The sequence below is a fragment of the Amblyomma maculatum genome, chromosome 2 (genome assembly GCF_055883805.1).
Source record: "Amblyomma maculatum isolate TAMU_Amacu chromosome 2, ASM5588380v1, whole genome shotgun sequence".
In the NCBI taxonomy this organism is placed as follows: Eukaryota; Metazoa; Arthropoda; class Arachnida; order Ixodida; family Ixodidae; genus Amblyomma; species Amblyomma maculatum.
In genome coordinates this window covers 164,838,418-164,982,596 of record NC_139345.1, presented here as the reverse complement: position 1 = coordinate 164,982,596, position 144,179 = coordinate 164,838,418, and the positions used below count along the sequence as shown (strand labels likewise).

Genomic DNA, 144,179 nt, shown 5'->3' with positions numbered 1-144,179 from the left:
ACGACTGCGTTCTCTACACTGCGGTACGTACACGGGATGACCAATTAAATTTAAATTTTTCTGTAAATAGTATTGCCAAATGGTGTAAATCATGGGGAATGGAAATTAATATCGACAAAACTTCTTCCATCACAATTACACGTAAACAAGCGCCTCTTGTATATTCTTACAGTTTATCAGGATGTAACATAACGAGGGTTGATACGGTGAAATATTTAGGCATCACATTTACCCATAAACTAAGCTGGGACACTCATATAAATAACACGTGTGCAAAAGCATTCAAACAACTTGGTTTCCTTCGTAGAAGACTGTCAGCAGCTCCTTCTCATGTCAAGCTAACAGCCTATAATACCCTCATAAGGCCCATTCTTGAGCACGGTAGCATTATTTGGAGCCCTCATCAATCATACCTCAGCCAAAAATTAGAAAAAATTCAAAATAAGGCCCTTCGTTTTATTATCTCCAGCTACTCACGCCACGATAGTGTATCATCCATGCGAACTAAAGCAGGTATTCCTACCCTTTCTTGTCGGCGACGAGTAGCTTCCATGAAATTTCTATACCCTCTTTATAACGGTGGAATCAAAATTGATACAGATCAGTACATCAAGGCATCATATCATCGTTCGAAGAGGCTAAATCATGGGAAGTGCATCAGACCCATCCCAGCTCGATGCGACGCATACAAATTTTCATTTTTTCCTTCAGCTATTGAAGAATGGAATAGGCTGCCACATGAATTTATGGGCGATATCTGCCTTGATATTTTTTCTTAAAAACGTTGAGTCATATTTTGAGAAGCAAATGGTGTAAACAAAAAAAAATCGTTCCTAAAATGTGTTTCGTTATTCACTGCGAGTGTTCAGTTTAGGATTTTATCTTATTATTACCTATTGTCTAACGTGTTCTATTATTGTGTCGGTTCGCGGTTCTTTACAGTGCTTCATATGCGACAAATTGAATGCCCGTTAGAGTGTTGCAGTGCGTATGTTTTCCATTTTTTGTGTTTCTGATGTTTTTCCTTTTGTATAACGGTCCCATCAGCTCACCCACTCCTGTAAGAGCCTACCAAGGCTTACAGTATGCCTAAATAAATAAATAAAAATTATTATTATTATTATTATTATTATTATTATTATTATTATTATTATTATTATTGTTATTGTTATTATTATTATTATTATTATTATTATTATTATTATTATTATTATTATTATTATTATTATTATTATTATTATTATTATTATTATTATTATTATTATTATTATTATTATTATACTTGGCCCGGCCAACTTTCCGGGCCAAGTCCTACAAGCCGCTTGTGGCTTAGACGGGCCTGTTGAGTTTTCTAATGAAATATGATGGGAATTATGTATTATTATTATTATTTTTTAAGAAATGTTCACCGACAAGTGAGACAGGTACTGCACCTCGCCTTTCCTTTCCCGAAATAAGAAAACCAACTTAAGATATGAAACCAATTATTAACTTACGATGTTTAAACTTTTCCTAATCCGTGCCAGTTTCTCAATGCTGAGCCACCAAGCAAAGCCGTGCCAAACCACGACAAACACTGCTTTCGCATGTCTTAATTGGTTAAGCAGAGTTAAACCTCGAAAATTGTTCTATTTTTATTTTTTTGCGATGTTAGTGAAGCAAATCAGTCTGAAGGTTTTGTTAACTGCTGTGGAAACCTCTTCTCCTAATGCGTGAAAGTGCGCTAAGGTCCATGGTGCTCCAGGGCCGAAATACGAAATCAACTGCGCGACGGCACAAGAGGTATGACGCGTACCATCGGCGCTGGAATGCGAAGCGCTCATAGTCGATCACCCAGAAATGAGCTTGTGGGTAGTATTGCCGTATACCGCGGAGCAGTCCTTTAAAAAAGAAGTAGCATCGTGATTTCCATGTTATAGTCACACCGGATGTGCTACACTTTGCACAACCCAATACTAGCTGAACAGCGGCACAGAAAAATGTTTTATTGAAGGTTAAATGAAGGTAATGTTTGGCTGAAAATATTTTTTATTTCATTAGACAAACACATTCGGTACATTTAGTTCACAATCGTCAGGTGTCCAATCAACGCATAAAAATGTATGTGTATGCGCCATTCCTTGCGTTCGATTTCTTTTACTAACATGACATGTTAACATAGCGTCTCATTTCCATTCCGAAAATGTCAGCGAGAAGCTTGCAATGTCAAAATCAGCCTGGTTTATTAGGCCGCTATGAATGTGCGAAAATCATCACTGCGATATTCTGCTGACGCGTCTGTTGTTTCTCGCCGCGTCTCGTCTCTGTCTATTCTCTGGCATCGCTGAAGCCTTGGAACCCCTCTATTCAAGAAGCACGAAGTTCGGCGGCTCCTGTACAGCCGTTCCTCTTGTGCTAGACGGCTAGATCCTCCTCTGCAGTGTTGCCAAATGTCGGTGAGCAAAAGTAGCTAAATGGCAGCGTGAAAGTAGCTAAAAGTAGCTAAAAAAATTTAGCAAGGAGCTGAAAGTAACTAGATGTTTTCCCAGGAATTTTTATTTCATATTTTGCATATATAACGCATTTATGGGCAGCTCTATTATTGTAAAAAGTAAACACAGCTATCAAGACACGGTTTCCTGCAGGCGACTACGCATGACAAGTGCTAACTAACGAATAACAAATGATCATAGAGTTAATACAAATACAGTCTTTGTAGTAACTCCGTAACTCTATGCGAATGATAAATGTGCTCAGGTTTCGATTCCGATAATTTAGGCAGACGTAGTTTTCGCAAAGCGTTAAAACTTGCGCGCTAAGAAAAGACTAGCTGTGAATGCATCACTGCTCTGTAAACATGTAAAGAATGGACTTTTATCTACTTTTAGCGCGTACACAGAGACCTATGAACGGAGAGTAATGAAATGTTTAATGACTGTCCAGGCGATATCTTCAGTCCGCGACTCGGCATAACTCGGACCGGTGGGCCTCTTTCATCCGCTTGGTGCTGACCGTGCATGATCCGCAAAGAGAATCGAATGAGACAGTCGATTCCAGGCGCCTTATGGTCGCCTCGCAGGGAGCGTTAAGAGTTTAAGTAATAGGAATGCGTACACACATGCACAATAGTGTACCGCGAGCACGACTTCGATGCTCATCGGAGCCCCCAAGCTGCGCGATAGACGACACCCGTCAGAAGCTGCGCCGCCACATCAGCCGCATCGCCTCGCCTCTCTTTACTTTGCGAGTTATTTTTTCTTCTTTTTCCCGCTGAGGTAGACATGCAGGAATCTCCACGGAGGCAGAGGCGGCGGAGTCATACCAACACCCCCTAAGTGGCACCTTGTATTGCATCCTCCTCCTCTCTCTTTTCAAGTGTTTCCTTCTTTCTCGCAAGATATCTTTGTCTGGTTTGCGTCTTGTATAAAAACTACCTGATGGCGCTGTACGGGCCTGACGTCAGTTTCATGATGTGTAGCGTCTGCGGGAAAATGTTTCACGCCATAATAGTAATTTTCCGAAATGTAGCCAGATTTAAGCTAAATTTAACCAAAATAGCTAGATTTGTAGCTAGATTTTGAAGAAAGGAGCTAAAACAGCTACTCGTAGCTAAACTAACTTTCTTGGTAGCTAGTTGAGTCCAAAAGTAGCTAAATCTAGCTACAAAGTAGCTAAATTGGCAACACTGCTCCTCTGCGAGCGTAAGGATGTGCGAAAATACGAGGGGCCGAGGCACAACTGCGTCATGCGTTGTTGTGCGCAGTAGTGTGTAGGGTAACTCTGGCCACGCAGGTCCACTACTGCGAGTGATTCATCCCGAGCTCCCCCTCCAAAATTTGAGTCGGCCTTCACGAATGGGGGTAGGTGGACTTCGTCGTGTGAAAAATAAAAAGAAATATAAAAGGAACAAAGTTCAGTTCAGTCGTTCGGTCGTGTCCGACTCTTCGTGACCCTATGGACCATGTCACGCCAGGCTTTCCGGTCTCTCACTATCTTCATAACATCACATAACTTCATCTGCAGTGCCTCAAGGATGCCATCTAACCATCGCGTTCGCTGCCTACCCCTTCTCCGGCCTTTCCCAACATCAAATCTTTCTCCAGCGACTCCTCTCTTCTCATCAGATGACCAAAGTAGCTGAGCATTTTACTGCTTAATTCTTAATATTAGTTCGCTACATTCTATTTTCTATTCTTACTTTTTATTTGCGCAATTTTGTGCCCTTTGTTGTTAAGAACAAATTGCAAGCGACACAGATGTTTTACCATAACTAATGCTCACTTTGTGTGACCAGTATTAGTATTTAATTAGTTTACAATTAGTATACATCTTGCAATATTATAACTTTAATAATGGTGCCAGTACTGCAGAGGGAAAGTAAGAGTAAGCGACCAGTAAGCGACGTGGCCATCTCATTTTTCGTAATATAGCTCTCTTGATTTCATCAGTTGCCAAGCTGGTAGCTGAATGAGTTGGCTGGGCCACTTCAGACCCCCGTACTATTGGGGCCAACGCCCAATTCCATTCAGTCGGTTCTGCCGATTGTGCTGCTTCGGTGATCTTTCTTTACCTTGCTTTGAAAAATGACCGTTGGGAAACTCTACGAGCTCTGTGAGAGCCCGTAAACTGTGGCCCTGCGCAGTGTCAACAATTATCACGGCTATGAAGCGTTCGCCAGTCTGGCGCTCGCATTCTTCGGTGCGCTTCTTGCAGAGTTATTGCACTGGGTAAACAAGTAAACCTACAACCTGTGCTTAACATGAAAGGCTGTTTAACCTAAGTGGTACGCAACTAAAACTACTACATCACATGTAGGTTGCATAAAAAAGTAAGCAGCACTAAGGTGCGCAAGCAGGTTGATGCTACTCGATGCTTCCCCTTGCAATTTCGGGGGGAATCACGCTATGGCGAAGTAAATGCTGAATCCTGTGGTATTATCTTCACGATTCATTTAGCGAATACGTGGACGGTTTTATAAAAGAGCGAACCGCGGATAACGAAATTAACAGTCCCAGGACTGACAGCGTATGTCGCGCCTCGGCCGAGAGCGGTGCCAAGTGGAGGGCGCGGATTGTGGTCATAGCGGACAGTGGCATCGCGCTGTTGAAACGTGAAAAGGGGATCGGCTAACTGACTAGTTTTCGCGGCTGCGGGTCACCGATCGACGCAGACGTCCCCCAGGATGTGGTGTCGCGTTGTGCGAAGAAGCTAACAAGAGCTGAGATCGACCCAAGCGAACAGCTCGGCTTGAGAACGCAGTGCAGCACAAGCTTACTTAGCTTTTCTCAGCTCATGACTGCGTCAGTCCGTGCACTTGGCCGATTGGCACGCACACCACGTGTTCTTTAGCAGACGACACAAAGAACGAACGTTGCGTCATGACATTTGGGACTCACGGGACCAAAGTTGCTGCTCTTCCCTGGTTTCACGTCACTTCCCGGCGCCGAGAAACCAAAATCGCTTAATATCAATAACGAAATAATAAATTATTTTCCGCACGTATAATCACCGCAGGGCGTGTGACACACTGTACATGTCCCGAAGCAGTACACAGCGTTTGAAACAAAGAATGAGCCAATCAAAAAATTAGTGTCTCAACCCGTTTAAGGATGATCCGTCCCTCCACCCCAAGGGCAAACTTGGATTGACCAAGAGGTTGACGAAATAAACTTCTTCAACAACTCTGATGAATCCAGTAAAATGACGGTGGCCAACGAGGTTACACACCGCTTGAAGCAAAGTGGTCAAAAATATGATGGTAAATCTTCCACAAACAGCCCAGCGGCAAGTAAACGCAAGGCATATCAGCATCGTTGTTGTCTATGAAGCGCATGGGAGGAAAACGACTTTACAAAGAGTCATTAACGGCACAATTACCGCCGTCACAGCAAGGCGATCTTGCCATCCTTCTTTCTGCCGTACCTGCTTCAAGTTGGTACCATTCATCTGCCCTATCAACAAACCTTACAAAGCAGATGCTCCCTTTCTACTGCATTTCGAGAGAGAGTCGTGGGGTACGCCTGATATGTCTCCGCTTCCTGGAGTCGCGGCATGCGTGAAACATTCAGCACTAAAACGATGCCCGAAAACAGGCGAGCAGGTTTATGACCAGAGGATGCACCTACGTGCGTTTACGGTAGAAGATAAATGAAGAAATTAATGAAGTGAAAGACGAATGAAAGGCATAGCACTGCCCGTATAACATGCAGATACATAGACGAGCATTTTGTGCTGAAACGAACAGACCAAAGAAAACGAGCGACAGCAACTATTAAACGAAAGGATGCTATTCGTCATTCGATCGCCCGTGAACCAGAATTAGGGGACAGATAAATCAGATTAGCTGTGACCTCCCACAGTGAAGGTAACGAGGTAGGTTTTGTCGAAAGCATGCGTAAATGGGCTTAAGTTTGAATGTCCCCAGCTTCACACGAAGCCCACGGCTCTAATACTTTGCAGAGGTGATCATAACGGCGCGATGAGTGCACATTTAACTGGGCTAGTTTTATATGAAAATGTCGATGCCTGGTCACGGATGGCAATTTCAAGGGAGTGCACGGTGCAGACATATCGGGAGCACTCGATATGAAATCCACATCGATCTGTATTGATGGCGCCTGCTCATTCAGAAAAGTCCCATAAACATACCAGAATGTTGTAAAGAAGCATTGAGCTCCCGGAATGTAAGTACGTCTAGCCAGAGTGAAAAAGAGGCACGTTTTTGTGTTGTTTTTTTTTTGTGACTTGCAATTTGTAAATCAATAATGCCTTCCGCAGTCTTTGTCTCTGTCATTTCACTGCAAGACTTTTGCTTTGAAGCCATCGCTATTATCATACCAGACATTTAAACACTGCAAATTGCCCAGATATAGTGCTCACAGCGTTGTTCTTGGAATAGTTATTTTTATTTATCGCAAAACTTCAGATGATGGGGAAGGGAGATATGTGTAACTACTTTTCGATAGGCTAAAATAGTGGTAAAATATGAAGTAGATGGACGAAGATGTCTACAACAGTGCACTACAAGAGGCATTATACAATGAACAGCGCATTAGGGCGTATTCGTCAACATGAAGCGCCTCATTTATCACTGTTATTTGATGCGCCAACAAAAAAAAAAAGAAAACGATTGCAGTGGCTTACAGAAACAAATGGAATAGAAAATGTTTTCTTATAATCTTCCATATTAAGGATATTGCAATGACGCCGGCCATGATAAAACAGCTTAAGTAACAGTAGTTTTCAAGAAGAATGGGCCCGAGGCCCATTTCCTGTATATTACTGGAAATAATTTTTTTTTTTCAAATTTAAATCTTCCAAAAGATCTTTTTATTTTAGGCCAAAAAGCCCCAGTGCATAAAGTCATCGTTCAGACGTGTAAGTCGGGGACAAATAGTGTCACTTGATCATCTCGCAGAAATCATGTTCGGAGCTAGCGGTATGCTCATGGGAAAAATAGTATATTTGAATCTGAAAGCTTTAATTTGGAAGCACCGATGAATGGTAAGATGAGAGCGTTTTATGCTATTATTTATTTATTTATTCACAGTATTATTGCAGCGTGGGGAGACACCATAAATAAAAATAGTCATATAGTACAGAATAAGATGCACAAATGGTGTAATATATAACGTACTCAGAAAACGCCCAGAAAAACCACGCACTATGGCAAACAAAAGAAAAAAATGAAAAGAACCACTGTAGGCATGACAAATATGACATGAAAATATGACGACGCGAGGGGAGTAGCTTAAACGAAATGGCTCGTGTTCGCTTCGCGGCAAGCTTTATGGCATATAGAAACGAGCCTGTAGTGTCAAATACCAGAATAAAGACAAGGAAAAAGAAGCATTCATTTCTGAAGTGATCGCGATTTATTTACGCTTTATATTGAAGGCTCCGCCTTCTAGAATACGGGTTCGCGAGCGATGGTCTCGCCCGACGAGTGAAAACCAAGTCTTTCTTAAAAACACCGGTTTATTCCGGATCAACAGAAAAGTATAAAATAGAAAAGAAACAGCATTGGTCAAAACTGCTCTGGAAACATGCCGTCGAAGTTCGCGACAATGGACTATGCAGAATAAAACGGAACATGGGTCAGGGCTTCACCGCGACAACACAAAATACACTGCGGCGCGGATAGGGCGAGTAATAGGGCCAAAGCGTAGATCACGGTACAAAGACATTGCTACTCGCGTGGCAGCACTCACGCTAACACTCCTAAGGCTTCCTTGAAGGCGCCGCTTCCGTCTTCGCCTCGCAGGACTCCGCTCCGTCGTCCGTGTGCATCCTGCCGGCTTGGGACGCTGCCACGCCGCCCTTCTCTGGCCGGCCGCTCGACGAAAAAGCCCTGAGCCCTGCTTCCAACGCGCTTATCTACCCTCTGTCTCGCGCCGATAACATCCCGCCCCCGCTCCGGGCCGCTCGCTCATGCGTACTCGCGCTGCCCGGGCGGACACCAACACAAACAGAAAAAAGCGCGCGCGGTTTGAAACGCTAAAAGGGGCTGTGGGGCCCCACACTATTTACTGCCTCCCGAACGGCGCCAGTCTTGTATTCCCGTCTGCAGTCCCAAACATCTTTGTGCCCTGCCAGGCAGTCGGTGCCAAATGTCGGTGAGCAAAAGTAGCTAAAAAATCCAGCAAGGAGTTAAAGGTAGCCAATTTTATTGAAGAATTTTTATTATATATTTTGGATATATAGGACATTTATTGGCAATTAAACACGGATATCAAGACATGTTTTCCTGTAGGAAACTACGCATAACAAGTGCTCACGGATAATGCATGATTAACGTGCTCAGGTTTTGATTCTAATCATTGCGCGCTAAGAAAGAACGAGCTGCGAATGCATCACTGCTCTGTAAACATGTAAAGAATGAACTTGTATCTACTTTTTGCGCGCACACAGAAGCCCATGAACTTGAAATTTTAGCACGATGTGTACACCTATGAAAATATTAAAATAAATGAAAAATTGCTGAAGGCATATATATATATATATATATATATATATATATATACATGCATACATATTCTCAATTCTACCTTGAAGAAGGACGGTCCACCGTCCGAAACGGTTGGAATAAAATAGATAATCGGGAAAGTTGTGTGACATCCTGTTTGAATTTAACTCTGGCCCATTAGTAACAAGCAAACCATGTATATATATTCTGTTAGACCGGCCTTTGCAGGCCATTAGTTGTTCCAAACTTTAAGCCCTCGAAGGAGCACAGCACGGTTAGCAGAGCCTCTTCCAAACGCACACCCCTGAAATAGCCGGGCACCGGGCCGGGGTACGCTTATACCCAATTTTACCGGTGGGTGTCCGGCGGCGGGTTTCGAACTGACTACCTCCCGCAGCCGAGACGGGCGCCCATACCACACGGCCATATATATATATATATATATATATATATATATATATATATATATATATATATATATATATATATATATATATATACACATTATTTTTCGTGCCTATTCTGTGGCATTACGCCAACCATTTCTATAATCATCATAATGTATTTTGTTGCCATGTTTTCAAATTACCATGCAGTGGCGTGGAGAATGGCCAGTGGTCTGGTTGTCAGAGAGATGAACACAAAATTATCAAGTGAACTGGAAGCGTTTCAGACATTGATTTTATTAACAAAGACTTTAAATGAAACTATACACATGAAGACACGTCAAAGTACTTGTTGGTAAGTAAAATGCAATACAATAGAAAAACAAGCAGAGTCTTTCGCGCCAGACAAATGGTGACGTAGACAAAGACCCCCCAGTTCGCATACAACATTTTTTCCGTGCTGCAATTGAAAGATTCAGCGCACAAAACGAATCACCAGAAGACGAAGAAGCGCTTCGTCTTGTCGTGTCCTTGCGTGTGCTTAGTTTTTTTGTACGCTGAGTCCTGCAAGCATGGAATCTAATTATAAAACTAGCCCAACAACAAGTATTACTCAAACTTCTTCCGTTAGCATAAATTGCAACATGTCATCACATATAAATTTGCGCAATTGATATTTTAGAGCACTTTGTAGTCAACCACATTGTGGAGAAAAAAATGCAACAAAACATGCACTATTTTGCATATCCGTAATCAATAAGGCCGAATAATAATAATTTCTTCCGATGTAAAGTTAGATCCATGTAAGAAGGGCTCGGCCTCGGAATTCTTTAATATACAAGAAGCTATGGCAGTAGATAAAGGCCTGCGGTACGCACAATTTTTGAATAATATCTGCAGCATGCAGAGCATCATCCTCTGCCGTTCAGTACAATGCCATCGTGCCGATGTTTGCAACCACGTGTCACTTGGCAAGCTATATTAATTGCATCTCTGTGCCTCCGAAGGCCGTCCCGCACACTTAGCGCATTTAGTGTGTCAATGTCCAACCTATTACGACACTTGGTCTTAGCAACGCTCATATCGCTAAAGCATCTTTCTACTCCAGCGTTTATGAATGGCGACAGCACTGTCATGGCGAGCATAGCCAGCTTGGTTTTCACTCTGTGCGTCTTCTGTCCAGAAACCACCGGTTGTATTAGTACAGCACGATTTTACGTGCCACAAATTTCTTCACTGCGTTTCGCAAGCGGACACGGCTTCCGCGGACAGAAACTGTGACTTCACTTCCGTTATTTTTTTTCAGTGCGTTCTCTACTGAGAGGAGAGAAGCCTTTTGCAAGCACCAAATGCTTTCTGGAAGCCGCTGACGCAGCTGGTTAAAGAGTTCCACAATGAAACGTCAGCAGCGAAGGCGCAGCTCCTTTTCACTGTCGAGTGGCAAGCATGCGACTCGGAGTGCCGTTTCAAACCGGTGATCGAAGTATAGATTTGGGTCGAGATGCTCCTTGATATTGACCGTTAACACGTCGTATCGCGAAGTTGGCAAAGCTACTTTTGCGGCTGTTGATTTGACAAGGTTCATCAGATCCTCGAATAATTTCATCGGGCCATGTTTTTCTACATGATATGATTTGCTGACACGCTGGAATTCTGCTAAAACCCAGTCCAGCATTTGTTTTTGGGGTCACTATACATTTCATAAGGTATCATTGACGCGTGTAGCAATTTTCCTTTCTTTGTGCTTTTTCAAAAACTTCCTTCAGTTCAGTTCATTGGGCAAGTATCCTATTTACTGCAGAATGTATTGACAACCAGCGTGTGTCACAGGCTTGCAGTACAGCAAGTGGAGTCTCTCCGTCTATTATTTCGCGGTATAAGATTAGCTATTCCATGTTCCTCGTTGACTGAGCAAACCATCGGTGCGTCTCCCTCACCAGAAATTCCCTTTCGGGGCAAGGTAACTGACGCATGTGAAACTGCAAGCTGGAGAGAATGGCAGAAGCATCGAACCATAACAAGATGACGGATTTCGTTTCTTAGTCGAGTGTAGACGCCACTATGCACACCCGTCATGATGCTTGCATTGCCTGCTCCAACGCCAACAAGATTTTTGGGATTCAAACCCTTAGACTGCAATCCATCTAAAAGCGTTGAGGTGATGCCTTCAACGCTGCACTCTTCGACTTCTTGCAGGACAAGGAAAGTTGAAACGATCTCACCGTTTAACTGGGAAAAATACCTGATGACTATGCTGAGGACCTTCACGACACTAATATCAATCGACTCATCGATCAGAACGCTGTGCTTTTTTTCGGCAATATCTTCCCGCAACGAATTATCAAAATGCAGTCCAAGGATGTTCTTTATCAAATTAGTACACTTTGTGCGATGAATTTTAATCTTAGGCGCCACCTGGCTATCTTGAAAAATGCGCTTGCAAGCTTCTCTCAAGTGGTCAGTGGTGTCCACTGCACAATGTTCAGCAAGAAAGAGAGCAAGGGTGGCTTCTGCTTGCTGCACAAGACTTGGCGTTACGCATGGCATGGTATCAAATATAGAAGGCGGCTGAAGTCCTTTGCACGATGCGCATGCTAGGTGTTTTGCAGACATGGCATGCTTATCGATGTTCGCTTTCTTCGCCCCGATAAAACATTTGTAAAATTTGCAAAAAGCCTTGAAGGGGTCCCCAGCCATCGCCATAGGCCACTCATTGTGCTTATCCTCAAGCCAGGAGTCTATGAAGCGCTGGTTGTACATTTTGCTTTTGTCTGCCATGTTGTCTCGAGTCTAGTATCCTCAACCTATATATGCGCCGCGCTCTCAAAATACTTTTCGCAATCAGAGCAATGATAAAGGGGAATTAGCAATCACACAACAAAAAGCTACGTGTTCGAAAAACTACTACAACACATTCAAAACAATATATTTGCATGAGCGACAGTAGTGAAAAAGCTGTTTCAACAACTGCACTAACAAGCGAGATAGCAAACGAATGAAACCAATTTTTCACCATTCAGTCCAGAAATCCGATGGCCGTAGGATCATGTATGGTATGGTGCCGTCCGGAAGAAGACTAGCGCACGCTCCCTAAATGGATCGCTGATTGGGAGTCAGTGATCTCAGGGACAGTCTTATGACCCCAAGATGACCACAGGCAATCTCGATGAATGCAGCACGCTCGATTTCCCGCGCTGGCTCAGGGCACGTTCCCTGGATGGCTCGCTGGCTGGGAGTCAGTGGCCTTAGGGCAGTCCGATGGTCGCAGGATGACAACAGGCCGATGGAAGGAGCACGGTCGATCCCCACGCTGCTTGATAACCGGTGATCATCGCGTGGTTTTATAGGACATGGCTTGTTTGTTAGTTCGCTCGCTCGCACAGGTTTAATGAATGTACAAGCATTGTATCCAGTCGGCGACTCAGCGTACTATGAGACCTCGAGTTTAGGCAGGCCTGAAGACTGGCGGCACACAATATCTTCCATCCGCTCGGGGCTCAGCGTGCGCGATTTGCGAGAGCATCGGAGAAGCCTCGCAGTAACGTCTCGTAATTCAGAGTGAGTCACGTCTTGTTCGCATGCCACGTGCGGGCGCACCTCGTAATCGCGTAATTTTTGCGCCGGAGCGTCAAATATCCTAGGCCGCCGGATCTGCGTACGTGTCTCTGAGTTATATGACAGCTTGAATGAATGTGCAGGTGATATATCTCCACTCGGTGACTGCAAGTCGGCGTACCTCGAACCGTCGAGTTTCGGCAGCCCGAAGAACGGCGGTCCATATATCTTCCACCCGCTCAGCGGCGTCAGCGACACGTAGAAAGTCGGAGTCTCGGAGGTGCCTCGCAAGAGCTTTAAGCGTCTAATAAGTCAAAGACGTGTTGTGTCCGCGTGGCGCGTTTTTGCGCAGGAGGTCAAGTATCTTGGGATGCCAGGTCAACGCACGTGTCTCTGAGTTATGAAAGGTTTAATGACTGCGCAGGCGATAAGACCGGCGGGCCTCCTGGCCTTTTTCATCCGCTCGGCGCTGACTGCGCGTGATCCACAGAGAGAGTCGAATCAGTCAGTTGATGCCAGGCCCCAGCTGCCAGGTCGCCGCGCAGGGAACGTTAAGTGTTTGAGTAATAGGAATGCCGACACATGCGCATACACATCTACAATAGTGTACAGCGAGCACGAATTCGATGCTCATAGGAACCCCGCGCAGCGCGATGAACGACACCCGTCGGATTCTGCGCCGCAGCATAGCCTCTCTTTTCTTTGAGTTATTTTCTTTTCCCTGCTTAGGCATACCGACACCACATATGCATTCGCAGTCTGCCTTGTATTGCATTCTCCTTTCTCTCTTTTCAAGTGTTTCCTTCTTTCTATCTTGTTATGGTTCGCGTCTTATTCATAAACTTCTAGACGGCGCTATATGGCTGACGCCAGTTCCATCATGTGTAGCATGTGTGTGGCGAGTGTTTTTTTCCCACCAGAATAGTGATTCCGAAATATAGTCAGATTTAAGCTAGGCTTCACCAAAGTATCTAGATTAGTAACTAGACTTTGAAGAAAGGAGCTAGAACAGATCCCCGTAGCAAAACTAAGTTTTTGGTAGCTAGTCGAGTATAAAAGTAGCTAATATCTAGCTACAAAGTAGCTAAATTGGCAACTGCTAGCTGAACAGCAAATAGCCACCAAGGAGCCACTCTAAAACCATATTGAAAGCATGGAGGAAGGAAAAATCATGACTAAATGCGATAGAGGGTGCGTTCCAATTCTTAGACGTATAGCAAGACGGCTTCGTAGACGTCTACACGTTCGCCCAATGGAAAACGTCTGCCTGTCTGTGTTTGTATTAGCTCTATGTCTGCGCCTGCCGTCACCTTGTGACATAAAACTTGAACTAAAACGTTCGAAGAACTATTATAACGTTGCGTTCTTTAAAACTTTACGATAATGCAGGTGAAAACCACATTTTTAACGGTTCCCCGATTTTTTGCAGCAATAATATTGCGGGGTTAATCGCCACAGCGCAGATATCGATTATTGATCGGACAACTTTTATCAGACTGTACCGACTGCTTAGCCAATAGGCCCGCTCATGGCTTGACGGAAGACAATAATCCGTTTTTACTTTTTTTATTACTGATGCCGAAGTCTACAAACTTCCCAGATGTGCTCATGCACACAGCTGTAAGCATGAAAAAATGCAAAAGGCTGTAAACGTGAGAGGATTACGGACTAAAGGTGACAACCAGCTACAGCAAAAGAAAAACTTTGTGCCGTTACACCTGTCGTCTGCAGTCGCTAGGCGAAGGAGCCGAAGACAGCAACACGTTTTATTAATATACAGGCACGCGAAAATCAGCGCCAAACAAGCCGGCATCGTCAGGCGAGTTCGTTCTTCCTAGATTAACTAAAAATGAACGGAATAATTTGCCACGGCTAATACAGTAAGAGAGAAACACATGCATGCCGTACAGCAGCCGTCTTAACTCCCGGCGAAGTACCAAGAGGGACGAGTTCATCGATAACATCAAGACTCAAAAAACCCATCGTCAAGTTAAAGAAAAAAAAAAAAAGAGGACCAACGTTATCTAGCTCTCAAACAAAAATCTCGACTGCGCACTTTCATCTGAGAGTGCGATTCAAGAATCTGCAGTGCTATGAATCTCACGGCCATGAAGGCAGCTGAATTAATTTCTGTAGATAGTACAGAACGCTTTGACGTAACAACTCACATTTGAAAGATTGTGCATATGCATACTCCGGCGGTCGCAAAGAGCACGACCACCGTACAATTACTACAACCACTCCAAGTACGACTCGATCAGCCCGATCCGTGCACTGTCCGCCATGCTGAGAGAGCAAAGTATCCTGCATCGATGTTTACTTCGCCGAAGACGTGAGAAATGGAACTCGTTCCAAAATGGCGGCTGCTAGCCGTCTAAGTACACGTCCACTAGGGGGTATTAGAGGCCATATATGGCTGAATTTCATTAAGCAACCACATTCTGCGCTTAGTTCACAATCGCCAGGTGTTGAGTCAACGCATAAAAATGTATGTGTATGCATTACTTCCGTTCGATTTCTTTTACGAACATAACGTGTTAAAATTATCGTGTCATTTTCATTCCGAAAACGTCAGCGAGAAGCTTGCAATCTCAAACTCAGGCTGATTTCAGGAAGCTTCGGTGAATGTGCGAAGATCGCCACCCCGAGGTCCTGCAGATGCGTCTCTTGTTTCGCCCGCGCGTCTCTCGGTATTCCCTGGAGTCGATCGAACCTTGGAACACGGCGGCACGTGTTCAAGCGTTCTCTTGCGGTAGACGGCGAGATCTTCTCCCTCTGCGAACGTAAGGATGTGCGAAAGGACGAGGTGGTGGTGGTGCAACTGCGTCATGCGTGGTTGTGGGCAGCAGTGTGTCGGGTATCTCGGGCCACGCGGGTCTGGGGCTCCGCGTGATCCGTCCTGAGCGGCCCCACCAAAATTTTCATCTACTGTAAGGAATGGCGGCTCAGAGGTTGGTTGTAGAGGGGTAAGTGGACTTCGTCATGTGAAAAATAAAGAATACACAAAAAAACTTATCTCGCTTCATTTTTATTGTATTGCTTTCTATTTCGTATATTTATTTTTGATTTCGGCAATTTCAGTGACATTTATTGTTTAGCAACAAATTGCGAGTTATATAAATGTTCTACCATAACTCATGTTTCGTTTGCGTGAGCAGTATTCGTACGTAAGTAATTTACAATTAGTATCTAGCTTGCAATATTAAATCTTGAATAATGGCGCCGGTCATGAAGAGGAAAAGTAAAAGTAAGCGACGTGGCCGTCTCATCTTTTCGGGGATCGTTGTTTATGTTGCTTCGAAAAATGTCCGGTGGGAAACTGCGAGTTCCGTGAAAGCCCGTTACCCAGGCCGACGCTCGCATTCTTCGGCGCACTCCTTGCAGAGTTATCGCAGCGCGTAAACAAGTAAACCTACAACCAGTGCATAACATAAAAGACTGTTTAATCTAAGCAGGACGCAGTTACTACTCCTATATGCACGCGCAGCTGGTTTAGGAAAAAGTGTGCAGGTGTGCAAGGAGGTTGAAGCGACTCGTGTCACGGTTGCATTCCGGGGTTGAGTCACGTTTTGGCGTGGTAAAATGCTGAATCTTCTGGTATTATCTTGAAGCATTCCTTTAGCGAAAACATGGACGGTTTGACAAAAAAAAAAAAGAAAAGCAAACAGCAGACAATCGAAATTGATCGATCCACAAGACCGAGAGCACATGTTGCGGCGCGGCTGCGGGCGGGGCTGGAGGGCGGCGGATTGTGGTCGGTGCGGACAGTGACATCGTGCCGTTTAAACATGAAAAATCAATCAGCGAACTATGGGTTTTAGCGGCTACGGGCCACCGATCGACACAGACGCCCGGAATCGTTTTCGCCTTGTGTGAAAGGCTGAGATCGACGAACAGCTCGCCTTGAGAACGCAGTGCCGTATCGCTCACTGAGCTTTTCTCAGCACATGATTGCGTCAACCAGTGCACTTGATCGACTGGCACGCTCCCACCCTGGGTACTGGAGCAGGCGACAAAAAAAAAGAACAAACGTTGCGTCACGACGTGCGGGACTCATGGGACCAAAGTTGCTTCTCTTCCCTGGTTGTGACGTCGCAGCACCTCCAGGCGCTGAGAAATCAAAACCGAAATCGCTCAGTATAAATAACGAAATAATCAATTATTTACCACATGTATATGAATCGCAGAAGGTGTATCGCGTGTTTCGGAACAAATAGGCAGCGCTTGAAAAGAATGAGCCAACCAAAAATTGGTGTCTCAGCACCTTTAAAAGTTGCTCCATCCCTCAAGCCCCGAGACAAATTTGTGAAGGATTTGTGAAGGAAGCATTTTTATGCCCTGAGGCAATAAACATCGCAAAAAACATCGAGTAAAATGACGGTGGCATGCATTGAATTCGTTCACGGGGTTTCACATCCTTTAAATCAAATTAGTCGCGTACAAGAAGAGAGTGAGAAGTTTTGGCTTAAACTGAACATTAAAAAGACAAAGATCATGGCGTCTTGCCCTATCAAGTCCTGGAGCATCAATGGACAAGAAGTGGAAGCTGTGACAGATTTTCTCTTCTTGGGCTCCAAGATTACCTCGGAAGGAGACTGCAGCCATGAAATTAGGAGACGCCTGCTTCTGGGAAAGAGAGCAATGGTTAGCCTTGACCGCCTAGTAAAGAGCAGAGACATTAGTCTGCCAACCAAGATCCATATAACTTGTGCTATGGTCTTTCCAGTTGTGATGTATGGATGCGAGAGTTGGACTTTGAAAAAGGCTGACCGCCGAAGAATTGACGCGTTTGAATTGTGGTGCTGGCGAAGACTCTTGAGAGTTCCTTGGACTGCCAGAAGATCAAATCAGTCAATATTGTCGACCATAAACCCTGACTGCTCAATGGAGGGTCAAATTCTAAAGTTAAAGCTCAGCTACTTTGGTCATCTGATGAGAAGAGAGGAGTCGCTGGAGAAAGATTTGATGTTGGGAAAGGTTGAGGGTCGCCGGGGAAGGGGTAGGCAGCGAACGCGATGGTTAGATGTCATCCTCGAGGCACTGCAGATGAAGTTATGTGATGTTAGGAAGATAGTGAGAGACCGGAAAGCGTGGCGTAACATGGTCCATAGGGTCACGAAGAGTCGGACACGACTGAACGACTGAACTGAACTGAGTCAAAAATATGATGTTAAAGTTTCCTCAAAGAGCCCAGTGGTCAGTAAGCGTAAGGCATATCAATACCGGCATTGTCACTGAAGCCCATGAGTTAATTTTTCTTATATTACCCAGAAATGCGGCGCAACGAACACAATTACGTGAATAGAGAACACAACACAGGCGCATATTGCATGATGAGGAGTGAACGTGAACGTTGTATGTGGTAGCCGCAGATGTGAAGTGCTTTTTTCTAGTGTGTGTCTATGTGGTGGAATTTGACTGTCATGCTTGGACGCAATGTTAGTGTTATAGTGGGATGATTGTGCTACTAACTTTTATTCTTGGCGCTAGACATCTGCTTGGCAAAGAAGAGGTGTGCGAAGGATATGTACTTGGATGTATATATATATATTTTTTTACGATGTAATTACACATCTCAAAATCAAATATCTCTGCACCCCAATTCTTGGCCGATCACCCTGTGTGGGTACGTGCCATCAAATTAGAGCAGAACAACAACAACAACAACAGAAGAGGAAGTTGCGACTGAGTGTTGAAGAGGAAGTGCGTGTTATGTTTCATATTACAATTGGTAGTGTGCGCCTGTGTTGTGTTTTCTGTTCACGTAATTGTGTTCGTTTGCCGCATTTCTGGGTACTATGCAGCACCAACTCGCCCCTCAAGCTGCTAATTTTTATATATGTATAATGTGGTGTTCTTAATGGTCCGTTGATATGGGTACACGTTGCAGGAAACGGACGGGACAACTTTTTCGGACGCTACGGGCACTTTATTGCACGGATCAAAAACACAGTTCGCCTCCGCGAACACAGGCCGCAGCTTCATACCCCAGCCGTAAGTCGGCAATCAGTCCCCTTTCGCACCAAAACACCCCTCTTAAGTATACATTTTCAGCATCCTGAGAACCATTTTGTAGCCAATTGGAGGAAAAGAGCTTCTTCGAGCCAATCAGAATGAAAAAGCAACGTTTTAAATAGCCAATGGCACGTCAACACTGTGTCCGGAATCCACTGGTCGTAAGCAGAGCGGGAAAAGAAGAGAATTTATTGCTACCACGCTCACCAACACGAAAATCGTGTGCTGCTGCGATGTTTCTGTCAACTTTAGAATCGACAGTGCGAGGTGTGTCGGCCGCGACTGGGCCGGCTCGCCGATAGCACCGCGGGGATGTTTATGTTCACTCGAGAGCCGACGGCGCGGTGCGCGTCTTTCCGCTCGCATACCACGAAGGCATCGCATTAAAAACGGCACCCCTGGCTTGCGCGAGCGAAGCCAGAAACACGAGACCGCTTGTGTGTAAACGTCGCGTTTCCCAAGCGACCGTCCATGTTCGTGTTTTGTTTTGCCAGAGCCGAGCAGTGAAGATATAAACCTTTGCCCGCATGGTCTGAGCTGACAGGTTAAACGACGGCGCCGATATGGGGTTTCGCTCTCCACACTCTCCGAGTGGCCGGCACGCCTGACTCGCGCTGATCTGTCTTTGAAGCAACGTGTGCCACCTGTAAGACGGCCCTGGGCTTCTTGCGCGGCGGCAACAACGATGAGCACCTTTCTCCGGTCGCACAGGCGAGGTCACTGCGGTGTGTACATCTGCGGTGACGATGACTGCGGGCCTTTAAGTGGTACGAGCGGCAGATGCGGCGTAGGCTGTTTTTCCTGAGAGCCATAATTCCTGCCTCTGGCGCCGTGATGCCTGCTCCGTCTCACAGTGCGACCACCACTTCACCCGGGCTCGACCCCGCGCTCCCAGCCAAATACCTTTCCCTCGCGTAATTCAAGTTTAACGGGCCATTCAACGGCACCCGGACGCGTCCTCATAAAATACACAAAGAAAAGACAAACAGAAGAAGCGAGCCGGCTGTTTTGGGGTGCTCCCCGCCTCCACAACGGCTCGGCAGCTTAACACCATAGAAAGAAAACGTTTTTTGAAAAAGTCATTAGCAGCAGAATTACAGAATTACTGCCGTCTATGACAAGCGACCTTGCCACTCTTCTCTCTGACGTACTTGCTTCAGGTTGGTTTCATTCATCTGTCCTCTTAACAAGCCTTATAATGCGGATCCTTCCTTTCTACTGCTTCTTGAGAGGGAGCAGTCTCCGCTTATATGTCTCCGCTTCCTGGAGACACGGCATGCTTAACACATGCAGCACTAAAATAATGCCCGAAAACAGGCGAGCAGATTTCTGACGATAGGATGCGCCTACGTGAGTTTACGGTAGAAGATAAAGAGTAATGAAGTGAACAATGAACGCACTTGGTACATTGCTTGTGAGTGTGTTTGCATCTTGCGCAAGTTACTGCTATTGGCCGGTGACATTGAAAGTAATCGTGGCCCTCCTGTCGAGTGTGATGAACTGGTTAACGCTCTGAAGCAGTTGCGAAGCGGACAGTCAGAGATTCTCGGCCAACTGAAATCTATTCCGTCCACTCTGGCCGACCACGAAAAAAGTTTCGTTGACTTAAAAGCAAGGCTAGACAAGACTGAACAGGACTGTGCTCCTTTGGCTGAAATGAAGTCTCAAAGGAATCCAATCCACCACACAAGATTGCGTGGCACAAGTATCAGATAGATGGATTTATAGAAAAGAAAAAGCAGAGAGGTTGGCCGGAATAATTCAAATCTGTCCTGCTACTCTGCACTGGGGAAGGGGAAGGAGAGAAAAAAGAAGGTCGTGATGGGTGGCGATGTGGGAGAAGGCATATGAAATACATATACAGACACAGTAGCTTGTTTTACAAGCGCGAATCAAGTCCGCTGGCGCACAAAAAACGGCAAAGAGCACGCATTGCTGGACACCCTTCCCGTTGTCCTGCCAAGCGCCCAGCAGCAGTTCCTCCGACAGAGCCCTCTTGTCTAAACGCTTCAAGGAAGCAGCTAGCACACTTCTTTCGCGCGCATACGCTGGGCACACCAATAATATATGGTCCACAGACCCTGGGATGCCACAAGCTGAACATTTCGGCGAGTCCATCTGTCCAATTAAATGTAAGTACTTGTGCGTGAAAGCCACGTTTAAACGAAGTCTATGTATCAAACATGCCTGATGACGCGCAATATCACGCGGAACATAAAATTTTAATGTTCGATCGAGCCTTCTTAGACGAATGTGTCGGGCGTCTGGCTGGGCCCAGTAAGCTGCTGTAGCATTCTTCATACAACTCGTAAGAAGGCACGTCGTGTCACCTCTTGAAAAAGGCACAGCTGTTTGGAGGCCATTGATGAGCGCGCTTTTCGCTTCAACATCGGCCTGTTCATTCCCATGGAGCCCGTAGTGGGCAGGGATCCATTGAAACATTATCCTGTGGCCTTGCAGCTGGGCAGATGTGAGGAGCTCCATAATGTTTAGTGCCAGGGACTGATAGGCAGTGTGGCCTAAGAAGTTTTCCAAAATTTGTAATGCAGTCTTTGAGTCCGTGAATATACAAGCATCGCACAAGTATAAGCTCTGACTACGTGTTGACGACGCAGAAAACAGGCTGCGTCGCAACAATCTTATCTTCTATAGGTTACGCGATGCCCGTAATGATCGAATCGTGGAGCAATTCTGAAAACCTAACAGTCAACCTTTGTAAGGAAAGCTTTGGAATCGACATACAGCCGCGAGATATAGACCGTGCACATAGGCTGGGTACCTTTGCGGTAAATAAGACGCGTCCAATTATTGCCAGATTTACCTACTTTAAAGACAAAGACCAGATCCTATCTGAAGCCAGGAAGTTTAAAAACACCGGCTATGCTATTGCTGAGGACTTTTCACCTGATGTTCGAGCAGCTCGCAAGAATTTAATTGAATTTTGAAAGACTCATGATCTAAAATTCAAACTCCGTTTTGACAAACTGGTCTCTGGCAAGAAAACATATGTATTTGATGCCCATTCTGGCACAGTCATTGAACGCAAATCCTAGAAATCATTACTGCCTCCTGCAAAAATTACTTCATCGATAGGTCCTTCTCTATCTTTTCTTTATACTAATATACGCAGCGTTATTCCAAAGAAAGACTCTTTGTGTAATCTTGCTTCTTCGAGTTCATGCAATAACATCCTTTTAACTGAAACATGGCTCAATTCATCCTTTGTCGATTCCGAGATCCTTCCAGAGTTAACAAACTTCGACATCTTACGTAAAGACAGGAACGATAACTCACGCGGAGGTGGTGTATTAATTGCCACGAATCGTCTTCTGCACTGTACACTAGGGAACTTATCATCTCCATTAGAAATTATTTGGTTATTCTGTAACAAACTGCAGCCGCGCACCCTCATTGCAGTCTGTTATCGCCCACTGAATGTTGACGCATCCTTTGTATCTCACTTTCATGAAGCTTTGAACATCCTTGAGAAGGCCTATACAAATAATCCCGTCCTACTTTTCAGTGATTTCAATCTTCCCTCCATTGACTGGTCTGATTTTGCTTCCAGGTTATTGAAAAATAACTTTACTTCCCAATTTGTCAACACGTGCCTCACCTTTCAATTAACACAACTTGTTACTCAGCCAACGCGCACCCCTGATCACTCTTCAAAGATCCTTGATCTTATATTAACGTCTCACCCTGAAAGCTTTGCCGCAGTTACACACCTGCAAGGTCTAAGTGATCACACAGTAATCCTCACTTCATTCACCTGTAACCTGCTCGAAAATAAAAAAAGTCAAAAAGAAACTTACACTTTACGATCGTGGCGATTACTCCAGCATAACTAACGAATTATCCAACTTTTACGAGAGCTTCGCTTCTAATTATCAGTCTCGCTCAACCGAATCTAACTGGGTCCCTTTTATATCGGAGATGCAAAGACTAATTAGGCTATACATTCCAACTATTACAGTAGCCGAACGAGTGCAGTCCCCCTAGTTTAACACTAACCTAAAGCGTCTAAATAATAATAAAAAACGTATCTTCCGCCGTGCTAGAATGAATAACTCTCAAATCGCATGGGACAAATATTACTCTGCTGCTAACAGCTAAGATTCAGTTCTATTAAAAGAAAAGCGAAACTTTTACTCCTCTACCTTACCTTCCATGCTACAAAATAACCCCAAAAGCTTTTGGAAATGTATTTGTCCCAACGAGTCTAATACCATATCCCTTTGTGACCTCGACGGCTCCCCTATTCGCGACTCTGAAGTAGCTAATGTATTAAACAACGTGTTTTGTTCCATATTCACCCATGAGCCTCTTCAAAATCCTCCTGATGCACCTTCTTACAATTATCCTCAGATGGCGGAAATAATATCCAATCCTAACGGCCTCACAAAAATTATTGACACGTTAAAAAATACATCTTCTGTTGGGGTTGATGGCATCAATGCTAAGGTATTATAGAACACTAAACACATTTGCAGTTTAATCTTGTCTCTTCACTATATCACTATATCACTATATCAGCAATCACTATATCACTGGTTATGTTCCAGAATACTGGCGGATTGGCAGAATAATTCCCGTATTTAAGAAAGGCTACAGATAATCTCCAAATAATTATCGATCCATTTCCATCACTTGCGTCTGCTCCAAAATCATGGAAAATGTTATTTATTCGAGCGTGGCTACCTTTTTTTTTCATCTGTTAGTTTCTTCCATCCTAATCAACGTGGTTTTCGCAAAGGACGCTCATGTGACACTCAGCTTGCTCTTTTCCTACAAGAACTGCATTCTTCCATTGACCAGAACATTCCTGTTGACGCCTTGTTATTGGATTTTGAAAAGGCATTTGATAAGGTTTCGCTGTAAACGCCTAGTACGTAAACTTTCTAATCTTAATCTGTATCCGCCTTTGGTGGAATGGATCCGAGGATTCCTGGCGAATTGATAACAATTTGTGTACGCAAACGTTCATTCTTCTCCGATGTCTCCTGTCCTCTCTGGAGTACCACAAGGATCTGACCTTGGGCCTCTTCTCTTCCTAATATATATCAATGACCTACGTTATAACGTCTCGTCCGAAATTCGCCTATTCGCTGATGATTGTGTCATATACCGACCAATAACTAATCACGCAGACACATCAAGCCTGCAAGAAGATATTAACAAAGTGCTAGCATGGTGTGACTATATGGCTCATGACGCTTAATGTAAGTAAGACTTACCAGCTATCATTCCACCGCCGCCGTAACTATGTCGCTCCTACTTATTACATTAACAACAACCATTTTGCCCTTTCTGACTCCTGCAAACCCTTAGGTGTCAATATCCCTAATGATTTAACCTAGACACGTCATGTTAGCAGCATCACTAACTCGGCTAACCGGTTTCTAAGCTATTTACGTCGCAATCTGGCACTTAACACCTTTCGTTAAATTACTTGCCTGCAAGACCCTAATTCGTCCGAAACTAGAATATGCTAGCGCTATTTTTGACCCTCATCAGTCATCACAGTAATCTAATAACAATCCTCGAATCCATTCAGAACCGCACCGCTAGATTTATTTTATCAGATTATTCTTACAGCAGCAGTATTACGGCATTAAAAGCACAGCTTAGACTTATCCCCCTGTCATCTCGTCGTAGAGCTACCCGTCTCATTCTTTTTCATAGATTTTATCACTCATTGCCTCCTGTCAACAATGTAATCAGACCACCCTACCGCTATTCCCGCAATACCCACCCCAACACTGTGTATCTCCCGCGCACGCGCACTGTCACATACCAAAGCTCATTTTTCGTTCCCACTGCCAATGATTGGAATCACCTGCCTGACCATATTGCCACCATCAGTGACCTGCCACGCTTCAAGTCTTCAATCGAAGCCCATCTTTCAATCCTTCCCTCATAAATCACTTTTGCCATGTTTGCCCATCCCTCATGTAATGTTCCGGCAATTAAGGGACTTTTGAGGTACAATAAATAAATAAATAAATGAACAAATAAATAAATAAATAAATAAATAAATAAATAAATAAATAAACGAAAGGCATAGCACTACCCGCATAATATGCAGATACATAAATGGGCATTTTATGCTGAAACGAACAGACCAACGAAAACGAGCGACAGCAACTATTAAACGAAAGGATGCTATTCGTCATTCGATCGCCCGTCAACCAGAATTAGGGGACAGATAAATCAAGTTAGCTGTGACGACCCCCAGTGAAGGTAACGAGGTGGGTTTTGTCGAAAGAGAGCGCAAATATAGGCTTCAATTTCAATGCTCCCAGCCTTACACGAAGCCCACGCTTCTAATTAACGAGGTGGGTTTTGTCGAAAGAGAGCGCAAATATAGGCTTCAATTTCAATGCTCCCAGCCTTACACGAAGCCCACGCTTCTAATTATTTCCGGAGGTGATCGTAACGTCGCGATGTGTGCACATATTGAACTGGACTAGTTTTATTCGAAAATGTCGATGCCTGGTCACGGGTGGCACTTTCAAGGGAGTGGTGCAGATATGTCGGGAGCACTCAACACGAAATCAACATCGCGAGGTACGTCGGCTTAGCGCTGTAATTTGAATTTGGGGCAATATGGGTGGCGCTAAATGAGTTTGTTTAATTTTCTTTATTATTGATTACTACCCGTTGAGAACAGTCCCAGAAACACAGCATAATGTTGCAAAGAAGCATTGAGGTCCCAAATTGTACATAAGGCTATAGCGAGAGGGGAAAAAAAAAGACGCTTTATTTTTTGTCACTTTCAGTCCTATACATGTTTGTAAACTGAGAATGCCTTCCGCGGCCTTTGTCTTTGTCGTTTCGCCGCAAGACCTTTGCTTTGAAGCCATCGCTATTATAACAGACGTTTAAACACTGAAAATTACCCCTGTATAGTTCTTGCGGCGTTGTTCTTGGAATAGCTCCTTTTTTTTTTTTTTTTTTTTTTTTATCGCGAAACCTCAGCCGAGGGGGCACGGTAGAGAAGTGTAAGTGCTTTTCGATAGGCTTAAATAGTGCTAACAAATGATGTAGGCGGACGAACGTAACAAAATTGCACTACAAGAGGCATTCCACAGAGAACAGCGCTTTCTGGCATTTTCGTCGACACGAAGTCACTTTTATTGGATGCGCCAACAAAAAAGATTGCGATAGCTTATAAAAACAAAAGGAATAGAACTTTTTTTTTTTTTTTTTTAGTCTTCCGTGCTAGGGACATTGCAATGACTGCGGCTAGGATGAAATAGCTTAACTAACTGCTGTTTTCAAGGATACCTTCCAAAAGGTAAATCCAAAATGTCCCATTGCATAAAGTCATCATGCAAGCGTGTAAGCCGAGGACGAAGTCGCCAGTTTAATATATCGACCATGTTCAGAGCCTGCGCCATGTCCAGGGGAAAATATTATATTTGAATCTGAAAGCCATAATTTGGAAGCACGGAAGAATGGTACTGTACGAAAGCTTTTTATGCTATAGCTTTTGACTGCATAATATTATACCGCTAATTTAGTTTTAAGAAACTGTCCAAAAGAAATTAAGCACTCATACCATATAGTTGAAAACACTTAACAATTGCAGCGTATTTCTTCTGAGTTCTTCGGACAGCGAGAGGAAAAATGGACAAAATAAACTGAAAATTAGACGTGCATGTATAGGAACGAGATGCTCAAAGTGAGGACAAGAGTGAACGGAGCACGCTTTTCCTTCCGTTCTATCATATTTTGGCATGCTGCCTAATTGAAGATAGAAGCTGTGACATGCGCCTTCTGGCAGCCGACAACAGACCGCCTTCTCGTGGACAAATCATATTTGCTTATGTCCGCAGGTGTACGTGGGATCTGCCCGAGCGTGAAAAAAAAATGACGCTTAACGCTTAAAAAATGAGTAGCTTAAAGGAAATGGCTTGTGTTCGCTTCGCGGCAAGCTTTGTGGCATATAGAAACGAGCCTTTGTACTGTCAAATGGGGAACACGAAAATAAAAACAAGGTAAAAAAAAAAAAAGCATTCATTGCTGAAGTGGTTGCAGTGGGTCCAGAACGGCGCCAGTGCTGTCTGCAATCCCGAACGTCTTTGTGCACTGCGTGACGCCTTTCTTTGGTGAGTAACTGCACTTCAAGTAAGTTTCACATTCTCGACGCTGCCAAGGCCTCTTTCCAAGAACAAATCCAGTGTGCACCATTCCGAGCGGTCACAAGTTCTCGGATGAATAGTGCCTTTGACGTGTATATCTTCTTCCCCCCAGCGTCTCTGATAGCCGAATCAGCAGCTGCAACGCGCGACTGGCTGGCGCCAGAAACATACAGACTTCTCACATACACACAAAAGGTTCGTATAAAGGAAAGGGCCAGCAGGCTATGAAACCTGCAACCTACAGCTCCCGGCGCTCTTCGAACGAGATCGCCCGTATACGCCTCGTACAAGCCGCGACGAATACTGCGCCAGCGGCCTGTATATCAGGTGTCTTTCGCTCGGTGACCAGCCCGTGTGAGAACTGACTCTGCCCCCACTTCGCATGCGCTCGCCGCAGACGAGACGAACCGGGCCGAAACGAGAGAGTCCAGACATGCCGGCGCCCCATTCCTCTCTTCGTACCGTCCCTACCGCGAGCGTGAGAAACGATGGTCAGGACTGAATGCGTGGTATGTTTATGGTGTCAGATGATACGGCGTTCCGCGGTTTGGATCCACATCGCGCTTAGAGATGCCACCCTCTAGCAAAGCATCGTGGTTAAAGTCTCTGACAAGCGACAACTCTGACAGAGCTTGAGAACATGAGGAGGAGGAGGAGGAGGAAAAACTTTATTTAGTCCTATATTATTTGGCGGTTTTTGGACGTCTTCAGAGATGTCTGCTTGTTGTATCCACAAGAGTCTTCTCCGTCGACTTCGTCCACTTTTTCACAATGGTCGGTTGCCCTCAGTCCAGGGCTCCGCTGGCTGCTGCCGCCCGTTGGGCTCGCTGTACCAGACCTTGCTGGTCTTCGCAGCGGTCGCTGAACAGCAGAGTCTCCCATTGCTCCGCACTCGGGTTTCGAATTTTGGGGACCACATCTATGTTTTGACATGCCCATGTGATGTGATATAGTGTTGGTTTTTCATAGCACCACGGACATCTGTCAGCGTATATGGTAGGGTGCATTTTGTTTAGTATGTATAGGATTTTTACGAACTTCTGTTCGGGTGATGATGAAACACTTTTACTAAACCCAATATTTGAGAACTGGTAAGGAGGTTCCTCCTTAAAATGAAATAAGAATAGCACTCAGACTTCGGACAACTCGAATTACGGATAGTTTTTCTGAGATCCAAATTTTTCATTGTATTGAGACATTCTTGTTTCACAAACTAGCTGCCCAAACAGTGGACAAACATAAAATGCACGCAACCCAATAATAAAGTCGTGTGCCGCGTACAAAATAACAACTACACAAGCTAAATGTTTCGTCTTGTCTATTTCAAGTGCACTAAACTAGAGTAACGCAGTTAGAAACTATAAGTGACGAAACTATGGCATTTCCGTTTTAGGCAAAGGTGCTTATAATCGATGCAGCTTGCCATTTTCCGCGCGAAAGTAAGGCTGCGAAGATAACTGTCTGCAGCCTGTGCCACGTAAAAAGTCGCATTCAGTAGTTTTCGGGCGACCGAGTGCTGATATGGAGCAGCGTTTCGTATAGGATGGGAAAAGTTGTAGTTGTAAAATTTGTCATCTATTTATAAGACGACACCAAGTGTGCTACAGATAAAATGGCAGCACATTGTTTAAAACACAAATGTGACCGGCAGATATGTGATTGTCGCTCCCAAGATTATGTCTAATTCAACTTGACTGGCCAAAGCAGACCTAAGCTTTTTCTTTTTAATATTATTTTGGTTTGCGATTCCGCATTCCCTACGACTAGGGCTATGGACACGTTTGATCGGGAATCAAGGTGTCCACGTTAACGTACGAAGCCCAACTGTATGCACCCGCGCCGGGTTGGACGCTACATTTCCATATGCCACCATCTGACCCTGTCCTAGGCTATAGGTATGATCACGTACCTTATACACCCACTAACGTCCTCACTTCATCCACTCATATTGCTAAAACTAGCACTCGCTAATAAACAGAAGAGTGGCCTGGCAACTCACAACTTATATGTTGCAAGATAGTGCCTACCATTTCTAGCATTTCTTTTCTGTTCATCAGGATAAAAAAAATCTCAACAAAGTTGATTTAATTAGATTTGATTTAATATTAGTGGTATTTTTAAAGCCCCTTCTGGCAGGCAATACCGACGGGTTGACATGGACTCATTGTTGTCGTGTAGCTTGTCATTTTTACAAATTCTATTAGCTGAAGAAGAAGTATATAAGATTATTTGCAGGAATTTTATCTTTTAGGAACAGGTTACGAGCCCGTAAAGCCGGACGTAGACTATGGTCATTTCACGGCTGCCCTCATGCAGACCACCGGGGTTGAGCAGGCGCCCCTTTACCATCCCAGTCTGTGCCCGAGGAGAAATGATGATCTCGTGCCACGAAAAGTACATCTCAATGGTCTGCTGGAACTGTTCCACGCGAAGTTCATCATTCCTGGAAGGCTGTGGAAGGCGTGCTTCCTGTTGTGCAATGGTTACTGGAAAAAAAGCAGCTAACAGCTCAATCGACCGCCAGAATGAACGGTGTGATTCCGGTGTGCGCAGGCTCCTGCAAACGAACAGATAAGGCGAGCAGAACGATTGGGTAAGCTGCTCAGGTTCAGACTCAAATGGGTTGGCGCTGCTGCCGCCTCCAGGACTCTCCGGAAGAGCCAGGCTGGGCAAGCCGCTACCCTGGCTCAGACGGGAGGCGGGGCCAGTGGTGCAACGGTCTTCATCATAACTGCAGGAATCATCACTCGGAATAGACTGCGTGGACTCCGTCATCGAAGCGCTGCGATCGAGATGCAGAAACGCACCGCAGTCCTGTCAGCTGTCCGACTTTCCGTCTTCGATGAGCGCCGATGACGAGCAGCTTGAGGGAGGTCGTAATGATATGTCACCAAACAGGAGCCGTATAGTTGTTGTTGTTGTTCTCCTCTAATTTGATGGCTAATGCCCGCAACGTGGTCACGATATTATTATTCGTCTTCTACCTTGAAATGGCATTTGCAATAAAAAGAAAATAGACTCAGCTCGCGCATCTTCTCACGCATTCCCGCAGCACTTATCTATTTTTTTTTTTTTTTGCATCGCATGTATTCTATATTTGGATTCTTCTTCATTTCTTGTTGGATACGGGCATAAGCACCTCCTTCCATAATGATGGCTAATGATGCAAAAGTCAACTACATATATATATACACCATACAGTGTAATCATGGCGACCACTACGTTATGCGCTTTCCCGCCGGCCGCCGCTCAGGCTCTTCAGATTTTTTTAGATAGCAATTGGTGCGGCCGGCAACACTACTTTCCTTCTTTTTGAATTTCTAATAAAAAACCACTACCACCACCACCTGAGGTTGCCTCAGATAAAATAAATGAAAAAAAAATAATCTTGTTGTGCATGGTTGAAGCAGAGTACGTTTGATTCTTAACGATGGCAGGCATTTCCCGCCACAAACTCATGCGACTGCCGCATCTGTTTGTAAAACTCATCGCTTACCACCTAGCCACTGGCAGCGCTGGCGGCAAATTTTAATTTACAACAAGAAACTGATGGAGACAATTTCGTCCGCCATAGGGATAAGATCAAGTCCCCCAGCCAATAAACTTAGCTTGTGTGTCGACTGGACCTCCCTCAAAGTACGAGCACGTATAATAAACATTAAGCGCAACCTTATACCTAATCGACACTGACAAAAGAGCCCAGTTTGGAAAATGAAAGTATAGAGCCCCTACTGATTCGCTAGCGGCGTCAGACAAGCAAGGCGATAAGGAGTCTACTTCGCAGTGGCGACAGAATAAACAGTGATAGCAGCCAGGTAAATGCCGATGCAGATGGTTATTTCTTTCCGCACGAGAGACGAATAACGAAGCATAGAACGTTTTGTAAGGCTATCTGATTTTTGCAGGCTGGTCATAAAATGTGCCTTCAGCTATGTGGGGAGCAGTATTGTATAAGCATCATCTCAGGTAGAAAGATGACCAAAATAAAACGCGCACGTATACGTATACCTTCAATTGCAACGGTCAACAAGCGACAATGGCTACAAAAGACATTGCTTGAAACTTGTCGCAAGTGATACACTAAAATTACGGGAGTGGAGCGGTGCCTGTTTTCTAGCCCAGCATTTTGACACAGTGAAAGGGTGTCATCAACAGTTATTTACAGAATGAATTAACCGACGCTTAACTCGAGTTGCAAGGAGGGTGTGGTCCGCAATGCGGAAAACATCACCTTATTAATCAGCTCTATTCATAGAGCTGTCTGTGTAAGGCCCGTGCTCTGTTCGGCCTCAGCGGTTGTTGGGTTGTCTGTGTAAGTTTCTATGCCAGACCCTCGTGTATGTGTTGATGTATATCTGTACTTGTGTTTTGGGAGAATTTCTCAGCTGGGTGGCCTAGTGTTGAACTGCGTGTCGCGTTCTAGTTCCTAGAAGGAGAGTATTAGCTCTAAAATGCGAGCGCTTCCTTCGGACACCCCTCTGAGTGTATTTTCCCTTTGCTATTGGAGATGGGAGAAGCGCCCCTTTTGCCTCTCCTCGGACCTCATTAGCATGGTCTCCCGCTGTGCCGTCGCACGAGTGGGAGCGACCAGAGGCCATAAATCCCGACAAGGGGGGTGAGGCTTTCGTCGCTCTGCACTGCGATGTGGCGCGCATCTGGTGCGCTTTGCGAAGGTTGCCGAGGAGACAGTTTGCAGTAAATGTGTTTTTCTTATTATTATTATTGTTTTTTTTACTGCTGGAAAGGGGCATGCTCTCGGCTCATCTCAGGAGCGCGGGACTGCGCTGGAGTGGTCTTTGGCTGGAGTTACTCCTTGTGTTAGGACGCTCGCGCTGGCGAGCGCTGGGAGTAGTGGTTGCTTTGGAGCTGGGGCAAGAGGCGCCAGCTCAACTCCGGGGACGCGGAGTCCCTGGTTGCTCTGCTTTAGCGGTCGGCGCGGCCAGTTGCCGTTCGTCTCTGATTGTTGTTCCCTTGGGGAAGCAAATCCGGCTTGACTCTTGTATCATCTCTTGTATATAGTCTGTATAAAGTTCTCCGGTTCATTAAGAAGCTGCTCCACCAAGTGTCATTTATCTCGGACAGATCCACTGCTGGGAAGCCCGTCGTATCTTTACTGTCTGTTTCTCCAATTTTTATTTCTTCTTGCCGTCGTGAAATGTTTAATCTGGGTGCATTACATTAATATTTTCTATCTTCCACTTCTCCCGTTCAGGCGAAACGGGCAAGGCATGCATGCTTAATTCTTTTGGTATCACATATCTGCCTAAAACCGAATCCTAGAGGAAGCGAAAAGTAGCCCAGGGCCGTTATTTTAAGGAGAAAGAGTGCCTCATCGGCAGAGGCTCGAACCGGGATTCGAACCTCCATCCCTTGCATCTCCAGCCTAGCGCTTTACCAATTGCGCCACGCCCCGAATTTTTCTAAACGTGATATTCATTACACTCGGACAATGTCCTATGTACATGGACTATGTGCAAATGTTTTAGAAAAGAGCATGAAATCAACACGATACACAATATGATACACCAAGTCGAACTTTAAACAAGAGGCAATGTAGAGCACATCACTAAGAGTGACTGCCACTCCGGTTAAAAGTCAACCTGTGCATATGCCACGAAATTGTGCCGGCCCTGTCCTTTCCTCTTTTCCGCGGTGGCGCAGAGTTCGACCCCCCTGCAGCGCGCACTAGCAGACGCTGCGCGCAGACGAAGCTGTCATCGTATCCGTATTGGCTCTACAGTGGCCGATAGCGAGCTTCGACGAAGAAAAAAAGCATATCTGGTGGGCGTATAGTAAGGAAATGATGAACATGTTAGCAACTTCAATGTACACTGCCGTTACGCAGCCACCGGCCAACGACTCGTGCGTAGCTGAAGGTGTACAATGAACTCTATGGTACAATGTGCGCATTGAGCAACGTAGATAGGCACCGGTGAGAGTAGCACTGTTGTGGTGCCTGACAAACCAAAACCGCCACAATCGCTACATTTCGCAGCATTCGCCGGCGTCTATAATAGTTAGCACTAGCTCTACACACCATTTGTTGGAACGTAACATGGCCTCCGAGACGGTCAAGAGTCTCGGAGGCTATGCAGAATTGAAGGCAGAAACAACGACGGCACACTCCGTGTGCTTCACACTTTCGGCTGGAGCTCACAAGGACGGTCTACTCGTGCCGTGTTTGACGTCAGTTCCTGCACACCGGCTCGGGGGCAGTGCTTCTCAACCGAAGACACCATTGGCAGTCTCATTAACTTTGCGTATGTCCACTCTCCTTTATTATCCTCAGACTGCCTCATACCACGGCCGGTCTCGGGGGCGACGCGCGCTCTTTCTTACGGCCTTCTCAATCGCCGCGGGAACAATGGGAACGTTTCTCCTTGAGTTGCGCTCTCCGCCACCGCAAGGGGCGCGACCTGCTCACTGTTCGCTCCGCGTCTGCTTCAGCGGCGGCGGGTGGCTATTCCCTGGTTTCGCGCTGTCGCTCACGAGTTTCGTGGTGAGTGCAGCCCCGAAATTAAAGAACACAGAAGGTAGATGCTGCAGCGGCATGTCGTCAACGTACTACACACGTGAACGGATATAAAAAACACTGTCGTTCAGCAAACGTTCGACAAGCATGGCATACATTGCCGCATGGTAGCTACTTTTGTCCATTTTAATCCGAATTTTTCCCAAGCCTGTACAAGAACAGGAACAAAAAAAAAAAAAAGAAGAAGAAGTACATCGAAGGTTCTTCAAAGCTAACATGACAGCAACTCGTCTTGTACATTAAAACCGTCTTTAGCGATCGATGCGAAACCACTTATGTAACACCGAAGATGAAAATAATTTCATAAAAATGAAATGTAAATTGCAAAATGCTTGCATGACATAAAGTATTAGTATAACAGTCAAAGTAAACGTTGTAGGGTTGAGTTTTAAATGTTATTACAATTCATATATTAGTCAATCTGTGGTATTATAAACATTATTTTAATTTTGCAAATAAACATTGTTTTAATGAAATTTTTACGCGATATTAAGCTTGTTATGAAAGCAATAAAAAATGGTTTGATATTCATGACACCACTTGTGCTCGAAGTGGTAAAAAGAAGCCAATAAATGATGAAGGTGATACTCGATGCAGTGACTTACAAATGAGTTCACCTGCTATACCGAAAGTATTCAAGAAACTTCTAAAGCGTTAAAGAAGAGCACTCTCACTGAAGGCTCATTTCAAGCCCTATATAGCGACCAATTGAGGCTCTCTTCGGGAAAGTAAGGTTAATGTGTGGTAGGCAATGACATATGCTAGATGCGAGGGCCGTAACAGCTAGCGGCACATGACTACATTGTCAAGACGGACGTTTTATCTGAGAGCAAAATCAAGGCACTGAAGGAAGTGATGGCGTCTCCTACCACCCCATTTCCCACTGTCACATATTCCGGTTTACCTTACACCGCTGGATCTATCGTTTAGTTAATCAACTTCGAGTGTGACGCTTGCGCTATTCTTTTGAAACTAGCGAAAGAAGCAGACCCATGTAGTACGCTCTTCTACGAGGACAATATTCTAGTGGACTGCATTATCCGAAACCAGAGCTTGTTGCCCTATTGGACAAGCTTCTTTTTTTTTTTTTTTTCAAAAAAGCTGCCGTGCACCTACTATACACACAAATGTTCTCGAAGTACTTAAGATCCTGATTCAGTCAGCATTTCAGAATTCAACACTGAGTTGCCCGAAAAGAATTGACAACAGCTATGTTATTAGGTCCGCTTCTTTGATATTTGAAACATTTCTCAGAATTCTTCCTCTCAATTAATTATACCAGGAAAGTGACAAAGAAGACCGAGAGGCCAACTCATGTGCACAAGCCGTGCAGGAAGATTTTGAGACTGAATTTTCTAGACGCAGGTCGCATTTTGATGAATTGATGAACATAGTGCAATGTGTAACTTTGAAGGACAATTTTTTTTATTGTTTGCCGCTCTTTTCGATTCTGCTTAGCTGTTTATGCCCATTTCCTTGATTAAAAGTAGTCGCGAGACTACATATACATCTTCGGTCTTTCAACCGACTGATACGTTTTGAACGAAGCTAGAACAGCCCACTCCACTGGACAAGTGAAATTTTTACTATATGAGTAAATTTTTGTTCTTTACTCTGAATCTGAGACGCGCCATCAATTTTTGCCGGTGCCTCTTCTGATCTAAACGAAAATGGTAGCGGTTGACAGAATCTCCACCCAACAGTTCACCATGCACTCACGCCAGGCCGCGCTACACCTGATTAAAACATTCAAAGGCACATTGCATAGCCTGGTAAAATATTTTTGTACAAAACTTAGAGGTAAAAATGTCGAAGTGTACCCGAAGCTTCATTCGACCGTGCGCGTGCACGGCCGCACTGACGAAGGAGCGCGCGCGTGAGCGGATTGTTGACTGTATTTTATTCCTCGTACACGATAAATGTTCGATGTTGATTACGGACTTTGTATAAACCATAAGGGGCGAAATGTCAGGGCCTGCCGGTTGCAACTGACGCGGGCGAAACTAAAAGCGAGCGCGCGTTTCCCTTGCGCGTGAACGGCTGTAGCGGAGGAGCAGCAGTGGGGCGGTGGCGACCCCACCGAGGCGCGGCGGGCGGTGGAAACAGACCCCATTGGATAGTCCGCAAGAGAAGAGAAGCGCTCTCTCCCTTGAGACCGGCCGTGCTCATACACATAACACGGCCGCTCAATGGAGGCGCACTTGGGTGCGGCCCGTCGCGTCGCCCAGAAGAGTCGTATTGCGCCTAGTTCTCATCGCCGCCGCTGCGGCGCCACCGCTCCGGGACGAGTCCGGGCGGAAAACTGCGCGCAGCGGCCGTGGCTGTGCTTTCGTTTCGGCGTCCGCGTGGTCGGCGTTTGCTCAGTTTAGGATTATGAGCGCCGTTTCACACATTATGTGATGCTACGTGCAAGTTTGCTATTGATAAGGTGATAGCGCCAAGTCATCATCACTAGGCTTTTCCAAGTCATTCGTGATCTTCCGTTTACAACGAGAACGAGGCATTCGTGTGCTTCACTGAGTGCGCACCCATTTAGTTGCGTTTCAACCACTGTAATAACGTATTAGATATTACAATCTTGAAATCGGGACACGGTTTGGGGCCATTTATTCAGCGTGCACTTTTCTGGAAACTTACATTTCAGGACGTAGCGTTCAACATTATTGTTCAGCTTTTTCCTCCGTTTTCACTGGAAATAATATTCAAGTGGGTACCACCACCAAAACATACCATCTAACACAAACTGTTGCAAAAGAAACAACACAAGACAGCCAGTTCAACGACACGCCCGCAGGCTCAGGCAATTTTTTTTTTTCGTTTGATTATGAAGTTGCGTGATGCACAGAAGACACGCAAGCTTATTTTACATGAGAAGAACTTTCCTCGAAAAAGGTTTATGTGCAAGCGTGATTTTTTCCACTGTCTGATCGATGTGTCCTGTATAGTTGGTCAGCAATGGTCGCATTAGTTTGGTTAGGTCCTTAGTGTGACGGCGGTCTTCTCTCTCGCAAATCAACTCCGGAAATTGCACAAAATAGGGAAGAAGGGATGAAACTAACTTGTTGCATAGCTTGCTGCTTCTTATGACCTACGGGCACTTCATCACCTTGCTAACAAAGGTGCATGGTGATTTTCAGATACCTTAGGCGTCCATCATCAAGAACTTTGATAAGTCCAGGGTTTTGCAGGAATCACAAGGCACAAAGTTAATAAATGGATAAATAAATGGATGTGGTAAATATGGATAAATAAATGGAATAGTTAATAAATGGATGTGGTCTAATAAAATAAAATTATTTACACTCTAAAGTAAGCACTAGAAGTTATTTAAACTTTGGTAATATATAAATAATGAAAACACGGGCAGGCACTGAAAACAGAATAAATAAAGAATGTTTCATGAGATTCTGTAAAACTATTCATACTTTCTCTTCAAATGGACGTGCAAGGTAACCAGCCAAGAATGCAATCGGTGCTAACTCTATGTCAGCTGCTGGTTCACACCACACATCAATGAATCCAAGCTGACTCGAAAACTCTCTCGCAGCAAATGTGATATGGCAGTTGGCAAGGTACGACTTTCATAATCACGAATGCCAAGTTTTATAGCTGCCTAATTGTTGATAGGTGCATTTGCAGACTGATGCTTGCAAGATGCCAACATGCACAAAGCATGGCAAAATGTGTATAATCTCAGTCGATATATATATATATATATTTTTTTTTTTCGCTAGTGGTACCTTCAGCATTTTCTCCTAGGTGAAAACTGCAGCCCTTGCGTCAACTTTGTCATTCCCGCCTTTGAATTGCCTTAGGCTGCTAAAAAGCGATACTATAGACCCGCTTTCAGAGCCTGCTTTAGGGCGTATCGGAAGCTGAAAATAAGATTCGGTTAAATGCAATTCACTAGTAAGGCACACTGAAGATATTGTTGTAAGATAGTTAATCTGATCAAGAAGGTACTTAATTTGCGCCACTGTGGATCTGGTTGTCATGATTGTTGCTTCGTACGTTTGTTTGGTTAGTCCTTGCTTCGACGTGCCTCCTTGGACCTGAATGCCTTCGATATGGCAAAGTCCAACTCTAACCAAGAGAGTCGCTCGTCATCTGACAAATAGAGCGGCTCCTTTTGGTGTCTCCATGGTTTCACTTATGCGATGTTGGGCAAGGCATACCATTTTGATATCATCGTCATAAAAGTGATCGTGGCGGAGCTATCTCGAAACACACACTGCTTCAGGATGAAAGCTAAACATTTCGACAGATTTGCCTGTCTGGTTGGGATGATAACTAACCATTCCTTTACTTATAGCTGCACGCAGCCCCGCGTCATGCACCCCTGAAGAAGGAGCCGAGCCGGCTCCGAAACGTCGGGTTTTATAAAATAAAAGTGTTGGTTGGAGATGCTTCAGGATGACACGGGGGGTTGTCCAGGAGGAAATGAAGTGTAGCTATAACAAGTGGGGAAATGTTTGGCTCAACATGAGCCCGCGTGAGTAACTTGTAATGTGGGCAGTTCGGGAACACGGAGGGGACAGCTGAAGGAAGCAGGATCTTCAGTTTTATGTTCTTCCTGTAATCGTCATCTGTGAAGTGCAGTGAGTATATCAGTGACTTGTCACTCGGCTCCCACCGGCTTCCTTTTCCGTCCTAGCCCTCCCGAGATATGTTTTTCAGCCATGCCGCTCGACGTTGTGAATCGCACGAGAACTGATGGTAACCGATCTTTTCTTGCTTTCGTGGTGCATAGCGGCACACAGCAGTTGCCTGGCATGGTGCTGCATACGCTTAGGACGCTGTTGACACAGGCGCCGATGACACGCATGCAGAACTAAAAGAACCACGCGGTTATGCTGAGTAGTCAAAACGATAACACGCGCCAACCCAGCCAGCGCGCTCCTTCCGCGTCGTCTGCTCGTCCGTGCCGGCGGCGCCTTGTCATGGAGTGGTGGCGTCCCCGCGAAGCATGACCGCGGAAACTGTAACTTCTCCCAATACGCGCTTCCCCAGATTGAGGCAATTGAGGCTCGACGCGACGGGCCGCACCAAGTGCGCTTTCATTGAGCTATTGAGCGGCCGTGCACATAAAATGCATCTAGTGGCGCCTAGCGGATAATATTATAAATCTTTGCTTGATCGCCATTCTTCCACCATGTTGGTCGCATGACCTCCGAGATTACTGTCTCCCACGGAGGTCATGTTCGTCGCATCGTCGTATTATAGTGCCTAGAATATACTGGCTAGTGTGCCGAGGGTGCGCGCTCGCGTGGCCGCCGCGGTGATGCCTTCCCGCCGCAACCGCGGGGCGGCGCTACCAATAGCTAAGGTGCCAGCGCTGCGCGTTCGCGGCTTTGGCAGCATAGGCGGCATAGGTCCGGATAGTCAGGCGCTGCGCTTTTCACTGCGAAACCTGTCTCTTGACGGTTTGAGCGCACTTTTTGTTTAAAAACAGTCTTGGTGGAAGAAAATCGTACCGTCCTAGTACTGTGCGGAGAAAATCATACGCTGAAATAGCGCTCGATGAAGCGTTTAACAAATACTGTCGGGTCCAGTCTGCTATATTTTACTGTTTCATTTATTCTGCTGAACCGAAGAATGTCTTAAGCAGAACGCATATTGACTGCCTGATATCCAGCGAGACAAGAAATTTGAAGCAATCGCCTAAAGTTGCCACGTTGGTTGAAATATTTTGTTTTGAATAAACGATCGAGTCCGAGCCGGGTTCAATATATTGCTGCTATGAAATGTTCCAATGGCGATTTCATTTGATCTGGAGCCAGTCGATTGCGTTCCACGCAACGCGATCGCGGATGTAGGGTATCGTGTGCATCTTCCTTCTGATCCAGTCAGCTCAAGCATATCCCAGGTGGTTGGCCCGATCGTTATGACAATTACTATTATCAATCGCGATCTAACCCGAAACGGACCGACGACGAATTATTGCCCGTGTGACACAGGTGGTATCAAAAACTACCCTTAATGTATTTACACTGTTCATTAACGCAACTATGAATTTTATTTACTCTTCGGTCTTTTCTTATGGCCCATATGGTATATCGATGCCGCAGTCAAGTCAATACGGGTCTCATGCTTTCGGATATGTTACATCGCGTTTCTGCAATTCAGTCATGCTTATTGCTAAGGTGATACATATCAGGGTGCTGACGTTTCATAGCTTCACATATATGCTACAGGAAAGCAGGGCAATATTGCTTTTTCGTAACATGGCACGCGCATGCTTTCAAAGATCGCATGCGAAATAAACACAAGCAGTCTGAATCGGACTCTTAGTTTTTGTTCGTTCTCTTTATTCATGTGTTTTATTAGGAAGTCACTTGTTGCTTCATACATAAATGATTATTATGCGGTGTGCTTCCTCTTGTAAGAGAAGGAAAGGCAAGAAAAAAAAGTGGTGATTGATTCTTTTTTTTTTTTTTACAAAGTCTACAAAAAATTTCAGCAAAAAGGCGCAGCAACAATACACAAGTAAAAATGTAGAAATGCACCGTAAAGGTTTTTAACAATGGCCGCACATGACACCGCAATTTTAAAATAGCATACAGACCAATTTTTGGAGGTATATTTTTTCTTGCTAATGATGCGCAAGATATTCCTATCTGTGGTTTTTCGCCTAGCACCGCTAAGTAATTTATAATTGATTTTACTTTCTTCATCAGTTTCGGCTTCGGTTTCAGCAGCCGAGCGGTTATTGTACGGTCACAATCAAGTCTAGGTCACGCGCGGGATTAAAAAAAAAAAAACGAAAAAAAAAAGCTTCAACCGCAGACTCATTTAGCGCCTCATTTTGCGCTTTCATTTGAGCCACTTGCTTGTGCGCTCCAGCCAATTTTCTCTTTGCTCTTCTTAGAGCGCGAGAAATGTTGCTGCATTCTGGTTGCATGATTGCTTCCTTTTCCTGCGCATCTTGTTCTGTGTAAGCCTCCGCTGGTATTTGCATTAAGCTGTCCCCTTCAGAGTCGACGATCAAGCGACACTTTACTGCAAAAGACATTCCCATGAATGATGTGTGTTTTCCTGAATCAGGTTTCAGGCCACATCTGAAAGACCCCCCAGTGCACGCTGCCTATTACCTCTATAAGCTTTAGCTGTTGTTGTAATCTACGCGCTTTTTTTTTTTCTTTTCTTTTTTTTTTTTTTTTTTTTTTTTTTTTTTAGAATAGACACTGTAGCGTCCACAGAACTGCATTCAGGAATCAAGCTTCCAAAGTTACCATTTTTTCTATGCGCAAATAGTGGCAAAGTATTTTTTTTTTTTTTCGGCTCGATAACGCGCGTATGATACCGAGCCAGCGGGTGCGAATTTGGTTAATTTGGTCCAAGTTGCAGTGATGGAAATTTAGTCAAACGGATGCTCTGCACGTCTGCTGCTGCGGGCATGAGTTCTCGCTCGGCTCTTCAACTGCTGGCGGCTCCTCGGAAGCATTGTCAAACATCCTTGACGGTCCATGGCTGTCGTCTGCACCAGCCGGGATTACCGGCACTGCGCTTTTGTCGTTTAGCGGCCGGTTGGTCACAGAGGTTCCTCACCTTCCTTTTCGATGTCTTCTTAGGCAGAAGATAGTTCGGATAATGGTCGAATACCGTTGGCACGGCTTCGGGCTTAAGGTGTGGTCTATCTCTAGCGAGCTCGTTGACGTCACTTTGAACTTTATCTCGATGTAGCTCTCCTCAGAAGGTCTTTCGCAGACAACACACGTTGGAGTAAACCTGCGGTCCTTTCTTTTAATCAGCCGCTTCCCCTCCGCAAGCTGCGCAGGGTCCGATGGCACACCGAACATAGAAACCTAGCTCTGATTCGAGCGGCACGAAACATGTATTTTCCTTGCCCTGATGCTTTATTTTTAGCATTTTAGTCGTTGCAAATTTAATTCCCACTGATGAATGCAAGGAACAGAACGAATAAAACAAAAGAAAAGAGTAGACGCGTCAAAAGCGCTTCGAACCGCTCAAGGCACGGCCAGCGCAACTGCGGCAAATCAAGGGCGCGCCGGCGGCGTCGACGGCACCTTTACGATGAGCAGCGCCCCTGGCGGCCAAAGTTGGAAGGCAGCGCCGGCGCGGCCACCTCCTCCCATTGGGAGACCACTCCGCACGGCACACTAGCAAGTATACCGAAACTGTTTATCCCGACGTAATCCCACGTGACCCACCAGACAAAACCAACAAAACTACCAGACATGGGCGTTCTTTTTTTTTTTCTTTTCTTTTATTTCCCGCTACATTGAGCCGGCTGTTTGTTGCAAGTAGTACATACGTAGTTCCTGTCTGCGTGCCGTTCAGCGGTTCAGCCGCTCAGGGTGTTGTTAGCGCGGTATTCGTTCAACTCTGCCGCGACTTACGGTAAACTGACACCGGATGCCCGCCGCGGGATCGGTAGATCGGGACTTCAGACGCTGCTCAGCTTTTCCGACGTAAGTACGTGTGTGTGTGTAGTGCGGTTGTGTGCTCTAAGCCTCGCATGCTGCGCTTCGCGGCAACATTTTGTGTGGTGATAAGTTTGTCCGGCGGAGCGGCTGCTACGAAGAAAAATGTGCTCCGTTCGTTGTCTGATCGTTGTGATCGTCGCCACGATAACTATTACCGCTACGACTTCTCTTGCTGCTGGTAGTCCCATCCTTTCGGCGGTGTGTGGTAACGTTTCAACGCCAGAAAAAGTGATCCGGGAACCCTACGGCGAGTTTAATACTACTGGAGCGTGGGGCTGTTTCGTGCCTCGAGAGGCGCGCGATGTAAACATTACGTTTCGCTGGTGGATGCCTGGGAGCGCCAAACCTGCGCCTCCCCTCAGCGTACCGCCTGGTAACGCCAGCGATGACATACCTGGAAAGCGACTTGGTGACGCCTACCTGATTGTCGTGTGCCACGGCCTGCCTCCGAGGTTGGCGGCTCGGGCCGAGACGCTCGTGTTTTCACTTCGGCGGCAGCAACCCGCGGGCGCACTCTTCGAAGTCGCGTGGGACATAGGCAGTGGTTGTGATTACGGCGATGCGCTGCGCACTGACATCTACTATTGCCCACCTCTCAAAGGACCGGCTGAGAGCAAGTTGTACCAGCAAGCCGCCGGCGACAGTCGCCTTGTAGCGCGTGCTCTGTCTCGTGCATTGACGGGGCTGGTTTTCGATCATGGGTATGACCTCGCTAAGGTGCACTTGGTGGGCTTCGGTGTAGGGGCGCACGTTGTCGGATTCGTCGCTGACGATCTACACCGCATTGACAAACTCGGACGTCTCACGCTGCTCGATCCGCCAGCTCTCCTGTTTGTCGAGAAGCTGGGCCTCGGCCATTTGAATGGGACAGGTCGGGCCATGATGTCTGAAGCTGTGCACACGAGTTCCTTTAATTCATGCGGGCTGGGCATCGCCGAGGAGCTGGCGGACCTCGACGTGTACGTGGATGGAGGAGATCAGCCAAAATGCTCCAACAACCTGTGCTCGCACATGTACGCGCTCTTCTACTACACCCGAACGGTAGAGCGTTGCCTAAGTGGGCCCGTGAACGAAACGGAGCTGCTTCCGGGCTTCTGGACGCCTGAGAAACGCGGAGTCTACAACGTGAGCCTGCGACAGGTCAAGTGTCCGTCAGTCGACATGTCACAATACCTTGAACCGAACTCTGCGCCGGAGTGTGTGCTGTGCCTGTATGCTTGGTTCCTGGTGGCGCTCATGGTCATCGTTGCAGAGCGCTGAGTAGTACGGTTTTCCCTCCGCGTTGGGAGGTAGCATCACTTCAATTTCATCAGGTGTGTGTTAAGGAGCCAGCAGCCACTTTCAGAAAGGAAAGCAGAGGGGGATTTTTGTGTGTGTGTGTGTGTGTTTGTTGATCGATGTAAGGTAATAATGCAATCATGGAGATAATTTATCCGAAAGTAGAAAAAAAAGCCACATGCTGTCGATTCGAACCTTGAGCACTGGATGCGAAATTGTGGGGTTGGATTCCACTGGAGACATTTTTTTTTTCTTCTACTTTCTAATCAGTTATCTCCACGATTACATTATTCCTTCACATTAGTAAAAAAAAAAAAAAAAAAAAAAAAAAAATCCTTGTGCTTCCCTTTGGGGTGGTAGCTGTTGGCTCCCTTCATATCTATCTTATAACGAGCCCTCATTTCCTCGCATTTGTTCAATGATTTGGCGTGCGTGTCTCATTTTATAGATTGAGGGTACTTTTGTTGAGCTGACAGGCTGGCTGTAAATGTGAGCCGCCGATCAGTTTTATGCCTGCATTCCATTGCAGCCCTTGTTGTGACATGGAAGGATTTAACAGGACTTTTTGCCATAGTCAGCAGCTGCTACAGCAGCATCAATATTGCTGTGGAGGGCGTATCTCAGGCTTTTAATGTCACTTGTTTGGCTGGACATTGTGCAAGATACTGCACACATTTCTGTTCCTAATGCATCAAATGATGTAATGTAATGATAGAGCTTCCTTACCTTAGTGTTTATAATTGTGTATTCTGTGGTTTTAATGGCTTGCATAGACATAGTAGCCAGATGCCGGGTTGGTGCACCAGGACAGTTGTGAAAGGCTACGTGGGTAACTAGTGGTTCAGGGCCTCATTTATCAATGTGCACTATAGACACTGTACGTGCGCTGTCAAGACAATGCCATGTAAGCCTTTTAATATGACTTTTGTTTTAACGGGAAGATTTACAGTTGTGTGCAGTTTGCTGTTGTAAAAGTCTTCTTAGTTACTTCCTTAGTTGTTTTGTGTTTTGGGAGGACATTTGAGTAGCCTCAGTGCATAATTCCTGTAGTATTCAAAACTTATCACTTTTGTATTATCAGTGGAAATTCTATTGCTGTAGAATTGCAGTTAGGTCCCAGATCAACCTTTGGAGTCATCTCCACTACTGAAGTTGAAGCCATCAAGTACATGAAGATTCGTTGAAGCCCTCTAATATGATGCCTGTGAAAACTGCATTTAGGTAGGGCATGCCTGCAACAGCTGTACCTCCCGTGTGTGAGCTTTAAAGAGCAACTGCTTAGCCACTGTCTCGCATTGGTGTACGCTCCGAGGGCACACTTGCACTTTGCAACACTAGGCATGCTGTTACCCTCTTTACATTTACACAAAACCAAAATTCTATACATTTCCAAAAACCTGATCTCCTGCACTGAAGTATAATTCCTGGAATGGTGAAATAATCAAGGAGCATGTGTGCAGCCGGCATAAGTTGTTTGGCAGCTTCCCTTTTTAGAGTTGGTTTAGTATTTATTCACTCTTGTTTTCTGGCTTCATCAACATGTCTAGCTTACTTTTATTGCGAATCATTCTCCGACGCACTTTTTTTTCAGGCGCACAAACCATCTCACGGCTGTTAAATCACCTGTGATATATTCTTGAGGTGTTCCTTGGAAGACAGAAATTATGACCAGCAACACAAATTGTGACAGAGTCAAAGTGATTGTCCACTTTCTGCTTTCTTCCTCTTCTTTTATGTCCAGCCATGTTTATAGTGAAGAGTTGCGTACAGTTGCATTTTATTTCTGCGTACAGTGCTTTTAAGTGGCTACCTCTGTTCTAATTGAGTTCATTCTCACCAGCGTTGCACACTATTTCAAAAGAAGCTTTTGTACAATGCAGTGCCAAAGATGAGGCGTATGATATCTTTACTCAGTGAAGGGATAGGGGCTACTGCCTGCATGCACCACAGATGCACCACAGATGCACAGAAGCAGCCAGTCAAGGTGTCCAGCAAACGCCTGTGTGCAAGCCTTTGGTGGAGAACCGCCTGGAAACCACTCTGAAGGCACATGAGGCTCACCTGAAAAGAAAAAAAAATAATGTCGAGCCAAATTGTGGAGTGCTGTTACGTGAGGAAAGGTGATAAGCATTGGCAGGTGTTATGGGCTCACAGCAACAATGTAACCCTAGTAAAGCAGTACTGCTTGCAGAGACTCCTAATTCTGGAATGGAACTGTAATCATTTAACTTGGCAGCAAAGTTGCTGTCAGGAGAAGCATGATGTGGGCTTAATTTTTTGTATATGGTGCTATTTTATTGATGCCTTAGCGATCTGTTGCTTTGGTTTACGCACATTTGCCTGCGTCACAAATGAATGTGTCACTTGCAGTTTAGAATGTTGTTTTAGTCTCTTTTTTTCTTTTTCCTGGAGAGGGCAGGCTCTACAATGGTTGGCAGGCAAACTGATTGTCTTCTATACGTAAAGACACAGCGTCACTTCAGAAGAGCTCTGTTCAAGAGGGAGGCAGCATTCTAAGAGCTGTAAGCTTCGGTTACATTCTAATCATTTTTGAAATATGCTGCTAAGGCTTGTGAAAGCTGATCTTCTTGCTGGTTACGGAAATTTTTTCCTTACTATTACATAGGTGCCACCAGTAAAAGCTGGCCCATTGGGTTTTGTGGTGCAAAGAGCATGAGCACCTTTGCCTATCCTGCAAGCATTATTGAAATTTACTCATTTGCCACTGATATTAGATTACAGTGTTCCTTTTTTTACCTTTATGATGAGTGAAGTGCCCTATGATATTTATCATTGGTAATTTTGAAAGTGTGGTTGTGTTTGATTGCATTTATTATTGATAGTTTGGAAAGTGTGGTTTGTTGCATTTTATTACCATTTTTGAGATATAAAATGACAGTTTTTCATTCTCTATTTCTCTGTAGTCTTTGCGTCATGTACAGAAACGTTGTTATTTCACTCTTGCATCGCAAGCTGAATACTTTCATCGTATAACACTGTTAATGTTTTGTGGCATAGCTAGTCTCTTGTGTTTGGCAACTTGCCGTGTTTTTCTGGTTATATGTCACTAGGCTAAGTTTGGTTCGATTTATTTGCTGTCATTTCTGTGCTGCAGATGCAGAGCTGCATTATATCTACGTGTGCAATTAGGCAAGAACTGTTTAGTCTCCATTCGTGTTTGGCTGTATCTTTGTTGTAATCTAATCATAACAGGTGGTTACCAAGCTGAGCGGTAACGAATAGTGAAAAGTATGTGTGTGCGAATCTTTTGTTTGAAATTTAGAATTGCTTGTTAAGGGCATCTTCCATTCTATTTGTGCTGCATTTTCACTGTTTGCACTATGTAAACTTCCTAAATGCTCAGGAATTGCTAAATTTCTATTCATGTGAACTTGTGGCCTAACATTGAAGTGTATCCAAGGGGAGCTCCTGACTTAAACCCACACTTGCCCAATCGATTAACATCCTCTTTTTTTATAGAATCAATAGCCAGCACACAGAAAAAGCATGTGGTTCACATTTCTTGGCAACCACTCTCGTCCTTCACAATTTTTATTTGGGAATTGCGTATATGTAGCCATGGAAGAGGAGATATAAGCAAAATTCGAAAGTCAAAGCCAGCTTTGTACCCGAGGGCACATGTATTCTGCTCTTTGTGCACGGAGTAAACAAAACCATACTAAACCGAATAGCATTGTTGGCATGGTTTGTGGCAGTGCAGCTCCAGTTGGGTGCTACTTGACAAATTATCTGTGTTTCGCTACCTTATGCTTCCTGCCAGCAACCTGTAAGCTCCTTCGTTATGTGAGCATTGAGTCTAACTGTCATATTATACTTTGTTCACTGAACAACGTTCAAAGAACTATTAAACAAGGTATTAGCTAGTCTGAAGCAATGCTACTGCTATTCTCAGGATGTGTGAAAGAAAAAAAAAATTGCAATACATTATTTCTTTTCATTTTTGCACTTTCTGGAATGGTGCTTTTGTCTACTGTAGGTTACCTGCGCAAGTATTCGAGTTTGTATAACCTGTAGTTTCACTCTTATGCAATAATTGTAAAATTGATATTTGCACGCCTATAATGGAGCGCTGGTAGTAGCTCTCACTTTTTAATATGAAAAGACTCGTGCGTCCAAAAACTGGAATTCTGGCAGCATCCAAGAAGCCACGCTATTTAATGTGTGCAAAGACATTTATAAGCTTTTATTCAGTGGCTATTTACAGTCAACGTGAAGGACTGATTATGCTGTTTACAGATTACAGGCAACCTTGTCTGAACTGTGATGCAATTCTAGTCTTGCGTGCGAAACCATCTTCACGTAGTGAAAACTTTTGTGGGAAGAACAAGACCAGTTTCTTTCTTTAGAGTACTCGCTTTAAATGCATAGGTAGCCGCCTTTCTAGTTTCTGCGAAATGCCAGATAACAGTATGGCATTCATTGTTTCACGTGTAAAGCTCGAATGGATCATGTGGATCGATCCTTTAGAAGGATTTACCTAATCCTCTTCATTCATTGAAGCTTTCAGTGTACGCTGTCAATTTGCACAGTTCCCTTTCTGAACTTCTGAACAGCATACGAGGTTAGGGTTGCTGAACTATAAGCTCTTTAAAGTTTTCCCGGTTACGTCAGTATTCCTGTTTATTGATGCAAGGAAAAAAATATTGCAAAATGAGTACGAATAGAAAGCCTTCGTGGGTGATACCAAGAGAGAGGAATAGGCTTGTGATCCGGTGTTTGCTGCAACTTCACAGAGAAGGTGCAGTAAGTGGCAGTTGTTGTGAGGTGTGCTAGCTTCAAAACAGTTTTCATTTTGAAGCTCTAAAGCATTCACAAGTTGTGCGTGCAATGCTGCCATTTACATTCCACATGATGCAGACTAGACGCAAGAGGTGTTTCTACATTTTGACACTAGCACACACGTTATGGTATTGTTTACATTTTCACTGTTGAGTTGATGAGGAGGTAGCGTGGAAAAAGTGCACATTTACACTACCTCTGGGTGGACTTTATCTTTCCAAATGTGTGCTCATTACTAGTTACCTATTTTTTTTCTTTGTGTTTCTTCCTGTAGCTGTCCGTACGGTTCTGGGAAAACACCCCAGCACTAGATTGCTGACTCACTGCTGTGGATGTCACTTGCAAGTTTTGTTATTACAGGTCCAGGAAATTTCTCAGCACATCCTGTGCCTGCTTTCTGCATTTATTAGTTCTTGTAGTTAAAATGTTAAGATGCGACTCCACATGCATCCAAATGTTTCATTTGTTTTCTGTGTTATTTGTTTCCTTGTTTTATGTTTCCTTGTATTTGGAAAACGTGTTTTGTGATTTATGCTTTTATTTATGACATGTTTCTCGGAGGATGTTTCTCAGAGTGACAATATTTGTTGATGACATGACAGATGTTTCTGCACAACTTTCAATTCATATCAGTGTTCACTGGTTTGAAATAATCACACAAGGTGTGAAATAAACAAGACATAAGCATTATGACCCAAACCATTTCTTTTTCCGGATTTATAGTGCAACTTTAGGAGTATTTCATGAAACAAGAATGTGTTTAGTCAGTCAACTGGATTTTCTCAGGTAACTTATTTATTCAAACAGCTGGGTAACTGCTTGTAAATTGGAATTGGTCGATTATAACTGCTGAAAAATATTGTCCCACTTTGTAGACATGGGGCTGTAATTCGTCTCAATACTGCACCACAAGCGCTTGTGAACCAAGTAATTCTACTTGTGGGCATAACCAACACTTGATAATGTTTTTATCTTCACATCCCTAAGAATTCAGTATTTTAAGCACTGCAGTGCTGCTAGCGTCACATTTTAGAGTCTAATCTGATGGGATGCTTACTGATATCTAGCTGCAGAATATTGAATTTTGGATGGATTTTTTTTTTCGCAGCAGTGTGTAAATCGATAGTGGGCATGATTGGAATTCACTTACGCCAGCCAAATAATATATAATGGAATTTTTTTCCTATGCAGTTTTGATTTCAGTCATTGAATAATAGCTGAGACTTCGCAGATGGATTTTGATGATTCATGAAAAAAACTGCCATATAATCGCTGCTTTTTTATTTTATGTGATTGCAGCTATTAGGCTTATGTAATGATTGTTGCAAATTAAAACGAACAAGGCAGCAACGGTACTGTAGTTGCTGTGCACTTTGTGTGCATTGATGCGTCTGTGACGTCGCAACTGTCACTTGGAGGTTGGCACTGAAACCGAAACTGTATGAGAAATTTAGTTATTACATTTATGTGCAATCCATGCGAATTTTAATATTTTATAACGTCGACATCATTCCAACGATGGAACGCATAGAATTTTGTGTCTGCTCCTTCAATTACACTCACATGAATAACTAGTCATTGATATGATTTGCACATTTTCTAGATACCATTTTTAGTCCAGCTGTAATAATAATATTAACGTCATTGCTTAACCACAGAAAATTTTGTATGCAGCTTAGTCCTCTTTGACATGCTTGGTGCTTCCGAGGTAATGTGCACATAATTTATTTTGTTCAGCACATAGTAAAGCAGCTCTACCCAAGAATGGAAAAGCAGCTCCACCAAAAAGGAGAACATGTGACATTACAGCATGCGAGATTAGTGCACTGTAGAGACAGTTTTTTGTGAGCGCATAAAAATGTAGAACGTGTTTCTGTGTAATGTAGATGCATATGTGATGTCTGCTTATGAATGCATGCATATCAGTCCACATTGATTATGCAGGTACTATTGTGCTCAGTATGAGCTACACTGCGCATGCTTCTGTGAAAGCACTATCACAATGCAGCTCCTACTGAGCCTTATAGTAGTGTGTGACTCTGTAGTGCGTTCATGCATATGAATGCTGACGAATGGGAGTATTTTCAGAAGCATTTGGATGATTCATACTTTTTCACTCATTCACTGTTCATACGTTTTGCAAATTTCTGCTTTATGCAGTCCGTCATTATGTGATCAGATTAATGTATCGGTTATGGCTTGGCACAATGGCAGAGGTTCATTGAGAAGAGGCGTCTAGTAGCGAGCTTCTAATTTCTGTAAGAACATGCTATGCTGATGTTTCGCGCTATGTTATCTCGAAAATGCGTTGGGTTTAGTCGTATGAGAATTGGCTTGTTATGTTATGGTGAAGTGACTTGGTTTTGAGTTATGACATTCCACAATGACGAAGAGGCCTTTCATACTTTATCATCTCTGAATTGCTGTGGTTCCAATGACATGAAATTTAAGCAGTGCTTACATTTACACGTCATGAGAAATCGTGGCCTTACTTTTCACAGTGAGCTCACAGTGAACTGCTCATTTGACTTAGCAAATTAAGTTATTAAGTTGAACATATTTATCACTTGATTTTGTTCGTGATGATCTAAAGGATGTATGATGATTAGCTTTGCTCGCTGTAAATTTTATGGCATTATGTAAGGATGGTGCAGAGAGTTCTGGATTTTCTCGTCAGTGCATATATGCATTTGAGCTGTTTCAAAACATATAGTACATCCATTCTTTTAATAGCGGGACCTCCGAGAGGTCCTGTGGCACTTGTGTGATGTGTATTTGAGTGTCAGCATCTTTTTGGAGGGAGAATTATAGCAATGATTATTGAAAGCCCGGTAATTTAGCTTTATTGGCATGGTGAAAGCGCGAGTAAACATGCTTTATTGCTATGTTTCCATTATAACTTGTGACATTACTGTAGGCAGCAGCTATACACCCCTATGACACTGGCCCAACAGTCAAGCACACAGAAAGGTAGCAATGAGTCATAGTCAGGTTTCTAGGTACCACATTTTTTTATTAAGAGTCTAAGAACCTTTGCATCCTATTTACAAACAGTACCCACTTGAAGTGCCTTTCATGACCCATCTTGTTTTGCACATTGTATATATATGCTCAATAATAAAATGTTCACATTTCACCATGCCTGCTGATTGTCCTCATGCAGTTGACAGTGTTCCTGGTTCTTCCTGGTTAGCTAATGACTAGATGGAGCATACTGAAATATGTTTGGTAAATAATCTTTTCCTAAGAGCTCGGTACTTCAGCTGTCTGGGTTGAGTATGACAATAATTTGTGTCTGGCCGGGCTGACAAGCTCTTCATGGAGTAAATCTCATTTCAGTCTCCAAGGGACCAGGAAAAATATTCTAATCGTTCGAATTATCCGAAAACTCGAATTATCAAATGACCCTAAAAAACTGCCGAAAACCATTAGCATCAAAATTTTATCCTCATAGAGCAAAATCGCGAAAGCCTACCCTTTTTTTCCTATCATTTGCCTCTCATCGTTTTCCTCTGATCGGCATTTGTTGCAGTGATTATAATTGGTTTACAGGAAAGGAACGCCGCAGCACCTGTCACACTTTTTCCGGCAAGTGTTTGGACCAAGACCGACTGAAATACAGACCTGCACAGATAGCACTGCTCCAGCGCGCACCTTCTAGTTCATAGCCTTCGCCGCTAGGAAATGAACACTACGGGTAGCCTAGCGCTACTGTACACCTGTTAATAAGAAGGGTCTATTAGTTATGTAATTTTTCTTCGTCGCGCTGTGCGTGGTGCATTGTGGGTAACTGAGGCGCAGTCAGCTATTTTTGCGTCCACCGAACAAACAGGGCGAACGTACGTATCAAGTACTGTCATGCGGTTCCATGATTGGTGGCATCCGCAGCTATGGTTTATTGAGCTATCGTAAACAGTAGTAGCCGTGCACAATGCAAGCAACAGAAGCTGAAGAGCTGCGCGAATGACCTCGTCATTTTAAGGTTCCGAAAGTACAGATGAACGACTCCGCCCGAACGAAATAACTCACCGCGATTCGACGTGACGTATGGCTGGCACGGCTGAACCGCGGAAGTAGTATCACGAAAAATTCGAAATATATGTCGAAAATCGGCTGGGCTGGAACCTTTCGCATGTTCCCTGGCAGCGAGCTGTTGCAACGATCCGGGCATGGCTGCTCTTCCCGCAGTCGCAAGCCATATTCCAGGTAAAAGAACAGCACACCAATAACACCAATATGACAACATGCATCACCGTGTCTAGCCAGGCGCATGCAGTGCGCCGCCAACACCTCCTCGTCGTGGTTTGCGACAATCCAAGCCTTCGGAGGACTCGACAAACTCTGTGTTTGGCGTACCCGACTCATTTGACCAGAAGTCGGACGGTCGCATCATCTGTGTCGTCTGCGAAGCAATATTCGCTGAAGGCATAGCTGAAGGAACGTAGGCGGGCAGAGTTGTTTTGTGGAAGGTTTAAAGAGCTTTATAAAATTATTTAGGAAGACTAACAAGCGAAACTTAGTTTGGCAAAACCTAGTACGGTATTTGAAGAATTTTGCTGCAAAAAAATCATTTTGAGTTTGCAACGCAACGAGGTGGCGCCACCGGGGCCATCGCTGTGGCAGCGGTTTCGTTTGCTTCATTACCGCCACAGACGATGCAAACATCCGACTTCTTCTGATCGAATGAGACAAGTACACCAAACAAGTTCGTACAAAAATACTGACTACAAAATGCTATTTCTGTTCTAAATTTGAGCTAGAAGGAGTCAGCGGTTTAGCTGGGATAAGCATTGTACGGCACGCATGCAATTGCTCAAAGCGCGAGTTCGTCTGCTTAAACTGCGGCTCTTTAAAGGGGTCGTGAAACGAAAATGTAGCAGCCCAGTTGCAATTTTCCTTGCTTCAGTAAACATTAGGTATGCCTATTCCAAAATATATCGTCGAAATATTGCTTCTGCATTTAATAATACCATTCTGAAATCAAAGCATTTTTGCGTTCCTGAAGCGACCATGCGACTCTGTAGGCCGGAATTAGAAGTACTCGCCTACGTCATGTTTAGCCTTTTGGAAACGCAGATATAATCATTATTTCCCATACAATAGTAGGTTGCTGTTAAAGTTAGCAAATAAAAATACATTATATCAATTATTCGCTCACGCAAACGCATTTCTTCAACAGTACTGTCACGTGACGCGCGGTCGGCGGCGGCGGCGGAGCAGGACGGGTGGTAAAGCTCACTTTACGGGTGGTGTCTGCTTCTCGCTGCGCTCTGGAACAGAGCGAGAGGTGACGCTCAAGTTCAGATTTTCGGTAACGACGGCTATACCTCGCTCCGCCGGGTACTCCAAATGACAATGGTTCCAATCTAATTTGTTGTTGTTATTTTCTTTTTCTTTTTGTGAACATTCGTGATGGAGCACAACGTCTTGAGCAGTCTCATACCACCGGTACAACTTGGTTGTGCGGCCGCTGCTGTAATTTTTTTAAGTATTATTATTCCCGGCGTCATTAAAGATACCATCTAAATACGGTTCCAGGTCAAAGAAATCGACAAGTGTGTTCAATCCGAGTGGTGGGTGGAGTGTTTCAGGAGCGGGCGCCGCGGCGCGTACTCGTATATTAGTTGCTCGCCTCCGCGCTGCATCACTGAGAATAGCGTGTCGAGCTTCGCTTCCTTTATTTCGGCCGGATGACCTGAACTATGGCACTACACGGAAAGCCGGAAACCGAAAAAAAAAAAAAAAAAAAAAAAAGGTTGCTACAATGTACTTGGGTGGCCCTTTCACCCTACGCGTTGTCGCAGCTTTGCTCCCCCACCTTCCCGACGCCTCTCTCGTAACCTTTCTCAAAAAAAAAAAAAAAAAAAAAGAGGAAGCATACTTCCTACAACGTCTACAGTGCTCAGACTTCGCCTATTTTTCCTGTCACCGTTAGGTTCTGGGTTTAGGCGTGTTGTGCGTGTTTGAGTGCTCGATATGCCAACCGTGTACGTCGCGATCGATTGCAGCACGGCTTCTCCGAGTGGAAGTAACGTTCGCTTTCACAAGTTTTGGCACACCGATTGGGTTCATGTGTTCGTACTACTTTCTACTGGAAGTCCTAAATGAACCTCGGCGTCATTCGAAGCTCGGCATGGACCGGAAACGAAGAAAGCTCACCTCAAACGATGCGTCGTACCGACGCAAAACCGCTGGCCCAGTGCATTGGCAAAAAAAAGTGTAGGTCGCGTGATAAAGGCAGTAAACGTAGTTGCGATTTGTAGCCTTACAGATATGCTTATTTGAGAACTACTCGACTCGCAGAAGCCACCAGTTCTATTTGATTGTTTCCTGCCAGATTGCCCTCATAGCAGTAATATGCGCATTTTGGATTTTTTTTTATTTTGAGCGATACTGTGAGGCCAGCACAACAAGTGCCCCTACCAGCATATCGTACTACCCAGAACAGGCCCCTTGGTTCCACTTCGATCACGTTCTTTCCACAGCACTCATCTAGCCCCATAGAACCTGATGAAGACTCCAAAGAGGAGGATCATGTTGAGCAGAGCTCAGAATCCTTCACATCATTTAAAAGACATATCTAGGGTAAAAATTGTTCACCTCAAAAGCTCATACGCCCCATGTCCTTGCATTACGACGGTGTGATTACCAGATCAACCATCCAGGAGAAATGCATTCACGCAAGTGTTATTGATTGGAAAGGCGGATAGGTTGGCTTAAAAGTTTAATATCTGACCTGCTACAGAAAGAGAAGAACAAAGAGGGTCGTGACTTGATTAAAATATATGCAGAATCCTTCACATCATTTAAAAGACATTTCTAGGGTAAAAATTGTTCACCTCAAAAGCTCATACGCCCCATGTCCTTGCATTACGATGGTGTGATTACCAGATCAACCATCCAGGAGAAATGCACTCACACAAGTGTTATTGATTGGAAAGGCGGATAGATTGGCTTAAAAGTTTAATATCTGACCTGCTACAGAAAGAGAAGAACAAAGAGGGTCATGACTTGATTAAAATATATACAGGAATAGTAACTTGCACCACAGTCACGAGTCAAGTCCTGTGTCATGCAAGAAGCAGCAGAAAGCCTGCACAGCCTGTAGAGCTTTCCATTTCTGGCCAACCGGCCAATAAGTCCTCTGAGAGAGGCCTGTTGCCAAAACACTTCAAAGAAGTAACTCGAGTTATTGTTTTGCACGCATATACTGGGACACACCACTAGTACATGCTCCAGAGTCTCCGTAATGTCACATGTGGAACATTCTGGGCAGTCCGCCTGTCCAATTAAGTATAAATATTTGTGTGTGAAACCACATTTAGATGGTCTATGGAGAAAGCATGCATAATGGCATATAATTGGCAAGTGGGTATGGATCCACTAAAGCACTACCTTGTGGCCTTGAGGACAAGTAGATATAAGGAACTCAGTGATGTGTAGTGCCAAAGAGTGGTAAGGGTGTGGTGTTGAAAACTTCCAAAAATTTGTAATGCAGGCTTTGAAACTGTGAATTCACACCACTTCTAAAGTGGTTTCCCACAGATGTGGAAAGCCTCTTACCAAGGGGCCACAAGCTCAGCAGAGGTTTGTGGAGAATTATGCCCTTAAAAAAAAGATGAGTCATGTTCTGAGCGGCATCACCACAATTGTAGGCGACGCTTGCGGTGATACAGATCTGTGTATACATGGATAGAGTTGTAATATTCTCACCAGATGTATGTCAGATTAAGTTGCTTGAATCTACTAATTGATATCTTGGATTTCTCCAGTATCCCGAGAACATGCAAACGCACCAAAGGTTGAGTCATTACACACAGAGGTTGGGTGGGGTGGTATGGGAAGTCGTAGCGTGATAGCATTTGTAATTAATGGCAGCGGAGTGTACGTGAAAAACTGCTGTTCAGCTGCTCATCATCAGTGGGTGGCAATGGTGTTGTGCAAGTAGTCGTAAATACACACAAAGTGGTTCGTGTGACAATTATGTAGATATTGGGCAGGCACGTGACATTCTGAAGTAACAGCACAAAACATGGATGGGAGCACAAGACGAGAAGACGACACAATGTCTCATCGTCTTCTCGTCTTGTGCTCCCGTCCACATTTTGCACTGTTACCTCAGGATGGAAAACCAACAAGCCCAACCTGCTATTCTGGCTAACATGCCATTGTTTGAGGTGCATTGTGGCAGCCAAGGTTTATCCCAAGCACCTGCACTTCTATGTACATGTTAAAGAGTACTGGGAGTGGTGCTCATATGGGTGTGTACCATTTTCCTGGCTCGGGCAATCAGATTGCAGGCGGGCTAGCACACACAGCCCAAAGCACATGTAGTAGAAGTTTGGACTGTCGAACCGCAAAGTCTTCAGTTCAGTTCCTTCCCTTATATTTTTCAATTTGTATGAGTATCATACAGTCTGTGCTTGTATGGTTAAATTGCGAGGGTGTACATATCACCTGCGCTCCTGACCAACCTCACTCTGCATAAGTATTCACCAAGCAGTTTTCGTTCCATCAAAAGGCTTTCACAATATTCAGCGACACAAGCAGCTACTCAGACAGCATCAGTGTAGCATTCTTGGAGCTTCGCAAATCTGTGGATACATTGTTTACTAGCAAAACATGCACGGTATGTAGATATGTGTACTAGGACGCATAAGATGCCGTGACAATGTGGACTGCCCTTACGTCTACAGCTGCCCTTTAATCCTGTTACATTCTAGCCTGCAGTGAATTCTGCAGCAAGGTTTCACAATTAAATCATCCCAACTTTATATTTCTAGACTTGACCCCAGCACCGACAAAGTTCATTGTATTACCAGCATTTTGGTGGCATATTCAACCAGCAGGCCAATTAACTCAACGTCATGCAGGTTCTAGTGCAGATGTTTTCATGCAAACTACGGGTATCATCAACGAAGGAGGCTTTACTATACATACCTTTTCAGCACGCTGTTTTATGACTGGTTAAAGTCTGGTACATTTCAAAGTATAAGGCACATATTATTGTATGCATGTCTACAGATTGCAGATTATGCTGGCTTGCTTCTGAATGAGACTGCAAAATGCTGAAAATAGTGGCCACCTTTCAAAGCAGCTTTTGCAGAAAACGGTTTGATTTTTCTATTCCCCATGAGCCACTATTTTTCGAGGCCGTGTAAAGGTGAACGCGGCAACTAGAAAATCTAGGTTTGTCAGTGCCACAAGGACCACCACTTTGTAGTACATTTGGGCATTATCTAATGTTACCAAATGAGTGTTAGAGACATGTTGCTTTCAAAATAATTTATTGGTTAGCTGCAGGTTCATCAGCACATACAAAATTTTTAGGCTAGAAGGAAGTTGACCTAGAGCAAGACATCTTTTATTCACGCTTCTTTGCTGTCTTCCTCTCTCCTAAATATACAAATGTGTATATACAGCTTCACAATCATGATGTGTTGAGGTCAGTGCTAAATAAAAAAAAAATGCATCCAACAAAGGTATAGTTAGAGATTGAGTACACAAAATTCATTCTAAGTGAGCCTATATATGTCTTGTAGATTCCAATGGAAGGCAAGTATAGCAGGGGGCAGCAGAAACTCAGGCAGGCAGATAAAAAGTTTGCGGGGATCAGATGGATGCAGCTGACAGAGGATCGGGTTATTTGGATAGATATGGGAGAGACATCTATACAAGCAGGTATATACACAACTGCACAATTATGATGCATTTGCGGTCAGTGCTAAAAAAAATTCCACCCATCAACGGTATAGGTGGGGAGTGAGCACACAAAATTCATTCTAAGTGAGCCTATATATGTCTTGTAGATTCCAGGGGAAGGCAAGCGTAGCAGGGGGCGGCAGAAATTCGGGCAGACAGATGAGATTAGGAAGTCTGCGGGGATCATATGGATGCAGCTGATGTATCTGCGGTCAGTTCCAAAAGAAGAAAAATTCTACCCATCAAAGGTAAAGGAAGGGAGTGAGTACACAAAATTCATTCTAAGTGAGCCTATATATGTCTTTTAGATTCCAAGGGAAGGCAAGTTTAGCAGGGGGCGGCAGAAACTCGGGCAAGCAGATGAAATTAGGAAGTTTGCGAGAATCATGCACCTGGCACAGGATCGGGTTATTCGGATGGATATGGGAGAAGCATTTGCCCAGCAGTGGGTGCAGTCAGGCTAGTGATATCAACAAGACTAACAACTGGATGAGTTGGTACTGATTCATCTTAAAACCAGCCAGAAGACGAAACACGTGAGAGGAGCACAAGACAAAGTTTGACTAACAACTGAAATGTTACTGAAGGAAAGAGGCAAAAGAAGATTCGCACAGAAATGCACGTGCACGAAAAACCCCCAAAGCAGTGAAAGCGTGGAAAGCAGAAAGGGTCTAAAAAATCAAAATCTAAAAAAAAGCAAATTCCTTATGGTCAAGAACCACTCGTTACAAAAGGGAAGCCACAGATCCAAGTCCAAAGGCACACTATACTGCAAAGGCTAAGGACGTGTGTGTGGCTAAGAAATCGGTCAACAGTCTTTTGGGGCCTTTTTTACATGTGCATCTCTGTGCAAGTCTTCTTTTGCCTCTATCCTTTAGTAAAATTCCAGTTATTAGTCCAGCTGTCCTGCAATTCTCTCTTCTCATATTTTCCGGCTTGTTTCAGAATGAATAAGGTGATGACTCTACAAACCTTGCACAAACTGGAAACCAGTGTAACTGTCAGATGGAAACCTTTCCCTTATTTGGCTTGCATTACAAATAGGGAGGACTTTACTGTGATGTCTGCCGAGGCATCCCCAAAGCCAGTGCGCAAGCTGGCTGTAGCAGATGTAGTGGTGCCTCCTGTTGACAAGAGAAAAAGCAATATTCACTTTTCAGCATAGCAAAATGAAAATATGATTTAGGTCTTTTACAAATTTGAAAGTTATTCATGCATCTGTACAATTAATTCCCATCTAACAGAAGCTGTACAGTGTAACTTTCACTGTCAATTTATTCTCCCTGGAAGTATGGCAAACTTTGAATTCTGCTGCAGGTGATTGAGAGAGAATGAGACCCACCCAATATTAGAACTCCAGTGCAATCACAATTTGCTACTGCAGCAAAATAATGCCTGAAGGCAATGCAGCTTTTGACTGAAAAAACCTGGTAGTCGTCTTACACCCTCTATACTAGTGTTGTGGCCGATGTCAATGTCCACGCTGATATCATCCGCATAGCACGAAGATGTTAAGTATGCAACTTATGCATTAAGCAGCTCTGTGCATGGAGTCATTCTATTCGAAGGAGCCATAAACTACAAGTGCACTTCTGTCAACAGCTCTCCGTTGTTTTCCCACAACACGGCACGTGCCAAACTTTCTGCAAGTGCCGCAAAACTACTCTATAACTTCATTTGCTAACTGTAAAATTTCCAACACTTACTCAAACTGTGGAAGTTTCGGTGTACTGGCCTTTGGGAGAACGTCTTTCTTTTTTTTTTTTTTTTTGGTTGTTACATTTCAGCACATGTAAAATGTCAGTGTCAAAGCATTTTGGAGAGGTTTACTGAGTGCAGGTGTTGATGATGGTATCAGTGAAGTCAATTTTTTTAATTATATTTGCACACTATACAACACTCACCTAATGCAAGTGGGTAAAAAAAAAACTAGCAAATAAAACTTTGAGTGCTGGTATGGTGATTGTTCTGGCAGCAAGTGGGGACAGGCTATAACAAGAGTTGTCGGGCTAGTTAGTGATCGTCTGCAGAAGCCAGTCCTGCTCTGTGTGTTTTTCTTTTCTGTGTTGTTTTTTAGTGCATTTTCCCACAGCTTCCGCAGGAGACAGGCTACTAGCACAGAGTCCTCCGAAATGAGATTGCTTTTGTACTTATTTACTGCATTTCTTGTGGCATTCCTTATGTATTTATGTTTTGAAGTGCTGCACTTGCTGAAGGTCATAACTGGCTAATAAAACAAGCAAATTTGTCCGGACAGCGTCCCCCCCCCCCCCCCCCCTCGTTACTTCACATCAATGTGCATGCCCTTTCCATTTAGCAAGTTCACACTATCAGATGATGCGTGTTTTCTCATTTACTCGTGCATGGAATTAAGCAAACCAGTAATTTGCATGGTGAAACGTCATGCTCATGCGCTTCTACGAAAACAAGAAAAATATGAAAACCAGCGATGTGTTCGCGCTAACGTGGCGCAATATCAACACTGTAGACAGTGTAGATGATCGCAGGTAAGTAACGTTACAGGGGAAGCTTTATTTTATTAACACTGCCTTCCGCAATAGATTTCATTACAGCATTTCTTGCTCGAGAAAATGAAAAACAGGTGCCGCTTGTTCAAGTTATGTCGCCTTTCGCTCAAGGTTCTTACCTTGTGTTCTCGACTAGCAGTCCATGATCAAGAAGCATTTGGAGTAAATGCGGATGATCTGTAACACCCAGACGGCTGCTTCAGCTACGTAGTCGCCGCCGGGATCTCGCCAGATGCTCTCAAGAGCAGTCGGCATCGCACGCACCGCCCGCAGCTGCACCTGTTCGAAAGCTTCGGTTAGCGATTGCGCACTCTCGCAACGGTCAAACGTAGGCTAGGCTGCAAGACTCGGACATACATACCAATGCGTAGTTCCGAAACGGCTGGGATCGGGAGGCTGACGGTCGGGGCTTCTGCAAGCCGGAGTTGTGCCGCGGTTACCGCGGCCTCTCGACACAAGTGTTACTGTACCGGTCGCTCGCAGGGTCCATCTTCGCCGACCTGGCACCCGAAAAGTTGCGTCGGCGTAAGGCTCAAAGCCCACGATGTAACCATGTTTTAACAGTAGCGACTATATTCTAGTTCACTATAGCAGCACAGCGACGCTGGAACCCAGGAGGGAACCTAGGCGTCGGCCATATTAAAAAACCCTGTGTGAGCGTAGAGTAGGGCACAATTAGAACCTCTAAAATACACCGAGCTTGGTCAACTTTGGCTCAGCAGGCTCCGGCAACGGGAGCTTCTCATTGGCTTAGCGCTATGACGTACTCTGTTGAGTTGAGGAGGACGCGCGCTAGGAAACCGAAATTCTGTTTTTGTCGCTATTAAATCAACGCGGGCGATGAAACGAATCGAGGTATATTATATGATGCAGGACAAGGATTCCATTTAACTAAGCCGTGCAAAATTTCCGGAAAACGTTTCACGACACCTTTAACCAGCCGCTTGTAGCGTAGTTTTGTTCTTCGAGTAGTGTGTAGCCTTTCACTTGGTTTCTTGCGACGAATCTCGTCCCTATGGCCAAGGAACTCATGAATGTCCACATATATATGCGCGGCCGCCGGTCGACGCTTACCGTGCAGTTGCGAACATCGACTGCAAACGGGTCGGTGCCGAAGTTTTTTTTCTTTTTTTTTTTTTTTGTACAGGTCTATGTCCGCATCGCGCAGATTACAGATAATTCGAACTATCACTCATGATGCCGAGTGAGGTTTGATTACAGTGGTGCCGGCGTAAGGTAGAGCACGGTGTGGTAGAGTGGCACAGCAAACGAATACACACCAAGCCGCCGATATAGTGCTCTAGAAGATTGGGCAGTGTGTCGACCGCGCCGCGAAATGCTGGGAGCGAGGGGCCGCTTTTGCGATGACGGAGGCGCCGCAGCGCAGAGGGCGCCACCAGCAACTGGTGTGTCAGCCGTCCGAGCGCCCGCGTATGCGCGCTGTGCGGCGGGTCGGATACCGCGCGGACTGTACGTTCTTGTTTGCTTGTGCGTCGTCTCGAGCTGTTCGCAACAAGATTTTACAAATATGCCCGTTAACGGTGCACAGTACTGTTAGCAATCACCTAATTTATTTTCCATTTTGGCCGTCGGCAACACCTCGGGGAAGTAACATGACAGGAGTTGGCTCCGAAGAAAACAGCTTGGAGAGGGCCGGCGTACGACTCGCACAGCACGCTTCACTCGCCGTACAGCTTGCTTTAGCATTCCTAAAGCACCTAATTCACGTCCAGAAATGTAGTCGTTTTGAAAAGAGGGCAGTTTGGAGGCAGGATGTATGAAGAAGTGAAACGTACAAAGCGTGCGTTCGAGCGCTGACTAAAACTTATCACAGTAACTCCATTATCAAAACAGTCCAAAATGGTATATTCCGTTGTTTCCCACGCCAACTATGCCGACTACAGTAAGTCACTGAAGCCACAAGAGAAGTCGGCATTCAGTTGGAATGAATTAAATGTGGACTACCCCGCATGGAGGTAAAGATGACTTAATTATTCAAGAAAATGTTTCCATTCTAGGGTACGCAAGCCACCGGTAATATGCAAGTCATTGCCTCCAGAAGATCGCTCTAGTCCTGTTTTATGTACATTTAAAATAAAAAAAAATGAATAGCTTTGAAAAAGAAATAATGACGGAAAATAGAGGACGCAGAGGCTATAGGGTATACGCTTATTCGCTTCCGCTAGATCATCCTTCTGCGAAAGAGAGGTTGTGAGGCCGGCACGGTTTCTCACCACGAACAAAAATAGCGCTATAGGTTCGAGGCTAGGTCGCAATTTACTCAAAAATTTGGCTCGATGCACGGTCCTTTTCGACTGCTTTGCACTTTGCACTTTGCAAACTTCCTGTAAAATGTGAAGGTTCAAAAAGTTTACCTACTTGGAGCACCAGAAAAGCTCCCACTTGAATCAATGAAATTTATAGTGTTTTTGCGGCTTCGCTCTTTGCGAAGTAAGCGAATCACGACAAGAGCTCCCAAAGGGAGAATAATTAAAGTCCCTTGGAAGTATTTCACGTGTAATATCAACCTTGTTAACAATTATAGTCTGGTTAGTACTGCAAAGAGCACCCGCGGCAAGTAGCATATATAGTCCGGTAAGCAGTAGTTGCAAGTATATCCAGTCGATTACTCATATTTCATGCCACACACTAAAATAATAAACACGTATTATGTCCGCATTTCATTTCGGCATTATTTTAATTGCTTGCGTATTAGGTGTTCGTCATCTTTTTCGCATTTTTCCGCTTTCTCTCGGTGCGCGCCAAGAACTGCATCATACCTGCCAAATCGACGCGTAATTATCAGTGCTTTTATTTTTGTTTGTTTGCTCTGTACCATTTGCTGCCAGTAAAGCGTCCGCACTCAAGTGCCCACTATGAACGTATTACGTATGTGACAGGTTTAATTTTTGACATTTTATTTGAAGTAATGCCGTAGCTGTATTTGACTTTTTTTTTTTGTTCATCTAAACAACTGGTTCACCCTTTGGTTAGTGGCACGCAAACAAATGTCCGTGATATACGTATATGTTAATCACGAACAAAGAATAAATGCTTGAGTCGCGTATACCTTGTTTATTATTTTTTGCCGGTAAATACCACAGTGCTTTAAATTAGTACGGTAGTGAATAAATGTGTTTTGCTCGCACACTGTATTTGTAATTTATATAAGCGGTGATTAGGGCACATAAAGAACACCGAATAAAGAGATATATTACAGATTACTGGCGATTTAAGATAAACGTTGTTATGTATTAATAAGCGTAAGCTGCAAAATGTAAGCAGGTGTTTGTAAATAAGGTTTGTAAAAAATAAGTGTTCCTAAGGAGGCCTTACGAAGCACAAGCTTTGATTCGCATGTGCACTGTTTTTCTCCGCGTGTTAATAGCGCTCATGGGCAGTAGCCTTTATTCCCTTACGGGCAAAATGAATGCAAAACAGCATGCTTCGCTGCAAACATTAAGTACAAATTGCTCATCTGGACGATTTGTAACTGTCCGCAGGAAGAAATGTCGAGAGTTTCAGATAGCGATTCAAGCATAGCGCGCTGCTCCGAAGGACTACCCAAGCGTGCACAATGTCTCCAGATAGACGTAAGATAACGGCAGGGATCAGTTTAAGCACCTGGAATAAGTCGCCTCTTTATTAATTATCACACTAATTGCGTAGCGTCTGAAAATCGCTTCAAAGAGAACCGCACACCCCCTCTGTACCCCCGCTATCCCGCGGCCGCTACGCGGCGAACGTGGCACCCCTGTTGCACGTCGCGCCCTCTCGCGGGAGTCGGTTCTTGTCATCGCAAAAGCGGCCCGCTCTCCGGCGCCGGTCGTCACACTGCCCAATATTCTAGAGCACTATACCGCCGACTATAGTCAGAACAGGACGCAAAGATGGCGTCGGCTGCATACTGACGTCAGATGTGACGTCATGTGAATACCCCCTATAGTTTAATTATCTGTCCACGCTGTAATGCACAAACACCCTAACGCTACGCAAACACCTGTTCTACGCATGTGCAGCGAGTAACTGCAGTGCCGTCGCGCAAAGCGGAATCGCGATATGTCCAAGGTCAATGTTCTACCATGGTATGTCTTCTGGCTAGAGAAAAACGTTGTAAAAATAAACACTCTCCGCTAAAATACAAAAAGGCAAAATTTTCGAAGTATAACTCGGGCAAAGATTTGGATACAGTTTAAGTTCAATTTGGATACAGTTTGTTTATATTAATTTGTGATTTGCTGATGATGAAAATGACAGACGAACAGGTCAACCGAGTGCTCGCAACGGCGAGAAAGGTAACGAAAGTTGGCGCACCAGTCGACCAGTCTTGCTCAGCGAGCTCACGGCCCAAAGGGCACTGGTGCGGCACGCCTGCGAAGCAGCAAGACTCAGCGGTGCCCTGGAATAGGGGCGCCGACCTTGTGAAGAGGCCGAAGATACGAAGACATCGGCCCGCCGCAAAACCCAGAAAGTTTTTAGAGCAATAAATGTTTTCTCTCTCTCTCTCGCGCACAAATATCGCGCACGGGATTTCGTTCCATATATGATCCTAGAAATTAAGACTTTCGCCTTAAAAGAAACTAGCAGTCATTCCGCCATCCTAGAATAGCTCCAAAACTGTAAGTAGTTGATCTTACATGCACCCACCACCCTTTTCGTACTGCGACGTAGTTCTCTTCACGAACGGCACTGTCGCTCTCTGAGAATGCTTCACCGCACTGCACTGTCGGTGCGGTGAAGCCTCCTGGAAGTGTGGTTGGCTTGTTTCCCCTATTTCGCTCTAATAGAAGAGACGACATTTACCTTTTTTCAACTTTATTCTTCCTTTTAATTTTGTGATTCAATTTTGTGTGATACACGCGAGGATCGGGCCTGCCCCAGTACAGCAGAATGCAAGCCGATGAGAACGTACCGGTTTTTTTTTTTTTACTATGTGAAACTTAATTCTAACATCTTTTAATAGCTTTGAAAACCTCTAAATTGTTTAATTGGTTATACATATTTTTTCATGATACATTTCTTACTTTAGCGCTTTTGTGTTTGACCACTTCGGCGCTGCCGTCTGGCGTCGTCCCGCCGGTCGCCGGTCTTGCGGTATTTGGCGCGTAGCGTGCCAGTGGGAAAGTTTCACATGGTTTCACTGCGAAATTTTCTGGAAACTGTTTTGTGCTAAAGTAAGTGTTCATTTACTTTGCTTGTGTTCGTGATACGCAAAGTGAAAGATATATTTAGGTGTTGACTGCTGACATTAGCGTCAAACATGTCGAGGGTGACCGCCCGCTACGATTATGTTCGCGCACGTAGTCTACCAATCTTTTTCTCTATGGTCTAGGGGTCTATCTAGCTCGCGCTCTAGTGATTCGCGATTTCCTCTCACATGTCGACCGTTCCACCTTGTATGTTGCCATCCGAGCAATTTAGTCTTCACTAGCTCTTTTCAGCTATTACATCACTTTCTTACCGTTGTTTGCTGTGCTGTAAAGAAACTCGAAATAAACTTCGCTTTGCTTCACTGAATTGCAGTGGCGTGGCCAGAAATTTTGTTCGAGAGGGGTTGTCGTTGCTACCCCTTCTCGATCCGTATAGAATTTGTCGAGGGATCAAAAAAAAAAAAATACTTTCACAAGCATTCGAAATATGGTCATACGCAGCCTTATGGATACGTAACAGGAAAGTAAAGGCGCAGTATCTGTCACACTGGTTGCGTGGACACCTGAACCGCGCCGTAGATAAAGGGAGGAAGGTGTGAGTGAAAGTATTAGATGCTGCAAACGATTACATGAAAACCGCGCACTGTAAAAAAATAAAAAGTAAAAGATGTAGCTTTATAAAAGAATATATTCGCATCCCACAAATTGTGGCAGAAATACCTCATATCAATGCTGCCATGTTCTAGCTATTTAATACACAAATAAAATATCGCGCGAACTTTAAAATATATGTCAGTTTGAGACCAGCAAAGCAGGGAATACTGCTATGAAGAACGTAAAGGCCATAAAATAAAGAAGTTGAAGTCAAATATTTTAACGAATCTTTGTTGTTTGAAAACCTTGTTTACATTTTTGTACATGTACAGCAGACAGAAAAATCTCAATGACACTGTCCTTCGTTTCAATGTATGAGGTGTGACACAAAAGAAACGGGACTAAGTATGTAGCTTCAAAAAAAAGAGCGAAATTGATTGAGAGGGTTCCCAGGGATCAGACTGTAAATCAACACTACTACATTGAAGTACTAAAAAGCCTTTGTGAAAAAATTAGAAAAAAATGGTCACAGTTGTGGAGTGATAAATGGTTGTTGCAACAGGACAATGTACCCGTTCACACGGCCCTCTCTGTCAAACAGTTTCTAACCAGCAAAAGCATTACTGTGATGAAGCATCCTCCTTATTCACCTGATTTGGCTCCATGCAACTTTTTTTTATTTTCTAAAGTTAAATCTTGCTTAAAGGGAACCCATTTTACCTCAGTTGAAGAGGTTCAGGCAAAAACAGTCTTCTGAAGGGCCTTCCAAAACCTTGTTCCAGAACTGTTACCAGCAGTTGCAGCACCGAATGCAGTAGTGTGTGAATGCTGAAGGCGACTACGTTGAAGGTGATAATGTTACATAGAAGCGATTCTGAAAGTACAATAATTTATTAAACCAGTCTAGTTTTTTTTTTTTTTTTTTTTTTTTTTTTTTTTTTTTTTTCGCACCTTCTTTTGTGCGGGAGAAGCCGTTACCGATCGTGCTATGTGACTGCATCAAGTCACACTGAAATCAAGTCGCAACAAAGAGTGCATATAAAGACAGGAGTTCTGTAAAATATACACCAAAAAGGCAAAGTACCATGCAATATTACAAATGCTATGATACCGCTTAATAATGAGAAAAAAAAAAAAAAAAACCTGGGAACAATGTTTATCGCATATATACACAAAGCCTAGCAACAAGGCATTTAAATATGTGTATGTATCTACAGTACACCTATGTATCTAAGCAAAAGTCACTCTGCATGATGTTTCAAACAAAGGAATTAAACATGTTGCGCAATCAGAGATAGCAAACTTTACGCATGAAGGACAGACGATCCAGCTGCAAGAACAAAACTATGATCGCGAAAATCAGGATCTGTACTTGGGCAATGCTGCGTTTGCGACAGCACCGTATGGGTGGAATAATACAGGAAGAATGTAGAAATCAGTACCAAAATGTGTATTGTAAATGCCTTCACAGCGGCAATTATTCTGCACCCAAAATTAAAGAAGGGTATGGCCCTGGCTCAGGAAAAAGTAAAAGCAGGTAGTTAGAAAGGAAATTTTTCGTTTGATAAACATATTACAAAAGCGTAGTACAAGTTTTACAAAATATATATCAATCAATCAGTCAATCAATCAATCAATTTTTATTTTCACCGAAACAAAATATACATGGCGAAAAAAGGGGGTGGGAGAAAAAGCTGCACAATAGCAGCTTGACAAAGCTCCAACCACCCTGACAACAATGACAGCACTGTAACATTTCAGATTTTTGTTCAGTGTACTAGGAACTGTACAAAACGAAAGTAAAAAGAAACATCTAGTTACACTAATGCTATTTTATAAATAACTGCTCTATGTACCTTTTAAGTGTCGTAGTCTATATGTCTTGCTTCGCAAAGTCACTGAGTGTGTGGGGGAGTGTGTATTCAACGCGTTGGCGGCCATAACCTGTGCGCGTGACGGGAACTTTCCATGGTAGTTTATGGCGATGAGGGTATATGTATTCTTGCTTATGGAGATTGGCGAGTGAGAGGAATGTATCTAAATTGCCCTGCATTGCTGCATTGCTGCAGTGTAATTTTTTATTAGTTTGTACTTGTATATGCTATCGGCTTTCATTATTTTGTACTTGTAGAATAGAGGTTTAGTATGCTCGTTGAATGGAACACTTTCTATCGCCCTAACAGCTTTTTTTTGTAGTAAGATTAGTTTGTTTAAATTATGCGCACTAGTGTTTCCCCATGTAGTGATGTAGTCCATCACAACCATCGCGCCCCTAGTTATTTTTTAAAATACTGGTTATTTGAACACTAAGGTACTGCAAATTGTCAGTGAATCATGAGTGACAATGAGAGTTGTGAAGCTGTCAGTAATTTTTTTTTATGACAAACAAGCGGTTATTTGAAATTATTTGCCTAAATAAATGACAATCTATGTTCACGGCCTGGTTTGATGCATTGTGGGGGACATGCTTAGAAAGTCACTGTTTTACCGGAAGGGCAAAGCAATTACTGCAATAGCAGCACATTGAAAAACTAAATCTACAAGCTTGGCATCACGTGTGCACAAACATAGACGCGTCTTATTTCATTACCACGCACACTCGCAGTGAAAATGTCAGCGTGAGCAAGAACATCAGTATCAGCTACCGTTGCATTGCCACTCGCTCCAATCCGAACTAAGCGGAGACCAAGGGCCTGCGTGGCCCCTGCAGCCAAGATTTCAAGGTTGCTTTCAAGATAAATCTCTTTGGTCCCGGTGCCAAACGTATACTGCTCGGTATACTACACCGCCAAGACAAAAAGGACTTTCTGGAGAGGTTGTGATTACGTCAAAGTAAAGGCGATGCCTTCAAGCAAATGCATTGCTATCAGTTGAGTACCTACAGCAATGGCGGCAAGCAACCATTCTTTCTTTTTCTCGTCTGCCAGAATGTGCTCAAAACACTGCCAGGCCAGATCCACTTGGCCAGAGCAATTGAATGCACATGTGCTTTGTCACCTTATCTGATAGTGTGGCTTGTTTCATTATTCTTCCAAGTGGCAGTTGTTCGAAAGGCATTCTTTTTTAAGGCGTGCATATTGCGGCTTTACTTAGACAGAGCTGCCATTTTTAACGCAATAGTTGTTAAAGGCACCATTCACAAGAAAAATTCGGTGTGGGCGTTGGCATCGTTGTGAGTAAAAAATCATGGCCATGGCTCTGGCAGGTGTTAGTTGGCAAGGGGCAGGCACTGGCATGGTTGTCGGGTTGAGAAACATCATGAGACCACATGACGCGGCCAAGTTGACAAAGTGCTGCCAGTCGGAGATGGGAGGGTGAGATGGGAATACAGCCTTCCATGACCCTTGCATGCAGAGTTGTACACATTGCCCCTAGGCCTCATGGGGACATTTCTACGGCTTGGTTAAAGTGAGGGCTTATATCTATTTCGGTTGGTCTTTCCTGTTATGTGGTAGCTTAATTACGAGTGCTAATGAGTATGTGTGGGATAACACAAGCACCAGTTGAAAGATTACTGGTTAAGTGAGTAAGTGATTGCACGCAAACGAAAATCTGCAAGGGGAGCCCCGGCAAATGGGATCCATTAAGTAATGCTGTCACATCATACCTTTAAAGGAGCTTAAATGTTCTTCCTTTGTCCTCTCCTCGCGCGAACCTGTCTTAAGTTTTAATTCACAGATGCAATGCGATGGGCACAGATAGAAAAAAAAAAAAGCTATGCGTTGTGGTGAACAGTTTCTGACATTGCCATTTGTTTGGGATTTGTTTGATTGAAGATTTGTTTTAGAGCATGAGCTCTACTGCACTTCACCAAGTTTTGGGTGAGGGTTGTCTCAGTGTTCAGATTGTGTGCCTGCCACATGACCTCATCATACCATGTGATCATGGCATCAAGAATAATTACATAAAAAAAGTAAATAAAAAAAAATAAAAATGCCACAACATTCTGCCATCAGATGGTGCCACCAATACATTAAACATATGACACAGTGGCGTTTCATGGTGTCTCAATGAACCAATGCTTGATAGCTCTGTTCAATAGCATCGAATGCCTTGAAATATTTTATATGTGCATGGAGATACTATATGCATAATTATGATATAGAACCAGCAGCCTGCTGCTAGCTTTATGGAGTGCAAGACAAACCTTTAATTAATTCTATATAGCTTCATGGGGCCAGTCTGTAGAGGGTACTTGCACAGTCGGTCACCAAATGTCAGTGCAAACACAGTAATCGCCCCATCCGAGCAGGAAAGTGGCACCAGCTCAATTGGAATATGAGTGAAGAGGACATATTTTGAATGCAAGGATGTCCATACTGTCAGCCTGCATGAAAGCAAGCTTTATGAGTGATCTTTGCTGCAGTCCACTTTTTTTTTTTTTTTTTACTTTTGAGATTTCCTTTTGGAGACCAGGAAAGAGTAGAGACAACACTGGAGACTATAGCGCTGATTCCCATGTGGAATTCACATTTTTTTTTTTTCAGTTACAACGTGCTTGCAGTTCTTTATCATAAGGGCATTTCCAAAAAGGTGCTCACATTCTTTAGAAGTGAGACACACCCAGCTGTACTTGCGATGCATCACGAAGAAGTAAAAAAAAAAGGATGATTGGTGGCATCGGCTCTGTAGCCATTTGTGCAGCCTAGTGCAAAGCAGAATGACATGTTCAACAGTCGCTTGAAGTCCTCACGTGCACAGATTTCATCACAAACAAGATTTCACAATTACTGCAAATACCATCCACACAAGAAACAGCTTGAAAAGCCGATTAGCCTGTCGTTTCTTCAGCAGACGAAACAACCGTGGCAGCAGATGGCGAAAAGTACGACTACAGAGACACTAGTTCGTGTGATCGCCTTTGGGGACACTTTCAGAGTGGAGCTGCGAAACTGGAACTGTTTAAGAATGTCATATGTACACCTGCTGTGTTAGCACAAAGCAAAAGTCACTCTTTGCTTAATAAAGTTTCAGGCTGTGAATACATTGGTATTTGTGTGTGTTAATGTGTACTGGAATTTTATTGTCATTGTATGTGATCTTTTATTGAGTGTCTCTACTGTGTACTTACTGAGGGCATGGTCACATCCGTGACATTTAACCTCTGCCTCTTTTCTCCACCAAGAATTCGTTGTTCATTTGCATGTGAGTGGGTAAAACACGCTTTTTTGATGGCACCTGTTGTGGCTTTTCTTACATTAATCTTATTCTTGCATATCCATTTTCCAGCAGGACATGTATGCTGTCGTGCTTTTCTCGGAAACAAACAGAATGGCGGTAGTGGCATCAAACTGGCTCATGGAAAATGACACGAAGTGCCTTTGGCCAAAATCCCTTTGGCCTTCGACGAACAGTGAAAACTTCCAGAAGTTAGTGAAAGCGAGGAGCCAACTTGATGTGAATTCCACGAAGGCATATGATGTCAAAATCTTCAAGAAAACAGGTATGACACGTTCACTGTCCACAACAGGGCATTTCGGATCGTTTCTCTTTATGGTTCACAATGTGAAACTGAAAGAAGGAACTGGAAGATATTAAGTCGCAGTAACTGCGTGAACAACTGTATTGCATAATTTAGACTCTTTTATTGTTATGAAAAATATGCCTAAGGTGAGTTCCTTGTCACGAAAAAAAAAGAAAATTGACAGAGTGCCAATACACATCTTTTAGTACTCCCTCTGATGTATTTTTTTATGTGATAAAAAACTCTTGTTTCTGAGGCAATGATTTTGTTATCACAAATGATAACGTGTCTTTGGCATATAATGTGCTGCATGTGTGGAATAACATTTGTTTGAAGTTAGCGCTGATGTTTTTAGTTTCTTCTTGTGTCGTATCCTATTTTGCACTACAAACTTGCTTTAATGCCTATAACTTACAGATAGGATATATGTGCTAGTAGAAGCGCATTATTTTACTGTAAATTAATTTTTTTAATGTAATTGGCTGTGTGCCTAAGCATTTCTTGTGCATGTAGTGTGTAAAAGATGTGCTACATTAATGAGGGCTACACAGTATAATGCTTTCATGAACTGTGATTATGTTAGTAAATATGTTACAGATAGTGTCGAATTTTTGAAAAGTATGCGTAATGCGCAGGTATATGGGCACAGAATTAAATTACGAAAACATGCAAAATTATAGAATCTCTCGAGCAAAGAATAAAGTAAAAAAGGATTGGTTTTAGGTCGATGTCTCCACACTTTACATTAGCTCCGATACAACTCTGGACAATGCACAATTTTTTTTTTGAAAATTGAGTGCTTTAAAACATGCGGAATTGCCGGTCTTTTTTTTTTTTTTTTCTTTACAGAATGAGTTCTTATCACAGAAATGAGCCAAAGCAGTACAGCTGAGACGCTGAAACTGCTGCTATGTTATGAAGGGGCGATGTGTCTCGGCAGAAAGTATTTAATCCAGCATTGATGAAAACTTTCTTTCTGCAAAATCTCGTGCATCTCTATAAAATCTCGAAACCTTAAAATTTATTTTAGTAAGTAATAATTAGTTCGTGGAAGGGGTTGTCAAACACTGCAAAATGCAAATTGTATTTGCCATGGTTTAATTCTTGGCCTCAGATATTAAATGCAGCTTTTAAATGTCTCTTACAGCATCATATGACGAAGCAAGGCAATACCTGCCCAAATCAGAATGTAGCAACACTGAGAACACAAGTAAAGGTATGTGCGTCTTATTCTTAGGTATACAAAAGGTGCCTTTGTCATATATATACACTTCAATCTATTTTTTTCGCAGAGAAGAAGAGAGGCAAGCGTCAAAGGATAGCTTCAAGATCATGCTCATCAGAGTCGGAAATAGAAGAGGAGGAGCTGGGCTTACCTGACACACCTCCTCACTCGCAAAGGTAATACCTTGCTGAAAACAGAGTGAGGCAAACTTTACATTTTTTTATATTTCAGACGTGACCTTGCAGAAGGGGCCAAAAGAAAAGGTAAGCTTACTTGGGCAATTTTTTACATTACCGAAGAAAGTCTACTAGTTGAGAACATAATTATGCATCGAGGATCAGTAATGTGAACATTCTTTTGTTATTGTTGAGCATATACGTGCTACAGCGTATATTTAAAGTTTGGTTCTAAAGGTGATGGCTGTTGAGTGGATGCCCATGTGATAACCTGCTGTTTTTTCCTTATGTGGATCTCCTTTGTCTCCTTGCATTGACTTGCGTCTTCGAATTTCTAGGTTAAGCAGCTGATAAACAATGATCACTCAGCAAAAGGAATAAACTTGCGCTATGGGTAGAAGAAGAAAGAGACTTGACAACAGGACAGAGCGCAATAATGATCACTCTTGTGTAAATGTGTTAAGTGTACCCAACTATCATTTTAACAGCTGTTCAATTATATTCTACTAACTTCAGAAGCAGTGTGCATTTCCATTAAAGGGTTTTGACTCACTTTCTTACGTTGCTTATTAACTGACCTAGTTGTCTGGCAGGTATATTAATGTTTGTCGGATTGTTTGTGCCTGCGCAGGAAGTCGCCAGCGGAAATCACCTTCCCCCAGCCCAGGTAAGAGGTGCTTTCATAAAGAAATGTCGTGCTCATTTATGCAATGCTTTTCAGCATTGTATTGTTGCAAAGGCAGCCTGTTCCGAATGATACTGTTTCTGCAACTTTTTATGCACTGCAGATTAGTGATTTTGTCTTACCATTTTTTCTTTTTTCTGTTATCACGCAGATCTACCAAAGCAGGCTACATTCATGCCTGAAGGTAAATGTAAACAAAACGATTCTGTGACCTTCTCTTTGCCTGAACTAGCCGGTACTGAGACGAGCATCTCTGCTTATACCTTTCAGCCGCAGGAAACTCCATAATAGCAACTTCTTTGGGTGTGTCATATCATACCGGTAAGGGACAGCGTTTGCACTGTGGCGTTTTGAATGGCCTTTATACATACTGGCATTTTTGTATGCTGTTTTGATTTCCATTGAGATCCATTGCAACAGCTTCTGCATGGTTTTTAAAAGACGAAAAGAAGCCATATTTGTGGCTCAATCTTGAGGTGACCGCAGTGTTGAAGGGACACTGAGGAGAAATTGAAGGTGGCTTGTGTTGGTTGATCGGCAGCTCCGAATAATCAAACGCACGCAAAAAAACAACCTCTTACTGAAAACTAAGCTCTCGTAAGGCAGGAAAGACCAGGAACTAAAATACAGATATCGCTGGCGCAGCCCTATCTCGCGAATACAAGTGCAATAAGAAAAACAAATTGCCGAAGCTGAGGAACGTGCATATCTGTCAACCTTCCCGATTCGCCTGGGAAACGCCTAATTCTTGGCCGAACTTTTGAATTGTACGACCACTGCCTTATATGTATCTCTCAATAATTTGCCTCTGTTTGCTCAAGGATGGTGTTTACGAAAGCTACACCGAGGAAACTGCAGCTGCATGTTGAAGAAGTTAGCGCAAAACTTAGACAAAGAAGAGTCATGACAGTTGGCAAGTGCTACTACCAACTGTTTTGAGTGAGTGAGTGAATCAACTTTATTGTCCGACAGTAAAGGGCTCTTTCCTACCCCAGGCCCTTCCCCCTAGAGGAGAGGCGCCTTAGGGAAGGTGGGAATCCGCTTCTGACGCTGGCCAAAATCCCTTGGATCTCAGCGGCCTCTTCAGCCTGTCGAACCGCTAGCAGCTCGTGTTCCGGTGTTGGGCTTTCCAGCAAAGCCTCCCAGGCTTCTCTACTATTAGTGTTGTTTGCCCTGCTGGGGAATGCAAATACTCCCATATTATGTGGCTCAGGGTACCCCCCTGCCCGCAAACCCTGCAGCTCTCATCTTCAGAATCTGGGAATAGTATATATTTGTTCAAGACCGGATTTGGATAAACATCTGCTTGCAGACGCCTCCATGCCGTCATCTGTTTTCGATCTAGAGTCTTGTCTGGCGGGGGTAGTTTTAGATGCTCCCGTCTATAATATTGCGTCACATCATAATGCGACAGCAGACGCCTGTCTTTGTTGTAGCCTTCTTCAGCTTGCTCATTCCAACCTGCTCGGCAGTAGAGATCTCGAGCTAGGTTGTGAGCAGCCTCGTTGCCACTAACAGATTCGTGTGCCGCGGCCCAAATCAGATTAATTGACCTATCCAGTTCTTTTTGTCTTAGAATTTTGAGTGCCATGGGAGATAACCTCCCATTACCAAAATTTTGAATTGCAGTTTTACTGTCGCTCAACACATACGTGGCCTTTGTGCCGACGCAAGCAAGAGCTATTGCAACCTCCCCTGCCACATCAGTATCATCGCTCTTAATAGATAGTGCCGAGATTGAGCCCCCTCCCCTGTCAACCACTACTGCTAAGGTGCCTTCCCCCTTTTTTCCACCCGCTGCAACTAAAAATGCTACTGCAACCTCTGCTCCTTCGAATATATGCGTTCCAGAGCCTTAGCCCTTTTTTGCCTTCTCTCTTTATTGTATTCCGGGTGCATGTTTCTCGGTAATGGGGGGAATCGAATGCACTCTCGTACCTTCCATCCTATGGTGGCCTGCATGCCCCCTCCCCTAACCAGATTCAGCCCCTCTTTTTCAAAATTGCCCTCCCCACCCTCGTGGTGCTGAGCCTTTCTAGCTGCGAGACATTTACTGCCTCGGTCAGTTCCGCCAAAGTATTATGCATTCCCATAGCCAACAATCTCTCTGTGGACGCAGTCATAGGCAGCCTCAAAGCCCTCTTGATACATTTTCTCATAAGAGAATCAATTTTCCCCCTTTCTGAAGCCATAAGTTCAAGTAGGGCGTCGCATAGCTCACTCTACTCGTAATAAAGGCCTAAACCAATTTAATCCAATTTTTTTCTCTAAACCCCCTTTCTTATTTGATATTCTCCTGAATAGACCCATAGTATGCATGGCATAGCCTTCCAGCTTTTTGATGGTAACTGCATTATGGCCATTCGCCTGCAGATCTAAGTCCCGGATCCTAATAGTCTCCACCTCCGGAACCTGCACCTCACCTACCAGAATCTGAATTTTTGAAGGCGGTTTATTTCTAAGCGCCCTGTCTATGTAATAGGAATAATTCCGAATTTTCTGGAGAGCACTCCAGGCCCCTTTCCACCATGTATGCTACAATACAGTCGGCTGCCGCCTGGAGAGTTTGCTCAATCTCTCCATCACTGCCCTTGTCTATCCACAAATTGTCATCTGCATACATGCTGAATTTAGGATTCGGGTTACCAAGCGCCTTTAGCTGCCCTGGCAACTTTCTCGTGGCCATATTAAACAGTAAGGGCGACAGAACCACCCCCTGCGGTGTCCACCTACTTCCTAGCTGGATCACCTTCAAAGTGTTCTGAAACATTATCTCGGCTCTCCTTTCTCTGAAGAAATCCCTGGTGTAGTTGTAGGTTCTTACCCCTACTCCTACCTCATTCAGTCGCTCTAGGACCGCTGAGTGTTTAACATTATCGAAGGCCTTCTTTAGATCCAGCCCTAAAATCATCTTCACATCCTTTGTCTTAGATTCCACAATGTCATGCTTCAGGAGCAGCATAACATCCTGCGTGCTAAGGTGCAGCCTAAAACCGAACATTTCATCCGGCCATAGCTCTTTCCTCTATATAAATCTAGACAGCCTAGCCTGCACTACATGCTCCATCAATTTTCCGATGCACGAGGTCAATGAGATTGGCCGAAGATTTCTTATTCCAGGTTTCTTTCCTGGCTTCGGAGTTAGTATCACCTTCACCATTTTCCACTGATCAGGGATTTTCCCCTTCATCCAGTATAAGTTCATAAATCTATTGATATCCGTAATAGGAGCTATCACCTAGATTTCTTAGAATTTTGTTAGTAATGCCATCCGGGGCCTGGTTGGTTGGTTGGTTGGTTGGTTCATAGGAAGGGAAAGGCGCAGTATCTGTCACACTTGCTCTGTGGACACCTGAACTGCGCCGTAAGGGAAGGGATGAAGGTGGGAGTGAAAGTGGATAGAGAGAAAGGGGGGCCGTAGTGGAGGGCTACGGAGTAATTTCGACCACCTGGGGATCTTTAACGTGCGCTGACATCGCACAGCACACGGACGCCACTTTGTTTCGCCTCCATCGAAACGCAGCCGCCGAGGCTGGGATCGGGGCCTGGTGCCGACTTAACTTTAAGGTACTAACTATTTTGGCCCTCACTTCCACCTCCGTGAAACCTGAATCCAATTCCAAATTTTCACCCCCCTCGTAGTCTTGAAGTTGTATTGAGCTGGTCTCCTCTCCACCAATTTTTTCATGAATGCCTCATCACTAAGGTCCCTACACCATGTTTGCCCTCGTCTGCCCTTTGGATTTTTCCTGGTCAAGTAAGTGCCTTAACAAGTTCCAAGTCTTGGGGAGATTCATGCCCCTCTCCATCTCTCCCCATTTGCTGTACCACTACTGTTCGCACAGCTTGAAGGCATAGTCTTCAATCAATTTGCTAAGTTTAGCTAAGTACCTTTTCAGATTGTGATTCTGCCTGCCTTGCCTCTTCATATGTTGCTCCATGCTCTGCTTGGCCTCCCACATATGCAGCAGCCGACTGTCTGCAACATCCGCGGTACTATCCCCGCTATTTTATTTGGTGGTGCCCTTGACATCCACTACAGTTCATAATCTAGAACTTTGTTCTCATCATCTCTGTTACTTCTAGTCTGTCTGAAGCTATCCCACTCTGCCACATATAAAGGGGCCTCCTTCCTGGGCTTAAAATTACCTTTCAAATCCGCCCTGACTATCCGCACAAAGTGTATCACTTCAAAGGTTTTGCCCTGTATTGTGCCACTCCCATTCACCTACGTTCTTGCTGGACGCAAGATCTGGAGACGAGTCTTCCGGATTTATCATGAGAGTTTATCCCAAATTGGGATAATCCTCCCCTAACATTCTCCCCTTAATTATTAATAATGGCCCTAAACATAGTCTTTTGTTGCCTAGGCGGGCTATATATGTTTAGAATGAAAGTGTTAGAGTCGCCCTTCTTGCCTGTAAGAATTTCAACAAAGATGTTTTCCACATCTTGGTCTTCTAGGTCATGCACTACTGTGGCTACATTACGCATTACAAAGGTAGTAACTCTTGTGTTCTCCTTTTTATCACTATGGTAGCCCTTTTACCCCATTAATTTCACCTCCCTTTGCCTCCTGCAAGGCTATAGTGAGAGGCTTCTCCTCTAGTCTGGATAAAATCTGTCGCATTATCTCCTGCTTACACCGAAAGCCGTGACAGTTCCACTGCCAGGTTTCAGTGACACACCTATTATTGGGCCTTCTGTCCATTTTGAATATGTGAATGGTGATTTCATATATTCTGATCTTCATAGCAGCCATCTCTTCATCTTCTTCTATAGTTCCCATCTATGCAGTTAGTAAGTCGATAATCTATCTTAGCGAAAGCTCCTTCCATTCTCACTTCCAACAACCCTATGGCCCCAACTAATCTGGTTATTTTGTCCTCAACACACTCCTCCTGATCTTCCTTCTCTCTAGCTTTCCCTCTTTTGAGGGGGAGCGGTATTCCCCGAAGTCGCCTTAATATCTCCCATACCATCCTTGACTAACGGCGTTGGGCTCGTAATGCTATTGAGACTTCTGGGCAAGCTACTGTTTCTGCTCCATTACCCCTGTTTTATCATCATGATCATTTCACCAATTTCCTTATTTAAGGTCGCCAGTGTGTCTTGAAGTTCCCTATTCTCTTTCTCTTAATTTTTCAATCTTTTTGTCCTTGTCATCTTTAACCCCTGCCTGGGAAGCCTTGCAATTGAATTACCCACCCTGCTGGACTTCTGTGACGACCTCGCTCCAGTCCTTCCCTCGAGGCGCTCCTTCCCCTGGACTGGTTCTGTTGTTGGCGTACCTCCTTGAGTCTTGGGAATAACTCCTCCTTGGCCTTAAAGGGGCCACTTAATTTGACTCTGGGGCAACTTTGGTGGTGGTCCCTTTGTATTTGCAGAATGCTGGCTGTCGTTGCAGCCTCCTCTTCTCTCTGTTTTTTCTCCCATTGCCGCTTCTTGAGCTCGTTGGGAATCCTGTGGATTTGCTTGCATTTCTTGTCTCCAAGAATATGCTCCTTTCTATGAAGTTGGCATCTCGACATACAAGTGTGGCCATCAGGTGGGGTTTCCACCCGTACCCTCTACATTTGACTCTGGCCGGATCCGGGCAAATGTCCGCTCTGTGACCAATTCTACCGCAGGCCTCAGGCCTGCAACTTCGTATTTCTTGTAAAGAAATCACTTGTTTGGGTAACCTCCCACCATAATTGTCCACGGCACCTTGTTTTTTTTTTAAAAAGACCAAGACTGTCGTTGACTGCTTTCTTATAACTACGATAACTTCAGGATTCATCTTATGGTTCAGAATATCCATAATATCCACCTTCGAAAAGAATCCTTCAATAACATGAATGACGCCCTTGCCGCAATTTTCCGGTGTGGCCATGTATACAAAACCTGGGACATTCTCCCCTTCGTACTTCAAAGTCTGGAGACTTGCATACTTCATTTCTCTGCCACCAACTGTTGTTAATATGATTGGTGGTAGTGCTTGTCAGTTGTTGTGTCTCTTCTTTGTCTGTGCTTTGAGCTAGGTTCTTTAATATGTATGCCCACGGGGTTCGTTTTTGGCGTGCCTCAAATTGCAACTGCAGAGCTGGAGAGATAATCCAAACACCCCTTTAAGTGCTCTTCAGAGGAAGTTCATGTCTTGGCACGCACCTTTCTATTGAACGAAATCTGCTGTGAAATTTGTACAAGACTCGTTATACTGGTTGATTGTACAGGATGACCCTGTATCACTTGAGAGCCCTTGTTGATGAGAGAGAAAAAAGAAGACTGAAAAAAAGAAGTGCAGCTGTAAAATACCACATCTACATTTAAGGAAATAAAAGAATTATATAAAGGTAGGAGAGAAAGTAATAATTAGCAACAGAGTGAACCCATGGTATGCGGTGCCTCACCCTAGTGCATTAACCGCTAGGCAATGCCAAATGCTAGAACAAAATGCGTTACCATAGGAGCACTTTCACAGGTTGCATATTTCGTTCAAGGGAAGAAATTGCTGTCATAGCTAGCTGGTTCCTTAGTAAGTTCGCAGAATCCTTTTGTTTCCTGACTAGTATTAGGAGGTGTCACTGACACTGATGTCCTGCATTTTTGACAAGAGTCAGATTTTGCAGAAACATCTCAGAATAAGCATTTTGCACAGTGCAAAAAATGAAGACCAGTGAAGAAACACACACAGACAAACCAAGCACTGACTAACAATTGAATTTTTTGTTAAGAATTCTTGCTTAAGTAGGTTCAAGTGTTGCCTCATGCAGGTGCACAAGGCAGGAATAACACAAACAAAAAAAACGGACATGCCAAGCCACATGTATGCACAAACTCATTCCATTGGTAGATTGCCATGAAGATAATTGACTTCTATCTGGTGTAATGCCACTGAAGGTTTTGCAGCATCGAGCAATCAAATACATGCCTCCACTATCTCCCTGCACACTTGATCTCTGTGTCGAAAGACATTGGCACGCTTCAAATCCGGTGCTTATACAATGTTATTTTCTTTGCTGCAGTCGCGACAATGAATCACGAAATTTGAAGAGGCAGCCGAGGTGTCCAGTGACCTCTCTTGTTCCCTCAGGCGGACATTGAGGCACCTTCCAGTCTGTCCATACTAGACTTTCCCACACGGAACGGGTATTTTATACACGACCCCCATGTTGCATGGCACGTATCTGTTGGCGTGTCCAGCAGCGTGGACCTCGGCTGATCCATATTCTTCCTGACCGCGGCACAATTCTTGCCGACATTGTTCTTGGCAGTAAAGGCCACCTCTATGCCGAACCTGCCAGCAACTTTTTTGAGGCGACGTGAGAGCCCATGTATATAAGGGACAGGTGCAATCCTTTTCCTTGTTCCACCGGCACTTTTTCGGGCTTTCCAGCCAACCCCAACCCCCTTCATTTTCATCAAGAGCCTCTCCTACAGGCGGGCCAGACTTTGTTTGAGAAACCCAGCCTCTTTTAGCCTTCCAACCTGTGCGTTGAAGCTGCCTTCTACTGAGTGTGGGCATGACCTGTTCAGTGACAACCCAAGGCATGGCTATGCCATCGTTTACAAGTCTCGAGTGACGAGAATTGTGGTTCAAAGGGGCTTCCGTGACCGCGGTGCATATTTCCAATACACATACTCTTCTTTTAAGAGCAAGTTAATGTCCAGAAACTGGATGTGCCAATTATTGGGCAACTCACGGGTAAACTTTAGGCCCTTTCCTTTTTTCTTGAAAACTTTCAACAGCTTTACCGAAGTTCTCATGTCACTTCCTGCTCTAATGAACATCAGGTAGTCATCTACATACCAGCACGCCCTGATTGCTAGAAACTTGATGTCGTCTTCAAGGGCCTTGTCCATCATCCCAAGGAATATGTCGCTGTGGATTGGGCTACCCTTGAACCTATGCACACTCCTGATCGTTGCATGTAGGACTGGCTGCCCCACTTCACGAAGGTCGAAGCCAGGTAGAAGGAAAGCAGTTCAAGAAAACTGTCAACAGCGACACCACTGGTATTCACGAAGGTGACCTCGTCGTTGTCCTCCGTTATTTGCTGTTACACTGCTCCCATATGGCTGCCATGTGGTAGCAAGAAGAGGTCCTTCATGTCAATACTCAGCTGCAGAGCAGGTTCCCGGGTTCTATTGCATAAGGAACTCGACAATGCTGCTGGAGCCCGGGATCAGGAAGGGATTCACAATTGTTAGGGACTGCAATTGGTTCTGCAAGAAACCAGGCACCTCGTACTGCCACGTTGACAGTTTGGAGACGATGGCACGAAACGGAATACCCGGCTTGTGTGACTTGGCCGTAAAGAATAGGTCCAGTAGGCACCCATCTGCCGCCTTGACTTTTGCATATAACCTCTTCAAATTGCATTCACTTGGCAGAGTAAAAGCTTGTCTTTTTACTGCTGCTTTGTTTTGGCGCGTGCCGATGTCGTCTTTCGGCTCAGAGATCAAGTTTGCCGGGAAATAGTGGAGGCATATCTTTGATTGCTACATCGAGCACCTCGCATGCTGCAAAACCTTCGGTGACATTACACCAGGTAGAGGTCAATTATATTCATGGCAATCTACCAGTGCCATGAGTTTGTGTGTACGTGTGGCTTGGCTTGTCCGTTTTTTTTGTGTGTGTTTTTCCTGCCTTGTGCGCCTGCGTGAGGCAACACTTGAACCTATTTAAGCATGAGTTCTTGATAAAAAATTCAGTTGTTAGTCAGCACTTGGTTTGTCTGTATGTGTTTCTTGACCGGTCTTCGTTCTTTGCGCCGTGCAAGATGCTTACCAACTTGCCCAGTATTCAGCTTTGTTGAAGTCTCATAATATTTAATCTCTTAGCGCCGGCTGTTCTGTTATTGTCTTGAAATGCCCAGAGCTGACTGGTGCACTGATTTATGGCACGGTACTTCATTTAGCTTGGCTTGCAGCCTAAGGAGGAGTGGCTTGACTGTAAGCATTTCGCACGTGTAAACACTCAAGAAAGCATAGGAGCAAACAGTGGCTTTGTTGGTTCATATTAAAGATTACATAGTTGGAAAAAAATGGAAGCAATTGCTCAAGATGGACCCGCGCTCTTTTTTTCTTTTGCCCCACTGCATCTCTTGCTGCTATTTAAACAGATTCTACTAGTCAGTCGTGATGATGGCTTGTCGGTGACAGTTGCTGCACCTGTAACTTTGCTTACTGCCGACAGTGCCGACTTGTTGCCGCTCAGGTATTCTTGGATTCCAGCTAGCTAGCCGCATCGTTCCGCTTTCAGAATTATTGCACATCCTTGAATGCTGAGGTCACTTAAGTGTAGGCTGGAGTTGTTTATGAGAACTTTCTCGTTCCGTTCGGGAATGGGCTTGTAGAAAGGCTAGTATAATGGAGGCAACAATTGATAGAAAGATGCCTGCAAGGTCCAGCCAGCAGTGGCTTTCATTTTGGCTTTGTTAGACCGCACTGCTTGCTGCCAGCAATCACAGAGTCCATGTCCTCGTCATGGCTTATGTCATTGCTTTAGCGACTTTTAGGCTTTTATGAGTTTGAAGCAATTCTTCAGCATTTCCTTTGGTATGCACACGGCAAAGTGTTTAACATAATTGGGAAAAATCATTTTCCTCACTTTGGTTTCAGCTCAGATACAATCGGCGATAGGTTTTCGTCATATGAAATTACTGTGGTGCAAACTATTTCGGCAGTCTTGTCAGGCCCATTCAATCATTCAAAATTTTAGTTATTTCAAACATTTCTTCTGACCCTTTGAAGGCCGAATTAACAAGGATTTCTTGTATCTGTTCCTTATTTCTTGCGTTTCCAAACTACCATAGACTCCACAGGCAACCATCAGCCATTCTCGCATGTAATCTGCGGTCTTTTTCTGATGGATCCTGTGGGCCAAACTACCAGTGCTGCTTTTATGCTTTCTCGGTAAATTGATTTTCAAGAACAAAAATGGGACTGAGTTGTTTTTAATGTCAACCTGAGAAATACAAGCTTGTCAAAATACCTAGCCCTCCACTGTCATGTACCTCGTAGGTGACGCCGCAGATTTCATGTACGCATTTAGCTGATGCCCTTTTTGATTGTTGGAAGCATTGTCATCGTGATGGCATCAAAATTTCTTGTTGAAAATTGAACCAAATGCTTTTGCCATTTGCAGGATGTGGTTGCTTTCGATTCAGTTGTTTTTCAGGGGAAGTAGTGTTGAAATACTAATTCTTCATTGATCAGAACCGTGATTACAAAGAAGAAGCATTCCCAAATGCTTTCTTAGGTTTTTATGATTTCTTCATGCATGTTTACTAAGCTACCAGAGTTTGTTCTTTCAGGTGAAGGGAACAGTACTCCACTGCTTCACATCTCCTGCGTTGAAGGTATGCAGCAGCTCTGACTTCTATATTCATTGTAGAGACCTTATTCTTTACGGGAATGGTCATCTTGTTTTGACGTGTGTGAAATTCTTTTCCTAGAACCATGTGCATCAGCACCGAACGAAAATTGTCGAGGTACGTCAGGACAGTTTCAGTCTGCATGCTCATGTTATTGCAGCACATTTCCAGTAAGAGGAAGTGACTGTATGTAAAGCCTGCATTTTAAGTGTTTTTTTCTTTTCTTCTCTTCTCTCTAATCTTTAGGACATGACGAAACTCTGGCATCTGTCGTCAAAAGGGAGATTGCATGTAAGTCGAAGCATTTGTTCGTTGACGTGTCAGGCCACTGTTTCCTTTATAAGCGTGTCAAGGTCTGTTTTCTTACTTTAAATTTTCTAAAATGATCATTGTGTGTCCAGGTGCCAGAATTTGTGACTATCTCAATAAAAAAAGCATAGTCTCGAAATGCTCGCAATGCCCCACTCCTATTGGTCAGCTCTGATGGATGGACAGGGCGACCAATGGAGCAGGGCATTGTGAACGTTTCTATGTTGTTTTTGCATTGAGAGCGATACGTAATCTGGCAGAGCATTGTTTTATCTTTATTTTTATCTTTTTTTTTTATTGTTATATTTGCTATGTTTTATTTCTCGGATAAGCACTGTGTAATGTGTGGGCATGACTTAGGACAGGTAGTAACCGCAGATCCGGATCATGAAAAGGAAATAACAAGAAGAATAAGATTGGGATGGAGCGCATTTGGCAAGCACTCGCAGATTATGACTAGCAGCTTACCGGTATCGCTCAAGAGGAAAGTATACAACAGTTGCATCTTGCCTGTACTCACCTATGGGGCTGAAACGTGGAGGCTAACCAAGAGAGTTCTACTTAAGTTGAGGACAACCCAGAGGGCTATGGAACGAAAAATGGTAGGGGTAACGTTAAGAGATAGAAAGCGTGCAGAGTGGGTCAGAGAAATAACTCAAGTTAACGACATTCTAGTGGAAATTAGGAAGAAGAAATGGACATGGGCAGGACATGTAGTGCGAAGAGAGGATAACCGATGGTCGCTGAGGGTAACAAACTGGATTCTAAGGGAAGGAAAGCGTAGCAGGGGGCGGCAGAAAGTTAGGTGGGCGGATGAGATTAAGAAGTTCGCAGGGGTCAAGTGGATGCAGCTAGCACAGAACCGGGTTAAGTGGAGAGATATGGGAGAGGCCTTCGCCCTGCAGTGGGTATAATCAGGCTGATGATGATGATGAATGTGTGGGCTATTTTGGATGTTTAACTGTGTTTTGTTGAATGAGTTGTCCAGTGTGCGTCTTGAGGAAGTGTTACCTTCTCTGTTTGGTGTTAGGATGTGTTCTACAGAGTCTGCATGGATTTCCTCTGTTCTGTTCCAAAGCAGCTTCTTGACAGATATTTCGGTGGCAGTGACGCAAAAGGCCCTCTATAGAACCCAGGCAGCAGCATGCATTTATAGATAATGTAGCATGCCTATCAAGTGCACATCATCTTATACCGCGTGGCTGATACAAAACATCCTTGACCTAAAAATATAACCCTTGTTAATTGGTGTCTCTTAAGGTTTTGTACCTATTGTGCATTACACACTACGGGTAGTAAACTCTTGAGGGGAGATGCGGGGCGAAGGGGTCAATTTTGAACCGTTGCACCAATTTCGATAAAAATTTTAGCGATGTATTATCTTTTCTTTATTCACAAGTTTCATCACCTTAACGCAAATAGAAAAAAAGTTGTAGCTGTCATAATGGGTAATTAAGTGTGTCAGCTTAAGAAAACTATCATTTCAAAACTAATGAAGACATACTAAGCGCTTGTTCTTAGATAACTTCTGGGAAGTTCATTGTGCAGGATGATGCAAATTATGAGTTATATATGACATAGTTGCAAAATTTGAGAACGAATTTCGTTTTTTCTGTTATGTCACATATTTGATATCTTTTTTTATCTTGGAGAGTAATTAGGAGTCCAAAAAGTACCTTATCTTGTTCCCAAGAAACTTTTAGGACAGAAAACACCTCGAAAGGAACCTTTGGCGAAAGAGTCTAGAAATGGTAGCTTTCCTATATATCTGTGCTCTTGGAAAAAGTACAAACCGAGCAAAATGAGTTCAAAGATTTCAGAACATGCTATTTAAATTTATGGCCTAAATTAATAAATTATAGAGACTTTGTGCATATGTTGTGCTGTCCTTTTCAACACGACACTGCTCTGTGATCATTGCTTTGAGCTGTTTTTTTTTTTTTTATCTTTAAAGCTGTCCAGCGCTTTTGTCTGCGCTCATGAAATTCTTTGCTTGGTTGCTTGCTGGGCATTTCTCTTTTTCTAGGCTGCATATTCTCTCTCCAGCTTGTCGAGCACTTTGGTTAAAAAGGCTCCCAGAGGTGCGAAAACAGTGTTTTGATGGTTACATGCTTTGTTTTAGTTAATCCAAACTGCTATTTCGGTTTACCAGCCAAGCCTCTGTTACCATGGCCGAAAATTTGCCTCTTCTTTCTGTTTTTCTTTTTGTTGTCTCCTGTACTCACGATAGCAGGTCCTTTTTGGCTAGAGAGCACGAAAAGCAAGTATTCTAACTCGAGGGTGCACTCCACGTTCAGTTTTTTGGCCGCTATGCGGCTTCTCTTAACGTCAGCGTTCATTGGCACTTTTAGTGGTAAGTGTACCCCATCCCGCAAGAAAGTTAATTATTAAATTTTCTGCTGGGCAGATCACAGCCAAACTTGGTGAGAAGTTTCTTTAATACATGCACAATCGAAAACAGGAAAAAAATTAGAAACAAGGTTTATTTAAAATGCAAATTGCGATTTTAGCCCCGCGTCCCCTTTAATTTGGATACTTCCTACTAGAAGCGTAGTCCCAGCTGATGCCCATGTAAATTGGCGCTCTGTAATTCTGACATGCGTTGGCTGTCATCGGTTAATTCGGATAGGAATCATGTTGAGGTATGGCCCGCGAAACCAGCAATTGTTTAAATAGACATCCCCCCCCCCCTGCCCTCGAACCTGAATTGTATAGAACAGCAGTGCCCGCTCACCTCAGGCGTGCGCGCATTGGCAGGCATGGTGACGACTGGAAGTCTCCTGGCATAGTTGAAGTTTTAACTGTTAGATTTGTGCCATTCTGCCACTGCCATCAGGCTTGCACATTGACCAGTCAAGCCGTTTTATGAGACATTCCTGTACGCACCACTGCCCTTTTAAATTTACACTGGGATGGTGTCACACCGCTCTAAAGCCTGCTCATATTTTTTCTTGCACGTGCTTCCTCAGTTCTTTGAGTATGCTGAACAGTTGCGTTCTGAGAAGGTTTCACAGTTCGTGCGATGTAGCATCAAGACACGGTGGGGCTATTTATAGAGAGGCACCATTGCTACTGCATCGCACTGCGGAAAGGGGGCCATGGAGTCACAGTTGTGGAGCAATGCTTTGGCACTACCTACAGTGTGCACAAAACAAAGCGCTTGAAAAACCATCATCGTTGCATAGCTTTCACCTCAAGCATCGAGACAACCGTATACCAGTCGTTCAGTGATTAAAATTGCTGTGCTGTTCGATACTTCGAGGTTTCAGATGATTCGAGCATTTTTGTGTCCTGGCTACTTGAAGGCTGAATTAACGAGCTTTTACTGGATTTGACAAATGCCTGCGTGATATGATGCTACCGTTCTCATCAAGACACGGTGGGGCTATTTATAGAGAGGCACCATTGCTACTGCATCGCAGTGCGGAAAGGGGGCCATGGAGTCACAGTTGTGGAGCAATGCTTTGGCACTACCTACAGTGTGCACGAAACAAAGCGCTTGAGAAACCATCATCGTTGCATAGCTTTCACCTCAAGCATCGAGACAACTGTATACCAGTTGTTCAGTGATTAAAATTGCTGTGCTGTTCGATACTCCCGAGGTTTTAGATGATTCGAGCATTTTCGTGTCCTGGCTACTTGAAGGCTGAATTAACGAGCTTTTACTGGATTTGACAAATAAATGCCTGCGTGATATGATGCTACCGTTCTCGCTTAATGTCCATAACGGGTTGACTACGTCCGGCACTGCCCTTCATTGTTTCTTTGATTAGTGAGCTGTGGTTAGGTCACTGGAATCTGTGATTACTTGAAAGAAACAGTCTGCTATTGGAGACGAGTATAAAAATATTGGCACGCTCTGGTAGATCTAACCTTTTTACGGCACTAACGAGACCAGAATTTGTGGTTGTGCAGTAGTTCATATGTTAAATTGGTCAAGAAAATCTGAACTCAGTGGATGGCAGCAGCATGCCATGCCCTGTCATGCCATGACACTGGCTTTTAGCATTTTTCGCTTCAAACAGCATTCAGCTATCACGCATTCCAATGATTTTGTGGCAGTGGACTACGCCCGCTCCAAGCGCGGCGTGATAAATCGAACCAGCCATCACGGGCACTCTGCCAAGTTCGCTCCCTGCCACCGCAGGAGCTATCAAGAGATAAACGCGCCCTGACGTTATCGCTGCGCAGCATCTTGGAACGCTGCCAATGAGCTGTGGATGAGGCGACCGAAACGGACTGACGCGCGCCATGGACATGCAAGCGAAAATGCTCGCGATTTCTACCGCCGCGGCGACACAGAAACCTTTTTATTGAGCTGCTGCGGTGGCTCGAGCGGCGAGAGGGACGTAGTTCAAACAAGTTTGAAAATTTTCGCTCTGTCGCTGAGATCGCTCAGTCGCTTGCATGTGAGCGAGCTGGCCTTAACGCATTTTTTATTTTTTTTTTTAAATTCTCGGGTGCAAAAGTGGATGGTGGGTTCATTATGCGAGTGGGTCGATTACGCGACAAATACGGTATCGTTTTTTCGCATCGTAAATGCCGTCACAAGGCGATTTCTGTATATCGAATTATCGATATATCGAACTATTTCGCGATCCCCTTCGAGTTCGATATATCCGGGTTCGACTGTATTTGTTTTATCTTGCTTGGTTCCATTTTCAAGTGCAAAAAAAAGAAATCGCACAGCCGAACACGTTGCTATACTTGTAAAGGTGCCGGCATTGGCAGTGCTGCTACAGGCAGAAACTTATTGATATCCGTTGTTTAGTTTTCTTCAGTCTATTTACTCATTTTGTTTTATTTACAACTTCCTATACACCTTTTCATCGGCCGAGGGAGGTGTCGAAATGCCTTCTTGCTGGACTGGGGAAAAACCGACTCTGCTGCAGCTTCTACAATGCTAGCGCCAAGCATGAAACGTAGTCCAGCGACCATTATGGCGGCGCCCAGTGACCAATTGTTGAAAAGATGTACACTCTTTGCCAAAGTTTGTGCATCTTGGTTAATGTCATGCTTAGTATCGCGACTACACATCGCGACTGCACGCCACTTGGGTGGCGCGGAAGCTATCGTGCCCATAGAGTTTTGAACAGTTATCATATTTAAACACTTGTAACCCAAGTTTTTTTTCTATACATTACATTGTTGAAAATGCAGTTGTAAAATATTCTGAACCAAGGTCCAAATATAATGCAGCTTTTTTTTTTTTTTTCTTCTCATTGCTCATCAAGACAGTACCAGGCCTGTGAGCTGCGACAAGAAATAACTTTTTGACAAGCTGAGGGTCATAAAATGAGGCGAGGTAGAAAACAAAAATCGTCGTGAGGAATGGTCAGAAGGTGGCTGTGTGCAGCAATGGACGATGTTGCAGTGGTGGGGCAGCAACTAGGTTTCGCATCAACAGCGGCTTGCGGCTTTGTGTTAGACACAAAGTCGCAACAAGTTTTCGTATCATAATCATAATAAAACTTTTTTCTTTTCCTTGTGCGTGCGCACTCCCCCCTCACGTTTCATTTTGTGTCATGTCGGGGCCAGCCTATAAGTGGTACCAACCTGATTGGATGAGCAGCAGGTACTAAATGCCCATTTTAAAATTTTATGCACATTGGTCCTGTTAGAGAAAGTTTGAATTGCGGCGGTTTACCTGCCTCATTCGTGTGCACAGTCACTTCTTCACACAGGTAGAGCGAGTAGAAGCTTCCGATAACCATTGGGGCATGTATCAGAATCCGACATTGAAATTCGAAAGCACAGGTCTGTTTGCTGTTTGGTTTTCTGCTGAACAGTCAGAGTGCACGCTGGTGTGAAGGACAAAGCGGAGCGCTGTTTTTACTGTAGCAAGAACACTGCTTCTACTTAGCTGAAAAATGGCTTTCCGTCTATGTGGTCTTTCTACATTGAAAGAAATAAAATAATTATGGTCGTGACTGGTTTTCAATTTAGTGACGGTGCAAACAGTTGGGCTTCACTAACCATTGATTGAGGGCACAATGCCAGCACTGCAGCTGAACACGCCATGTCTGAACTGCTATTCTCCTGCACTCCGCACTGCCTGTCATCTTCAACTTCCAGCTGTGTGCAATCAATTCAGAATGCACAACTATCGCATCATCCGGTTAAGGTGCGTTAAATGATCAGAAAATTTTATAGTGGGCTGCAATTAAGGTCTAAAATCACCGATTTTGTTAGCCTTTTCTTGAAGCCTGACCTTTGAACCCCATCCTCTAACGAAAAGAGAAGGAAAACACGACATGTCGTAGCACATACTTTGCATTTCGGCCTACTAGGCTTAATTGGTTGCAATATTTTTTTTTGTTTTATTTTGCTTTGTTTGCTGCCAACTGTTGATTTTAGGACTGTGAAGTTAAGTCACATCATGGTGCCATATTACGAGCTACAAAATGCATGGCGGTTGAAGCATAGGGAAGGTGCGCAGAGAGGTTGTGCGGCGACTTATATTTGTAGGTTACTTGTTTTTTCTTTTTTTCCCAACAAAGGCCAGAAGTTAGGGTAGTTACTTTAAATAGGCAGTACAAAGTAGTTGCAAAGTTCATAAAATAAATATGTGTTCCCACAAAGCAAATCTTTTATTTTTTTTTTTTTTGGTCTGGGTTCAGATTTTTTTTTTCTTTTTGCACTGTGCTCAGTTAATTTGAATACTTGGTGCATTTAAATATTTTTCATGACCCCAGTGACTTTGAATTAACAATATTTTGCTTTATATTCAAAGCACATTCCACTGTGCAAATTCCAAGAATTTTTCATCGTTTAGAACCGGTCAGCTACCTTACTGCAACTACTTGCTTCCTATACTGGAAACAAATTTTGCCAGATCAAAACAGTGTTCTTGTGTTTGATTGAATCTTTTCCTTTTTATTTGAATTATGCTTTTCAGAATTTTTTGTAGAAGAGTTTTGTTCCTCATACTTAATTGTTTATGCATTTGTTGATTTTGCTGATCAGAAACCGGAGGTCCCCTGTTTAGGCTTTGACCCTGAAACCTCCTTGTGTGTTCAGCCTACTATATATTCCTTTTTCTTCTGTTATGAATTGAAATGAGGAAAAGAAGGCATTCTCATTTTTTTTTTTCATCTTTCCAACTTGACTGCATTGGAAATGCTCTTCATTCTTCATGAGTGTTTTTTTTATCTAGTTGCTCTGTTTGCTTATTACTTTGCTGTCTACCGGGCATAAGGTGTAATGCGACATTTGCTTTTCTTTTTCCAGTGGCAACACAAAACATCTTAAAAGAGATTGCTATTATAAAAGAGCAGAACAAGCAGATTTTGAAAGCATTGAGCCAGCCGAATGGAGCCGCTGAAATCGAAGAACCACCTGCTGCACGAATTTATCCTTTGACTGCTGTTGATAAGGCTGATGAATTGGAAGACATTCTGAAAAAATCGGCATCGGCTCGCAAACAGCTGGTAAGGGCCATTTATAATAGGACCTGCATTTTGCAAAAGATAATTTTTTCTCCATTTCCTTGTAGCGCAACGAGCTGTGCCTGCTTGGGGGAACTAGTGTGCGCGCTGTGGCTACAAACATGATAAAGCACCTTTTTCACGACTCCCTCGGTGTCCTGTACAGTTTGTATGGCCAGAAAGGGAAGAGGCCTCTAGTCAACACCATCTTCTACCGGATAATTGTTGGTAAGTGAATCTAACCTTTATATCTTGTAGACCAAAATCTTCTATCATGTACAGTTAAACCTAGCTGTGATGAAGCTAAAAAACGACCATGATTCTTCGCTGTGGGCAGTTGTCACGCAAATTACTTGAACACATCCTTTACTCAAATATTGTGAACTTTCTTGAAACTAACTCATTCTTCACCAACTCTCAACATGGTTTCCAAAAGTCTCTTTCATGTGAAACCCAACTGTTATTATTCTCTCATGATCTTCACGTTATCATTGATCGCAATTCACAAGCTGACTGCATATTTCTCGACTTCAAAAAAGCATTTGAAAAACTTTCTCACAGTCTCCTCCTCTTTAAACTATCTCAACTAAATATTCAACCTAACCTTTTACGTTGGATAGAACACTTTCTTTTTAACCATTCCCAGTTCGTGTCTGTCAACAATCTTAACTCTTCCTTAAGTTCCGTTGGCTCTGGTGTGTCTCAGGGCTTCGTCTTAGGTCCTTTGTTATTCCTCATATATATTAATGATCTACCTAACTGTGTATCGTCTAACATTAATTTGTTTGCTGATGATTGTGTTGTCGTTCGTGAAATTAACAGCTTCGACGATTCTAGAGCCTTGCAACTTGACATTGATGCTACCTCTAACTGGTGTAATTTGTGGAAAATGGATCTTAACACCTCTAAATGTAAATTCTTACGTGTCTCCAGAATTTCATCAGTTCCTACGCTCTACTTTCTAAATAACACAGTTCTCGAATCTGTCACTTCCTACCGTTACCTAGGCGTTGAAATCTCTTCAGGTCTCACTTGGTCACTTTACATTAATACGATAATTAACAATCGCATGCTCAGTTATCTCTGTCGTAAATTTTCTTCCGCCCCTAGCTCTCTTAAATTCCTCTTGTACAAAACACTTGTCCATACTAAACTAGAATATGCTGCGTCCATCTGGGACCCACACTGTGCTAACCTAACTCACGCCCTTGAAATGGTTCAAAATAACTCCGCTTGTTTCATCCTGCACAACTATCATCGTACCGCTAGTATTTCAGCAATGAAGCGCATTTTAAACCTCCCTTATTTGGCGTCTCATCGTAAACTTTTGCACATCTTTTTTTTTTTTTTTCATAAAATATTTCACACTTGCCCCCAGATTCGTACCGTACTCATTCCCCCGCCTTCATACATCTCTTCTCGACTGGATCATGCACACAAGGTTGGGATTTCTTTATTCAGGACACAAACATGCTGCGAGTCCTTCATCCCTCGTACCTCTAAAGACTGGAACTACCTTCCCGCTCCGATCGCCAGTATTGAAGACATTGCTGATTTTCGCTCTGCCGTAGCCAATATTGTATATGCAGTCGACTGACTTGTCTGCGTTATTTTCTATTTGTTTGTTATTACGTTTTGTACCCTCTACTCCCCTCTGTAATACCTCTGGCCTTGAGGGTAAAATAAATAAAAAAAAAATATATAAAAAAGGCTTCAGAGGCTCGCAGCTACGAGTGCGGATGGCAAAGGAGTCGTAAGATGCTGGCCATGCTAGAGGTAGCTAGAGCGGAGTGCACGCAGAATGTGCCACTGTCAGCCGCAGGGGTGTATACATCTTCACACGTGTTCCCGTTTTCAGCCTGCCTGCCATTGCTGCCTCAGGAAACTGACTGTTTGCCTCACGTCATCGGTACTCTCTGCCGTTAGTGCTACCTGTGTGCAAATGCGATCAGTGTTGGAATCTCAGGAGCAACCGCGTGGCGGCAGTGAGCACATGCTGCTCACCCCACGTCCTTTTTCTTTGCGCTGTTATTTTTCACTGCTTTTGAGCACGAACTATTGTAGTGCCGCATTCTATAATCAGAAGCAGCGGGGAGTGTTGCGTTTGCCATGTAGAATCACTGTTGACACTGGAGCGCGGAGCATTGTATCAGCTGCGGTCACTGGTTGCAGTCGGTCACATTCTCCTCGTGTTAGTATGTGTTTTTTTATCGTGAAACTTTTGCGCGGTCCTGCCAAATGTTCAGTAACCCAGCGCCAGCTAAGCAATGGTGGCAGCATAGCATGTTTGTTATATCAAGATTAACCGCCGCAAGACGGTCATTACTTAGTGCCATCAGATGCGTGCACTTCAATGGGGCCAGCATTATGGAGTTGAGAACCTTTGCAATTTTAAGGAATTCTTTACATGGAGATTCATTATATAGAGGTTTAGCAGTAATAACTAGTCATGCATCATCTTCATTTCATATTCCAAAATAAATATCTTCAAGTGCCACTTTAATATGACTCCTTTGTTGGTATAATTTTACATTGTACATGCCAAAATGCCCTGTAGGCATTTCAGCTACATGTTTTCTTGTCTGCTAATACTTTCATTTTGTGTTGCAGTTTCTTTTAATGTCTTTAGTATGTATCTCTCCTGACCTTCTAATTCACAGAATCTGTTCGGAGAAGCACCTGCCCCGCATCGGCATCAGACGAAGAGATCAATGCTTCAATCATGGGCTGGCTTAAAAACTGCCAGGCTCGGCTAAACAATGCAAAAAGGTGTGCTTATTTCTGTGCATTGCTTAGACACATTGTTTAGACAAACAGCTTATTTTGTAGCTCTGGGCCAGCAAAATATTGTTGCATTTACTGCTCTTAACAAAGGTCTCCGAGATGCATAGCAGCGACCAATCCAGTAACAGTGACATTAACTTGTGTCTCTAGACCATAGTGGTGAGGAAAGAGGAAAGCCCGCATAAGGTCCTAGTGCATGCTTCGTGAAATAAAGTCACTGTTGCCAAACATATCTTACTTGAAGGAGGGCAAGACGTTGGGCTTGCTTAGTAAGGATTCATAGTGGATGCTAAAGCACAAAGAAAGAAAAGCACACTGAAGAAAGACCACACATGACCAGCGCTTACTAGCAACAAAGATGTTTTATTTCGACGCTGAGAATAAGTAGGGGTCAGTAAAAAGCACGAAACGAGAATAACTTCAAAGAACGAGAAAATTATATGATTAACCATTACTATTTAAATAAAAGCAAGTGCTTTCTCAGACAGTACAATTGATTGTTCACTGACGCAGCCTCCTGTTTTCTCAATATGATACGCTTCCACGATCTCTCTTTTCTTCTGATCACGATGCTTGGAGATAATCATGGTTCGTTCCAGTTGAGCTTGGCAGGATTTGTCTTGTTCGCGGTGCTTCTTTATATGGCTTGCCAGATGCATGCCCGTGCCAGTTCCAAATGCTGTGCAGTGTTCTGCGAGCTGCATGTTAATATTGCGACTTGTTTGGTCGATGTACACGACCCCACACGTGATAGGGATCATGTACATCACATTACGATTGCAGGCGATGGAGCGATTAGCATGCCTAATGTTACACTTCTTGTGTGCACCAGCATTTTGTTGAATGACGTTACCATTTATCACTCGACAAATTCTGCCGAGCTTGTTTGGTGCTGAGAGCACAACTTCGACATTATAATATCCTGCGAACTTCTTTAGCCCACGTGGCATGCAATGAACGTAAGGAAGAACAACAGTCTTGCACTGTCTGTCCTTAGATTGGCCGTTAAAACTCTATTGTTAGAGCTATTTTTTCATGCCGCGGAAATGACGTAATGAGGGTAGCCAGCTTTTACTAGCTGTGCGACCTGCACATTGAGGTTGTCTTTTACCATATGATGGCAACTCTTGAATGATGCCACTATAATGGAAGAGTGACTATGCTTTGTTCACCAGCTTTGAGTGTCCCGAGCTGAAGTGAAGTAGTGGTTTTGCAGACCTTGGATTATATTGCCAACAGAGATAGTCACCCTGAAAGTGAAGACGTATGCTCAGAAGAAATTGTAGCATGTTTGATTTTTCCTTGAACACCTTAAGATTGTCTACAAGCAGGCAGTTGAAAGTGTCTTTGTCGGTAAAAAGAATACAATCATCGACGTACCTAAACACCTTCAACATCATTCCACCAATGTTCGGTTCAATTATTTATATATTTATTTATACTTTCAGCCCTTTGCGGGGCTTGTACAGGAGTGGAAAGAACCAATTTAAGACATAATACATCCTAATTCTAGTATATATAAATAAAGTTTAAAAGAAGCAAAAACAACACATGCTGTAATCAATGCTTCTATTAATGTGAAACCACATTTACAGGCAGCATACAATGAAAAATAATATAACAGGTATGCAAAACTGGATTTGCTCGGCAAAAAGAAAAAAAGAGATCATATTTCTTGGAAGAAGGCAGCAGAGCAGAGATCATATTTGACAGGAAAATGTCACTGCACCGGAGCGAAGTATGAGCCAATACACACCCCAGACTTCTGCCAATACACGCTTCCTTTCCATTCAACGTATGTTGAGGCGAAGTAGAACATGAGCAGTTCTAAAAAAGCTTCGATGGAAGCAACCACATCATTCTCACTTATATTCTCAGCGTTGAAATAAAACGTCTTTGTTGCTAGTGGGCACTTCTCGTGTGTGGTCGTTCGTCGGTGTGCTCGCTTTTTTTTTTCCTCTTTAGCATCCATTATGAGTAGCACTTACGCGGCTAGACCACTTTTTATGAAGTCCTTTGTCTCAGGGCACACGTGAAGTATTTTGTTTGTAACAAGAATGCTGTGAGCTGTTGCACATACCATTTGCCCCCTCTGTATGCTTTTGTTTGCTTGGAGCTTATGTGAGCATTTTTTACACTTCATTAGATATGGCACCACTCAAAAGGACGAATAGTACATTTGAAAGATTGCGTAGCTGAGTGGACTCGTCCTGTTTGCGGTAAGTCAGTGCATTGTCCACAAGTGCCACTTACGTGACACTGTGTGCTGGTTTTCATTTATTTTTGTTTCCAAAACAGGTCAGACAGCAGTGTTTGCATGCATCACTTATTACCTTCAGGAAATTGCCTGATCTTCTGAGCCCTAGTATGCCATCTCAGTTTCACATGACTGCTTCCGGTTCGCTTACTATTATGCAGGCCCCTGAAGAGATCAGCTTCTCCATTTTATCTCCTGGCTGAACCACCTCACAAGAAAAGACTCTGTGGTCAACACTTGGCTGTGCCACCTACCGAAGCAATGTTATGCATTTCATTTTAATGTCATCGTACCTATCATCAAACCTGCTATTTTAAAACTACTGTAATAAAACCATCAAAGATTTGTTGGTTAGTTCTCATTTGAATTGTCGATTGTTTACAGTAAAGAATAAAACAGAATGACTGGAAAAGCACTTTTTTTTATCTTTTGTTTGCCACGTCGTTAGCATATTCATGGCTTTTATAGTATATACATTTGTGTACTTTTTGGTACGTCTGCTAATTCCAGGTGAGCATAGCACACCCTGCTTCAAACAAACAAAGTTGCTTTTGAGACATCAACTTTAAACCTGGTGAATTTGCCAGCTGTTGAGTTTTTGATGGTTATAAAAGTAGTACGGTAACGCTCCACTGCTGTTCTGTTTAGTTTACACTCTAGATTACATCCTAATTCTTAATTTCTTGCATCCTCCTTTATATTTTACCGCTTGTGCAATGAACACTGCTGTAGCAGCTAGTGGTGGCAGCCAAGTTTGTCTTAATCCTTTCTGTGCATTCACTGTCACCTGCTGCTTAGCCCTTCCCACATTATTATTGTCAGCATTTTCCTTCACTGATACCTTCTTCTTAGAGCATGTGAGCTCCCTATTTGCATTGTTGGCACCTCTGATGTTGATGATGATAAGCTTTTTATTTACTCCCAAAAGAGGGAAACCAGCCGAAAGACTGGTTGCATTGCTTAAGGAAGGTCAACAGGGATCCCTTGGAACTCTGCAGCCTCCAATGAGCGCAAAATGAGCTGGCACTGTCGGGCGATCTCGTCGGTACGCAGGAGGGACTCCCACGCATTCATTGTAGCTGAATTGTCTGCGTTGTGTTGTGTACATGTCCACGGCATGTGAATGAATGTGGCCGGTTGTGAGCAGTGCTTGCACGTAGGTGCAATAAGATTTAGGAAAAGTTTGCTATAGTATAGCCATGGGTTTGGAAAGGTTCCTGTTTGTATTTTGCGCCAATGGACGGCCTCGCGCCGGGATAGTTCCCAGTGTGGAGGGGGGTATAGTCACCGTTCGAGCCGATAATGCTGCTGGAGGATGTCCGTGTACGTAACAAGGCGTGAATGAGTGCCCTGGGGAGTGTCAGAGGAAGCGATAGGCTGAGGAGGGTGCTCCGCCCGGTAGCTAAGTTCTCAGGCTAGAGTATGCGCCTATGCGTTCCCGCTGAGCACCTCATGGGCTGGGGCCCATATGAGAAGACGAGGTGTAGACGGTAAGGGGAGAGATCGGAGGATAGTGTGTGCCTGTCGGGATATACGACCTGCATCGAAATTACGAATTGCTTGTTGAGAATCGCTAATGACGATGTTGGTGGAGGGGTCAATCAGAGCTAATGCGATGGCAACCTCTTCCGTGGTGGTAACAGTTTCGGCGTTGAGGACGCTGCAGGCGTTGTGCCAGTTTCGGTGCGGTGCCAATGCAACCGCAACCATAGCGGGGCGGGGGGGGGTGGTGGGAGGCATCTGTGTATGCTGCATATAGGAAGTTTTATCTCTGCCGTGGCTTTTTCTATGCTACGCACTGTGTAAGTGTGAAGAAGTTATTGTTTTCGCATCTGCCATTTCTGGGCCCATTCTGAAGTCCACTCAGTGTATCTTTTAATATTCAGTCAATACTTGTGCCTTTTATTTTTATGCTTTCATTGCCACCACTGAGCAACCGGTGCTGTCATAACTTCATGGGATTTGCTTCCATATCCCTTTTTATTTTAATCACCACTCGTCTGAAATTGGAATGTGTGATATCACTTTCATCACTTTTATCTCTGACATCACACATCATCAGTGGCTGTGCTGCAGTGGTTACGGTGCTTGGCTACTAGCTGTGCCCAACGATGCGGAATTAAATCCCGGCCCGAATGGCCACTTTTTATTGCGTTAGGAATAATGCACCAGGTTTCAGCCCGTCATGTCCCAGGAAGGGCCACATTTGACCTTGAGCCGCAGCCGAGCCGAATACGGCTTTAACCAAGCTGTATGAACGCGGCTTAGTGGCCTATAGGGGTAATGTGAATGCCAGGGTCCTCGCAGGCTGATTCTGACATAACCGTCCCATGTGAAACGAGAGACCCAAGTTGGCAGCTCCTGCCAGCCCACATATAAAGCCCCACTTTAACCAAGCTGTATGAACGTGCCTTAGTCGCCTATAGGGGTAACGTGATTGCCAGGGTCCGGGAAGGTGATTCTGACATAACCGTACCATGTGAAACGAGAGACCCAAGTAATTGCTAACGCAATTCAACCCTTACAAGGGTAAGAGCTGGGGCAGCCCTTACCCCCTCGGTAACATGCCGATGGGAATCTCAAGTAGACATCGGACCAACCACGTGCTCGAAGTGTTCCACACCAGCTGCAGAAGTGGATGTTTATGGACTTTTGCAGGGACAAGGGCATCAAGGACACAAATTCTGCACGAAGTGGGACTAACCACAATAACGGAAGAGGACTTTTCTAAATGGCTCACCGACAATGATAAGAGCGGGAGCCTGCTCTGGTTCCTCACGGAAAATAATTTACATGAGTTTCTATAATATCTCTTATGGCAAGCTTGCATAAAAAAAGGTGTAATGGCATGTGTATAAATAATTTAGATCATAGAAAGGGCACTACCTAAAATGATTTTTTTTTTGTAGTTATCGACATCTAGTTTAACACTGGTGCAGCAACGATTATCGCGTAGCACACGAACCTTATTTTTATTCCTACTGTGCTAGCCCCAGCCTGTATCCCTGCATTAGGTGAAATGCGAATTAATACAACACACCCCTGAAGAGACTAAGTATATTTCAGAAGAAATTAGGACAATTGCAACAAGACTCGTGCCTGAAGAACTGCGCAATTTCAACAATATATCTCAATGATCCACTGATTTGCTACATCTACATATTTATATAACTGCGCAAGTGGTCATGAAGTGGTACCCCTTTACTCACCTCCAAGATTGAGCGAAGGTCTAGCAGTGTAGTGGTAATTTTGCTGTGGTTGTCTGTCCGCGTAACTATCTCCTCGATGAGAAGTCAGTGTTGTGCTCAGGTTGAATCTAATTAACATCAGCAAATGGCGCAACGGTTTTCCTTTAGCACACATACACGTCATAGTGCACGTATTTGCACATGGCCACGCAGATCAAAAGCAGCTTGGGCATGCACATTGCTTAGATGTGGTGTGTATGGAACTATGACACTAACAAGTTTTGCATGGAGAACATATTTTACCACGATAATTTAATAGAGCGTTTTTTCCTAAAGGCCACCAAGTTAAGTTTGTAATTAAATTACTGTCCTAGAAATTGTAAGCCCGAACAACCTCAAACACACCGTGGTTGTATATGATCTCAAACCATTCATGTCTTGTGATGAAATATGCAACATCGACAAAGTAACTTTCATGGTTCATAATGCGCTGGCCCTAGGTGGCAGATAGAATGAACGAAGGGCAGTGCTAGTCAAGGTGTGCAGCAGGAACACCATTTACTAAACTTTAAGAGAACAGTTCTCGTTCTGCTGAAATGTTGCTGCACCATAAATACTGAAAAGATCCTGATTAGTCGACATGATCATGACATGACAGTTACACGACATTGCGTGAGAATTTCAAAACATTCCACAGTGAAATAAAGCTAACAATTTGGGGGGGGGGGGGGTACAAATGAAGTCAATATCAAGGAAGCTTTTCTAAATAGGGCATTTCAGAAAATAAATTAATTAAATAAACTCGTGCTTTGGGGCTCAAATTCATGTGTGGTCTCTGCATGCAATTTCTATATTCACGAACGGCCATTGGTGCGTTATTGGGGCATGTAGTGAATGCTGTTACATTGGTAATAATTTTGAAAACAAGATAACCTAAACAAGCAAAATTGTATAAAGATATGCAGAATGAAATTGGCAGTGCCCAATGTTTGCTAAACCATGTCGGTAATTCCATTAGCTGCCCAATTGGCCATAATTTTGTGTCCATTTGAGCTTATATATGGCTATATCTAATTGGGTCAGTGTGGGGACAAATGGAACCAGTTATGACAAGTGGTTTATTTTTTTATTTGGAGGCTTAATGAGCCAACTGAGCTCGCATGAACTCTGAATGAGCAATACGAAGTCGACTGCTGGTGCTGTACGTGCATCGTTATTTTACGCTAGCTGCACGATATCTTCTACAACTCAGCTTATGAGCTCTACGCGACTCTACGTGCTGTGAGAGACCGCTTACGACGTCTGCAGGGTTTACGTGAACTGTACGAGATCTTCTACAAGCTGCATTAGCGCTCATACATCTCTACGAAACATCGTAGACGCCCTACAATACGCCGTACAATCCTCACAAAACTCTACGAGACATTGTAGACATAGAATTCTTGTACAGGTTCTCGTATATTTCGCACACACTTTTTCTCTGCGAGAAAAAAGACATACCGAAGAACAAATAAAAATTTCACTCGTCAGACACTAATTGGGCATCTTTAGCCAAGTGTAGCACGTTTTTTAGCTTCCACACTCAAGGTTGTTATGGCATGCCTCTTCGACGAAAGTTTTATTGGGTGCTATCACCGCTTCATCCACGGGATTAAAAACACTGGCGCCTTCTATTAACAAGGCTGGAAGCATGCCACTCGCGATTTGAAATGAAGAGTGGTTTTTATTTAAGAACGGACTCTACTAAACGTATAATGTATTAACCTACACTGTTAACAAATTTGCACCTTAAGGATGCAGCACCTGTAAGCGCACCCTTCCCGCGCCCTTATTTTTTGCTGTTTTTTGAAAAAATCTGCTCGCGCATTTGCACTTTCAGCACAACCATGCACCATATAAAGGTGCACAGGTGCAAGGGTATTGCAGAATGATAGGGTACATGGGTGTTTCGACCTGTATTCTCGGCTGAAAGGGTGTGTCGACAGTCTCAATAGCCGGATTGAAACTATTTCCTTGGCAAAAAGAGCAGGGGAAATGACGTGGAGGCTAGCGGTCTACTGATGACTGAATAGTCAGCTCCGGTGTCAACTAGGGCAGTGACTCTGCGACCGTCGATAGCAACTTCAAGGTCGCTTGTTCGCGTCCTGGCATTGCAGGTCGGCCTTGATGTCCGATCTCGGCTCCGTCGTTTCTTCAGGTCACGGTTATTTCGCTGGGCGGCGATGTCGGCTTGCACTCTGGTCGTGTTGTCGTCGATGTCGTCGTGTGGAGCGGCGTTGAAAAGGCTGCGTCGTCGTTAGTGGTCGTCGGCGGCGGAGATCTTCGTCTTTTCGCCGTTGAGCAACCTCACCTCCAAAGGTTGCTCTATTTAGTTTCCCCTGCGCGGTACGTAGCTGTAGACTGGCGACGCAGAGGGGACACTGAACGATGAGGGTGAGTGTGGCAGACGACGTAGCAATGCGTTCTCTACCCTCCGCAGGTACTCGTCGATTTCTTGCGGTCGCTCGCCAGGACGGGGTCGTGGTGCGTTGATGGCGAAGCTGCGCAGGCCAATGCGTCTGTAAGGGCAGTGGCGTATGATGTAGCCGGCCTCACCGCAGTGGAAGCATAATGGCCGTTTGTTCGCAGTCCTCCAGCCGTCGCACTTCCTGAGGCTTGGGGGTCGTTGGTAGGCTTGACGGGAGGTGGCTAGGGGGCGGTTTTCGGGAATAGAACGGTAGTGACGAGGGCCAGAAAGGTCACGTCGGGGTGGCGGACGACGTAATGCAGCAGCATAGTTCATGGCTGCTGCCTCTTGCACTGGAGCAGGCGGAGCCGTCACTTGAAGAACAACTAGTGCCTGCTTGACTTCTCCACGGACAACGTCATCATCTGGGGTTGTTGGTATGGCGGCAGCAACCGGCGGAGTTCTCGCACGATCTCCCGGATGAGGTCCCAAAGGCTCTCTCAGCTCTCAGATGCGCTGCTGTAAAGTTTGCGGAGACCGGCTGGAGTAGTTGGTAGTGGCGCACCCGGGTGTCCATCGTCCACTTGATGTTCGACACTACACTTTCAGTCTGCCACGGTTTTTGGCGGATTTCTGACCAGCACTGCAAAAAGAGACTCTTTAACGCCTCACAATAAAAATTTCACTTTCTCACCTTCGGTCATGTTAGGGTCGGCGCGGCGCAAGAGCCGCTTGATTTCCTCTATGTAGATCAGAACGGGCTCGTTTAGGAGTTGTAGTCTTGATTGTAGGATGGCCTGAGCTCTTTATTTTCGGACCGAACTTGCAAAGACCACCACAAACTCTGCTTTGAATGTCTCCCAATCTTTTAGAAATGTCTCGTGATTTTCGAACTAAACTCGGGCATGTCCTTGAAGAACAAAATAGACTTGCCTGAGTTTCGCAGCGTCGTTTTAGTCGTTGAATTCTGCCACTCGGTCGAAAAGGTCCATCCAGTCTTCCGCATCTTCACTAGGCAGTCCGTGGAAGATGGAGGGCTCCTGGGACTGTGCGAAGATGACTGGTGCTGTTGACTTAGCCTTTTTCAAAGTTAATGCCTTCCGGAATTGAACGGGGTCAGGCAGCAGACCGTGTTCGAGTTGTAGGCCTTGGAGTCGGCGGTTGGCTTGGTGACCTGTAGGCTGGTCCCCCAGGGTGACAGGAACAAGGCTGATGTCTTCGCTTGAAAGATCAAAGAGAGCACCTCTACCAGATGTCGCGTAAGGGTGACAAGGCCGTACACATCAAAAGAAGACACAGGCGTAATTGTACTGAAATTAGATCTTCATTGGGCTGACTTGCGCCCACAAAAGAACTAAGAAACTCGGCGGCGGCGGCGATAGCAACAATCGTGCTCGTCGATCGTCGAATAAAGAATGCCCGTCACACTCGTCAACGCTCAATTTAAAGGCTGCTCAGAACAATGTAGATAACGTCACAAACTGCTACTAGTACAACCTGGAACAATGTAGAAACATACGCGACTGATGGGAATCTTTGAGACCGATCTCGGCGCATCTTGCGCGACAAAGAAACTTATAAAGGTGCTTCTCGCGACATAGAGCATTAACAAACAAAGAATACACAACTGATAGTCGACCCAGAATCATAGTGATAAGGCTGCATGCCGGCGGCTGCCAAAAAACAACAAATACATTTTTGCATGTTTCGCGGCAATATTGCCCATACACTAACCCTGCGACCTTTAACATAAGGGGAAAGCATACCTGATTACATTATTTGTAATCCAATGCTGATCTATGACTGATGCAGGCTGTGGCGGTGCCACTATTCGAGGGTGTGGATAGCCGCTCGTTACACCGCCCTTAGCAATTCAGTTGTAAAGGACAGCTTTAAGTATAATTTCGTTTTCACAGTGCATTTATGATGACTGTCGCATCCCCATTTTGTTGCTTTGTCTTTCGCCTGTGGGAGTACTTGCTTAATTTTTCTTTTGTAGCAGGCATTTATTCATGAAATAGATGTTGGGGATCTTTTTGCTCCCATTAGGTAAATTTATTTATTTTTTCGTAGCTTTGCTAGAGGAGGCATTTCCACACTAATTATTAGTTTCGTGCTCTGTTTTGCCCATCAAAAGTACTACAAGAAAAGGAAATCAGGTTGCTTTGTCTAAGAAATTTGAACAAAATGTGCATGTGTGAGATAGTTCATGTTGGAGTGATTTAAATAAACTGGCTTTGAAATGACACCTTACACAACCTTTGTTTGCTCTAGAGTGCACCTAGTTATGATAAATGAAGAAGATTGCATAGACTTGTCATATTTGCAATCTGAAGCTAGGAAATTTCAAGAGTTGTTTACGTGCATTCCTATGGGTGTCACTTCAAGCTGCTGCCTGCATCCACAAATGGCTGTACCAATTCATCGTGCTTATGTAACAAACCAGCAATTGTTCATGATAATGTTACATTACATGATAATGTTACATAATAATTACATTGCTGTGTCTTCACAGTGAAGGTCTCAGCCTTAACATAAGGGTAAACGTTTAGCAACTCTTGTGTGCTTGCTAATTTTGCACCTTTATTCAAACAGTTGCGACGATGGTTGAGAAGCCGCATCACCTTTGATAACTTTGTTGAAAGCAGAATAATGCAATGTGTTCACCTAGACTTATTATTTAACTTCTCCAAAAGAATAGTTCCTGAAACTTTAAGACAATTTATGGAGGAATGTATGGGGTGATGGTGTAAATGTTTTTGAATTTTGAAGCAGTCTACTCTGTTCAAACATGCCATAATTGGGAAAATGTTTCATTTGCTTTCATTTTATGCAGAACAGAAACATTCACACACGTTTAGAGCACCAATTGTTTTATTCTTTTCCTAATTTTAAGATAGGTGTGCCTCACAGTCACGGAGAAAAAAAAATAATTCAAAATAGCCTCGTTTGCGACTTGTGGCATTTTAGAAGTTTTTTTCTAGGAACCAGGCTTCGAGCTTTGCCTATCATCTATATTGTGGAGTGCTTATGCCATCTCCCATTCTAAATCTTCGAAGGAAAGGTAAAACCTTCATTGCCTTTCATGACCTTTTCATCTTTAGGAAAGCTGTAAAGGCTCTCCTATAGGAGCGAGAATTATACCATGTAGGCTGGCTACATTTGGCAAACACAGTACATTGTATTGAGGCTGAAGTCTAGCAGCTTTTTCCCCGTATTGTGAGCAGTCTTATTAAAGTTGTTTGCCCAGAATCCTCATGATTGTAGTATCTGAATTTATAGCTGTGTCAGTTTTCGTTACTGGGAATGGAGTTGTGTGCTTGGTCTCACTTGTCGACTTTTCCCCTCTTATATATGCAGCTACCTGAGCACTTCAGACTGGCCAATGCCTGGAATCTACCTGCTGCTAACCTACACACCACAGCACAAATGAGAGTTGCACTAATCCACCTACTAGAAAGCACACGGCAGTTCCTTTCTGCAAGCCATCACACGTTCAGGTATGTAGGATTAAGGTCATACCCTAAACGCAGCTAAAGGTCCTAGTATGAATGAACAGCTGCCTTGGTCTGTCTGCATTATTTTTTTAATAATAGTGTAATCAGTAAAACATTTCTTCTGAAGCAAATAAGATGCTACGAGTTGAATTCACGCACCGATGGGTAACACCACTTAAAAATCGATGGTCACCGCTTAGCCGCACAACTCAACATTGAGCGTTGTCTTTGTCCACTCACCCAGACACTTCTTTCTTCACTTGCTGAATGCCAGCGTGGTACATCCCATAACATTACCCCCGCCGCAAAAGCACAGTGCCGCTGCGTTCTAGGTAAACGAAGCAGGGCGAGAATAATACGGCTTGAGTCGCGTCAAGTGCACAATGTCGGAAGCTCGTGGTGCAGAAGACTTCGGGTTCAAAGGTTCGATTTCGTATGTGACGTCGGTGACTCGGCGCAAGATACGGTATAGGGGCTGTGTAGCGTGGTAGAAGGTTTTCGCACAAGCCCACCCGGCGTGATGGGAGCCAGAGCAGAACGAGAGAGCCTGGGGCGTAGTGCACATCGCGATGGCGACTGTTCTAACGGGATTGCTGGGAGCCTTGGGAGGCAGATAGCCTGTGGCGTGCAATGTGGCGAGCATCATTACCGCTGGATATGGCATCACGAGCGTACGTACTAGTTACGGTGTCAGTATTGGGTAGCGATGTATCAAAGGGGAGTAATGGGTGTCGGCCAAAGAGCAGGTAAAAGGGAGAGTAGCCAGCGGTATCATGACGAGAAGAGTTATAGGCAAATGTCAAAAAGGGTCGATTGAGGTCCCAATCTCGATGGTCGCCGGAGACATACATTGATAACATATCTGTGAGTGTACTTTTAAGGCGGTCTCTGAGGCCGTTGGTCTGAGGATGATAGGCGGTGGTAAATTTGTGGCGGACGGTGCACACATGAAGTAGTTCGACAACCACTTTGAAGAGGAAGCAGCGACCACGATCCGTGAGTAGTTCACGAGGGGCACCGTGTTGTAGTATCACGTCGTGGAGGATGAAATCAGCGATGTCTGTAGCGCGGCTAGTCGCGATCGCGCGCGTAATGGCGTAACGCGTAGCATAGTCGGTCGCTATGGCCATTCATTTGTTGCCCGAAGCAGAGACCGGGAAGGGTCCAAGCAAATCAACACCAACACGAAAAAAACAGGTCACTCGGGATGGATATTGGCTGTAGGTGTCCTGATGGCAATGCGGATGGTTTTTGCCGACGCTGGCAGAGTTCACATGCGGCCACATGATTCTGAACTAAGCGATTGAGTCCCGGCCAGTAAAAACCTCGGCTCACGCTATCATACGCGTGGGACAAGCCAAGATGTCCAGCGGTGGGAGCATCATGAAATTGTTCCAAGATGGTGGAGTGCAGATGTTCCAGAACGACGAGCAAGAGCTCAGCGCCATCAGGTCGCATATTGCGGCGGTATAGTGCGTCCCCTTGGAGTACGAACATGGCGAGGGCGGGATGAGACTGGCAGGTCGTCGGACGGTCGATGATAGACTTGAGTGCGCAGTCCAAGCGCTGGTCGTCAGCTATGTGGGGAAATGCCGATAAAGACAGGATACATGCATCAATGTCACAGGCCGTAGAGCTGGGAGGATCGATAGGGTGGCGGGACAAGCAGTCTGCATCTTAATGAAGCCGACCAGACTTATAAACCACAGAAAAGGTGTATTCTTGCAACCTTAACGCCCAGCGTCCTAAACGTCCAGTAGGGTCTTTGAGTGTAGATAGCCAGCAGAAGGCATGGTGGTCCATAATAACAGTAAAGGACTAGTCCAAACAAATAAGGGTGGAATTTCGCAATAGCCCAAACAAGAGCTAGGTACTCCCTCTCTGTGATATAGTAATTTCTTCTGACCTATATAGTAGGCGGCTGGCATGCACAATTACTCTGGTACGGTCGTGGTGTCGCTGAGCGAGGCTAGCTCCAATGCCGTGGCCACTGGCGTCAGTGCGGAGTTCGGTAGGGGCTGAAGGGTTGAAATGGGCCAAGACGGGTGGGTTGGTGAGAGCAGCGATAAGTTCGGAGAAAGCTACAGCTGGGTCAGGGCCCCAAGAAAAAGGTGCAACTTTTTTCAGTAGAGTGATGAGAGGGCGAGCAAGGGCTGCGAAGTTCTGGACGAAACGACGAACACATGCCAAGAAAACTTCGAACATCACTAGGTGAACGTGGTGTGGGAAAAGTACGAACGGCGCGAGTCTTATCTGGGTCAGGCTGAACGCCAGCAGCATTTACAAAGTAGCCAAATTTCCCGATGGCCGAAACTGCATTTCTTGGAGTTGAAGGCCGGCGCGACGGAATAGCTCGAGAATGGTAGAAAGGCGAGAGAGGTGTTGTCAAAAGTGGACGAGAAAACAATGACATCGTCTAAGTAACAAAGACAAGTCGCCACTTGAAGCCGCGCAGCAACGAGTCCATCATCCGTTCGAAAGTTGCAGGGGCATTATATGGGGTCAAAACGCATGACTTTAAATTCGTAGAGGCCGTCAGGAGTGATAAATGCCGGTTTTTCGCGGTCTCGTTCATTGACGGAGGTTTGGCAGTACCCATAGCGAAGGTCGATGGAGGAAAAGTAGCTGGCTCCATGTAAGCAATCAAGTGCATCGTCGATACGCGGAAGCGGGTTGGCGTCTTTTCTGGTCAACTTGTTGAGGGGGCTATAGTTGACGCAGTATCTCCAGCTCCCATATTTTTTCTGGACTAGCACAACCGGTGACGGCCAGGGACTGTTGGAAGGCTCAATGATGTCGTCGGTCAGCATCTTCTCGACTTCACGTTGAATCACCTGGCGCTCGCGAAGAGAGATACGGTACGGTCGCTTGTGAACAGGAGCAGCATCGCCGGTGTCGATGCGGTGGGCATTAACAGACGTTTCACCAAGAGGTCGGGCTCCAAAATAAAAAATGTCGCTATATGAAAGTAACAGCTTGTAGAGTGTGTCGACAGAATCGGGTTGCAGGTCGGCCGCAATCATGCTGGAAACAGGATCACGGTGTAAAGGAGACGACAGGAGTGGTAGGGGCTGTGCAAGGTGCAGAAGGAGGGTCAGTAGTTAGGGCTGAAACTTTGCAGTCGGTCATCAGGGAAAGTTCAGCTAATGAAATTCCGTCGGGAAGGCCTAAGGTCAACAAACTAAAGTTTAAGACAGGGAGAGTGGCGCGATTTTGAGATACGTGTACGATGAGGTATGGGAGGATGACGTGACGCTGCAGGACGATGTGTGTATTTGGGAACGCCAGGTAGTCTCCATCGGGCACGGACGGGAAAGGGCAGATAGGAGTATCAACAACAGCTTTCGGAGGGAGACGGGAATATTGTCAAGCTAATGACGACGATGAAGGATGGTGATGGTGTGACAGAAGAGGAGGAAGAAGCTTTGGTTTCGGGGCGCTAGTAGGCTTCATCTTGTTCCGCTACATCAGCACTGTAAATAAACACCCCATCTTATTTCATCGTAACAACTTGGTGGAGGTGCTGGGTACGATCCCTCGATCCCTACCTACAGCACTGCAAGGCCAACTGGAGCTTCGACGTAGTCGCCGCATCGCTGGACTGCCACCGCTCACGACCATTATGGACCACACCGACACAAACCATGCAAGCCACGACACCGCAAGCCAGGCTGGCGGCATGCCTGCCCACTCCAACCCAATTCCGTCCCAGCCTTACCGGGAACCACGACCTTTTGCCGGATAAGAAGGTGAGGACATTGAGAAGTGGCTGCTTGATTATCAACGAGTTAGTCGGTACAACAGGTGGGACCCCCTTACCATGCTAACAAACGTCGTTTTCTTTCTCACTCACACGGCTCTGACCTGGTTTGAGAATAACGAGAATAACTTAACGACTTGGGAACGGTTCGCCACCGAGTTAAAACTGCGCTTTGGCGACTCTGTTCCCAGCAAAAGGCGGGCTGAGCAGACCCTTGCACAAAGAGCTCAATTGCCCGATGAAACTTGTACAACTTACACAGAAGAGATCCTCAAGTTATGCAAATGTGTCAATTCCAACATGCCCGAGGAAGACAGAGTCGGTCACATTTTGAAGGGTATCGCGGCAGACGTGTACAACTTCTTAATCGCCCAAGACAACCTTGACACTGTCTCCGATGTCATTAGACACATCCGCGCGTTTCAAGCTTTTAAAACACGTCGTATTGTGCCGAAATTTGGGCGGCTGGCCAACGTGCCTACCGTGGTCAGTCTTGATGACCATGCCCAACTAGATCTTCCGTCAACTATCCGGCAAATCGTGCGCGAAGAACTTCTACGGATCAACACGCTTCCCCTGCATGAATCTGCTGAGGTTTCTGTCCAGAGGGCCTCTAGACGGCCGGCTTCACCACCACAAGCGATTCAAGTACAGCATTTCTCTCAAGCTCCTGAAATTGCAGCTTCTATTGACTACCCGCCAATGCATTTTGCCAACCCGACTGCGTCGATGCTTGAAGCCCCAAGGTATGCCGTCACCTCAAGTGCACCTAGATCTTCTATTCGATCTACAAGGATTCCTGTGCAGTGTGAACATTCAGCCAGACCTACGATGCACCCTGCTGTGCCTGGCTCGTATCTACAACAGCATTTTATACCTTCCCCACCGATATGCTACCGCTGCAGCGTCGAAGGTCACATCGCCAGGTACTGCAACAATCGGCAATACAGCCCCGTTTTCCAGCAATCCACTCCCCGTGGGTACTTCGGCAACATCCAGAACGGGAATCTCCGCGACCATTCCCCAGCATCTGAGCGAAGTGTTACTCCTCCACCCGCCTTCCATGCACGTCGTTCTCCATCACCGCGGCGGCGCCCCATGCCGCCCCATCCGGAAAACTAACCAGCGCGACCGATGGGGGTGAGGCCGCTGGAAATGTGCTGTGTGCCAACATCCCTCCAACTGCAATGCTCAAAAACAAAATTCGTGTGTTCATTGATGGTGTGTGTACATTAGCTTTGGTAGATACGGGTGCGACTGTGTCTGTGATGAGTAATCAGTTTAGGCGCTTGTTGGGACGCAAAGTGATGTTTGAATATGACCGTGCTTCAACGTTTTGTGGTGTGAGTGGAGAAGCGTTGCGACCACTGGGTGTGTGTAGTGCGCAAGTGTCTGTGGGTGGTGCAAGTTTTCAAGCCGAATTCGTAGTCTTACCCCACTCTACGCATGACATCATTTTAGGAATGGACTTCTTGAAGTTTTGTGGCGCTACCGTGGACTGCCGAAGTCAAGAGGTTCATTTTGATGGCTCGCATCTGCCGACACTTTTTGAAAGTGGCCGGGATGAAGAAACAGTTTTTAGTATTACCGAAGACACCGTAGTTCCACCCTTGTCTGCCATGTTCGTCCCCGTATCCGTTCCACTTCTTGAGGTTTCATTCCAGGCCGTGGTGCACCCAGTTCACTCAGCATGCCTGAAGAAAAATGTAATTATCCCTCACTGTATGATCTCCGTGCATCACGGTAGTGCCTCGTTATGGACCATCAATCCATTGTCCGAGCCCGCAGTTTTACCAACGGGATTGAAGCTTGCCTCCTGTGGACCCGATGCGCCCCACGTCGTTGCTTTGCTCAAAGATGCTACGAGTGCCACCGTACCTCTGCCTGCTGATGAAACTTCGATCATCCGCATGATCAGCGCCGATCTCAGCTCACCTCAACGCCGTACTCTTGTGGATATTCTTCTACCTTTTTCGCCTGTTTGACTTTTCTGAAACAGATGGACCAACCTCTCGCCCTGCACATCGGACCCATCATAGCATCGACACTGGTTCGGCTCGTCCCATTCGTCAAAAGCCATATCGCGTGTCCCCATCTGAGCGCAAAGTCATTCATGAGCAAGTGGAGGACATGTTACGGAAGAAGGTGATACAGGAGTCATCTAGCCCCTGGGCTGCCCCTGTTATTCTTGTACGCAAGAAAGACGGTTCGTGGCGATTCTGCGTCGATTATCGGCGTCTAAATTCTGTTACGAAAAAGGAAGTCTATCCTCTTCCTCGCATAGACGATGCCCTCGACTGCCTCTCTGGTGCGTCCTATTTTTCTTGTCTTGATCTCAGATCTGGCTACTGGCAAATTCCAATGGACCCTGCGGATAAGAAAAAAACAGCCTTCGTAACGCCAGATGGCCTTTATGAGTTTAATGTTATGCCATTCGGGCTGTGTAATGCGCCAGCCACATTTGAACGCTTTATGGACACAGTTTTGCGCGGCTTAAAATGGGACATTTGTCTTTGCTATCTGGACGATGTCGTCATATTTGGGAAATCCTTCCAAGAACACGATGACCGTCTATTACGTGTCTTGAATTGTCTGCACAACGCCGCCCTAATTCTGAACTCCAAAAAGTGCCGCTTTGGAGAGCGCCAAGCGCTGGTGCTAGGACACCTTGTCAATAGTGATGGTGTAATGCCGGATCCCCAGAAAACTGCCGCTGTTGAGTCTTTTAAACCCCCGCAGACAGTGAAGGAGTTGCGCAGTTTTCTAGGGTTGTGCTCGTGTTTTAGACGCTTTATGCATCGCTTTGCTGACGTTGCTTACCCATTGACGTGCCTTCTCCACAAAAACTCTACTTTTAACTGGACACCAGACTGCGACGCGTCATTCCGTCAACTGAAGTTTCTTTTAATATCGAAACCCATCCTACGTCACTTCGATCCTACTGCAATGACAGAAGTACACACGGACGCTAGTGAAATCGGTCTTGGTGCAGTCCTTGTCCAACGGCACGATGAACGAGAGCATGTTATCGCGTACGCAAGTCGTACCCTGAGCAAACCGGAGCGAAACTACACCGTCACCGAACAGGAATGCCTAGCTGTAGTTTTCGCTGTGCAGCGTTTCCGTTCATATTTGTACGGACGTTCGTTTACTATCGTAACTGACCATCATTCACTCTGTTGGTTGCGGAACCTTCGAGACCCATGTGGTCGTCTCGCACGCTGGGCCCTCCGGTTACAGGAATATGACTTTGCCGTGGTGTACAAAAGCCGGAGGCGTCATACAGACGCAGATTGTCTTTCTAGGATGCCAGTGGCCACGACTGGACCTGAAAGCGACGATTTCGACAATTATATATCGACCCTCGAGCCAGCGTTCCCCGACACGAATGTTTTCAAAACGGAACAGCAAAATGATACCAGTCTGCAGCCTCTCTTTGCCCAAGCCAACGTACCTACAAGCCGTTTTTGTGTGCATGATGGCCTCCTATGGAAAAAGAGTTATTCGCCTGTCGGCCAGCGATACCTACTCGTAGTTCCCAAGACGTTGTGCACGGACGTATTGCGTGTTATGCATGATGATCCAACTTCTGGGCATTTGGGATCGGTTCGAACACTCCACCGTGATCAAGAAAGATTTTACTGGCCCAGAATGCGCTCGACGGTTGAACAATACGTTGCCAGTTGCAAGCAATGTCAACGCCACAAACGTCCAACTGCAACTCCGTCTGGCTTGCTGCACCCTGTGAAGACCCCGACAGCACCGTTTGATCAAGTAGGCATTGACCTCGTAGGTCCGTTTCCGAAGTCCGTGGATGGAAATCGCTGGATTGTAATCTGCGTGGGCTATCTCACACGTTACTGTGAAACCGCCACTCTTCCATGTGCTACGGCGCATCAGGTGTCGCTTTTCTTGCTGCACTCAGTCATCTTACGACACGGGCCGCCACGAATTGTCATCACTGACCGGGGCCGACAATTCACTGCTGATGTTGTTGAAGAGCTCATGCGTTTATGTGCCGCAACTTTCCGACACTCGACGCCATACCATCCCCAGACAAATGGCTTGACTGAGCGCGTCAACAGAACGCTTATCAACATGCTAGCCATGTATGTGGACGGAGGGCATAAGAACTGGGACACCATACTGCCCTTCATCACGTATGCGTTTAATACCGCCACGCATGAGACGACTGGGTACAGTCTATTTTTTCTGCTCTATGCCAGACCACCACACTACTCTCTGGACACTATCCTGCCCTTCACAAGCCGTGAAGACCCCTGCCTGGCTGAGACCCTCTGTCTCGCCGAAGAAGCTCGGAGAATCGCCCGATTACGGTCTGGTGCTTCACAAGAACGTTATAAAGTGCGATACGATGCCAGTCACCGGCGGGTCACGTACTCTGTAGGTGATTTAGTCTGGCTATGGCGTCCAATTCGGCGCCGTGGCCTACATCAAAAACTCTTGGCCCATTATGACGGCCCATATGTGGTTATCAAACGCATTAGTGATTTAACTTATGGAATAGCCCGCCTGACAGCATCGGGTCACCGGTCTGCCAAAACCGAACTGTGTCATGTTGCCCGCTTGAAGCCGTGTCAGCCTCGCACGACTCACGAATACGCCCAGAGGGCTTCGTCTGAGTAGGGGGGAAATGTCACGCTAATGACGACGGTGAAGGGTGGTGATGGTGTGACAGAAGAGGAGGAAGAAGCTTTGGTTTCGGGGCGCTAGTAGGCTTCATCTTGTTCCGCTACATAGCACTGTAAATAAACACCCCTTCTTATTTCATCGTAACAATATTTTGCCGAGTGGAGGCGAAGTGGCGTGAAGAGGTCTTCAGAGCAAGGGGAAGGTCTAGGCGTAGAATGTCGGTTGAGCAGTCAATAAGGGCTGAGTGAGCGGTCAAGAAGTCAAGGCCAAGGATCAGGTCATGGGGGCATTCCTGGAGCACGGTGAATAAGACTGGTGTGTGACGACCAGCAATGGTTACGCGGGCGGTGCAAATACCAAGCACGTCAGCAGGGCTGCCATTGGCGACACGAACGGTGGGCGAAACTGCTGGCGTCAGGACATTCTTCAGGCAACGACACCAGTGTCAATAAGGGCAGAGACAGGAACACCATCCACAAAGACTTCAATAAGATTAGAATGTGGAGCAAAGGTCAACAGAGGTTTTTAAGTCCGGGTCGCCAATGCAGCATCACCTCCGGGAGCTGCATCGTCTAGTTTTCCGAGAAGCGGCCGGCATAGGACGGTGAAGAATTACGACGAGGAAGAGGAGAGCGGGAACGTCGGGTGTGCGGGGAGGCGACCGGCTGGAGACACGAACAGGTGGAACAGGATTTGCATGGGCAGGTCAGGTTGGGGTGAGGAACGGCGCGGTGCAGAGACTCCACTGCGATTGAAATACTAGAATGGGCGTGACGGCATGAAGCAGAGGTTGCGGCAGTGACGGGAGATATGACCAACACGGGAACAGTTGAAGCAGATGAGGCGCTCGTCAGCAGTACGCAAATCATTAGGATTGCGGTAGCGATGTCGAGGCATAAAGCTGGGGTTAGAGGCAGCAGCTATCACAGAAGGGGCTGAGTTGGAGTTGATAGTGTCCGGGACATGACCAGCAGAGCTGCCCATGTTAGCAGTCTCCTGGCGAACAACAGCCTGGATGAAGGATACCGTAGGAATTGTGTTGTTTGTCAGCTGAGATGAGGAAGCAGTGGGAGCCATGGCCTCGAGTTCTCGGCGGACGATTCGTGTAAAGTTAATCGGGTTGGAAGGCTGACAGAGAGTAGGCAGGTCAGTACAGGACGAGGTAGCAGCAGTGTTCGGCGGGCGGTCAAAACGGTGAAATATGCGTTTTTGTTTCGCCTGCTCGAAGCGCCGGCATACCTGAAGAGCAGAGTCCACAGTTGAACAGTCCTTGCATAAGAGAAGGTAAAAAGCGTCGTCGGCTTTGCCCTTTAGTATGTGGCCTACTTTATCTTCCTCACTCATGGCCGAGCCAACTTTTTGGCACAGGGATAGGACGTCTTGTATGTAGGAAATATATGACTCTGACGTTGTTTGGCCGCGAGATGCCAGATCTTTCTCGGTAGTAAGGCAGCGTCCAATGGGTTTGCCAAAGAGATCGTGAAGCTTCCGTTTGCATATGTCCTAAAATGTCAGTTCGTCTTCGGGCGTTTTGAACCAGACGCGCGCGGTGCTGGTCAAATAAAATATATTTGCCTGCATGAGGGTTACATCCTAGCGGTTGTGTTTGCTTACTCGTTCGTAGAGTGCCAACCAGTCATCCACATCAACGTCGTCGGTCACGCAGAAGGTGGCCGGGTCCCGGGGTTGAGCCATGACGACTTTTGGGGCGGCGGCCATAGAGGGGTTGGGGTCTTTGGACATGGTGACGGTACCGACGTGGCGTCCACTGCGGAGATCCAGCCTGTTGTACGGGGGTCGATGATTTCACCTCCACCAAAGATGTTACGAGTGGAATTCACTCACCGATGGGTAACGCCACTCAGAAATCGATGGGCACTACTTAGCCGCACAAATCAACACAACACTTAGCATTGTCTTCCTCCACACACCCAGACACTTCTTTCTTCACATGCTGAATGCCAGAATGGTACACCCCATAACATGAGGAAGTTTACCGATGGTGATGCATCCATGGCATGATGATAGACGTGTCCGGATGCATGAAGAAGAGGAGGAAGGAGGAAGAATTGAACGGCTTGCCGGCACGATGATTCTCGATGAACCGGGGCCCAGGACACTCTTGGTCTACACGCTGCCACGACTCGATGGCGGAGCCAAGGCACGCACCGCATGGCATAGGCAGGGGAGGATGTCTTCAATTGTAGTGGTGTCATGGGGTCTTTGGTCAGCACATCTGTTCAGTGGGGTCATATATGGTCGTTCGGGTCTCTTCTTGTGTCTTTTTTGTCATGTGTGGCATCTCGGGTAAGTCTGTCCGTCTTGTCTTGGGTCGGGGCGGGGGGACGGGGCGGAGGTACGGCAAGGTCTTGCTGGGTCCGGCAGGCTGGGGAACAGCCATGCGATGCTTCCTGACCTTTAGCTGACGGCATAAGAAGTCGCAAAACACCGAATCTCCGGACCAGGATGAGGGGTGATGATGATGTACCCAGCATCTCCACCAAGGGTTACGAAGCGACAAGCCGATGAAAACAGAACAGAGGACAGAGAGATGATGCTCGATGGTCGTGAGATGACGTTTAATGAAAAATGTTAGCGGGCCTAGTGCGAGCACTCATGCCCGCGCCACTGCCTGCGTCTTCGTCGTTTCTGGTCCGTAACAATATTTAGATTCTTGTGATTGGCAACCTCATATCATGTGTGATGTATCTGAAAATTATGTTTTTGTGTTGATTGTAAATGTCACAGCATGTTTATCCCATCAACTATTAGGTACGAGAGGTTGAAATGTACAAGTACTTGGAAAACACGGCAGACCATGTCTCTTGCGCTTGAAATTATCCCATGAGTTTGTAGGGAAGATATGATAGTTACTTGGCTCCATACGTGAATGCTTCAGTGACATGCTGATCTATGTGCAAGGTATCTCTTAAGAGTTATTATGTGAAATGTAACAAACGATTTTACACTGACTTTTTTGTATTATTATAGATGCGACTGCGCATACAACATGTTGGTATCCACATTTGTTCCCCTCTAGCAGTGTTGTGCTTTTTCTGATGACATTTAGCTTTGTTAAGTCGGTCTCCACAACAGTACATGCCTTTCAGGTTTGATCTAATGCTACCCAGATTTTGATGGTCTGTTAGATTTTTGGAAGTAAGCTTCACATCCTAAATCTTAGGAGGCCCCCGAACTCGGCAATATCTGGGCAGAGATATGATGGTAACTATTTGTTGACACTGCAGTCGAGCAAGAAATCAGCAGTAACAGTTGGTTGACGCTCGCATTGTGATCACCTGTATTGGATTACCAAATGACAAATGTACAGTCGTCCTTATGCCTCCACTCCTTCCCTCTACACTGACTAAATCATACATGAAAATAATCTGGATGAAGGCATACAATTCATATAAAAGGCTTTTCATTGCTCCCACTCGAGTTATGCTTTATTTATGCAGGCTGGAGGGAAGCCACCTACACCATGCGTGGTGTATTCCAGCGGGGACCTGGAGGAAGCGGATGACGTTTTCCTCTATGTTGAAAAGCAGCAGGATTTCAGAGTTAATGATGCGGTTCAAGGAGTTGCCGCCATAATGGCTGTATATTGGGCGTTCAACCTGACATACACTTTAAAACTGGAACTCCTATTTCAAGAGTCAAACAGGCTAATTACTTCTGCAGATCTCACTCTACTCCTACAGATCTCACGTCTACTCCTGCCATATGCGAGGAAGAGGGAAATGGCTTTTCACTCTTCTAAGAAAAAATGAGTACAGTGAACTTTCTACTCCTGCAAATTTAGATAGCGTTAAATGTTGAATTCAGTTCAGTTCAGGCGTTCAGTCGTGTCCGACTCTTCGTGACCCTATGGACCATGTCACGCCACGCTTTCCGGTCTCTCACTATCTTCTTAACATCACATAGCTTCATCTGCAATGCCTGGAGAATGCCATCTAACCATCGCGTTCGCTGCCTACCCCTTCTCCGGCGACCATCAACCTTTCCCAACATCAAATCTTTCTCCAGCGACTCCTCTCTTCTCATCAGATGACCAAAGTAGCTGAGCTTTAACTTTAGAATTTGACCCTCCAATGAGCAGTCAGGGTTTATGGTCGACAATATCGACTGATTTGATCTTCTGGCTGTCCAAGGAACTCTTAAGAGTCTTCGCCAGCACCACAATTCAAACGCGTCAATTCTTCGGCGGTCAGCCTTTTTCACAGTCCAACTCTCGCATCCATACATCACAACTGGAAAGACCATAGCACGGGTTATACGGATCTTGGTTGGTAGACTAATGTTTCTGCTCTTTACTAGGCGGTCAAGGCTAACCATTGCTCTCTTTCCCAGAAGCAAGCGTCTCCTAATTTCATGGCTGCAGTCTCCTTCCGAGGTAATCTTGGCGCCCAAGAATAGAAAATCTGTCACAGCTTCCACTTCTTGTCCATTGATGCTCCAGGACTTGATAGGGCAAGATGCCATGATCTTCGTCTTTTTAATGTTCAGTTTAAGCCCAAACTTCTCACTCTCTTCTTGTACGCGCATCAGAAGTCTCTTGAGTTCCACTTCACTTTCTGCCATTAAAGTGGTATCATCCGCATATCTAAGGTTGTTGATACGTTTTCCAGCAATCTTCACTCCAGCTGAAGACTCGTCCAGACCGGCCTTCCTCATGATGCACTCTGCATATAGGTTAAATAGGCAGGGCGACAGTATGCAGCCTTGCCTCACCCCTTTCTCAATCGGAAACCAATCAGTAAGACCATGCCCAGTTCTGACTGTGGCCTCTTGCCCTTCATAAAGGTTCCTGAGGAGACAGATGAGGTGAATTGGAACTCCCATCTCTTGGAGAGCTTGCCACAATCTGCTGTGATCTACGCAGTCAAACGCTTTCGCATAATCAATAAAGCAGAAGTAGATGGGTTTCTGGAACTCTCTTGCTTTTTCCATGATCCAGCGAAGGTTGGCAATTTGGTCTCTAGTTCCTCTGCCCTTGCGAAACCCAGCTTGCACGTCCGGAAGCTCCCGATGCACATACTGCTGCAGCCTACCTTGCAGGATTTTTAACATCACCTTGCTAGCATGCGAAATAAGCGCGATCGTGCGGTAGTTGGAACAATCTTTGGCACCGCCTTTCTTTGGAATGGGGATGTAAACTGACCTCCTCCAATCCTGTGGCCACTGCAGGGTTGTCCAAATCTTGACATAATGTATGCAGTGTGTTAACAGCGTCGTGGTTGAGGTTTTGAAGCAACTCAGCTGGAATACCATCAATTCCGCTAGCTTTGTTCTTAGCAAGGCTGGCTAAGGCCCATTCAACTTCACTCTTCAGGATGCCCGGCTCGAGATCAGAAATCACAACCGTCCTATGTTGAGTTTGCACATCCGGGTCCTTCTTGTACAGTTCTTCTGTGTATTCCTGCCACCTCTTCTTTATCTCTGAGGCTTCAGTGAGGTCCTTGCCTCGTTTGTCCTTTATCACGCCCAGCTTAGCACAGAAGCTTCCTTTGATATCTTTGATTGTCTTATACAGAGCTCTTGTGTTCCTTAATTGGCTGTTGTCCTCAACTGCTTGACACTGTATGTTCAGGAAGGCATTCTTATCTCTCCTTGCTATTTTCTGAAAATCCGCATTGAGCACCTTGTATCTTTCTCTTTCCCCCATATCTTTTGCCATCCTCCTTTCCTCAGCTATTTGCAAAGCCTCTTCAGATAACCAGTTTGCTTTTTTGCATTTCTTTTGCTTTGGAACTACCTTAGTAGCAACTTCTTGTATTATATCACGAACATCAGTCCACGTCTCTTCGGGCTCTTTGTCTTCTAGATCTAATTCTTGAAATCGATTCCTCACTTCCACAGCATATTCTAATGGAATCTGATCCAGATCATACCTGAAAGGCCTTCTAGTTTTCTGCGCTTTCCTCAATCGAAGCTTAATTTTGGCAACAAGATGCTGATGATCGGTGCCACAATCGGCCCCAGGCCTTGTTTTTACTGCTTGTATAGCGCTTCTCCATCTCTGCCGGCAAATAATATAATCGATCTGATTCCTGTACAGACCGTCCGGTGAAATCCATGTGTACAGGCGCCTCTTGTGCTGTTGAAAATGAGTATTCGCTATGGTCAGGTTGTTTTCTTGACAGAACTCTACTAGCCTCTGCCCAGCTTCATTTGGCTCACCAAGACCGAACTTGCCTGTAATTCCGGATATTTCTTCACTCCCGACCTTAGCATTCCAGTCTCCTATGAGAAAAACGACGTCTGATGATGGGGTGCGGTCTAAAAGGCATTGTAGGTCCGCATAAAATTTCTCAACGTCAGCTTCTTCAGCAGCAGTGGTCGGTGCATAGACTTGGATAACTGTTATGTTGAAAAATGTTGAATTACTCCTGCGATAAAGAAATTATTCCTTTCCGTACTACACATGTTTAGATTGTTGCTCGGGCAGCACAAGTGCCATTGGACATTGAAGCAGGCAGCCATGCATATTTTGTCTGCCTGCGCAGGTATTATTCAATCTTGCACACAATTCGAAACAAGCGTAAAACGTATTCGACTGTATGGACGAATACAGCTCGAACATCCGATGGTTGCAGTGCTACTTTAGAAGGTCTATTCGGCCCCAAATTTACAGCTCAATTTCCGAATGGAAAGCTGAATTGTCATATTTTCGTGCAGCTGAGGAACAATTATAAGTTCGTCACAAGCAGAGAAAGAATTACGTTCTATCTCCGTGGTTCTTCATAAAAAAAAAAAAAAGAGGTGCATGCAAGTATAGGTACGTATGCACGTCGGGGCTCCGATTTAGCTTTTGACACTTCGGACGGCACCGACGCTGTGTTTTGATGACACGTATACGTCGTACGTCGGCTTAGAATTAGTTCAACATATCCGATCTATTTGACGCGAGGCTTTAGCAGAGGAATTCCTGTGGGCCACGGGTACGATGCGGTGTACGGAAATCCGAGACACAATCGCGCAAGCGCGTCGCGGGGTTGGTATTTTCAGCCACTGCTTTTCGCGTATGTATACTGCCAGAAAGGGGGCGATTGGTGTGCGATGAGTGTGAACTAGCTTCGATCTGCGTCAACAACAAACTGTCATAGTTCGTGCTGTATGTGGCGCGCGTGAAACAGCACGTCTTATTTTAATATACAGGTCGCTTAGCCGTTTAACTGTAAATTTACTCCTGGCTGTTTTCATGGTAAAATATTTTCATAAGTCCGACGCTGCAAATATTCCGCTCATGTAGGCGCGGCGTTATGTTTAATCAGCTCAACCTCGAACATACCTCGAATATACGCCCGGGGGAGGGGGGCTTAAACTAATTAGAGAGGTGACAAAGCTGCAGGTTGAGTACTGGTCTTTATTCTCCCCTAAATACACCAAGATGAAGGACGTCGATCGCTGTTCGTATACCGTACGCACAGACGCGGATCGATCATTCCCGTTCTGACTTTCCGATAATTATGCACTCGCGTGCATCGCGGTGCTGCGCGTCTTTTACTCAACAGGCTCGATCGTCGGCCTGCCAGGTCATCGCCGCCAGTCGCCGCTGTACAAGCGTAGGCTGCTAGTTGAATAATTATGCCTTTTTTCATGCATGTAAAAACATATTCCATTGCGGATCGAATACATACGGGTGCGTAACAACAAATATACATTTACGGCTGCCCATGTTTACTTTCGCGATGTAACTCGGCTCCCGACGTCATGAAAATGCGTCAGCATGGTAATGCACTTGGCGTCGAAAAACACACGTTTGGCTTTTATAGGGCAATTGTGGTGGAGACGATATCCTAAACGAAATGCGAACTATTTAATTATCTCTAGCACGAATGAAGTGAAAATGGCCACAGGTGCATACGAATTCTCTCTTCCTCTGTTTTTATTTCTTCAATTTCATTCTATACCAGATACACACTGCGTCTAATTGCTGTTTACAACCTGCTTCTTTTTTCTTTTTTTTTCCTCCTGTCTGCTTGATACCGCATAAAAATAGTAGTAATCAGCGATCAAGGGTAAAGGCTTCCCGGCGCGCCGTCTGCTCCTGTTTTCACCTACGGAACTGTCAACTACTCAAACCAAAGTTACCCAAAGAAATGAATAACCTACAACCATTTAACTTCACAAAGTAGCTTTAATATTTGAAAATCTGTTTATGCAATTACAAATACTTGATAGCTATCAAACTCACCGCCCCCCCCCCCTTTTTGCGTTGCGCAACTGTTGCTCTCCTTGTTCAGTTCGAACGCTGCGTCAGCTGTGCGTTGTTTGTTTTTGCGGCGTGTCAGTTGCGTCCTATTTCGCTTAGCAATCCTTTATTACCGGCGTCTTGACCTCTTAAACTACCGTGTTATATCATTATGAAATACATCGCAAGCTTCAAGCCTTCGCAGTGTTCACCATTCGCAGCGCGCACACAGGATATTGTTACGGGGAAACTCGATGTATTTACAGTGCATTTACAACAGCCTCATGTGGCACAGCAGCAAGCAGCAACACGGAACCAGCCCCACTTCTTCGTCATCACCTTATCCCTTCCGCAAGGCAAGAGAAGCAAACACTTCGTTTTCCTCATCGCGTAACATGAACCCCGGCTGTGTAAGCGTCGTCCCGGCGCTAATCTGGCAAAGAAGGCTTCGTTCCGGTTGGTGTAACTTAGCCTGTTGCCAGACTATGCTACCAGTGTTTCCACCAGATTTGACTCTATGCTACCAGTGTTTCCACCAAATTCGGCGGCCAGACACTCCCCCAAGTTTGACGGGCACAGTGTGGCTGTTCCCACTCAGTGCCTCACTCCCTCACTCACGTCCTCGGAACTTTCCTCCTCGCAATCCTCCGCTTGCATTACCGCGCTTGCCGCTGCTAAATAATCGTCGCGCTCGCTCACGTGCGCTTGCTATGACCGTTGGCGGCTGCGAATTTCGACTACGCGTGCTGTGAGCTTTTTTTTTTTTCATCGGGTTATTCTTGGCAAAGTTTTCCTCCTTTCAGCTGCTGTCTAATACCGCGATTGCCGTTACACAATGACCGTTCGCTCGGCATTCCTGTTTTCCGGCTGACGTTCCACGGGCCAAATTTTTATTTTACGGCCAATCTTTTAATTTTTGCTTCGGTTCCGGCTGGCGTTACATAATCTCGATGGCGCTTATGGTAGCCTTACCTGTCTTCCGGCTGGCGTTACATAACATCGGCGGCGCTTATGGCAGCCTTAGCGGCGTGCTCTGATATATACTTCTGAACTTCGCAGCTGCGAATTTACCTGTCTTCCGGCTGGCGTTACATAACCTCAACGGCGCTTATGGCGGCCTTAGCGGCTGCGACGCTTATGGTAGCCTTAGCGGCGTGCTCGGATATATTCTTCCGACATTCGCAGCAGCGAATTTCGACTACGCGTGCTCCGATATATTTTGTCGACCTCTGGCTCGTGCACAATTCCCAGTATAGTTTATAGTTACATATTGTATAGTGCTTATTCCTTTATGCAAGATGCTTGGTTCTATAGATGGGGTTTCGGTTCGTAAATTAAGCAATAGCTTCTGTGCTCAATTTTGTTTTTGTGAGAGCTGCATTTATCACGTTCCGCTGCAGCGACTTATGGCACGTACGCCGACGTTGGCTTTAAATGGCCTAGTGAAACTTTCGCTTCAAAAGTCACGGCACAACTGCACGAAGACTAGGAGCTAACCGTCAAAGCAATCATATGCTTGCTGCATTTTGCAAGGAAGCACCAACAACGCGTACGAGAAGACTTATGACAGCAGAAAGCAGCAGCCCAGCATGCCAATACGTTTGCCAGCAGCCGGTGCAGAAAGCGATCGCTCCGTTCTCCCATCATGTTTTGCGCGGATTCATCAGGGAATGGCGCAGCGCCGCAATTTGTGGAAAGGTCTTCCCGCCTTTTCGTACAGTGTCGTGTTCTTTGGCAGCAGCAGCTTAGTTATGTGGTGGCTAAATTGCCTGTGCCGGAAATGGGTATACAGGTTGCGCGGGGTTCCGCAAACCACCGACCTCTCCACAATTTTGCCGGCTCGTGTGGCCTTTTGTCCGAAAACCGGAATGCAGGGACGACGCGCTAATGACGGATACACGTGCGGTGTTGCGAGGATGGCCAGGGTTCCTGGAACGGGGAGAAAGGACTCGAGGTGACAAGGAAAGCAACAGAAGGACGGTGGGGCACAGAGGAACGAGAGGCGCTCTATAGCCGGTCAAACTAGCCTCGTGTCCCGAGGGGTGACTGTCTGAAGATACGAAGACGGCTCGCTAGTCCTGCCGGCGCATATATTGAGCTCGCCGTGTAAGCCGTCACCATCAGCGCTGCCTGAATCTAAGGCTATCATCTCCCACCTCAAGCACCGGATCACCACAGTGGCGTCCAGACTCAGCCTCAAGACCGTCGGGTGAGCGGGGGCATCCAGCTCTGATTAAGTCTGTTGCTCGCCCTATTTCGTGTGTGATTCCTGCTCTCCACCCCGAAAAGAGCTCTACAACCGGGACACCGCAGTTATATGGCGACCTTAAGGATTGACGCTTCGGTTGGCGAGGTATGTGCCGCCATCAAGACACTTGAGACTGAGCAAACATTCCTCCGCTAGCTAAGGCTTACCCCCGAATCAACTGCAAGCCGGCCACTCCGAGCCAAGCATATTAGCCAAGGAGGCCGCCCTGCAACGTGGGAATACTGGGGTGTCTGTAAAGACCTTACCTTTAACGCCGAAAAGCCTTCCTGCCAAGGTGATGTGGTGACATGCAACCGGAAAGCCAAAAATGGAATGCGGCCAAGTTTTAGATGTAACAGGTGCCGCAAGCAGCTTTCACAGCTTCATGGCACCGGTGTGCTTCAAGGGGTACAAGGCCAAGGGTCTTTTTTTGTTGGTACGGACCATTTCAGACGTCCAAATGTAAAGTTGCCAATGTGGGACATAATTTGGATCACCTTCTGTATGGCAAAAGAACTCACATCCAGACAAACCCGCGAGCTCGTGCACAAAGATTCAAAGCTTCACAACGATGCCCGCACTGACTCGCGAAACTATACCTGGGAAGTGCTGCAGCAGGAGCTTCTCCAGCGGCCTGGAAGAGTTGGCGAAGAGGTCCAAATCGATGAATTCCTCTTGCGTGGAAAGCGGAAGGCCAATAAAGGAAGGCTTCTATATCGGCGACAATGTTCCTCCAAGGCAGCGGAATAACTACGGTGGTGTCGCCGACAAGGGTCCGTGGGTGTCCGGGATGGTGTGGTCCCAGACTGGCGAGCTTCGCCTCTCAAAGTTGACAAGAGGGACGCAGCTACTTTAGGCCCTATTATCGCGGCCAACATCAAGTCAGGAACCACAGTGTACAGTGCTGAATGGGCCGCGTACAACTGCATTTCGAGCCTTCAGCACCCAACCGGAGTTCCTCTGAATCTCAGCTGGCACACGGTGAACCACGCCAACCATTTTGTGGCCCCACGACCGGAGCAAACACTCAGCGCATTGAAAGCGCATGGCAAAATATCAAGCGCAAGCTAGTGCGCTACGGCCAGAAGACATCATCGGCTCTTCTGGAGTCGCACCTCTACTGGCATTGGTGGCAGTCGATCTACGGCCGCACAAAAGGTTCAGACCCTTTTCTGCGCCTAATGGAAGCCATCGCAAGATGCTATCCGCTGTAAAGGACCCTCGCTTCGCCGTCGAGGTCGCCACTGATCTATTTGCTTTGAAGTCGGAGGCAAAAAACGCTGGCTTCAGCGACAGCACCTGCTGTAACCATTTTTTAACCCGTTCCTATCGGAGCCACCAAAAGATACATAGGCAGAGTCGTCGCTGTCCGCCACGGCCCCACCCTCTCTCTCTGGTCACTCGTGGTTTCTCACCACGTCTCTAGTCTAATTTTATAACCTCAGTTAATCGCACGCGACTTGTCAGTAGTACATATCAGAGCACGCCGCAAGGTTATCATAAGCGTCGCAGCCGCTAAGGCTGCCATAAGCGCTGTCGAGGGTATGTAACGCCAGCCGAAAGACCGGTAAATTCGCAGCTGCGAAGGTCGGAAGGACCACCACGGCGGGGTCAGGCACAGAATGATTGCACTATTTTTCCATTGCTAAGCACCACAAAATACTTCCTCTGGTTCGAGGTCTGTGAGCTTCCTTCACAGTTATTTATTTTGGTTGCAGGCTTGCATAAAAATTGCACATAGATGGTCGGTGTGCAGCTATCAGGTCTGCTGATCTGATGGTCTAGTGAAGGGTATTACAATGTTCGGTATATTTAATTTATATAAGTGATATTTCTTCTAATATTGGTGACTGGTACTGAAATTTTTTTGCAATACTATGAAATAAATTACAGGCCCCCTCCTTTCTCTATACCACTGTCTGTATGCTCAATAAATAGAAATGAGTTCACTGTGCTTGGCTGTGTTGTCTGGATCACTATATGAATGTATGCATTTCCAGACGAGGCTTTAACACCCCAAGGCTTGTACATTTAATGCGGTCGAAGGCCCCACACATTTAGCTGACAAGGTATGAATGGTAAAAGCGTGCATTAATTTGAGCCAATTCAATGGGTGCCCCCTTTGTAGTACCCTTTAATCACAGGTTCCAGATGGGCTTGCAGCATCCTTTCTAGTGGAGGGCGCAGAGCTGCTTGCTGTACCCATTGCAAGGGTTCATCAGTATACTGACGAACCCTTTCTGGAGGGTGCAAGGGTGTGAGTTATACACAACATATGTACCTTTAAGGGTGTGATTTTCTTTACAGTGATATGACAAGCTCTCCCAGAAGGAAAACAACAGTGCGGATTTAGGAAAATCAATGGTATTTAGCAAACATGTAGTCGCGTATGTTGCCACAGTGATATGTATAGGGAATTTCTGCAAGATGGGCCCTGAGTTGTGTTTGTGTGATTTACAAATAAAATTGTAAACCTCTTTTATGTTTTTGTGCTCGATCTCTACTATACAAGCCAAAATCGTTCCATATCAACCGTAATATCATGACATATTTTGGTCAGTGTTCTTCCATTCAAGCACTGTACTTTTTATAATACACACAAATTCCATAACCACAATAATTCCAGAGTCCATAACACATCAATCTGTTTAAATTACATTCATGGTATATGTATATTCGCTCGTTAAAAATTGTGCGCAAGCCCGATAAAAGCATTTGTTGGGCTGGGTGCGAAAGCCACAACTCCCAGTAAAGAAAGTTGTGATTTGGTGGACGTAAATTGATTAAGGTTTTCCCTTCAGCAGAATTTTTAAAGATCGCATAGAATCGGCATAGATATCGAAGCTAATAAATAGGCGCAAGGTTGCCGATATAAGAAAGTATAACATGGGAAAATTGAATATGCTCTAAAGAACAGTCGAAGTCTAAAAACGGTAAAGAGAGCAGTTAGGCATAGGCAAAATCATATTTTGCACCTGAGGACAAGGCGGGCAGTGTCATTACTAACATGGACAATATAACCAAGGTAACTTAAGAGTTCTATAGAGACCTCTACAGTACCCGTAATAGGACAAGAATGAAATTGGTTGTAATGAAGAGCAATCAGATGTTTCGCCAGTAACGAAGGACGTGGTTAAGAAAGCCTTGGAAGCTATGAAAACGGGGAAATAAGCTGGGAGGATAGAGTATCTACAGATTTGCTGAATGAGGGAGGGGATTTTCTGCTAGAAAAACTGGCCACCCTGTATACGAAATGCCTGACGACATTGGAAGTACCGAAATCTAGAAAAACTGGCCACCCTGTATACGAAATGCCTGACGACATTGGAAGTACCGAAATCATGGAAGAATGGGCACGGAGGCACGATGAAGGAAAGCATGAAAGACTTACGCACCCGTTTCTTCGTTCTGCAGTTCGTCTCTGTTCTTGCGGCTGGGATGACGACAGATGGCCACCGGCAGGGGGATGCTTCAGCTGCGGTCGAATTCTGCGAGGCTGCGTCTGCCCCGGAACCGCCATTCCTGTCGACTGGCTTCGTGGCCATACGCCCCCTGGAGATTCACCTCTGCGCAGCCGCAACATCAACGTCATCACACTCGGAATGGATAAAGCCAGGCATCGAGTGTTCACTTGTCAGTGGGCACGGAGGCACGATGAAGGAAAGCATGAAAGACTTACGCACCCGTTTCTTCGTTCTGCAGGTTAGTTACTTCTCCAAATTACCGTTTACCTGCTTGAAATCGGATGATCGCTTCATCATCGTGCTTCCGTGCCTAGAAGCAGTGATTGCGCCTTTCTGTTCATTGTTGCTGCTCACATGCGGTGACGTCGAAAGCAATCCAGGCCCTGAAGATCTTGCACAGATACTGCAAACCATGAAAGATATGAACGAACGTTCCAAAAGAATGGAATTAGCGCAGAACACTATGCTGGAAAGCATGTCAGAACTGAAACAACAGCAACAGTCGGTATCACAGGCAATGATAGAAATAAATGAGAGATTGCAAAAAGTAGAAAACCAAACTTCAGTATTCGAGCACTGGCAGCAGGACATGAAAGAGCTGCATGCTACAGTAGAGCGCCTCGAAAAAGACAATGTTGCGCTTCGATCCCGCCTTGATGACGCGGAGGATCGGTCTAGACAGAACAATTTGGTTTTTTATGGCATAACTGACAATGCAGATGAGACATCGTCCGAATCGGAGCAAAAAATTCTCGAAATAATAAAGACTACTATGAAAATTGATATATGTAGTTCAGATATCTCCCGTGCACACAGACTTGGGCGTTTTGTCAGTAGAAAAACAAGACCACTAATAGCTAGATTCGAAAACTACAAAACAAAGGAACTGGTCTTCTCAAAACGGGAGTGTTTGAAAAGTAGCGGTAAAGGAGTTACTGGAGACTTCTGCCCAGCAACGCGCAATGTCAGAAAAAAATTAATCGAATTTGGCAAATCCAAAGGTGGCGTATCCTTCAAACTTGGTTACAAGAAAATTTTTATAGGACGAAAGTGCTACGGCTACAACGAAAGTGAAGATGCCATTTATGAAATCAGCAATTCCTATGAAAATGCAGCAGAAATCGCGAGTGAAACTCATGGCAGAACTCTCCGGTCTGGTCGCATGATGTCTACTAGCTAGGATCATATGAGGGGAGGCGCTTCGAATAGTCTCGAATGTTCAGTGTTATACACAAACATCCGTAGCCTTTACCCCAAAAAAGATGAATTATGCGCGATAATAGAAGACTGTAATGCTGATATTATTGTGTTAACAGAAACGTGGCTAAATAGCAAAATAAGAAATAGTGAACTGTTTCATTGTGAAAAGAAATATGTTGTCTTCCGGAGTGACCGAACGGGCAGAGTTGGTGGTGGGGTCCTAATTGCTATCAGTGAATGCATCGATTGTTTTGTTGTACCTATTATAACTAATTTAGAGCTAATATGGTGCTGCCTGAATCTGAGCTTTAAAAAAGTAATATTAGGCGTATGTTATCGACCACCCTTGGCTGACTCATCATTTTGCGATAACCTACACGATTCTCTAAATCATATTGTAACTCGTTTCCCTGGTGCTGATCTTTTACTTCTAGGCGATTTCAATTTTCCAAATATCGTCTGGTCCTTTGATAACTCATTTTCAAATCCCCCGTCCGCCGAAGCTAATCTGTTTCTCTCCATTTGCTCAGACTTCAACTTATCCCAGATTGTTAATCGTTCTACACGTGTAACACATAGTACATCGTCAGTTCTCGACCTTATTCTTTCAACATCAGCAGACAACTTATCAATCGTTTCGCACCTGCCCGGGCTGAGCGATCATGATATCCTACATTTTACGCTAACGGTGACTCAAACAAAAACAAGCAGACAGAAAAGAAAATTTCGTGATTTTAACAAAGCTAACTACACCGCCATCAACAGCGAACTCTGCTCATTTCTAGATCTGTTTTTGCCATCACTTCACGACCGGTCCATAGAAACTAACTGGTCCATGTTCAAAAATAAAATTTCCGAATTAACCATCCGATACGTCCCCCTTAGAACCGCCTACACTAACAGCAAAGCGCCTTGGTATAATACACATCTGAACAGATTATCAAACAAGAAAAAGCGTTTGTTCCGTGCAGCCAGACAGTCTTTAAAACTAACTCATTGGCTATCGTATAAAAAAGCGGCTAAATGTTACATCACGTCTTTAAGGTCAGCTAAGTTGTCTTTTTTAAACACTACTCTTCCACAGTTACTAAAGGCTAATCCAAAGCGATTTTGGAATGTCATACGAGGGAACACTAATAACACTAATAACAACACCTTATCATTGCTCACTAATTCAGGGGACTCAGTGCCGTCTCACCTCTGTTCAAAAGTACTTAACGACACATTCATTCAGTCATTTTCATCCCCTGTACCCACCAGTCATATTCCAGTTGTGAATGCTACCAATTATCAGCTCATGGACCCAATAATATTTGAATCAACAGGTATCAAAGCTTTAATAAACAAACTGAAACCCAAATTATCTTGTGGAACTGACGAGATAAATATTAAATTTTTGCAAAACACTGTAGAATACTGTTCAATAATACTGGAGTGCATTTTTTCGCAATCTTATGATCTTGGCATTTTGCCCCATGACTGGAAATCTGCTAAAGTAATCCCCATCCACAAATCAGGTCCAGCACACGATCCCCTCAATTACAGGCCTATTTCCCTAACATCCGTACCTTGTAAAATTATGGAGCACATTATATACACACATCTTGTTAACTTTCTCGAAAATAACAACTTTTTTTCAAGTGCACAGCATGGATTCCGTAAACTATTCTCTTGTGAAACTCAGCTTGTCTCCTTCACTAATGATTTGCATGCCTATTTAGATTCTGGCTTTTCGACTGACTGTATATTTCTTGATTTCTCTAAAGCTTTTGACAAAGTAAGCCACGCACTACTCCTTCATAAACTCAGCTTTCTAAACATTGACCCTGCTGTAATTAATTGGATCCGCGCTTTCCTCACATCCCGCGTACAATTTGTAAATACTAATGAAATCAACTCACCTTCTGTCCCAGTCCGGTCCGGCGTTCCGCAAGGGTCGGTTCTGGGACCGCTCTTATTCTTGATTTACATAAATGACTTGCCTTCCTGTGTTTCTTCGAAAATTTGCCTATTCGCTGATGACTGTGTTTTATACCGTAAACTTGCTGATAATTCCGATATCCTACTAATCCAGAATGACCTTAATAATATTAGCGAATGGTGCAGTAAATGGTGCATGCAATTAAACAATAACAAATGCAAATCAATGAGGGTATCTCGAACTAATGTAACAAGTCCTATGTATATGCTTAATAACGTCCCATTAGAATCTGTAAAGTCATACCGCTACCTTGGTGTAATCGTTACTGGTGATCTAACCTGGAAATTGCATGTCAACTCCATCATCGCTAAAGCCAATCGTACTCTCGGAAACATTCGTCGTAATTTCTCCCTTGCACCATCATCATTAAAGCTATTAATGTATACAACATACATTCGTCCACAACTGGAATACGCCTCATCTGTTTGGGACCCCGGTCAAGCAACATTCATACACTCCGTTGAGGCAGTACAAAATCGCTCAGCCCGGTTCATCTTAAATAACTATCAAAGGACAGCCAGCGTTACTAATATGAAAGCATACTTACATCTCCCGCTGTTATCTACTCGAAGAAAACTATCCCGCCTCTCACTTTTTCACAAAATATACTACCATAACTCCACCTTGCGTTCCTCATGGGTTCAGCCACCATCCTACATTTCGTTTCGCCGTAACCATAGTCAAAAGGTAAACATTCCGCACACAAACACAGTTGCCTATTTTAACTCCTTTCTTCCCCGCACCTGTAATGATTGGAATAACCTCTCTGCATCACTAACAAGTATAACTGAAGAACAAAAATTTAAATCCGCGCTGCAATCTTTCTTTTTTGCCTAGTTTTAAAACTTGCTGTATGGTTATTTGCATAACATCATTGTATACTGTTGCTTATTATATTTTTATATTGTTGTTTTTAACACCTATGCCGTTTTCCTAAATTTCCTAAATTGCATGTACCTTGTTCTTTTTTATTTGCTTTGTTTTTCAGATTTGTACGCTTTTGTTAACCTTCTGTTTTATATATATATCCTGTATGCGCCCCTCCCCTCTGTAACGTACAACTGTACCCTGAGCGTATTATAAATAAATAAATGCTAACATTATCTTAATTCATAAGAAAGGGGATGCTAAGGACTTGAAACATTACAGACCAATCAGCTTACTATCAGTTACGTGCAAGGTATTTACCAAGGTAATCCCTAATAGCATCAGGACAGCCTTAGACTTCAATCAATCAAAGGTTCAAGCAGGATTTCAGAAATGTTACTCTGCCATCGATCATGCCCACACTATAGAACAGGTGATAGAAATGTGCTCTGAATATAATCAGCCCCTACGTATAGCATTCATTGGCCACGCAAAAGCATTTGACTAAGTCGAAACCTCAGCGGTCATGCAGGCATTGCGAGATCAAGGTGTAGGTGATCCATATGTGAAAATACTGGCAGATATCTATAGTGGCGGCTCATCAACAATAATTCTGCACAAAGAAAGTGATAAATGCGAATTAAGCAAGGTGTTCGGCAAGGAAACACCATCTCCCTAATGCTATTTACAGCTTACTTAGTGAGTGTTTTCTATGGCATAGAATGACAGCAGTTAGGCATCAGGGTCGATGGAGAATATCTCAGTAATCTGCGATTCGCTAATGACATTGCCTTGTTAAGTAACTCAGGGGACCAACTGCAACTAATAATAAATGTTCTAGACAGGAGAAGCTGAAAGTTAGGCCTAAAGATTAATATCCAGAAGACTAAGGTAACGCTGAACAGCCTGTGAAAGGAACAGCAGCCTAAAATAGGCAGCAAAGCGTTGGCTATGGTAGGCAAAGATGTCTACTTAGGACAGGTAGTGACTGCAGATCTGGACCGGGGAACGGAATTAACTACTAGAATAAAATTGGGATGGAGCGCATTTAGAAGGTACTCAAATATTATGACTAGCATCTTATCGGTTTATCGGTATCCTTCAATAAAAAAGTGTATAACAGTTGCATCCTACCGGCACTGAGGGTTCTTTTTGAGTTGAGGATAACGCAAGACGACAATGGAACGGAAAATGATAGGCGTAACGTTAAGTGATAGGAAGCGTGCAATGTGGGTCAAATAAATCACTCAAGTTACTGACATTGTAGTTGAAATTAAGAAGAAATGGGCATAGGCAGGGCATGTAGTTCAAAGAGAGGATAACCGTTTGCCTAGGTAAGCAATTGAATTCCCGAAGAAGCCAGGCGTAAGAGGAGGCGGCAGAAAATTAGGCGGGTGGATGAGATTAAGAAATTCGCAGGGATCAAGTGGATGCATCTAGCACATGAGGATAAAATTAATTGGAGGAAAATGGGAGAGGCCTTCGCCCTGCAGTCGGTATAGTCCGGCTGATGATGACGATGATGATGATTGAAAAGAATCATTGTTTCCTTCTCGCTGAAGCAAGGCTTGTAGATCGAATCAGTCCTTCATCCTAACCAGACCATGCAGCCAGTGCGAAATGATGCTTAATTTCTAGGCATAACATTATCCCAAATGCTCATATTTCTTCTGCACATGAAGAACTCGAAAGTTAAACTTCCCGAGCACTGAACATCTTTCAGGTTCTATCATCAAACGTTGGGACTTTGATAACGCGTGACTCCTCCACACTGTTCAAGTAGGCTGCTGCCTGGTTTACGGTATAGCCTATGCTTCAGCAAGACCATATCTAAAACGATTAGATCCTATCTATAATCTTTGTCTGCATTTTTATTGCGGAGCATGTAGAACGTCCCTTATAGTTAGCCTCTATGTGGAAGCGAATGAGTCCTTACTATAGAAGTTGAAGGGAAACACACACATGTGCATATGTCCATGGAATAAGGCCACAAAAAACATATGGTTACAACCTGGCCTTCCCGACTAAAGGTCACCCAGAAACCTAAACAACTAGGCCGTTGATGCTATGGTTCCAAAAAGTATGTCGTAATATAAAGGTATCGGACACATTAGCTGATATCGGTCAGATTCTCGGCCCCCTACGCTCTTGCTACAGCTGTACAACAGTCAGCCATCTCATTCTTACAGGTCCAGTTCAACAAAAAAGAATCTGGAAAGAACATATCATACAACAATATCTCGCGCTAAAGTGAAATATATTATGCAGTTTTATAAGGATGACTCAAAATAGCTTCTTAGGTTGGATATATAATACTGAAGGTGGTCTGGGAAAATAATTACATGATGTATAAAAATAGGGCTCAACGTTAGGCTGTCGGGTAGCGACAGAAAAATAATACCAGACAGGATTGAGAACAGCGTTGTCTACTAACATTCACTCAACGCATTCACTGCACTACACTCCAGAAATGCTATTACTCGATTCTTTGGTAATACAACGCAAAATGTAAGAAGGACCACAGAACAAGGGCATAAAATAGTATTCTGCTGGGTCTATAACCAAGTTGGCATAGATGCAGTGAGACATGGACGTGCGCTGAACAAGTTTGCTGCAATAAAAAAGAGAACATAAAGACGGCTTAAAGGTGCTACAGCGCAAACAGAATGTAAAATGACAATTTGTGTATAATAGGCAAGAAAATAATAAATTACGCCTGGTAAAGCCCATCGAGAGAGTAGTCTGCCGCTGTGGTTTGGTATACTCCGTTTCATACACAAAATGCAACACTGGCAAAGCTGTGCTCTTATTTGCGCTCCCCGCATCCGCGATGAAAAATAGTGCCGGCTCTCGACGAGAAGCAATTATTGCTGCTTTGTATATACAAGCTTAATTGATCTCACATTTGCCATCAACTTTATAAAAAAACACCTTTTTTAGACAGAGAGGATCGGATTCGGTTAATTTGTAAGTTTTGTTTGTCGTTTTTGTTCATGTCCCGTTTTTGTTGCCCCGCAACCCTGCCAGCTGTGCTACGGTGCTGTGCTCTCCGCGCTGCTCATCTCTTTTTGAGAAAATGACGTCCAACGCGCCGACCTCGACTGCCTATTCGCAGAGGATTGTTTCTCTGAGATCCGTACTGCGAAGATGTCCAGGCACCCGAACGAAGTTATTGCAAACGTGTATGCTCGGAACAGAGCCCGTTCCGCAGAAACGACTCGGCCACAAAACGAGCGCGTAGTGATACGCCTCCTTTTTTTTCTTGCGGAGTACTTGCGTGGCTTTCGCGTCGTTGCATCTGATGTATGAAATAGAGAATGTTTTCTGCCGCGGCTATAGTGCTGTAGAATATTGGGCAGTGTGACGACCGGCGCCGGAGAGCGGGCCGCTTTTGCAATGACAAGAACAGACTCCCGCGAGAGGGCGCGACGTGCAACAGGGGTGCCACGTTCGCCGCTCGGCGCGTAGCGGCCGCGGGATAGCGGGGGTACAGAGGAGGGTTGCGGTTCTCTTTGGAGTGATTTTCAGACGCTACGCAATTAGTGTGATAATTAATAAAGAGGCTACTTATTCCAGGTGCTTAAACTGATCCCTGCCATTCTTTTACGTCTATCTGGAGACATCGTGCACGCTTGGATAGTCCTTCGGAGCAGCGCGCGATGTTTGAATCGCTATCTGAAACTCTTAACATTTCTTTCTGCGAACCGTTACAAATCGTCCAGACGAGCAATATGTACTTAACGTTTGCAATGAAGCCTGGTGTTTTGCATTCGTTCTTCCCGTAAGGGAATAAAGGCTGCTGCCCAAGAGCGCTATTGACACGCGGAGAAAAACAGTGTACATGCGAATCAAAGCTTGTGCTTCGTAAGGCCTCTTTAGGAACACCTATTTTTTACAAACCTTATTTGCGAACACCTGCTTACGTTTTGCAGCTTGCGCTTATTAATACATAACAACGTTTATCTTAAATCGTCAGTAATCTGTAATATATCTCTTTAATCGGTGTTCTTTATGTGCCCTAATCACCGCTTATAGAAATTACATATACAGTGTGCGAGCAAAACACATTTATTCACTACCGTACTAATTTAAAGCACTGTGGTATTTACCGGCAAAAAATAAAAAAGAAACAAGGTATACGCGACTCAAGCATTTATTCTTTGTTCGTGATTAACAATTAAGTATATCGCGGACATTTCTTTGCGTGCCACTAACCAAAGGGTGAACCAAAAAAAAAAAGTGAAGTACAGTTAGGGCATTACTTAAAAAAAAATATGAAAAATTAAACCCATCACATACGTAATACGCTCATAGTGGGCACTTGAGTGCGGACGCTTTACTGACATCAAATGGTGCAGAGCAAACAAACAAAAAGCAAAAATAAAAGCACTGATAATTGCGCGTCGAATTGGCAGGTATGATGCAGTTTTGGCGCGCACCGAGAGAAAGCGGAAAAATTAGAAAAAGGTGAGCACCTAATATGCAAGCAATTAATATAAGGCCGAAAAAATCAAATGCGGACATAATGCGTGTTTATTCTTTGAGTGTGTGGTATGAAATATGAGTAATCGACTGGATATACTTGCAACTACTGCTTACCGGGCTATATATAATCGGGCTACTTGCCGCGGGTGCTCTTTGCAGTACTAACCAGACTATAATTGTTAACAAGGTTGATATTACACGTGAAATACTTTCAAGGGAATTTAATTATTTTCCCTTTGGGAACTCTTGTCGTGATTCTCTTACTTCGCAAAGAGCGAAGCCGCAAAAACACATTAAATTTCATTGCTTCAAGTGGGAGCTTTTCTGGTGCTCCAAGTAGGTAAACTTTTTGAATCTTCACATTTTACAGGAAGTTTGCAAAGTCTGAAGGGCAAAGAAGTCGAAAAGGACCGTGCATCTGAGCCAAATTTTTGAGTAAATTGCGACCTAGCTTCGAACATATGGCGCTATTTTTGTTCGAGGTGGGAAACCGTGCCGGCCTTACAACCTCTCTTTCGCAGGATGATGATCTAGCGGAAGCGAATTAAGCGTACCCAATAGCCTCTGCGTCCTCTATTTTCCGTCGTTATTTCTTTTTCAAAGCTATTCATTTTTTTTTATTTTGTATGTACATAAAACAGGACTAGAGCGATCTTCTGGAGGCAATGACTTGCATATTACCGGTGGCTTGTGCACCCTAGAATGGAAACATTTTCTGAAACAATTAGCTCATTGTTAAACTATAACGCATTGAGATTAAATGTTTTAAGTATAGCGCACCTCTCTGGGTATTTATAAAGCTACCCTTTACAACAATGTTTCAGCTTATGGAGAGAAAAGAAAATGGTGTGTTCTTAGATTAGTGTACAGTTTCACAAATTGTTGTCTCTTAAATTTCGACGCTTATATCTTTATACGCGTTCGATTGCAGCCTGTTTGGCCACTGCTTTCCTCTTCCCGGGCCTTCATTTGGTTCTTATGCTCAGTTGTTACCTATTTTTTTATTCTTTTTAATATATCTCCATTTTTCTTTGTCTTTAGCTGCCTGCTTTCTTCGTCATGCGTTTGCCGTGCCGCACGAAAATTCAGAACCTTTATTCACATTCGCAGTCTCTCTTTTCACAGCGCTGCGTGCCTTCCACCAACCTCCCTCCCTGGTAGGCGACATGTTTCTTTTTATTTTCCTGTGAAACCTTTACCTCCCACTTCTTCAACCTTTCCTGACCCACTGTGTTCCGTTATTCAGTGGCCAGTTGGCGTGGTGTCGTTCGTTTTTCATGTCCTTACTTCACTATACATCTCTACCTCCATGCGGGGTAGTCCACATTTAATTCATTCCAACTGAATGCCGACTTTTCTTGTGGCTTCAGTGATGTACTTTAGTCGGCATAGTTGGCGTGAAAAACAACGGAATATACCATTTTGGACTGTTTTGATAATGGGGTTACTGTGACAAGTTTTAGGCAGCGCTCGAACGCACGTGTTGTATGTTTCACTTCTTCATACATCCTGCCTCCACACAGCCCTCTTTTCAAAACGACTACATTTCTGGACGTGAATTAGGTGCTTTAGGAATGCTAAAGCAAGCTGTACGGCGAGTGAAGCGTGCTGTGCGAGTCGTACGCCGGCCCTCTCCAAGCTGTTTTCTTCGGAGCCAACTCCTGCCATGTTACTTCCCCGAGGTGTTACCGATGACCAAAATGGTTGCTAACAGTACTAAACACCGTTAACCGGCATATTTGTAAAATCTTGTCGCGAACAGCTCGAGACGACGCACAAGCAAACAAGAACGTACAGTCCGCGCGGTATCCGCCCCGCCGCACAGCGCGCATACGCGGGCGCCCGGACGGCTGACACATAGAAGAAGAGATTGGCTGACACACCAGTTGCTGGTGGCGCCCTCTGCGCTGCGGCGCCTCCGTCATCGCAAAAGCGGCCCCTCGCTCCAATGTACTTCGCGGCGCGGTCGACACACTGCCCAATCTTCTAGAGCACTATACCGCGGCGGCCGCTTTAGGTGGAGGCGGAAAGCAAAACGCCCACCTTCTGGGCGATGTCAATACATGTTGTTATGCATTCACGCCTGCGACATCCTACGACGTCAACATTGTTGTGCAGGTCCACATGAGACATCTCAATCAGCTGTCACTGCTGAACAAAGCGAGCGATGAAGCGGTCTCATCGGCGGTGAGGTAGCGAAACATTCACTCAGCGCAGCCGCTCCCTCCGAAGGTATCAATTGCCTGCAACCCGTCTACAGCTTTAGTGAGCATGGGAGACGCCTGAACGGCAACATGGCCAACTCGTTTCTTCTTTTTTCGCTGCAGGCTCGCTTAATCCTCGTGGCTAGCTTTTTCCCGGCATCGACGCCCTTCCTTGGATCAACGTTTCCTGGTTACTTCTCCGCTGCTCTCCTCTCTGACAGCGCATGCGTTCCTGAGCAATTATATGATGGCTTCGTGCTGTCCCATCCTGAATTCCACACGTGTTCAGCCCTTAAATACTTGGTTACCATAGTTGTCTCTGATAACTTCAGGTCAGTTATGTCAACTGCCACTCCCACCGCAAGTATAAATTGCCTGCAACCAGTCTACAGCGTCAGTGAGCATGGGAGCCGCCTCAACGGCAACATGGCCAACTCGTTTCTTGTTTTCACCGCAGGTGTGTAGACGCTATTCTTTATACGCCAAAAAATCTGATCATCGCTTCTTGGCCTTACTCCCATGCTCAGATACGCTTTTCGCAATAGCTGAAGATTGCTTTGATAAAGCGAGTTTGTTGCTGTGTTCTGGTGATATTGAGACTAACCAATGTCCTCCCAAGCTTCGTTCAGCAAGTGAAACGGACAATAATGATGCAATGTATGCGTTGCTTAAAGACCTATGTGAACGTACGTTAGAAATTTTAAAAACCAAGAAGAACTTCGAGCTGACAATAAACAGATAGACAAGTGAGAAACAGGTGGACAAGACATGAGTCATCGGCCAAGCCGCGACTTTTTTGAATCCCGTTTACCGACACTACTTGGTTCTCACGGTTCGGATGCATGGTACAGTTTTGATGTACCAACGGAATGCGTGCTCTGGCAGAGCAACGTTAAATAACTCCAGGTGGTTTAAATTCCTGGATCCCTCCACTACAGCGTCCCTATTAGCCCTAATCACTTGGGGATATTGCACTACAGCGTCCCTAATAGCCCTAGGCACCCGGGGATATTAAATGGCTATAAACGAAATGAAACCACCAGAGGAGAATGGATATCTAGCACATATAAGTACCCTTTCATGGAAGTGATAGTATGTTGCCTTCATATTACGCGCCCGGCAGCACTGCGCGCGTGCGCACGCACGCACGGAACACACACACACACACACACACACACACACACACACACACACACACACACACACACACACACACACACACACACACACACACACACACACACACACACACACACACACACACACACACACACACACACACACACACACACACACACACACACACACACACACACACACACACACACACACACACACACACACACACACACACACACACACACACACACACACACACACACACACACACACACACACACACACACACACACACACACACACACACACACACACACACACACACACACACACACACACACACACACACACACACACACACACACACACACACACACACACACACACACACACACACACACACACACACACACACACACACACACACACTTTTTCTTATCTAATATAACAAACCTGCCTATTAAGAATGCGCGGAGAAATGCTGACAGTCCACACTATTCTTAATGATACCCTGAACCCATAGACCAAACCAGAAGCTTGGCGCATGATAGTCTTGGTTGTTTACGCGTCATAAAACAAATGATTATAGAAGATGCACGGGAAATGTGTGTTATGTGATTTTCTGGGGTGGCCAAAAGTTTGTACTTCCTTTGCCTTTCTCATTGCATCCAATTCACGTACTCTATGCACGGAAGATAACGTATAACTAGAAAGAATGTTTTGTGGGCCTAGTTGGAGATAGTTCATTGTAAGTTCAGAAACGGGAACTTACGATGTATAACTAGTTAGGGTACTATGCGTCTTATAGTAGCGTTGAGTATAGCTGGGAAAAGAGATGGCATTAGCTCGAAACAATGCGATGCTCGCCCCTTTTCGTATCCTGCTGACGGTGTTGTAGCAAACTGAGGAGGTGTGGGAACAGGTGCTGCTCACTTGTGGCAACACAACGCGCGCGCAAGCGCCTTTTCGGTCGCGTTCTTGGATCAGGAGCTTTTGAATTTGAGGAGATCCTAAAGAAGCTGAGAGGTTCCGTGCCATTTATGCGAAGAAGCGCCTTTTCTATGGTTGAGTAATAAATATACTTCGTTTCTCCTGCCTTCAGAGAAAAGGTCTGATATTCTGAAGTAGGTATTGCATTCCCTGGCCACATATCTATACAGTAGCGGCGGTCACTGCGTACCTTGCGTCACCCTGAGGGAGTGAATTTGAGTAAGTAATGGATATTTTGTTCGCTGGTTTTAACGAAGTGGATACATGAGCGATACTGGAAGCATACACGTTATTCCAACGCTATTCCAGAGCACAAAATCAGCCTTCGCGGAAATTTTTAAGTTTGCTTCGCGTACCAAACTATAGCAGAAAAACAACTCTGCGACGTTGCTTGAAATCATCTTGTTGGAATAAAAGAGAGAGTGGTAAGCAAGGTGCAGAGGTATGCATTGGCATGCCAAGGGACTTTCTCCAGTGTGAGCATCGCTAAACTGAATGGGTGTCACCGGTTCGCTTTCACTAAATTATCACCATTGAATTATATCTCCTGGAGTCGGTCTTTTGTTGGAGTCTTTGAATTATTTGCCATGATTATGAAACCACTTTCCCGACCTTTCTTCAGGCAAGGTTTCCAGCTCCGCCCTTTTTCAAGCTGACTGAGTGTACATTTTCGGAGACCTCTGAATAAAGTGAAATTATAAAATTATTCAATAAATCAATCAATCAATAAAAAATTAGGACATACATGCTTCTCATGGCAGTCATAGAACGCGTAAGCAAAGGAAAGTTAAGACGGTTCAAATATACGTGCATGCTAACCGTGCCTCCCTCTGCATTTTTGCAAAAGAATTCCGCCTTCAAAGTGGCCACTTATTGGAATGAAAGTAAAAGTAGCCGTGCGCTCGTGAACTATGCTTCACTCTTCCAGAAAGCTGGGAGCGTTCGCTTTTTCATTTGCATTGAAATGCGAAAAGAAGAAATGTGTAAATCTCTTTAAAGTAGCTTTCACAGTTCAGCACGCATTTAAGCCTAATTCGAGGCTATAAATTTAAAGTAGGAACCTGCATCGTCTAGCCTTATGCATACACTTGGGAACTTTCGAACGTTAAGCGAAACATTTCAATGCTGTCTAATGCATTGGGTTCAATGTTCACTGAAGCCATAAGACCTAAGTGATCTGTGAATGTTGTCACAGAAGGTAATGGAAGTAAAGCAACAAATGGCTTTTCTTAGGGATACGCTTGAAGGACAACTGAAGAGGTCTCGAAGTTCAACAAAATTAAAGGCGTCGAATGTTGGAAAGCTGCCAGTAAGTAATACCAGGACGTATTTCGCTATAGTTATCAAGATGAGATGTAACCGCCGAATAAAACTATCTTCGCGTGCAGCCTTCTCCGCAGCCTGATGCGACGAGTACGCCTGCTGATGGGGACGTCATCTTCAGAGTCAGTGCATTGCAGTGCATTTAAAACTCGTAAACGCTGGTCCCGATGAAGAAATTCAAGACCATCTATGAAAAGGCCGCGAAGGGTTGTTTGGCGGCATCGGGCGACTGACAGAAGGATTTATTCGAAAGCCGTTCGGATTTGGAACATTACAAACAATGATGTCCAAACCAAAGTTCTCCGACCGCTGTAGTGCTATGAGGAGAAGAATAAACATCGTTGCGAATTTAATAGTGAATTACGTCATATATTTAAATCATCTCAAAACAACTTACTAAGATAAATCTACAAGTCTTGTACATTCTATTGCCTGCATCCATTCAAATTCTAAAAACAAAAGTTGATTCCCTTAGGGATTTCTCTGTCTCCGCCGGCTAGTGTGCGCTTCGAACTACAGGACGCTCTTACTGCGACTGGCACGACAGGAATCTAGCGCGTAATGTATTGGGGCAAATATTTCAAGCATTAGCCCGAAAAATGCGCTTGTTAAGTAATAAAGGGTTAATGAGAAATGCTAAGAGCAGACACGAACTTCTGGACAGCTTATAAGATTCGCTACCCTGACACATGGCTCCTGGTGTGCAGTGAACGAAGAGAAAAAATATAGGGAACACTTATGGTCCACCTTTAAGAGTATAAAGTGATAGCGACGCTATCGCCTTATGCTCTACCTACGCTATAAGTTTAGGCTACCAGCCCACATATAAAGCCCTACACTAACCAAGCCGTATGAACGTGCTTGCGTGGCCTGGGGGTAACGTGAATGCTACGGTCCTCACTGGCTGATTTTGATGTCACGCTCCCATGCGAAAGGAGCGGCCCGAGTGGCAGCTATCTTCCAAACGTAATGCCAGGCAACCCTACTTCCAGTTCTCGGCCTTGCCAGCTGCCAGCTACAGCTATGGACTCCAAGCGTCATGCTGGTGATTTTAGTGGAAATTTACTTGATCACAATGTCGCTTTTGATGGAGGCGGAACGCAAGACGCCTGTGTGTTGTGCAATGTCAGTGCACGTTAAAGAGTCCCGGGTGGCCGAAATTTCTGGAACCCTCCTTTACGACGTCTCTGATAGTTCGTGTCGTTTTGGGGCGTTAAGCCCCACGAACCAAACCAAAGAAAACGAGGTCTAACCGAGTCTCCAGCATGTACGCGACAGATACTGCCTCTTTCCTTTCCTTTAAGCGAATTACTAATGAAAGCATTAGTGGGGTATGTAAAAATTATATTGAGGATGGTAATTATTAGCAATTATTATTAAATAATAATATATTTGGTAATTATCGGGATAAAAGATAAAAATAAATGCTGAAAATAACAAGAAAATAAGTAAAGTAAGGAAGTAAATTAAATAGAAATAAAACGAAAAAAAAATTACAAGAGTTCAACGCTGCTGAACCAACTATTGTTCGAAAGCATTAGCTGCGGGTGACCGAGCGTTCTTCTCTTTTTCTTATTCCTGAGCTCACATATAAAGCCCCGTTTTAACCAACCCGTATGAACGTGCCTTAATGGCTTATAGGGGTAGCGTGAATGCCAGGGTCCTAGCAGGCTGATTGTGATATAATCGTCCCATGGGAACAGAGAGACCCGAGTTGACAGCTCCTGTCAACTGAGCCGCGGCTCCGACTTCGCCGCGTCGACCGCTTGAGTTGGGAGCCCATCTCTCGCT

At 44.7% G+C, this 144,179-nt stretch overlaps 2 protein-coding genes and 1 long non-coding RNA gene across 3 annotated transcripts; 2 read left to right on the top strand and 1 right to left on the bottom strand.

Moving 5' to 3' along the window:
* The first annotated feature begins 41,689 nt into the window (after positions 1–41,689).
* On the top strand, positions 41,690–51,260 carry LOC146200340 (uncharacterized). Its single transcript, XM_084595505.1, has one exon. The coding sequence runs from the start codon at positions 42,129–42,131 to the stop codon at positions 43,284–43,286; it is 1,158 nt and encodes a 385-aa protein (XP_084451631.1). The 5' UTR covers positions 41,690–42,128; the 3' UTR covers positions 43,287–51,260.
* Positions 51,261–56,945: 5,685 nt separating this feature from the next.
* Positions 56,946–61,250, bottom strand: LOC146200339 (uncharacterized). The gene is made up of 3 exons (XR_014705226.1): positions 60,696–61,250; positions 60,454–60,613; positions 56,946–58,930 (listed from the first exon to the last, which is right to left on the bottom strand). It is a non-coding gene; the product is annotated as an uncharacterized LOC146200339 (long non-coding RNA).
* A 4,156-nt stretch (positions 61,251–65,406) lies between these two features.
* Positions 65,407–97,178, top strand: LOC146200338 (uncharacterized). The gene is made up of 16 exons (XM_084595504.1): positions 65,407–65,508; positions 71,308–71,521; positions 72,690–72,758; positions 72,835–72,943; positions 72,999–73,030; positions 73,575–73,610; positions 73,780–73,812; positions 73,899–73,949; positions 83,930–83,974; positions 84,071–84,106; positions 84,236–84,280; positions 91,529–91,728; positions 91,794–91,953; positions 94,386–94,494; positions 96,656–96,728; positions 96,928–97,178. Exons 2-15 carry the CDS (start codon positions 71,314–71,316, stop codon positions 96,681–96,683), a joined length of 1,161 nt encoding a protein of 386 aa, XP_084451630.1. The 5' UTR covers positions 65,407–65,508; positions 71,308–71,313; the 3' UTR covers positions 96,684–96,728; positions 96,928–97,178.
* The last annotated feature ends 47,001 nt before the right edge of the window (positions 97,179–144,179 follow it).

Excerpts from the sequence above, each read along its gene's own strand:
- LOC146200340 (XM_084595505.1), top strand. The coding sequence starts at position 42,129 with ATGTGCTCCGTTCGTTGTCTGATCGTTGTGATCGTCGCCACGATAACT.
- LOC146200338 (XM_084595504.1), top strand. The coding sequence starts at position 71,314 with ATGTATGCTGTCGTGCTTTTCTCGGAAACAAACAGAATGGCGGTAGTG. Across the intron at positions 72,944-72,998 it reads ACACCTCCTCACTCGCAAAG|ACGTGACCTTGCAGAAGGGG; the intron begins GTAATACCTTGC and ends TTTATATTTCAG. Across the intron at positions 91,954-94,385 it reads CTTCTACCGGATAATTGTTG|AATCTGTTCGGAGAAGCACC; the intron begins GTAAGTGAATCT and ends TCTAATTCACAG.